The sequence below is a fragment of the Silurus meridionalis genome, chromosome 3 (genome assembly GCF_014805685.1).
Source record: "Silurus meridionalis isolate SWU-2019-XX chromosome 3, ASM1480568v1, whole genome shotgun sequence".
Taxonomy (NCBI): Eukaryota; Metazoa; Chordata; class Actinopteri; order Siluriformes; family Siluridae; genus Silurus; species Silurus meridionalis.
This window is the reverse complement of record NC_060886.1, coordinates 1583135-1715505: the sequence shown is the minus strand read 5'-3', so window position 1 is coordinate 1715505 and position 132371 is coordinate 1583135. Positions and strand designations below refer to the sequence as shown.

The following is a 132371-nucleotide window of genomic DNA, read 5'->3' as shown; positions in this document are numbered from 1 at the left end:
GGAAAGCACTGGCCATGCCAGGGCTAAACTCCAGGAGAGAAGGGCAACAGACAGGGCCTGTAGGTCCCCGATCCTTTTAAGGAAGGATATTGCCAAAAGGAAGGCGGTCTTAACCAACAGGTACCCAAGGGCCACCTCAGCCAAAGGCTCGAATGGAGGCTCAGATAGAGTTGCCAACACGATGGCCAAGTCTGACACAGGCAATCTGGATCGTATCTCGGGCCTCTGCCACGTCTGCACCAATAAAAGAGAACCAGAGGACACAGTGCAAGGTCTCCCGAGTCGCAAACAAATCTACCTGGGCTCTGTAATATCTCTGCCATATCTGCTCCACCACCTTGGGGTGGAGCCTCCATTCCCCAGGCCTCAGCCCTTGCCTCGAAAGGGCATCTGCTCTTCAATTCAACCAGCCTGGGATGTGAACGGTTCTCAGTGAGAGGAGTTTTCCTTGGGACCACAGGAGGATCCGGCGCATACAGGGGGCGAGATCGGAGACCCCCCTGGCGGTTGTTCACACGGACCAGCACATGGTGACCTCAGGTCTCGGAGAAAGTGTTCGAGTGCTATAAGTAAAGCCATCATCTCCAGGCAGTATATGTGCCAATGGAGTATGAACAATGTAGCTTGTTCCGCCAACCTTGGGCGGAGCGGTCATGAGTGGCCCCACCCAATGAGGGATGCGTCTGTCGCTAGCGTTACATGATGACAAGGCGCAACCAGGACGGGGCCTTGAGACAGAAACGCGCGTTTCCTCCATATATCTAAGGTTCGAGGAGTTTGTCTCGAAACCTTGATATTATGAAGTGGCTGCCCCCTCGAGAGAACTCTCTGTCTCTGAGCCACCACTGGAGGAGCCTTATATGAAGGAGGCCAAGCAGAATCATGTTGGATGCTGCCGCCATGAGACCCAGCAGCCTCAGGAAGTGCCTCACAGTGAGTGGTTGGCCCTCTCTCACTCTCCTGTCTGCTGTGAGAATGGCTGCAATCCGGGCAGGCACCATGGTCGAGTCCCATACCATGCCCAGAGTGGTTCTCTGCAATGGAGAAAGCACACTCTTCCCTGCATTCAGTCTTAACCCTAGCTCCTCCATGCAGGTGAGAACAACATCTCGGTCCCGGAGCGCTTGAAGCTCTGATTGTGCTAATACCAACCAGTTGTCGAAATAGTTCAGAATTCGGATGCCCTGAAGCCATAGTGGGGCTAGAGCCGTATTTACGCACTTTGTGAAGGTGCTAGGCGAGAGTGCTAGGCCAAAGGGAAGGACCCGATATTGGTAAGCTTCGATCCTAGATTTTTATTCAGCACGGTAGCAAAATTAACAGGGAACTTTTTTAATAATAAAATTGAAAACATCAGGCAAGAAATCCAGACGGTTAATATAAATCCAAATTATTTTACAAGTAACCCTGTAGACAGCAGTGTAATTATAGCAGACAATCAACTACAAAGCTTCACTCCTATTCATGAGAATGACTTAATTTCATTAATTTCCTCATCAAAACCACCAACCTGCATTCTCCATCCCTTGCCTACAAGTTTCTTTAAACAGATAACTCCAGAGGTAATTGAACCTGTTTTAAAAATAATAAACTCTTCCATTAGCACTGGTTATGTACCTAAATCCTTCAAACTGGCAGTTATCCACCCCCTTATTAAGAAACCCGACCTTGACCCATGTCAGTTGTCCAACTACAGACCAATATCAAATCTCTCCTTTATATCCAAAATTTTAGAAAAGGTTGTAGCACAGCAGTTCTGCTCACACCTACTTATGAATAACATTTTTGAAATGTATCAGTCAGGTTTTCGGCCTCATCATAGTGTCGAGAAAAATATTTTAATCAACCATATCTAGCGTGTGTTATAATCAAACTAATATTATCAAACTAAATTAACCTAATTAACTTAATAAAGCAATATAGAACTTATTAGATATAATAGAAGTAGTCTGACAAAACCTATTTGATCTATATGTTAATCAAACCTTTAGTTACATCAAGTATTAATAATAATAATAATAGGGTATTTACATGTGTGAGTAGGATAGAATCTGACTGAATGTTATGAGTGTATAGAATAGGCAAAGAAGGACAGGAAACAAACTTGAGGAGATTAAGCATCTTTATTGAAATAGCAAGGCGTACGGGCTTCAGCAGCTGCAGGAGACATGTAGGAGTAGCTAGGCCCAAGGCCGGGTGAAGACACAGAAGCATGGGCAGGAGACATGAAAGAGCGGCTTGGCCCGAAGCCAGGTGAAGGCACAGGAGCACGGTGACTTGGCAAAGCAACAGGCCAGTGTGAAGGATAGGGAGAAAACTGTGGTGTAGTGTCAGGGAAGTAGGAGCATCCGTGACGGCTGTTGAGCTCAGGAGAAGTCTGTGTGCTCTTGTCACGCGTAGAAGTGCTCTGCACAATGCGAGGAGGCAGGAAGGCATCCTCAGGGACACTTGGGCTGGAAAGATGTTCAAGAAAATGAGTAAGCTCAGCGGCAAGTAAGGAGAGCTGAAACTGGCGAAATTGTCGGCGAAGAATGCCCAACTGAGTCGTTCTGGGAGGCAAACGTGGTGGAGCTGAGCAAAAGAGACCAACAGAGATAAGATATTAGACAGGGTCAAATCACGGTGACGACGGGCATAAGCAAAAGATAACACTCATGCAAGAAAAAAAGATTCTACACACGGTGTAACATTCAGTTCAGAATGCACAATTAAAATATAACCTAGGCGCATACAACTATTAATTAAAAGAATTATAATCAAGCACAGTATACAAACAATGCTATAACTCAATTAAATGAAAGTAGAATAGCAAAACAGCATTATAAAAGAATAAAGCATAACACTTACCCATTGCAAATGCAGGAGGACAAAATAGGCCGCAAAAGGTTGTTCACACTTGAGAGACTGAAGAACGTATGGTTGAATCCAGAGAGAAATAAGGGCTTTATACTCACTCATATTTTTTTTATGTATAAAATTATGGGCCGAATATAAGGGAAATTGGAAAAAACAGGAACTCCAAATATGGTGTTATTTGGAAGAATGAACACCAAGGCCAAAGATAAGGGAATTGACAAGGATAGGCAAGATCCGAGACATAAGGGACTTGGCAGAAGAAGGCAGACATAAGGAATTGACAAGGATAGGCAAAAGGGGACAAGGAACGGCAAGAAGGCAGACATAAGGGGAATTTCTCAAGGCCAAAGAATTTGAAAAAATAGAAAAGACACGGTGGCTACAGGGTATAAATACAAGCGAAACGAACAGTCAGTGTACTTCCTCACTATGGCGTGCTCTATCATTTGTTGATGTGCTGTTCATTTTGATGTGAAGTACCCACCTTCTACTGAGCTCTTTGGAACGTGCATGGAAATAAAGAAGTTTTGCTTTTACTCATCCAGGACTGAGGATCCTTCATTGGCGGTTTGTGTCTATTATATTTGTGTTTTTTCTAGAATTGGCTGGGCATTATTGGGAATCCTCTGAGCAAAGAAATCCACCCTCGATGTGTCGCCTCAGAGACGGGCTCTGAGTTCCGACAATAGCACAGAGACGGCGCTAGTTAAGGTGGTAAATGACCTGTTATTGGCTTCTGATCAGGGTTTTGTCTCCTTACTTGTTTTGCTTGACCTTAGTGCAACTTTTGATACCATTGATCACACTATACTACTTGCTAGACTTGAGAACGTTGTAGGAATAAAGGGAACAGCTCTCTCTTGGCTCAGGTCTTATTTGACTGATCGCTATCAGTTTGTTGATGTAAATGGTGAGTTCTCCACACTCTATGAGATAAAGTTTGGTGTTCCTCAAGGGTCTGTCTTAGGACCACGGCTTTTCTCTTTATATATGCTTCCCCCCTGGTGAAATCATTCATAAACATGGGATTCGCTTCCATTGCTATGCTGATGACACACAGCTGTATATTTCAGCAAAGCCAGATGAGAGAGATCAGCTTAACAATGTTGAGGAGTGTGTAAAGGACATTAGACAGTGGATGCTTAATAACTTTCTTCTGCTCAACTCAGATAAGACGGAAGTACTTTTACTAGGACCACATGCAGCTAGAAGTAAACTTTCCGATTAAGTAGTATCTCTGGATGGTGTTTCTGTTTCAGCATGTATGGCTGTCAAAGACCTTGGTGTGATTATTGACCCGAGTCTTTCCTTTGAGTCTCATGTGAATAATATCACCAGGATCGCCTTCTTTCACCTTTCACCCTTCCTTCACCTAGAAATATTGCTAAAATTAGAAATATGATGTCGTTACAGGATGCAGAAAAACTTGCCTTTGTTACTTCTAGATTAGACTACTGTAACGCTTTACTGTCTGGGTGTGCGAGTAAGTGCAGAAATAAGCTTCAGTTAGTTCAGAATGCAGCAGCAAGAGTCCTCACTAGATCTAAAAAATATGACCACATCACCCCTGTTTTAATCAGTCTACACTGGCTCCCAATTAAATCTCGCATTGATTATAAAATACTACTACTGACGTATAAAGCACTTAACGGTCTCGCACCACAGTATCTGAGTGAACTTCTGTACCAGTATGATCCTCCATGCCTACTTAGATCAAAAGGTGCTGGCTATCTGTTGGTCCCTCAAATAATGAAGACTACAGCAGGGGGCAGATCTCTCTCTTATAAAGCCCTACAGTTATGGAACAGCCTTCCAACCAGTGTTCGGGACTCAGACACAGTCTCAGTGTTCAAGTCGAGGTTGAAAACTTATTTATTTAGTCAAGCCTTTTATCAGTAGATTTTTCTTAGGTAAAGGAGCAGATCTGGAGGGATCATGGATATAGAGTGTTTGGTGAACTGGTATATTTGTATGCTGTCGTCCCCTCACATTCACACGTTCACCCTTTTAGTTATGCTGCCATACCGAGTCTTGCCGGAGTCCAAACTGCACAGTGACATTACTTTCATACAACAATAAGTACACTTAATAATCCATATCCTTCTCTTCTCTTCTTGGGGAGAAAGAATGGGCCATATATGGGGTCTTCCAAGATCTGGACACCTTGGTGAGAAAATACCTTCATCTCGAAACGGGAGCTCGGCCCAGCAGAGGAGGCCCGGAGAGGACTCATCCGTCTCCATGCCCTCTGCTAGGTCGGCCTGCAAGCCCCACAACCTTCGGCACCTCTTTGCATTGGCAAGAGCGGGACCTGAGCCGCGAGGGAGAGCACACTCCTCGAACAGTGACCTCCAGGAGCAGAGAGTGTGAATAGCCATACGGCTACAGCATGGAAAATCGCCCGAGAGAGAGAGAGAGCCGACTAAGCATGCTCATGCCCAGACAAACAACGCACAACTCATGTGTGTCTCCCACATAATGAAACAGGGGCAAGGAGGGGAAACAGATGCGAAAGTTTGCTTGCCTAGCAATGTTGCACAGATTTACACACAAAGCGCTTACCTGAACAACAGAAGTTAATGTCGCTACTATTGCTCAGCCGTTTTGTAGCTTCCTGGTTTACACGATGTCGCCCGCTGATGACGACACGACTTGCCTATTGGCCGGATTTTACACGTGATTCAGAGCGTGGACAACGCAGGTCGTTCCCAAAGCGTTTTTGACGCAGCTCGAGTTCCTGCAGGGAAACTACTGTATATACAGTGGTAGAAATAATTTTTTGATCCCGTGCTGATTTTGTTTACCCCCTTACAAACAAATGAATAGTTTAGAATTTTTATGGTAGGTTTATTTTAACAGAGAGAGAGACAGAAGATCCTTGAAAAACAAAAATAATTTAAGAAAGGTTATACATTTATTTGTATTTGATCAGGTCAAATAAGTTTTTGATTCCCTACCAGCCAGCAAGAATTTCAACCCCCACAGACCAGTGATGCGCCCATGAGGTACGAAAATTAGTCCTGTTCCTTTTGTATAGTACTAATCTCAGCTCATTATGTGTATAAAAGACACCTGTTACAGAATTAATCCCTTATATTTAAACCGCTTTACGACTATGTGCAAGACCAAAGAGCTGTCAAAAGACATCAGGGACTATACACCTGTGCTAGGCTGGAATGGGCTTCAAGACCATAAGCAAGAAGCTTGTTGAGAAAGAGACCACTGTTGGCGCGATCATTCGAAATTGGACGATAGTCACCCTCATGTTGGAGCTCCAATCAAGGTTTCACTCCTCGTGGGGTGAGAATGATTCTTAGAAAGGTGAGGGATTAGCCCAGAATTACACAGGAGGAGCTTGTTAAAGTTCTAAATGGAGCTGGGACCACAGTAACCAAGAAAACCATTGGAAACACACTTCATTTTAATCCTGCAGTGCCCACAAGGTCTCCTTGCTCAAAAAGGCACAATGTACACGCGCATTTAATGTTTGGAAATTGAATTTTGAATGATTATAAAAGGCTTGGAAGAATATGATGAGCTTTGTGGTATGAACTCGACTCACTGTGTTTGTGGACAAAGAAATGCTTAATATGACACCAAGAATGCCATCGACATCCCCATTGAGGGGCCGAGGAATGGGGCCATGTACTGTAGAATCTTGGATGAGAACCTCCTGGCTTTAGCCAGGAGAACACTAAAGATGGGTCATGGATGGGTCTTCCAGCATGACCCAAAACATACTACTAAGGCAAAAATGGACCTTAATCCAAAAGAAAATCTGTTAAAGGAGCTGAAACTTTGAGTTGTTGAGTAAAAGACTCGAATCCTTCAGGATTTGGAAAGTATCTTTAATGAGGTGTGGCCCAAAATTCCTCCTGATGTGTGCAAATCTGGTGACCAACTACAAGAAACATCTGACCTTATTGCTTGCCAATAAAAATTTCCATTAGGTACTATATCAAGTTTTGCTTCAGGATCAAATACTTATTCTACTTGATGAAATAATATTTAATTTATAACCTTTCTTTAATAGTTTTATTGTTTCTGGATTTTATTGTTGATATTCTGTCTCTCTATTTATGTTTAAATAAACCTACCACCTAAAATGAACCGACTTTTTATTTCTTTCTAAGGAGGTAAATTAACAAAATTAGTAGTGGATCAAATATTTATTTCCCCCACTGTATATGACTGATATATGCTAGGTCAAACATAGGTTGATTCTTATCACAAACTGTCAGGGCAAAAAATAATAGAGTACCAGAGTTCAAAAACTCATTCTCGATTGCACAATCATATACTCATATACATAAATACTCATATGGAAAATGTGTAATGGTCGATCTGTTAAAAGTACTGTATATAATGGGAGTTAATGGCACTGGATTTCAGGATAATTAATGATTGTATTTGATATACAACAACTATAGTTACTACATAGCTTTGGTCTTATTATTTTGCAGTGTCAGCCATTATCAGCTTGTCAGTTTTTACAGGTTTTTTTACTGGTTATGTTAATAAATTGATATATTCCTGTTTATCATGATTTTTTTTTTTATAATTTTGAAATAAAGATGCAAGATTTTATGGTTATTCATTACACATTTAAGTCTATCCTTTATACATTATGTAGGTGTGTATTCGCTTTTGTTTTTATGGCTTTTTCTTTTGTTTAATGACATTTTCGTGGAATCATCAAATCAAAATACATCTTTTCCACATTCACATAAGAATAGACATATCAGCTCAATTTCCTGGTCTAAGTAGAAGAGAAAAAAAAATGTGCAAAAACCACACACAGTTTCACATAGCTGGGGAGGGGTCCGTAGAAACCTGCAGTTAAAAAACCTTTAAAAGGTTCTTGTACTTCCTGCGCCATGACAGGAAGGAATAAAAATAGCGAGGAGTGAAATGATTTATGAAAACTGCAGACAGGAGGTTACCTGATCTGAAAAATAATAGAACCTTTTCAGAGAAAATCTACATGAATGAAATCTCAAAAACGAAAGTGCCCAGAAGCAAGAAAACAACTCCAACTTCAGGTATGTTTACTGTTGAGAAATGTAGCTAGTATAATTTATAATATAAAATAATAACAGCAATACTAGTAGAAAAGTCGGGTTTAATAGGGTTGGTGAGTGCAGGTTCATTATGCACTGTGCAAAATTTAGTCAGAGGTCATGTATAGAGCTGCCTATGTGGTTAAACAACTTGGCTATGCAGAGAAAACAGAGAGACCGCATGACGTCTAGAATTATCTTGCATAATAGGGTGCATAAAGTTCACCCATGTAATTTAGCTTCGGTCAGCTTCAGCTATCAGTAGTAAAATCTAGTATTTTATCATATCATTTAGCAATATGCTTTAGATAACAATATAACATTGCTTATATTAGTTTAAATCTAAGCTTAATACATATAACCATTACTCAACATTAATATAGTGTAATACTCAGCTTCGCAGAAAACTTGGTTTATAATGAGAGTTCAGACAAAGTAATCATGCTTTAGAGCAAAGTTTCTCATATATAAAAGTTTAGCATACATTATTTAATCAAAATGCTTGTAAATGTAAAACATGCTATAAAGGCCAGTGAGCAGATGCGACTGATGGATTAGGTTAGGGATTAGAAAATCCGTCTTTTATTAGTAAAATAAGGGGAAGATTTCAGATGTGCCATGAGTATGAACCGGAAGAGATAGAAGAGATGGAAAATAGAGACGCATATGAGGACCAATAGTCACTCCGGAAAACAGGCCAGTAGAAATTGGTGACCATGTACACCAGGCAAAGGGTGTCGGCCAGAAGGAAAAGATAGGAAAATATAACGTTAAATAAAAATAGTAAAATAAGCAAGCAGCATGTAGGCAACATGCCTTAACTATACTCAAACTACATATGCACATATATTCAAAACACAAGTAGAAACGTAAGTGGAAACATCATATAAAAATATATAAAAATATAAAGAAATGAGAAGAGTAATAAGGTAATAAGCATAACACATTGTCAGATAATAAAGAATGTATGACAATACTTGCATGTTTATAAGAGGTACAATGTCCAGGACACACAGGAAGTAAGATGTTTTTATGAGAGCATGAGCTTAAGATGCAGGCAGACAGGATATGTTATATAAAGAAGTAATATGGCATAAGAAATATATTTTTAGAAGATTTTAAGAAAAACGAAGTAAAAGACGAGCTAAGAAAAGTAGGAAAAGCATTTGGTTTCTATACCAAGTGTACACAAAACAAAACAGAGGATGATTTGCAGACATAGGCAAAAACGAAGGAAAGATTTTAAGAAAAGGTGTGAATATTGTTGTGTGCAAAGTGCACGATCAGGGAATGTTTTTTAAGACAAGGTCACTATCAAGAGATAATTTTTGTACATTTAAATCAGAATCGTATGGAGGTGAACAAGGCTTCCTGGAAATGAGTGGAATTTTACTAAGACAAAATATGTCAATTTTACTAGGTGTGAGATACAAAAAGTAAGGATTGTTTATATCAAATTCGCACTCGCATGTGAAAGGTGATGGGTGCTATTGCTGTCAGGATGGTTCTCTCCCGAGAGCTCCATGGAACGAGCCTAAATTGACTGCAATAAATCTGATTTGCTCTTTCTCATTCGTGACTAGAAGATGTCTTCATGTCTTCGTTTGTGTATTATTTGAAACTTTTTGGTAATTGATTAGTGAATAGCTAAAACTAATTTGAGTATTGAGCCACTTAATTGTTATGTCTACTCGGACATGGGGTCTGAGATACAACATCACACATTTACACACACAAGCTCACCAACTTGCACCATTTTCTGACCTGACTTGCTGAGGTAGACCAAGTCAACTATTTTGATAACACAAACCAATATTACATTATCCAATGTAGACACTATGTACAGTATTTTTTCTTTCTAGCTTTAGAATCCAGTCCTGCAAGATACAGATGTTACAGGCTCACTGTTGTGTGTCTACTGATGCAGGTCATTCTCTTGCAGGCTGCCATTTAAATTACTGTGGATCAACCTGACTATAGCCAGAGACCAGTTAGAGATCAATTACAACAACCTAACTGCAAAGGCAGACCAGTTAGAGACCAGTTACAACAACCTTATTATAGAGAGAGACCAGGTAGAGACCAGTTTTAACAATGTGGCTAATGAGAATGACCAGTTACAGAGGCAGGGAGAGGAACTCAAGAAGAGGTTATCTCAACTAAGTAAGTGTTTGTTAATGACATCACACACAACACGTTTGCAGTGGGTCAAAAACACTGGTTATGTACATAAAATACCTGTAGTCTGTTTAACACCAGATAACCACCAGAGGCATCATTTAAACACTGGAATACCTCCCAGTGCACCTAGAATTTAGTAAATATAGATTTGATTGATGTTTGTCCCTTAAACCTTTTTAAGAGTTCCTTTAAATTTAGTGTTGTATTTATAAGGAAAAGCCCAGTTATTGTTCATTGTAAAAAAAAATTTCAATTGGTCACTCAAAGGATCCCCAAATGCCTGTAGTTGTTGCTGATCATGGCAGTGCAGCTAGGATGAAGCTAAAGCTAAGTGGTTTCTAGATTTTAGTTGTTGAGTGTTTGATTTAACATGTACATCACACACATTATATATTCCTGGCCATGGCCTTTATTTTCTCCCACTAAGTCAACACAGCTAGCAACAGGTCAACTTGTACACAGGGCAACTAGCAAACTGTTCTCTTCCTCCTTTTTCTTCCTCCAAAGCAAGGCTTCAGGTTGCTGCTTTTGATCTGTTCAAACAGTGCAGATGAAAAACAGTACAGACAGACATAAAATCAGTACAGACAGACAGGCAACACAAGACATTGTGGGACATACACATAACACAAGAATATACAGTACTGTGCAAAGACAACTATAAAGACTATAAATGAGAGTATATATAAACAAACACAATGCAGTGCAAAAACAGCAGTAGCAGCAGTCAAGAGGTGCAAAAAACAGCATGTAAATAGTGTAATATGGTTAAGTATAAATAATAATAAATAAGTGGTGGTGGAATGGATTAAGATGAGTAATGAGTGTGTGTTAAGTTCAGGTTGTACAGTTTTAGTAACACACAGTTGAGTGTGTGTGTGTGTGTGTGTGTGTGTGTGTGTGTGTGTGTGTTTGCGGGAAAAAGCTGTTAAACAGTCTGGATGTGACGGCCTGAATGCTTTCCTGATGGCTGGAGGGTAAAGATTGTGTGTGACCGGTGTCACATTTGGGGTCGTCCACAATGCTGTTGGTTTTTGTGGAGGCAGAGTGTGGTGTAAATGTCCATTATGGAGGGGAGAGAGACCCTGATGATCTTCTCAGCTGTCCTCACAATCCTCTGTAGGGACTTGCGATCCGAGATGGTGCAGTTCCTAAACCAGGCAGTGATGCAGCTGCTCAGGATGCTCTCAATAGTCCCTCTGTAGAACATGGTCAGGATTTGAAGAGGGAGATGAGATTTCCTCAGCCTTCTCAGGAAGTAGAGATGCTGCTGGGCTTTCTTATTGAGGGAGCTGGTGTTGATTGACCAAGTGAGGTGATCCGCCAAATAAACACCAAGGAATTTGGTTCTCTTGACGATCTCCACTAAGGATACTGTCGAAAATTTCTTGTCTCTCAGACCGAGCTGCTTTCAACGTTAGTGGGGACTTTCAAAATAAACGTAAAATAGTCTCATCAAAAGAAGCCAAGACACTTGGATGAGTAGAGCAAAGTTAGAGTTTATTGCGGAAAACCACAATCAACCTGAGATCATCCGTATCTCATGACATTGATGGTCTGAGCAAACCTGGCATTTCCTCCTGTTTTTATACATTTCGACCATTAACATTGAAAATTCCCCAAACCTGGGCCCTCCTCAGTTACCATCAGTCATTACTATTATTGGAAATCTTTAGACATTAGACCTTCCCCCAAGTATTCTAACTATCATTAACATTCAACTTTTCCAACATTCAAAAAGGTTTTTTCTAATTACCATTTTCTTTGAGAGTTTTCGAGAGGGTTAAACAGCAAAAAAGGTGGGGACGTATACCACTGTTTCATTTCCTTGTTTTGCTTTGCTTGGTGGACAGCAATTTGATCATGCGAGTGTACTCTGCTCTTTTCCTTATTTCATAGATTATGCTATATTATTACTATATTATTAATTTGTTAATGTAATATAACATTTATTAATTTTAGTACTTTTGCATATGCTTATTAGTATTTTTAAATATATTCTTAACTTTATTACTTTGTTGGTTTTAGGCTTTCCACAAATGGGGTAGATTTCACTGAAGAGGTATTATTCCCTTTTTTGGCCTGCGCTTGGGACGAGCTTCACGGAAGACATGTTATCTCCTTTTATGGCATTTATAATAAACTTCCTCACTCATGATTCATATGATTCATGCTGATTGTGTGTTATTACTGTCTGTGTTGGGTGGGGCCCTCTTTACATGTTTAGTGAGTGTTATGGGCACTTTCCTATGGGTTATGTTTACTGAAGCATAAATAAGCTACTTTTTAATCCTACAATCCATTGATGATCAGTGGAGAATTGCCGCTCTCTGCTCTCCTGAAGTTTACAACCATCTCTTTGGTTTTTTCAACGTTCAGAGACAGGTTGTTGGCTCCACACCAGGCTGTTAACTGGTGCACCTCCTTTCTGTTTGCTGACTTGTCGTTCTTGCTGATTAGACTCACAATGGTTGTGTCATCAGCGAACTTGACGATGACAGAGGCAACCCTGATGAGGAAAAACTACCAGATGGTATGAGGAAAAAACCTGGACAGGAACTAAGCTCAAAATTAACCTATCCCCATCTTGATGACACTAAACCCTGCCACTATAAATGAGTCCGATCTCTAATTGTGCAGTATGAGCTCAACTGTGTAACCAAGAAGTTCATTTTAGGTTTTATTTTGTTGGGGTGTTTAGTAGATTAATGATTGAGAGTTGCATGCAAAATTGTTTGTTGCAATTTTATATCTAACCCATCATAATAAAACTGCTCATATTAATTGCATTATAAATCATGTTCAGGGTTCCTAAGTGGAATGATTTGTATTAATCTCAAGTATCTTTATAGTTTATCTTTAGAGTTGTATTCCACAGCACCATGTATTATCCAATTAATGAAAACTCCAAAAAGAATAAGAGCGTAAGAATGTATCAAGCACGTCCATGATCACTGATACCTCACGAGCATGTTTTGTTAGGCAGAGTGAGAGAGAAGAAAAAACCCATGGATATACTTAAGTTTACTTATTATGAGAGCCAGTAGGAGTAAGACAGAGTACATGCATGTGAATGAGAGGGAGGGCAGTGGAGAGGTGTGATTGCAGGGAGAAGAGGTGGAGAAGGTGGAGGAGTTCAGGTACCTGGGGTCAACAGTGCAAAGTAATAAAGTGAAGAAAAGAGTGCAGGCAGGGTGGGGTGGGTGAAGAAAAGTGATAGCAGGAGTGATTTGTTATAAAACGGGTTAAGTGTGTAAGTGAACATTTAGAAGATGGTGGTGAGTCCTGCTATGTTGTATGGTTTAGAGACAGTGGCAATAACAAAAAGACAGGAAGTGGTTCTGGAGGTAGCAGAGTGGAAGCTAAGATTTTCATAGGGTGTGATAAGGATGGACAAGACTAGAAATTAGTTCATTAGAGGATGCTTTGGGAGTCAAGGTTGAGAGAGGTATAATTGAGATAATTGGTTATGTCCAGAGCAGAGACATGTGGTAAAGTCAAGGGATGGAAGAATGCTAAGGATGGAGCTGCCAGACAGGAAAAAAAGAAGAAGGCCAAGGAGGAGGATTGTAGATGTAGGTGGTGAGGGAAGACTTGCAGGTGGTTGGTTTGTAAGGAGTCAGATGTAAAGAACAGAGTGATTTGGAGATAAATTGCAAGGCTAGATTATTCTGTCAGTAAATGCAGATGATTAGGTGAGTGAGGACCCAAATGCAGGATGCCACAGGAGTAAGGTAAAAACAGGCATGAATATAAGGCAAACTGAGCAAAGGGGCAAGGCAAAAACAAAGTCCAAAAACAGTCCAGGGTCAAAACAGGTAAATAGGGCAATGCGGGGAAAGACAAAACCAAAATGGAAAACACAGTCCAAAAAATCAAAAGCCAGCAAACTGAGCAAAATAGGGCAGAGCAAAACACAAACGAAAACCAGTCCAGAGTTCAAAACCATAACCATAGCAGAACAGGGGTCAGGAACAGGATCAGAAACAGGAATTCAGAGCAGGCAGAGTGACAAGAAATAATCCCAGGGACTTTAGGAAGCCAGCGCCGTGTGCCGGGAAGATCCTGATACAGCCAAAAGAAAGAAAAATAGTATATTATCTTTTTTTTTTTATAAAGATTTGTTCTGTTTTCTAAGAAATATATCTGTTTCAATAGGATGATTTTACATGTATTATTAAAGATTATTAAAAAATTGTAATAATTGTATTTTTAAAATTCACTCTGTAAAGTTTCTTTTTCTTCCTCTTTTGTTCATTTTTACTTATTGAACCCAATCTATATTTGCCTTTCCAGTGTTGCCATTTTTATACTATAGGTACAGTAATAGTAATAAGCCAGAAGATATTTCTGACAACATATACCCAACAGCTACCAAGTTCACTGGACACTTTTGAGAATTAAAAAAACAACAACTTGAATTTACCAATTGGTAGAAGCTTCCAAATCCTACATCCTCTCTCCTTAATGTTTTTCATAGTTTCTGTTTTGTGTGTATAAGCATAATTTTTTTTCCAGAAAACAATACAGTTTTAACCTTCAGAAGGTCAGTCTTTAAAATGGCATTAGCTTATTAATGTAGTGTAAGGGATTTTTGAAAGATCAAATCTAGCTACAGAGAAACTAACAGGAAGCCAATAAACAGTGTTATAGTGATTGCATTGTGAAGGTGTTGCTGTGTGGGGGATAAGATGCCACTTCTACTTCCTGTACAACAACATTTTAGATAGTCACAGAAAGTTGATCTTAGATTGGAGGCTACAGCGGAGAGTGTAGAGATCGAGATCTAAAATACATTGAAGGCTTTTTTGTAGATCCAGCATCTTTACGAGAGGGAACAAAAAGAAAGATGAATGAAGAAGTTTATGAAAATTACTCAGGAGCTTCTGCAGATAGCAGGGCAGATGATCCAAAGGACATTGAAAATTCGTATGAAGACATATATGCAAATAAAGTTCCAGAAACTCAAGTGACCAGAAGCAATGATGGAACTATTTTAAGAAGCAATAATGGAATTATTTCAGGTATGCTTACACACTCACATTTATCTACACATACACACTACTTTAATGAATTACATCATCCTATGCAGATTTAATTGATTGATTGATTGATTTCTAACTTCAGAACCCAGCAGTTCAGGATACAGATGTTTCAGAGTGACTGTGTTTTGTCTGCTAATGCTGGTTGTTTTCTTGCTGGTTGTCATCACCATACTGTGGGTCAAATTTAATAACCTGACTGTAGAAAGAGGCCAGTTGGAGACCAGTTTCAACAATCTGACTATAGAGAGAGACCAGTTACAGAGCAGTTACAACAACCTTAATATGGAAAAAAGTCAGTTACAGACCAGTTACAACAACCTGAATATGGAAAAAAGTCAGTTACAGACCAGTTACAACAACATGGCTGTTGAGAAGGAACGTCTTTCTCAAATGAGTAAGTGAATGTTTGTTAAAATCAAAGTTATGCAGCACATTTTCAGTTAAAACACTAATTTTTTATCCCCTGTGTGTCTGTGAACACCAGATAATCCTTTTTTTTCAGTGTTTCTTCTTCTGCACATAATTTATGGTCTTTTGATGTCTTATATACATCTACTTATATGCCTTATTAATGTCTCTCTTCTTTTTTACTTCTCTGGCATTTTGTCTGTTTCTGGGCGACTGAAAATTTTGGTGGCGTTAGAACCACAGATACAATACATATATATATATATATATCGTAGTGATGGACTGGTTCAGGGTTTGTGGTTTGATCTTCGCTCTGTACAGAGAAAGACATTACCACACCAGGATGGAGATACTTCAGCTCCAGCATTTACTACATCTCTGCTGAGAAGAAGAGCTGGAGTGAGAGCAGAAAGGACTGCCAGGGGAGAGGAGCAGACCTGGTGATCATAAACAACAGTGAGGAACAGGTAGTGTACTGTAAAAAAATGAAAATTGAGAGATTATATAATTAAATGACATATTTCTAAACTCTTTATTTGATGTTAGACGCCTAAATAAGATCTGTATCTTCAGATAGAATCACACTACAAGATTTATAGAAGTTTATTGAAAAAATAAACTGTTACTATAGAAACAATTCCCTGTTAGAAGGACCACATCAATGTTGAATGGTTATAACAACGATGCACACTTTCTTATCGATCAGATTCGAAAATTCTGATTTATCCTGTTAGCCTTTGCCACAGATTTTGGGACCCACAGCTGAAAATACCCTACCTACATTTACACAATTTAAATACCTTTGAAAAGAAGACACTTTGAGCTTTTCATGTCCATTATGGCACCAGTGAGGTCGGCTGCCGTCACGACTGCTCCGGTTATGCGTATTTTTTTTATTTTATATTTTTATATACTTAGTTACCGTTTCATTTATAAAAGATGGACATCATTAGATATGACAGAGTCACTCATATATATTGGTGTACAATCCACTCACCTTTCACCATTTTTAAACCCGGACCCATGCTGGAATGGAAAGAACAAAGGACGCGACCCCTACCGGCGTCCGCGAGGGAAACAAGCCGGGGTCAGGAACAGGCTGAGGGCACGTGTAAACCATGCTCCCCTACCTAGTATCCTGTTAGCCAACGTCCAGTCACTGGAAAACAAGCTTGATGGCTTAAGGGCAAAGGTCAAGTTCAAGAGGGACAATGGGGACTAGAACCATCTCTGCTTCACCGAGACATGGCTGAACCCAGCGATACCAGACTGCACCATCCAGCCAGCCGAGTCGTTCTCAGTTTACCGCATGGACAGAACACGGAAGTCGGGAAATAAAGAGTAGGTGGAGTGTGTCTAATGGTGAACAAACACTGGTGAGACAGCATGAGCATCGTTCCCCTTTCACGCTCCTGCACACCAAACCTCGAACTACTGACCATCAAATGTCGGCCCTACTATCTACCTTGGGAATTCAGCTCGGTTATAGTCAGTGCCGTTTAAATTCCACCTCAAGCAGACACGGACACTGCAGTATGGGACTTACACGAATCAATAACACTACACCAAACACAGCATCGGGACACTGCGCTTATTGTGGTGGGAGACTTTAACAGTGACAACCTCAAGCGCGCACTCCCAAACTTTCAGCAAAACATTACCTGCCCCACCAGGGGCGAAAGGACACTGGACCACTGCTAGACACCATTTAAGAACCCACTCTCCTGCCTACAACACAAGGTTTGGCACCGTGGACATGGACGAGAACAAGGCAGAGCGGAGCAGTGAAGGATGCAAAGCAGTACTATGGGAGGAAACTGGAGTCACAGTTCCAACATCTGGGCTCTAAGAGGAACACCATCTTCTAGAATGGGGAATGCGAACGCTTCTCTGGCAGACGAGCTAAAAAATCTTACGCTCGCTTCGAGGCTGCAGCTAACCACGCTAGTGCCGCTAGCGGAACAACCAGCATGCATGCTGAGAGAGCCCTCCAGAGGGTGGTGCGTTCAGCTGAATGTACCATCCACATTGAGCTCCCTGACCTGCAGGACATCTACAGCACGCGGTGCCGGACCAGAGCCAGGAAGATTGTGAAGGAGCTCAGCGATCCCAACAATGAACTATTTTATTTGTTGTGTTCAAGGAAACCACACCACACCGCACATGTTCACTTTAAGAACAATCACATCAAATCACCTTAAATTTTACTGTAAATTTTACTGTTTACTGTTTACTTTCATACGCGTCCTTGCATATACACTCTTTCACATATATCTTTATAAATGTTTATTTTTATAAAGTTTATATTTTTTTATTTATCTGCCTTAGTTTTTCCTTGTTTATTTTACTCCTTGTTCTATTCCCTCATGCCGGACGGTCGTAAAAAGCATTTCACTGCATGTCGTACTCTGTATGTATGTGTATGTGACAAATAAAATTTGATTTGATTTGATTGATTTATTTAAAGTTGATATTGCTCAAAAAGATAATTAAGTTACAGAAAGTTATATATGATGTACATATATAACCGTGAATATATATTTCCTGAATTATAGATAAAGATAAAAATTATATATTTTAAATTGAATAAAGGTATCATGAAAATTGAGATTCCTACAAACATTTATCTGAGACTATGTCTGGTTCACCCCTCCCCGCCCCACCCAGCCCAAATTTTAGGACTCACCGCTGAAAACACCTACCTAACTTTAAATGTTAACAGTTCCTGACAAAAATGTGCTACATAAACAATTTAGATACCTTTAAAGGGAAGAAGAAACTTTGAGCTTTACTGTCAATCATCAAAGTTATTTTGCTCAAAAGATAAGTTATAGATGATGAAGTGCTATGGATATACTTTTTTGCACAACATTTTGTTTACATCTTTGTTACTGTTCACTTTGTCGCTTACACACCACGGTGTGTAATATACAACAGGTTTACTAGCGGAGCTATTTTGTATGTTGTGTTTTGTGTATTTGTCTTGCACTGTCTTGTGTTGTCTTTGCACTGTTTGCACCAGTTTGCACACGATGCACTTTATGTGGCGAGGACACTTACTAGTCCTTAACCCTGTGTTTTTTTTTGTTGTTATATGTAGCACCAGGGTTCAGGAGGAACGTTGTTTAATTTCACTGTGTACTGCGTCACATACAGTTGTGTTCAAAATTATTCAACCCCCAATGCTGTAAATGGTTTTAGGGAATTTAGTGTACATTTGTAATTGTATTCAGAATGAAATCCTACAAGGACTTCTTAAAGAACCATATGCAACTAAAATGACATCAATTAGTTTTGTAATACAGTAGTAAATGTTTCTTTTGTGAATTCTTCATTGACATAATTATTCAACCCCTTAAAGACTACCACTCTGAAGAACAGAGGTTCAATGAAGTGTTTTCAATCAGGTATTGAAAACACCTGTGGATATCAGGGAGCAGCAATAAAGCCTAATAAGCACCAATTAGGCAGCTTTAAAATGACTGTGATACTCAGCTCCTTCTAGACATTTACTGGTGTGGTTACAAACATGGTGAGGTCAAGAGAATGGTCCAGGAAGACAAGAGAACAGGTGATTACTCTTCACAGGAAGGGCAATGGCTATAAGAAGATTGCAAAGATGTTAAACATACCAAGAGACACCATAGGAAGCATCATTCGCAAATTCAAGGCAAAGGGCACTGTTGAAACGCTACCTGGTCGTGGCAGAAAGAAGATGCTGACTTCGACTGCTGTGCGCTACCTGAAGCGTAGAGTGGAGAAAAGTCCCCGTGTGACTGCTGAGGAACTGAGAAAAGATTTGTCAGATGTGGGTACTGAAGTTTCTGCTCAGACAATACGGCGCACCCTGCGTAATGAAGGCCTCCATGCCAGAACTCCCAGGCGCACCCCTTGCTGTCCCCAAAGAATAAGAAGAGTCGACTGCAGTATGCCAAAAGTCATGTGGACAAACCACAGAAGTTTTGGGATAGTGTTCTGTGGACTGATGAAACAAAATTAGAACTGTTTGGGCCCATGGATCAACGCTATGTTTGGAGGAGGAAGAACAAGGCCTATGAAGAAAAGAACACCTTGCCTACTGTGAAGCATGGCGGGGGGTCAATCATGCTTTGGGGCTGTTTTGCTTCTGCAGGTACTGGGAAGCTTCAGCGTGTGCAAGGTACCATGAATTCTCTTCAGTACCAGGAGATATTGGATGACAATGTGATGCAGTCCGTCACAAACCTGAGGCTTGGAAGGCGTTGGACCTTTCAACAGGACAATGATCCCAAGCATACCTCCAAGTCCACTAGAGCATGGTTGCAGATTAAAGGCTGGAACATTTTGAAGTGGCCATCGCAGTCACCAGACTTAAATCCGATTGAGAACCTCTGGTGGGACTTAAAGAAAGCAGTTGCAGTGCGCAAGCCTAAGAATGTGACTGAACTGGAGGCTTTTGCCCATGATGAATGGACGAAGATACCCGTAGATCGCTGCAAGACACTTGTGTCAAGCTATGCTTCACGTTTAAAAGCTGTTATAACTGTAAAAGGATGTTGTACTAAGTACTAAGATTGAATGTCACTTGGGGGTTGAATAAAACTGATAATGATGTGAGCTCAGAAAAGACATTTGTGGTTATTTCATTATAAATGTTATGTTATATTTGTCTGACCTACACGTGCCTCTTTGATTTAATTGTAAGCAGGATGACTGAATGATCATAATCAATGTCAAACCGACCAAAACAATCAATTTCAGTGGGGGTTGAATAATTTTGAACACATCTGTATATATGGTTAAAGCTTCTTGACTTGACATTTCCTGCATTCAACATTATTTTTATTTCATATATGAATACATGAAATCAGTAATGTAGCAATCCATAAAAAAGTACTGGGTTGAAAACCACATGTTTATATTTCAAATCTTATGAAGATTTTCATAACAAATGAGATTCCTACAAACATTTATCTGAAACTATGTCTGATCCTTTTCTCCTCCCCTGTTTGAGAGACACCTGCTAAACTCAGGTGGCCATTTATTCTCTATTCATACAGTTTACATAGAAATGAATAACTGACCATTAAATGCTTTTGTTATACATGTTTAGCTATTGATATTGATTTGGCGTTCATATTGATGACCAGGTAGCCAGAAAAGCTATTGTTTTACAGTCATGGCCATTCATATTGATGTCTGGCCATTCCAATCGACACACACACACACACACACACACACACACACACACACACACACACACACACACACTTACTTTTCAAGCATTTCTCTTAAAAAAACAAATTGGCACTAAAACGTATAACATCGTATAAAACTGCAAAGGGAGATATATTGTAAATTACAGATGTAAAATAGTATCAGATTTTCCATTCCCATGCCGATCTCTAAGTCTCTATTGTTACTCTGCCCAGAATAATATTTTACACATCGCTTTTTTTTGTAATCAAAGCCCAGTTAGCAAGAGTTAAAAAAAAAACTTTTTTTAGTGTTTGGTCTCATTTGTTTTGCGACACTATATTATACCAGCAATATTTGTTTGTTTTACCAGCAAGATGTTGTTTTTGAATCTAGTCTAATTTAGTCTAATCGGTTTTTATTCCACACCAGGAATTTGTTGAGGTGTGGAGAAGAAATCAAGGTGTTTGGATTGGTGCAAATGACAGAGACAGTGAAGGGACCTGGAAATGGGTGGACGGTACCACAGTAATAAATGGGTAAGAGAATGAGAAATATTTGGTTTGTTCAATTGTCACTCTCACATCACGTTTAAGAACACAGAAATCACTCTCAGGTCTCACAGCATATGTGATGCTTTCACACTGGCAGGTTAGAGCACAGTTTCATGAAAAGATTGTTCATGTAAAATCTGTCTTGAAGAACCAAAACAAAACCTCCCTGTAGGAAAGGGTTTAAGTTTGGTTGCCCTGGAACTGTGCCTTAATCCACTCAAATGTAAACATGACTTATGTACAGGTGAACACTTGTTCAGGATGTTAAGTAACCTGCACAGGTGTTGTAGCTAATGACATCATCATCATTCATCTTCACAACCTGTAGGTACCATGAATTCTTATCGATCAACTGTCCCCTAAAAAAAAATATATTTTTAGTTTATTGTTTGTTTTATAAGGTACAGTGGGTAATATTATTATTTGATCCCATTTGATTTACCCATTTACAAAGAAATACCGTAATTTCCCGGTTATTAAACGCACCCAAATATAAGCCGCACCCACTGAATTTTTCAAAGATTTTTATCTTGAACATAAATAAATCCCACCTGTCCATAAGCCGCAGGTGCCTAAATTGAAACTAATGAACTTTACACAGGCTTTAATGAAAGACAGTGTCTGTTACACGGCTTGTATCTAAACAGTAGCCTTCCAAGAAAGTCATATTTCACTGTCTTCCGCCTTCCTTTCACAACTATTTCTCTCGGGAGTTTATCTTTTGGCATCGTCTTGCGTTTAAAAATCACCATCGGTGAAGCTTTTCTCCCGATGCCATGCAGCTCAGAACACAGGTGAAGTGCGTTTTTTCATGCCCAGTTGTTTTCAGCGTGACGAATGATTCACATTTCCTGTTGACAGTCCCAGTGAGCGACATTCATTTTGATATAACGAATTTCATTAGTTCACCTAAACCCGTTCAGCAATTTCATTGGTCTAATGATATAGGGCTCAGTTTTTTGGCTTGAAGCTTGTGAAACCGGGAAAAACAATCAAAAATCCATAAATTAAGCGCTTTGTTGTTTAAGCCACGGGGTTCAAAGCGTGGGGAAAAAGAAGCGGTTTATAGTCCGGAAAATACGGTAAACAGTCAGGTTTATTTTAACAGAGAGAGAGAGAATATAAAACAAATATAAAAATAACTAATTTTAATAAATTAGCATTATATATTATATCAAATTTATATAAAAAAATATATATTCTGTCTCTGTTAAAAGAAACCTACCATAAATATTCTAGACTGTTCATTTCCTTATAAGGGGGTAAATTTACAAAATCAGCAGTGGATCAAATAATTATTTCCCCCCTGTATATGGATGTGTATTTTCAGTGTATAGTGTATAAGAAAGAAAGAAAGTGTATAAGGTATATGGTGAGTCACAGTATGTAAAATCATGGTACAGTGAAGTTTTGTTGAAATAAATGTTTTTATTGAAAATTGTCTTTAATTAAACCGCAATAATGATGAAAGGTCAATAAAACTACATAAAATGAAGATGAAGACCGATTCTCTCCTTTCAGTTTCTGGAATCCGGGTGAACCAAACAATAAATGGGATGAGGACTGTGCTATGTCTGGCTTTCACTCTGGGAACGGAAAATGGGTTGATGTTTCTTGTAACAACAATTATATTTGGATCTGTGAGAAAAAACTTAATATGTGAAATGTTGCATATAAGTGAAAAACACAAATGTTGAATTTTATTGCTTTTATGTACATACTGGTAGAAAGAGAAATGAAGTGAAGCCCCAACCTGTTTCTAGGAAAAAAAGGTACGCTTGATGACTATTATTGATTTCTGTGATAACACTGTAAATCTCGATTTTACATATTTCTGCTCATATTTCTACTTTTATATTAAATCTTAACATTATATATCAAATCCTAATATCTAATCTTTCTTACTAAAAGTGCTTTAAAAGTTTTTTCTGAATTTCTACAAAGTGATTTGTAGAGTTTGTTTCTGATATTCATGTTAATGAGTCTATAACAAGTAATAAATGTGTTTGCAGAAAATGGGCTTGGTGGCAATTTTTTTTTAATTCAGGCAAAAATTAATCATCCATTAATAATTTTTCAATTCAAGTCCAAAACAATTTTTGTTAGGACTGGAAATAAGAAAAAAAAATCCCCAGTGTTAGAAAACAAGCCCCACACTCTCTTGAACCAGCTGAGGCAGGCAACACAAGCTTATTTAGTGTATATACAGTATATATATATATATATATATATATATATATATATATATATATATATATATATATATATATACTATTTCGTAATGTGTGTTTGAACATGTACAATACGAGAAGATGAATAATAATAGAAGAATTATAGCCTACTTAGAGGTGGAGTACAATAAGTATAAGAATACAAGTACTGAATTGTGATAATAGATAGATACATCTATATTGTCATTGTATACTGTATATATAATATATAACAACATATGTATTATATGTACAGTGAATACATATAAAGGGTATAGCAGAGCAGAGATGTGTTGACATTGTTGAAAAGTATAAGTAAATAGTGATAAGGATATAACTGAAATAAATTTTAAGACACTGCTGTAAAGGAACAACTAGTAGAAGGTTATTGTCAGGAATCCACTTACCACACCCCCCTTGGCAGCTGTCACACTGCCTTGCTCTGCCACTCCCCCTGCATTAACAGATTAACAGACAGGTGTCTCTCTTACCGATTCAGCTATAAAAGCCTCCATTTCCATCTCACTCATGTCAGACCTACTTTATGGCTACGGACACCGACCTAGTCACAGACTCCCAGCATTCCCAGCTGGCTCCGAGGATTACACAGTTTTGGAGGTTAACTCACGTTCCAAGGATAACTTACATTCCGAGGATTACTCACACTCCCATGGATTACTATCCTTCCGAGGTTTACTTTCGCTTCTGTGTGAATTATCTACCTGTTGGATCATACCGGCTTTATGGACTAAACCCGCGCTGCGGTTCGTAACTCTATCTGACTCTGGTGTTGTTTTATTGCTTCAATAAACATGATAGAGCTACTCTCGTTTCCGGTTCGTGGTCAGCACACTCCGCACGGCTCCGGAGCATGCGAGAACCATGCCCCTTGAAAGCCCAGGAGAATTCCCGGCTCGCTTCCCTGGCGAGATGACCGAGTGCGGGGGGATTCCTACGGAGCGTCGGCAGGTACGTGGATGTGCAGTCATCCCAATTCCCCACCGAGTGGGCCAAGAGTGGGCCATTTCCCTTCTGTCTGGAGATTCTCTCTCTAGAGCCAGCAAGCTCTGGAGCATGAAAGGAGCTTTTTGGCTCATACGCCGAATTCATCAGACAACTCCTGGGGATTTTCAGGATGACAACGGCAGATCTCCACAACTGCACCTTCAGTTCCTCCGAGCGCTCCGCTCCGTTCCAGAGTCCCCGCGAGCGTGCCGCCCTGTTCCAGAGTCCCCATGAGTTCTAGAGTTCCTACGAGCACACCACCCCGCTCCAGTGTTCCGCAGAGGGTGCCCCCCAGCTCCAATGTCCTGCCAAGGGTGCCGTTACTCCGCCGCCTGGCTGCAAAGGGGACGTTGTACCGCCGACCTGGCCACGAAAGGGAGGCCGTACCGCCGCCTGGCCACGAAGGGGACATTGTACTGCCAACTGGCCGCGAAAGGTGACGTTCACCTCCAAACTCCTCAGTAGACGACGTCTGGCCTCCAAGTTTTCCTGAAGGCGGAGTCGCACAGCCAAGTGCCTCAAAAGGCGACGTCTCCCCCCCAAGTTCGCCACAAGGTGACGTGTCGCGTCCAAGTTCCCCACAAGGCGATGTCTCGCCTCCAAGTTCCCCACAAGGTGCGCCATCCCGTTCCAGAGTCCCCACCCATTCCAGAGTCCCCAAGAGTGTGCCGCCTCGTTCCAGAGTCCCCATGAGCGCACCACCCCGCTCCAGTGTTCCACCGAGGGTGCCGCTCCGCTCCAGTGCTCCGCCGAGGGTGCCGCCCAGCTCCAGTGTCCCATTGAGGCTGCCGTTGCACTGCCACCTGGCCGCGAAGGGGATGTCGTACCGCCGCTTGGCCACAAAAGGGACGTCGTACTGCTGCCTGGCCACGACAAGGACGTCTTACCGCTGACTGGCCGTGGCGATGACGTCGTACCGCCACCTGCCCGCGAAAGGGACATCGTACCGCTGACCTGGCCGGGAAAGGGAGGCCGTACCGCCGCCTGGCCACGAAGGGGACATTGTACTGCCAACTGGCCGCGAAAGGTGACGTTCACCTCCAAACTCCTCAGTAGACGACGTCTGGCCTCCAAGTTTTCCTGAAGGCGGAGTCGCACAGCCAAGTGCCTCAAAAGGCGGCGTCTCCCCCAAGTTCGCCACAAGGTGGCGTGTCGCGTCAAGTTCCCCACAAGGCGATGTCTCGCCTCCAAGTTCCCCACAAGGTGCGCCATCCCGTTCCAGAGTCCCCACCCATTCCAGAGTCCCCAAGAGTGTGCCGCCTCGTTCCAGAGTCCCCATGAGCGCACCACCCCGCTCCAGTGTTCCACCGAGGGTGCCGCTCCGCTCCAGTGCTCCGCCGAGGGTGCCGCCCAGCTCCAGTGTCCCATTGAGGCTGCCGTTGCACTGCCACCTGGCCGCGAAGGGGATGTCGTACCGCCGCTTGGCCACAAAAGGGACGTCGTACTGCTGCCTGGCCACGACAAGGACGTCTTACCGCTGACTGGCCGTGACGATGACGTCGTACCGCCACCTGCCCGCGAAAGGGACATCGTACCGCTGACCTGGCCGGGAAAGGGAGGTCGTACCGCCGCCTGGCCGCGAAAGGGACGGTGTACCGCCGCCAGGCTGTGAAAAGGAACTCGTACTGCTGCCGAAAAGGAAGTCGCCTACAAACTCCTCAGAAGACGATGTCTGGCCTCCAAGCTTTCTTGGAAGCAGAGTCACGTAGCCAAGTGCCTCGAAAGGCAACGTCCCGCCCCCAAGTTCCCCTCAGGGCGACGTCTCGCCTCCAAGTTACCCACAAGCCGACATCTCGCCTCTAAGTTTCCCACAAGGCACGCTGACCCGTTCCAGAGTCCCCACAAGTTCCAGAGGCCAAACTCCTCAGAAGACGACATCTGGCCTCCAAGTTTTCCTGAAGGCGAAGTCGCTTAGCCAAGTGCCTCAAAGTGCAACGTCTCGTACCCAAGTTCCCCTCAGGGCGACGTCTCGCACCCAAGTTCCCCTCAGGTCGATGTCTCACCTCCAAGTTCCAGGTGTCGTAAAAACGTTTTATTCACAATAGAATATAGATGAACATATCAAATGTTGAAAGTGCGACATTTTGAAATGTCATGCCACATATTGGCTCATTTAGAATTTCATGAGAGCTCCACATTCCAAAAAAGTTGGGACAGGTAGCAATAAGAGGCCGGAAAAGTTAAATCTACATATAAGGAACAGTTGGAGGACCAATTTGCAACTTATTAGGTCAATTGGCAACATGATTGGGTATTAAAAAAACCTCTCAGAGTGGCAGTGTCTCTCAGAAGTCAAGATGGGCAGAGTATCACCAATTCCCTCAATGCTGTGGCGAAAAATAGTGGAGCAATATCAGAAAGGAGTTTCTCATAGAGAAATTGCAGTTTGAAGTTCCAATCCAAAGTTTCAGAAAATCTAAAACAATCTCTGTGCGTAAGGGTCAAGGCCTGAAAACCATACTGGATGCCTGTGATCTTCAGGCCCTTAGACAGCACTACATCACATACAGGAACGCTACTTTAATGGAAATCAAACCATGGGCTCAGGAATACTTCCAGAAAACATTGTTGAACACAATCCACCGTGCCATTTGCTGTTTCCGGCTAAAACTCTTTAGGTCAAAAAAGAAGCCATATCTACACATGATCCAGAAGCACAGTTTTTTTCTTTGGGCCAAGGTTCATTTAAAATGGACTGTGGCAAAGTGGAAAACTGTTCTGTGGTCAGACTAATCAAAATTTGAAGTTCTTTTGAAAAACCTGGGGCGCCATGTCATCCGAACTAAAGAGGATAAAGACAACCCAAGTTGTTATCAGCGCTCAGTTCAGAAGCCTGCATCTCTGATCTTATGGTGTTGCATGTGTGCGTGTGGCATGGGCAGCTTACACATCTGGAAAGGCACCATCAATGCTGAAAGGTATATCCAAGTACTAGAACAACATATGCTCCCATCCAGACGTCATCTCTTTCAGGGAAGTCCTTGCATTTTCCAACATGACAATGCCAGACCACATACTGCATCAATTACAACATCATGGCTGCAGAGAAGAAGGATCCAGGTACTGAAATGACAAGCCTGCAGTCCAGATCTTTCACCCATAGAAAATATTTGGCGCATCATAGGAGGAAGATGCGACAAAGAAGACCTAAGGCAGTTGAGCAACTAGAAGCCTGTATTAGACAAGAATGGGACAACATTCCTATTCCTAAACTTGAGCACTAGTCTCCTCAGTCCCCAGACATTTGCAGACTGTTATAAAAAGAAGAGGGGATGCCACACAGTGGTAAACATGGCCTTGTCCCAACTTTTTTGAGATGTGTTGATGCCATAAAATTTAAATGTAACTTATTTTTTTCTTAAAATGATAAATTTTCTCAGTTTAAACATTGGATATGTCATCTATGTTGTATTCTGAATAAAATATTGAAATTTTGAATTTTGAAAACTTCCACATTAAAATCTGCCAAAATGTTAATCCTTTTACAAACCCGATTCCAAAAAAGTTGGGACACTGTACAAATTGTGAATAAAAACAGAATGCAGGACTGCTATGTTCACAGGACAAGTCTGTGGAGGAAGTCGGAACAATTGTTCATCTGCTACGGCCCTCTGAGGAGAGGCCTTCCTGCTCATAAGCAGACCCTCAGCAGATGGATAATCGACGATATTGCATCCTCCTTCAAGCCATCTGGTCTCCCCGTACCATTCCCTGAGGAAACGAGATGCTGCGTCTCCATGACACACCTCTGCTGTCTCAGCGCTTCCTTCTCTGTTACAGAAGCTGGCGTCGGCTTCACTGATTGCACACATGGAGAGTTAATCCACAGAGTTAACCCACGGAAGTCTGCTGGACCTGACAACATTCCTGGCAGAGTGCTTAGGGAATGTGCAGAACAGCTAGCGGATGTCTATACTGACATCTTCAACATCTAACTGAGCAGTAACGTTGTTCCCACGTGCTTCAAGACAACGACCATCGTTCCTGTGCCGAAGAAGTCTACCATATCCTGCCTCAATGACTATCGTCCCGTCGCGCTGACACCCATCGTGATGAAGTGCTTCGACAGGCTCATCATGATGCACATTAAGACACAGCTTCCACCCTGCCAGGACCCCATGCAGTTTGCGTATCGGCCAAACCATTCCACGGACGATGCTATCTCCACAACCCTCCATTTGGCCCTCACCCACCTGGATAACAAGGACTCATATGTACGAATGCTGTTAATTGACTTCAGCTCAGCATTCAACAAAATCATTCCTCAGCACCTGATTGAGAAGTTGAGCCTACTGGGCCTGAACACCTCCCTTTGTAACTGGATCCTGGACTTCCTGACTGAGAGACCTCAGTCAGTACGGATCGGAAACAGCATCTCAAGCACCACCACACTGGGCACTGGGGCCCCCCAGGGCTGTGTGCTCAGTCCACTGCTGTTTACTTTGCTGACTCACAACTGTGTAGCAATGCCCAGCTCGAATCATATCATCAAGTTTGCTGATGACACGACCGTGGTGGGTCTAATCAGCAAGAACGACGAGTCAGCATACAGAGAGGAGGTGCAACAGTTAACTGCCTGGTGTGGAGCAAACAACCTGTCTCTAAACGTAGACAAAATTAAAGAGATGGTTGTGGACTTTAGGGAGCTCAGAGCGACCAAACTCCACTGATTATTGATGGATCCTCAGTGGAGATCGTCAAGAACCCGAAATTCCTTGGTGTTCATCTGGCGGACAACCTCACCTGGTCACTCAACACCAGCTCTATCACCAAGAAAGCCCAGCAGCGTCTCTACCAGTGTTGGGCAACGTTACTTTTAAAAGTAATGCATTACAATATATAACAGTTACTCCCCAAAAAAAGTAACTAATTACGTTACTTAGTTACTTTTTATGGAAAGTAATGCGTTATATTTCTTTTGCGTTACTTTTGCATTACTTGTATCTCTTTCACGCCTTACAGGTGTAACAGGTGTAATATAGATAATTGCCATTAAGAAATCAGTTATATTAGAGCAAAAGACATGTCTTAAACATGTAAAATGCTGAATAACTTCTTAGAGAACAATAAGATGATCGACTAAATTTTGACCACAAGGCTGAACACTTTCCAGTCGCACTTCTGTACACTGCTTTGCAATCTGCCTTCGCCGTCAGGAATGTAACTATCGTTCGTGTATATAAGGTTGAGGGTGTGGGCTGCACACCGGTGATGTGGAGGGAGAACATACCTTTCACTGTCATCACGTAAAACTCCGTGCAATTCCGTAAATATGACCTCGTCCTCGTCTACATCATTCTCTGCTTCATCATCAGCTTGAAACATTCTGAACGCTTTTACAAAGTTCACGCTATTATCAGTGGCAGTTTATTTTCCCACAAAGAGCAAATGAGCTGTGAATTTACTCTCTATCTCCACTGCGATGACATCTGTAGTGCTGTGCTTTGCATGCAGATGTTTATTTTTTTTACGTGTTAATTCAGTATTTATTTTTTTATTCAAAATAATTTAACTGAAAAGTAACTCGCATTACTTTTTTTAAAAAGTAACTCATATTAATGTGTAAATTTATAAAGTAACGCGTTACTTTACTCGTTACTCCAGAAAAGTAATATTATTACTTAATGCACGTTAGTTGTAACGCGTTAAATGTGTGTTATCAAACTGTACAACCTGGGCTTAACACTTAACACACACTCATCACTCATTTCAATCCATTCCACTATCATCTATTTATTATTATTTATGTTTGACTGTACTACACTGTTTAACTGCTGCTTCTTGCACCTTTCAGTGTATTACTGTTTACATGCCGTCTTTTGCACCTTCGACTACTATATTGTTTACATGCTTTTTTGCACCTTCTACTTTGTTATATTATACTACACTGTTTACATGCTGTCTTCTGCACATCTTGACTGCTGCTGTTTTTTTGCGCTACATTGTGTTTCTAATATTCACTCCCAGTTATAGTTTTTACAGTTCACAGTACTGTATAATCAAGTATACAGTAGGTTTACTGGTCGGTGCTATTTTGGTTTTGTGTCTTGTCCTGTTTGCACTGTTTGCACCAGGTTGCACTCGATTCACTTTATGTAGCTTGTGTTGTGTTGCTTAATTTTATTGTGTAGTGTAGCACCAGGGTTCCGGAGGAACATTGTCTCGTTTTTACTGTGTAATGTGTACCACTGTGTATAGTAGAAATGACAATAAAATCCTCTTGACTTGACTCTTGACTTGACATTTTTTTGCTGGTGTGAGTCTAGTCTTCGTGACACCTTTTGGAACACATTGAAATTTCTGCTGGTTACACCACTACACTTGACCATTAAAGCAATAACTACTCAAATCTCTTGTCCTACTATTTTTTCTCCCCTAGGCCTAGCCAAGGTGGGAACGTAACAGGCAGTATTTAAAATTCTTAGTATCTTATTGAGCACACATGCAAATATTTATGGTCAGTACCCTAATTAATGACTCTGTTCTTTCTCACTTCCCTTTTCTCTTGTCTCTGTCAGCTTTTTATTGGTTGTTAGAACAGTTACATACAAAACTATTAATCATCAATGGGCAGTGTTTGAATCGTCGGATAACATTCCAAGTGGAGGTTGTTCTATAGTAAGATACTAAATACTGCCACTATGTGGCACAATGGATTTAGTTAAAAATAATTGTTGTTTTTATGAAACCTTTAGCCTGAATAATAATAATAGTGTCAGGTTGGCGAACATGAGGCGGTAGCGGAAATAACTCAATTATTGTTTATTAAACCCAAAATATACACACAAGTCATGCATTGCCGTGAACTGAAACTTATCTGCTCGGGACGAGTAATCCAAAAAGGAAAGCAAAATCCAGAAAGGAAAGTAAATGCCACCGGCTAAGAGTAATCCACAAAGGAGACAAGTCAGGAGACGGAACCAGCAGGGAAGGCTGGCGGTCAAGGATCCATGGGATCACCCTCATGACATTCAAGAACCGACAGCCTGTGACTTGAGAACGTGAGTTTATATAGTCACCTCCTAAACGAGTCACAGCTGTCGGGAATCAAAGCCAGCATGGCATAACAAGGCAGCGTGATTGCTACCGAGGGGGCGTGGCAGGTGGATCCCTGACAAATAGCTGAGGACTATTTTATCATATGGTTGGATACTTTCTGCTGATTGTTTTCCCCTAGAAGCAACTTTTTAGCTTTGTTAGACTCATCATCTTTCAGCTGCTCCATACCACCCTGTCTTCTACATCAGCCACTGTTAAATTAACCAAATGCATTTCTTCAATAACCATGTCCATAAACCTCCTCCTTGGCCTTCCTCTTTTCCTCCTTCCTGGTGGCTTTATTTTTAGAATTCTCCTACCCAAAATATCCCATGTCCCTTCTCTGGACATAAACAAACCACCTCAATTGCATCTCTCTCACCTTGTCTCTGAAATGTCCTTCATGCGAAGTCCCTCTAATAAGCTAATTTCTATTCATCACAACCTTGTCACACCCACTGAAAATTGCAGCATCTTCAGCTCTGCTACCTCCAGCTCCAGCAGCCAAAAGTGGAAGAAAAAGAAAAGGAAGATTAGTACCTTTTCATACGGATTTTTGTCTTTGTAAAGTAAAATCCGATTCGTTCTGTTTTCCAAAACTTTTGGATCAATAGCCAAATGTTGAAAATGACAGAAAACAGTTTCAATAGGATGATTTTACATGTTCTAGTAAAGATTATTGAAAAATATGTCTTAATATTCATTCTGTAAAGTTTCTTTTTCTTCCTTTTTTTTACACATTGAACCCAACCTATATTGGCCATTCTAGTGTTGCCATGTTTTTACAGTAGGTACAGTAATAGTTATTAGCCAGAAGATATATCTGACAACATATACCCAACAGCTACCAAGTTCACTGGACACTTTTGAGAAATTCAAAAAAACATCTTGAATTTACCAATTGGTAGAAGCTTCCAAATCTTACATCCTCTCTCCTTAATGTTTTTCATAGTTTCTGTTTTGTTTGTGACACCATAATCTTTTTTTCTAGAAAACTATACAGTTATAACCTTCAGAGGGTCAGTCTTTAAAATGACATTAGCTTATTAATGTAGTGTGAGTGATCTTTCAAATTTAGCTACAGAGAAACTAACAGGAAGCCAATAAAAAACACTGGTATAGCAATGACCTACTGAATGTGTTGATGTGTGGGGGGCAAGATGCAACTTCTACTTCCTGTACAACAAAACCTTAGACACAGAAGTCACAGGTAGTTGATCTTAGTTTGGAGGCTACAGTGGAGACTGTAGAGATCGAGATCTAAAATACATTGAGGGCTTTTTGTAGATCTAGTGTCTTTACAAGAGGGAACACAAAGAAAGATGAATGAACAAATTTATGAAAATTACTCAGGAGTTTTTGCAGATAGCAGGGCAGCTGATTCAAAGGACAACGAAAAATTGCATGAAGACATATATGCAAATCAAGTTCCAGAAACTCAAGTGACCAGAAGCAATGATGGAATTATTTCAGGTATGCTCACACACTCACATTCATCTACACATACAAACTACTTAAATGAATTATATCATCCTATGGAGATTTGATTGATTTGATTAATTGATTGATTGATTTCTAAATTCAGAACCCAGCAGTTCAGGATACAGATGTTTCAGAGTGACTGTGTTTTGTCTGCTAATGCTGGTTGTTTTCTTGCTGGTTGTCATCACCATACTGTGGGTCAAATTTAATAACATGGCAACAGAAAAAAGCCAGTTACAGACCAGTTTCAACAACCTGACTATAGAGAGAGACCAGTTACAGACCAGTTTCAACAACCTGAATATGGAAAAAAGTCAGTTACAGACCAGTTTCAACAACCTGAATATGGAAAAAAGTCAGTTACAGACCAGTTTCAACAACCTGAATATGGAAAAAAGTCAGTTACAGACCCGTTACAACAACATAGCTGCTGAGAAGGAACATCTTTCTCAACTGAGTAAGTGAATGTTTGTTAAATTTAAAGTAATGCAGCACATTTGTAGTGAGTAAAAAGACTAATTTTGTATCCCATGTGTGTCTGTTAACACCAGATAATCCTCAGAGGGAGTGTTTAATTACCAGTGTTTCTTCTTGTGTACATATTTTATGGTTTATTAATGTCTTATATACATAGCCTTAATAATGTCTCTCTATTCTTTCTCACTTCTCTGGCATTTTGTCTGTTTCTGGGTGATAGCAATTGTGGATTTAGTGAACATGAACATATCGTAGTGTTGGACTGGTTCAGGGTTTGAGTTTTGATCTTCTCTCTGTACAGAGAAAGACATTACCACACCAGGATGGAGATACTTCAGCTCCAGTATTTACTACATCTCTACTGAGAAGAAGAGCTGGAGTGAGAGCAGAAAGGACTGCCAGGGGAGAGGAGCAGACCTGGTGATCATAAACAGCAGTGAGGAACAGGTAGTGTACTGTAAAAATGGTAAAATTAAGAGATTATATATTTAAATGGCATATTTCTAAACTCTTTATTTGATGTTAGAAGCCTGAATTGGATCCGTATCTTTAGATTATTGCACACCAGAATCACACAAGATTTATAGAAGTTTATTGAAAAAAATTAACTGTTACTATATAAACAATTACCTGTTAGAAGGACCACATCAATGTTAAAGTATTGTTCATGTTATGGTTATAACAATGATGCACACCTTCTAATTAACCAGATTAGAAAAATCCTGAATGAACCTTTTAGCCTTCGCCACAGATTTTGGGACTCACCGCTGAAAATACCCTACCTACATTTAAATGTTAAAAATGGGCTACATACACAATTTAAATATATTTAAAAAGAAGACACTTTTAGCTTTACTGTCTATTATTCATAGTTGATATTGCTCAAAAAGATTAAGTTGCAGAAAGTTATAGATCAATATATACAGTGAATATATATTTCCTGAATTGAAAATAAAATAAATACATGAAATCAGTAATATAGCAATCCAGAAAAGTACTGGGTTCAAAGCCACATGACTTATGAGTTTATATTTCAAATTGAATAAAGATATCATGAAACATGAGATTCCTACAAACATTTATCTGAGACAATGTATCGATCACCCAACCCAGCACATATTTTAGGACTCACAGAAAATGCAATACCTACATTTAAATGTAACAGTTCCTGACAAAATAGATATCTTTGGAAAAAAAGACACTTTGATGTTTACTGTCAATCATCAACGTTGTTATTGCTCAAAAAAATTTTATAGATGAAGAACTGCCATGGTTATACATTTCCTTCATTGAACATTATTTTTTATTTCATATATAAATACGTGAAATCAGTCCTGGAACAATCCAGAAAAGTACTGGGTTAAAAGCCACATGTCTCATGAGTTTATATTTCAAATTTTATAAAGATTTTTTTTACAAATGAGATTCCTACAAATATTTAGGACTCTGTCTGATCCACTTTTCCCTCACCCTGTTTGAGAGACACCTGCTAAACCCATTTCTCATACTCTATTCATACAGTTTCAATAGAAATAAATTGCTGACCATTAACACTAGAATTACTGACTTTTTATTTTCTGGTGCAAGCTCTGAGGTGTGATTCACCCCTGCGGAGATTTTCACAGTTCTTCAGCTCGATTCTTCCCCTGCTTTTGTTGTGCAAACCACCCAACACCTGTGAGGCCTGGCACGTTTGCATTTGTTTACTGAGACTGGGGGAGCGTAGTGAGTTCAGGAGACCCACGAGAGCTTGAATTTAGAGCTTGAACTAGCAGAGTTGTTTCAGCTTTACTGTTAAATTCTGCATATCCTTGTAATGGACCCTTAGTTGTCAGAGTTCCTCCAGAATGGCCGCCTAATCTTTACAGAGTTGCTAAATCTCCTGTAATGTCCTAGGCAGCTTGTCATTGCTTGGTAAACTGTGTGTCTGCCTCTAGAGTAGCCTGGAGATACAGCCAGTTTTGATCTGTTCTCCTCCAAATTCAAGCTCGTGGGTCTCCTGAACTCATTAGACTCTGAGGGAGATGGTGAACTACAGTTTGAACTACCAGTGGCCATTCGACATCGTGCAACCTTTCACTTAGCACTGACCATTCAGCAGAGTCACTCAGCACTGACCATTCAGCAGTGGTCACTCAGCAGTGGCCTTTCAGCATGCATTCTGCATCACGCAACCTACTGAACAGCAGCTAAGATAGCAAGAATCGCCTCATATACGATCAGTTCTATACCCAGTAAAGTTGAGTGTTCTGAATCCTGTACCGCGTTTTGACTGACACGCTGGGGCGAGTACAATCCCTGATCAGCGCACACCAGATAGTGAAAATCCTAACATTTTGTCCTTCGAGCTGGATAGGAAACCTTCCTAACAATTGGTCGTGATTCTGTCCATTGTGACTGTGTATGTAAGGGAGTGGCATTGCATGACTACAGCACAGTGCTGTGCATAAAAGCAGAGCAACCCAGGCGGGAGAATCATTTCTTCTTCGCATTTTTGAGAACACACATCAGGATGGCCTCCGTTTCACTGCCACGCAGGAAGAACGTCTCCGCGCAACAGGCTTTGGCCTGGCTTCAGGAAATGGACGAAGCAGACTCTGATGGAGGAGAGATTTCATTTGTCCAGCAGGCCACTGATACCTCCTCAGAAGAATCCGAAAAGAAGATAGAACAAGAACCCAACATGCCTCCACGGAAGATGCACCGTGGTACAGGGAAGCCCTGTCTGAGCCAGACGGCAAAAGACGGCACTGTGTGGGTAGAGGAGGACAATGGAATGCCCAGTGCAGTAGCAAATGACTCGTGCTTCACTGCGCAAGCTGGACCCACAGAGTCTGCTAAGGCTTGTCATTGCCATAGTACATATGATATTTATATAAACCCATTTAGAGTGAGGTTCATGTAAATTTACCTCTCTCTATTTGTTTATCTTCAGACAACATCTTCGATTTGATGACAAGGAGACGCAGGTAGAACGGGTGAAAACAAATTTGCTGCAATCTCCTACATCTGGACACGCTTCAAGAACTGTGCTGAGAGTTTCACTCCAGGAGAACACATGACCATAGATCAGACCTGGGCAAACTACGGCCCGCGGGCCACATCCAGCCCTTTGTACGCCCCTGTCCGGCCCGCGTGAGGCCAATCATAAATTATAAGGATGCACCAAAAAATCGGCCACAGGAAGTTTTCTGGAGAAATACCTAAAATCACTGAAACAACACGACCGAAACACAATTGTAATGACACAATAAAAAGCGCAGCATGCACACGGTTATCTGGATAAAAGCTAACATGTCTGCGGTGTGGACTTATTTCAATATCTTGGAGAAAGACCCACGGATAGCGATTTGCAAAACATGCAATGCTGAAATTTCAAGAGAGGATGTATCTGCAAAGAGTTTCTCCACGTTGGGTTTAATTTATCACCTGAAATCCAAACATCCCGATTGCCATTCTAAACATGAGAAGAATGCGGCACAGAAAAGAAGTCAATCCGAGCATGCGCACTCCGTCTGCAGCAGACTTTTTTGAAAAGGCAAGAAAGTTTTCCAGTGATGTGCCAAGGAAAAAGGCATAACAAAAGAAATATGGAATTCATTGTCTTAGATCACGTGGTCATCGTTGAAACATTCCCCATAGATGATAATTATTATAATTTAATAATACGTTCCATTCACTTGAATGGGCAATTATTTCGTATAACAGACCGCTGCTAATAATAATTGACCGCTGTCTGTCTGTCAATACTATGAATGGTAACAAATAAGTAATAATAATTTATAATTATAAATAAAAAACTTTTGTAATTGAATTTATTCTTCGAATTGCAATTCATTGATTTTAGTGAGTTTAGGTTAACAATAATTTTTTTTCTTATTTGACCTATACTCCATAATTTCACAAATATTTACAGAATAGTTTTATTCTTTCGATGATCAGTACCAGCTATTCAAAATATATAATTTAGTGCATTTTACAATGAAAGAAATTTGAGCAGAATGAAGTTTAAGTTATTGTTGGTGGGGCCCTCTGACACAATTCAGGTTTCTCATGTGGCCCCTTGTAAAAATCAATTGCCCACCCCTGAAATAGATGAACAGCTGTTCCCTACCTAGGTTCGTTGTCCATTCACACAGTATATCGCAACGAAGCCAGACAAATTTGGGATCAAGTTCTGGATGGCCACGGATTTGGAGACCAAATATGTCTGCAATGCATCTCTCTCTCTCTCTCTGCTTTTACAGTGTGGTGTACACGTGTTTACCCAAATGGCATGGATGTATTCCATAAGAGCAGCAACACGCAGGTGGCCAGTAGTGTTTTTTTACAATATGCTGGACCTGGCGGCGGTGGATGCCTACATTTTGCACAAGGCATGCACAGGGTGGAAAGCAAAAGAAGATTGTTTCTGAGTTTTCTTCTGGCCTCTGAGCTACTCTGAGTAAAGAAATGCAAATGTGCCAGGCCTCACAGGTAATGGGTGTGTTTGCACAACAAAAGCAGGAAAACAATGGAGCTGCAGGCCTGTGAAAATCTCAGCAGGGGTGCTACTAGGTGTGAGGGCCAGGGAATTTACGCAAATTTGTTAAAGGCTTTTGTTCTACATGTTTGGGGATATTGATATTGAGTTGGCATTCATATTGATGCACAGGTAGCCAGACAAGCGCTTGCTTTACAGTCATGATCATTCATATTGATGTCCAGCCATTCCAATCCCAACAAATCACACCCACCCACATACACACACACACACACACACACCCACACACACACACACTTACTTTTCAAGCATTTATAAAAACAAACTGCCAATAAAACCTATAACATTGTATAAAACTGTAAAGGGAGATATATTATAACTTACAGATGTAAAATAGGCTCAGATTTTCCATCATCATGCAGATTTCCAAATCTCTGTTTTTACACCGCCACCAAGATTATTTTCCACATCGCTGCTTTGTGTAAATCTCAGATAAAACAACTTTTTTGACTGTTTATTTTATTTTATTTTTTGGAAACAAACCCTAGTTAGCACAAGCTGAAAACAGGTGTTTGAGCATAACTGAGAGCTGCATTCACTTCCTGGGGCATCAGTCACCCACGTGGGGAATTGCCAGGCTGGATTCAGGTAGACGGAACCCGAAGTAACTAAACGAGGTTTAATAGTCTTACTATAGAATACACACAGCAAGAAAGCAGCCATACTGGGAAATGGGTATAATCCATAGAACAGGCAAAGTCTATAGAACAGGCAGAGTTCTAAGAAGGTTAGTCTACGAGTACTCTCCAGAGTGAACTGTAACGGACGATGGGTGCAGGGAAGTGAGGGCCTTAAGTAAGGGGCAAGATGATGGGAACCAGGTGCAGGTAGTTAGTACGTGGGAGAGGTGCCTTGAGCATGCTGTGTGTAGAGGGAAGGCGTGGCCGGTTGTTCCCTGACAGGAATAAAATCCTTCCGTATATCGTTAGAACCCTGCACTCATTGGCTACTGTTCTGTCCTCACTAAACGTGTAACTTCTCTATCCAGTTAGACAGACGGTGAAGAACCATATGCAACTAAAATGACATCAATTAGTTTTGTAATACAGTAGTAAATGTTTCTTTTGTGAATTCTTCATTGACATAATTATTCAACCCCTTAAAGACTACCACTCTGAAGAACAGAGGTTCAATAAAGTGTTTTCAATCAGGTATTAAAAACACCTGTGGATATCAGGGAGCAGCAATAAAGCCTAATAAGCACCAATTAGGCAGCTTTAAAATGACTGTGATACTCAGCTCCTTCTAGACATTTAATGGTGTGGTTACAAACATGGTGAGGTCAAGAGAATGGTCCAGGAAGACAAGAGAACAGGTGATTACTCTTCACAGGAAGGGCAATGGCTATAAGAAGATTGCAAAGATGTTAAACATACCAAGAGACACCATAGGAAGCATCATTCGCAAATTCAAGGCAAAGGGCACTGTTGAAACGCTACCTGGTCGTGGCAGAAAGAAGATGCTGACTTGACTGCTGTGCGCTACCTGAAGCGTAGAGTGGAGAAAAGTCCCCGTGTGACTGCTGAGGAACTGAGAAAAGATTTGTCAGATGTGGGTACTGAAGTTTCTGCTCAGACAATACGGCGCACCCTGCGTAATGAAGGCCTCCATGCCAGAACTCCCAGGCGCACCCCCTTGCTGTCCCCAAAGAATAAGAAGAGTCGACTGCAGTATGCCAAAAGTCATGTGGACAAACCACAGAAGTTTTGGGATAGTGTTCTGTGGACTGATGAAACAAAATTAGAACTGTTTGGGCCCATGGATCAACGCTATGTTTGGAGGAGGAAGAACAAGGCCTATGAAGAAAAGAACACCTTGCCTACTGTGAAGCATGGCGGGGGGTCAATCATGCTTTGGGGCTGTTTTGCTTCTGCAGGTACTGGGAAGCTTCAGCGTGTGCAAGGTACCATGAATTCTCTTCAGTACCAGGAGATATTGGATGACAATGTGATGCAGTCCGTCACAAACCTGAGGCTTGGAAGGCGTTGGACCTTTCAACAGGACAATGATCCCAAGCATACCTCCAAGTCCACTAGAGCATGGTTGCAGATTAAAGGCTGGAACATTTTGAAGTGGCCATCGCAGTCACCAGACTTAAATCCGATTGAGAACCTCTGGTGGGACTTAAAGAAAGCAGTTGCAGTGCGCAAGCCTAAGAATGTGACTGAACTGGAGGCTTTTGCCCATGATGAATGGGCGAAGATACCCGTAGATCGCTGCAAGACACTTGTGTCAAGCTATGCTTCACGTTTAAAAGCTGTTATAACTGTAAAAGGATGTTGTACTAAGTACTAAGATTGAATGTCACTTGGGGGTTGAATAAAACTGATAATGATGTGAGCTCAGAAAAGACATTTGTGGTTATTTCATTATAAATGTTATGTTATATTTGTCTGACCTACACGTGCCTCTTTGATTTAATTGTAAGCAGGAAGACTGAATGATCATAATCAATGTCAAACCGACCAAAACAATCAATTTCAGTGGGGGTTGAATAATTTTGAACACAACTTTAACTTTAACATTAGAATTAAAATAGAAATTGAAATTGTAAAACTGTAAACAAACATAGAAAATACAGCAATTAGAATTGTAACTAAATCACATACAAAGTGCATAGCCAACTGAACAGTATTCACTGCCTAAAGCATTCAAAGAAACATAAAATCACACATTAAATCAATGCATTAAACATTACATTGTCATGTGCTTTTAAAATTATATTCTTACTTCTAAGTAATTGCTTGTAATCCAATCTAACAAAAACCCAAATTAGCCTAATAATGATAACAAAGGACCACTAGCATACAGTGCTACCTAATGCTCACATTTTGCACTTTACATTTTGCTTTTAGCAACATTTACATCGCAAGATTAATGAATTTACATATTTTAACATCTTTAACCTACTAAACATACATCATATTTATGACAAATAATAGTGACTTATAGCCTTGTGCGAGTCACGACTTCACCATACAAGCTGCTCTTCAGCCATGACACTTTCCAATTAAAACTCAACTCAACACGAGGCATACAGAAGTTACTATATACAATTCTCACCACAAGGGGGCCCTTAAAGGTCAACATATAACCAGAATCACCATTACAATTAAACTAAACCATTACAGCTACATTGTCTATCAATCATTTTGTTTACATAATTCTACTGGCTGGAAGTAAAAGGTTTGCGTGATAATAAACGTCACCTGGACGCCTGCCTATGGATTGTAGACTCAGGCCCGAGACATGAGATCATCTATAACATCTTCTTGAGCAATATCAATGTTGATATGTTTTTTATGCAAAAGTTATTTCAAAACATATACAAACAATACAGCAATCGAAGTTCTGTGAAGTAAAAAAAAAAACAATAACCATCCAAATTACAACACTTTTGTTTGGTTGGAGCAAAAATGCTTTACGGCTTGTTGTTCAGTGGAGCCTCATCTTTCCTAATAAACCGAGATTAGCAGCAGTGGGTGTGTTTGTAACTTGTTATTACAATAATAATATAAGTAGTGCATTTATTCAATATTTATATTTTATGCATGTTGTTTGTGTGTACCGCTAACACAGATTCAGCAAATACATTTGTTGAAAAACAGAGATTTGAAATTGTTGATTGAGGCTTAAAGCTTTAGAATGATGTATAGTTAGTAATGGTTACACTTCTCTCTTTTTATTCAATCTATTGCTAAACATTTACACCTGAGAACAATGGGATATCGGTCACGTGAGGATGAGGTATAAATATCATTAATTTTTTAAAGAAAGACACGTGACACTTTTGTTCCTCCTGCATATCGTCACATTGTTCATGCTTCATGTTGTGAAACATAAAAAAAAAAAAACGGGAACGTCTAATCAGTTTTTATTCCACACCAGGACTTTGTTGAGGTGTGGAGAAGAAATCAAGGTGTTTGGATTGGTGCAAATGACAAAGACAGTGAAGGGACCTGGAAATGGGTGGACGGTACCACAGTAATCAATGGGTAAGAGAATAAGAAAAATTGGGTTTGTTCAATGGTCACTCTCATCACATTTAAGAACACAGAAATCACTCTCAGGTTTTAGAGCATATCATTCACACTGGCAGTTTAGAGCACAGTTTCCATTAAAAGATTCATGTAAAATATGTCATGAAGAACCAAACCAAAACCTGCCTGTGGGAGAGTGTTTAAGTTTGGTTGCCCTGTAGATGTTGTAGCTAATGACATCATCATCATTCATTTTCACAACCTGTAGGTACCATGAATTCTTACCAATCAACAGTGTCCTCAAAAAAAATCTCTATTTCAGTTTATTGTTTATGTTGTATAAGTTACAATGGGGAAAACTATTATTTGATCCCATTTGATTTACCCATTTACAAAGAAATAAACAGTCTAGAATTTTAATGGTAGGTTTATTTTAACAGAGAGAGAAAAAATATAAAACAAATATAAAAATACATAATGTATTAAAATAATTTATTATATCAAATTTATATAAAAAAATATATATTCTCTCTCTGTTAAAATAAACCTACCATAAAAATTCTAGACTGTTCATTTCTTTGTAAGGGGTTAAACGTACAAATAATGAAATAATTATTTCCCTCACTGTATATGGATGTGTATTTACAGTGTATAGTGTATAAGGTATATGGTGATTCACAGTGTGTAAAATCATTGTACGATGAAGTTTCGTTGACTCAGACAAAATAATGTTTTTAATGAAAATTGTTTTTAATTAAACCGATAATAATGATGAAAGTTTAGTAAAACTACATAAAATGAAGATGAAGACTGATTCTCTTCTTTCAGTTTCTGGAATCCGGGTGAACCAAACAGTAACTGGGATGAGGACTGTGCTGTGTCTGGCTTTCACCCTGGAAACGGAAAATGGGATGATGTTTCTTGTAACAACAATTATATTTGGATCTGTGAGAAAAGACTTAATATGTGAAATGTTGCAGATGAGTGAAAAACATATGTTGAATTTTATTGCTTTGATGTACATACTGGTAGAAAGAGAAATGAAGTGAAGCCCCAACCTGTTTCTAGGAGAAAAAAAAAAAGTTACGCTTGATGACTATTATTGATTTCTGTGATAACCCTGTAAACCTCGATTTATATATTTCTACTCATTTTTTTACTAATATCTAATCTATCCTACTAAAAGTGTTTTTTAAATTTTTATCTACATTTCTAAAGCGATTTGTAGATTTTGTCTCTGTTATTTATGTTACAGAGTCTTTAACAAGTAATAAATGTGTTTGCTTTCTGCTTTGTGACAAAATGCTTTCAATAAAACAAACAAAATATGCAGGCAAAAATGAATAATTCATTAATCAGTTTTTAATTCAAAATGTTTTGACAAATTTTTTGCAAACCAGTAGCAGAATTTAATATTTACTGACACGAGATGTTATAGATAAATATATAGTTATAAATCCTTAATACACTGTACGAATAATAATGAATGTTTAATTTAGTTCAGTACCATTCAATTTGTACAAAATTTACCAGTGGATATTGTCTCTGTTACGCGGTGGATATGGAGGCGGAAGCTGGAATATCAGCAAACGTGTTTTTAACAAAAAAGCAGAGCAAACACAAAATACCCGCAGAGATCGATAATCCAGCAAAAGGCCGTGAGAGAGGGAGCAGGCATTCCCTGAAGCATAGAGGTATGACAGCCAACAAAGGGGGCCTTGCAGGGGGATTCCTGACAGTCCCAAAGAAGATTTACAGAAATATATAGATTACAAACATACATTTTACATTTAAACATTACTTTCTAGAAGTTCATCTCTAATGAGTGAGCAGTTGTCAACAGTGACAAGGAAAAACTCGACAAGGAGAAACATTGAGAGAAACCAGATTTTCAAGGGAGCCTCGTCCTCATCTGGGTGACACCCAGACGGAGATTTTGCTCAACCTGCATTTAGACGGATGTTCTGTAACCACTAGCTCAACGGTAAAAGACCTGGGAGTTATATTAGACAGCAACTTATCTTTTAAAAATCATATCAACCAAGTTACAAATACAGCCTTCTTTCACCTTAGAAATATTTAGAAGCTAAGAAATATGTTGTCTATATCCGATGCAGAGAAGCTTGTTCTTACAAGGTCAAGAAAATATGACCATATAACCCCAATCTTATCGTCCCTACACTGGCTTCCTGTTAATTTTCGAATAGACTACAAACTACTGCTACTCACTTATAAAGCACTAAATAGTTTATCTCCATGTATCTATCCAGTCTTTTAACACGCTACAATCCATCACGCTCCCTGAGATCTCAAAACTCTGGGCTTCTAGTAGTTCCTAGAATAGCAAAGTCCACTAAAGGTGTGTGACAGAGTGAACTGTCCCTATGGTCGGCATGACAATACACACAACACTTTCACTTCTCCTCTGGTTCTTGCTACAGCGCTGTGGGTGCACACGCACGCCAGCTAGCACGCCGCTCGCAAACACACACACACACACACACACACTCACTTCATTCTTTCATCTCTCATCCCGGACAATAAGCGCACCACACACCCACACACCCACACCCACACACACACACACACACACCACACCCACACACACCCACACCCACACACACACACACACACACACACACACAAACGGAAGGACTTCCTAAAACTTTGTGTGCTCACCTGTTAGCTGCGTCGGTCTTCCAGGTTGGGTTTGGATGGCAGCCAACCGAGCGCTGAATAGCGGCCGGCTTTAAAGGGCCAGCGCTGCGTCGCGCATGCGCAGTAAACCCGGAAGTCGGCAGGCTTATGTTGAAGGGACACTTTTTTTTGTGTGATTATTATTATTGTTATTATTATTAATTTCTTAATTTCTGTTATTAGCATTATTAGTGCTATTATTAGTATTAATATTGTTGTCATGTTTATTTATTTATTATGATATTCACAATGTTATTAAGCCATTTTGTGACTGGCTACAAAATACCAAACCCCTTTGGGTAAAATGGTTGAGTCCAAGGGGAGGGGTTTACACTATATAAACCAGCCTCCCACTATAATTCAGGGTGGAGTCGTAGGAGTGGTGCATTGTGGAGATAACAGAGGCTGAGAACTATTGTGGTGAATGCACATGAGCAGGTGCGCCTATTTGGTGGATAGTTTTCTTTACTTTCCCTGTAATTGTCTTTGTTTTGTTATTTTGCCACTTATTCTTTTCTGGGGTATTATATCTATGTTTTGGACTTTGCACTTGAGCACGCTGTAAATAAACACCACTTTACACGGAACATCACAGCGAGTATTGCCATCATTTGGGTAGAAGGCGAACCCGTAAGGCCGCTCTACCACATTTGGTGTCAGAAGTGGGATGGCTACTCGCAAGACAGTGCCAAAAGGACGCAAGGCCAGGATGGTGCTTCGTTCCCAGACCCAGGCAGCCACTGATGAAGATGGAGCCTGGGGAACAGTGGATTCAACTGAGGAAGAAAGAGAGGAGGATTGGTTGCCTCCTGTACGACCCAAGTACGGCATCCAGGACTGGAGCAGGGCCGCCCATTAAACCATTCGAAGAAGGGATGGCTGAGGTGTTCCGGCAGTTTATGCACGCACAGGAGCAGCAAGAGCAACGCTACCTCCAAGCACTGCAGACTCTGCAGGTGACCATGCAGCAAGCCATCCAACCAGCTTCTTCATCACTGGGCCTGGAGAGCCCACGAATGGAGCTGCCCACACCAGCACCCGGAGAATTAGCCTGTCCCCAAGGGTCCCGCACACTCCAACAGGAAGCCCACAACTGGAGCTTCCTGCACCAGCTCCCCGTGGAAGTGCTACTGCACTGAGGGCCCAGAGCACACCGACGCCCACCAGTCAGCCAATGCTCAGAACCGAGCCCAAGTTGCCAAGCTTCCAGCATGGGAAGACATTGAGAACTATCTGCATCGGTTCGAGTGGCTTGCCAGAACCTGGAAGTGGCCGGAGGACGAATGGAGCTACCAGCTGGTTCCGCTGTTGACCGGGAAAGCACTGGAGGCCTACCTGGCGATGGATGAAGACCAAGCAGTGGTCTACAGTGAGCTGAAGAAGGCGCTGTTGGAGAAGTTTAATGTTTCTCCTGAAACCTATCGTCAGCGGTTTCGTGCGACTACGACCCCAGTTGCAGAGACTCCTCAGAGACGATAATCGGCTGAGGCACCTGTATCGCCGTTGGGTGCGGCCGGAACTACACACCAAGGAGGAGATTGGGGAGATGGTCATCCTGGAGCAGTTTCTCCGTGTCCTGCCATACGAGATCAGGATATGGGTAAAGAAATGGGAGCCGAGAACTGGGCTAGCTGCTGCCAAACTTGCCCAGCAGTATCGGAACGCTCACCAGGAGAGTCGTCGTTTCCAACTGGTGAAAGGTGACCAGAAGAGTTCTACCAGTGGATGAAGCGCTGGAGAATCTCGCCGCCACCTTCAAGCCAGCAAGGGGGACAAAGACACCAGAGAACCGAAACTCATCTGCTACTATTGCCAACAGCCAGGACACAAAGCAACTGTGTGCCCAGCAAGAAAGGCCAAGCTGACGGGTTTTTGTTATGTCCCAAGGAAGGAGGACAGTACAGTGAACTGTATCGGGAACCCCCGACTCATTCCAGTGACCGTTAATGGGAAGGAGTTGAAGGCTTTGTTGGACACTGGGAGTTCAATGTCACTGGTGAAGAGATGTCACGTGACCAGGGTGTCTTTCACGCAGCACACAAAGTTACAATGTGTGCACGGAGAGGTGAAACAGTACCCCCAAACCGAGGTGAATGTGTCCATAAACGGGCAGACATACCTACTCACTGTGGCTGTTGTGGAAACCCTACCGGCAGATGTTATTTTAGACAAATGGCTACCTTTCTTGCTGTTTGCCTACCAGGAGGTGCCACAAGCATTGACTGTCTTCTCACCCTTCGAGCTCCTGTACGGTTGGCAGGTCCAACGACCTCTGGATCTTCTCTGGAGAAACTGGGAGGACCCTTGTTCAGGAAATAAGGCTGAAAAGGGCATAGTCCAGTACATCCTAGAGATGAGGGATCATTTGGAAAACTACAGGAAGCTGGCAGCGGAGAACCTCCAAAAGGCGCAAAAGTACCAGAAGACGTGGTATGACCAGCAAGCCCGTAGCAGAGAGCTACGACCAGGACAGAAAGTACTGTTGTTGCTGCCCACCTCAACGAGTAAGCTCCTTATGAAGTGGCAGGGGCCCTACAGTGTGGTACGGCGGATGGGGCAGACATCGTACGAGATCTATTCTATATCTATTGTGGAGATAACAGAGGCTGAGAACTATTGTGGTGAATGCACATGAGCAGGTGCGCCTATTTGGTGGATAATTTTCTTTACTTTCCCTGTAATTGTCTTTGTTTTGTTATTTTGCCACTTATTCTTTTCTGGGGTATTATATCTATGTTTTGGACTTTGCACTTGAGCACGCTGTAAATAAACACCACTTTACACAGAACATCACAGCGAGTATTGCCATCATTTGGGTAGAAGGCGAACCCGTAAGGCTGCTCTACCACAAGGTGGAAGATCATTTTCACATTTAGCTCCCAAACTCTGGAATAGTCTTCCTGACAGTGTTCGGTGCTCAGACACACTCACCCAGTTTAAGTGTAGATTAAAAACATATCTTTTTAGCAAAGCCTACACATAACATACATCACATCATAAACTTGTGCTCCAGAACATCTGATCACATGCACATTATCAACTTGTGCTGTTAATATCATGAACAGAAGCTATGCTAATTGCTCTCCACTGCTTCTCTTTCTCTCCCCATCCGAGGCTTCCAGAGGTTTGGCCAGCTCCAGTCACCTCCCACCTCATGAAGATTATGGACTTTAAAGAAGTAGAACTCGCAATCATCCTGAACCATCCAGAGACGTACCAGTGCCAATTGGATCCCACTACATGTGTGGAGTTTTGACATTGGACCTCCGGGAGTGTTTAAAGGCTCTGGCATGGAGAAACTGTTGCTGGATCTGTTATGATCAGAAATGTCAGTAGCTCCTACTTTTATACCAAAGACTGTAGAAAGAACATTTACTTATAATCTTATACTCCAGTACTCATGTTAGTTCTCACTCTGCAGTGTTCTGTATTGTTGAAAGATTTATGTTCAAACTCTTGATGTCACCCAAATGAGGATGGGTTCCCCTTTTGAGTCTGGTTCCTCTCAAGGTTTCTACCTCATAACATCTAAGGGAGTTTTTCCTTGCCACAGTCGCCATGGCTGCTCATTCACCCTCACTGTTGATTTCTGTAAAGCTGCTTTGAGACAATTTCTGTTGTGAAAAGCACTATAGAAATAAACTTGACTTGACTTGACACCAAATGTCCATTTATTATAGTTCTTTTGTGCCCCATCTTTCGATTATCAGTGTCCATAATGGAGTTACACAACAAATATAATCCGTTGCCAAAACTCTACATATTAAAGCATAACTTTACAACAATGGGGTAATGGGTGTTCTTGCCCAGTGCTGATGGGTTGAACTACAACCATCTGCACCAAAACCTATGAGCATACTGATGTTAAACATAAACAAGCAGTGAACAAACACAACCGTAATGACATAACAACATCCACACGACAATACAGAACTCATTATTAAAACAAAGAAAATAACTGCAACTCAACTTATATTTAATGAACAAACACAATACCAGTTCCAGCATTGTCAAGGTTATCACCTGTTCACTGACTGACACTTGAACGCAAAACTGTTCATGGCAATTGGAGCTCTTATCCACTGTAGCAGTTGCATTAACTTCCTGTCCTGAGATTTTTACAAAACCATGTACATGTTTTCAACCCCGAATCCAAAAAATAGGGACATATTTTATTCACAACAGAACATAAAAACCTAGCACATGTTTAAACTGAGAAAAACTAAGACTGGAACACGTTTCAAAAAAGGTGAGTTAGGGCAAAAAAAAAAGGCTGAAAAGTAAGTGGTACAAAAAAAAAAAACAGCTGGAGGAACATTTTTTTTAACTAAGTATGTTAATTGGCAACATGTCAGTAACAGGACTGGGTATCAAAAGTGTATTTTAGAGAGGCAGATTCTTTCAGATGGAAGGGTAGGCAGCAATCTACAAAAACCCTTCGTCTTCTACTTCCTTCTTCTTCTTCTTCTTCTTCTTCGGCTTCTCCCATTAGGGGTCACCACAGCGGATCATCCTTCTCTATACCCCCCTGTTCTCAGCATTCTCCTATCGAAATATACCCCATGTCCCTCCTCTGCCATGTCCAAACCATCTCAATCGCGCCTCTCTCACTTTGTCTCCAATACGTCCTACATGCGCCGTCCCTCTAATAAACTCATTTCTAATACTGTCCATGAAAACTCCCAATGAAATGTCACTCCCAATGCAAACCTCATCTTCACCTCTGCTACCTCCAGCTCCACCTTCTGTCTTTTATTTAATGCCACTGTCTCGAATCCACACAACATATCAGGTAAAAGGAAAGGGCTCAGAGCCAATCCCTGATGCAGTCCAACCTCCACCTTGAACCAGTCTGTCATTCCTACTGCACACTTCACTGCTGTCACACTGTCCTCATACATGTCCTGCACCACCCTCACATACTTCTCTGACACACCTGACTTCCTCATACAATACCACAACTCCTCTCTCCACCCTGTCATACGCTTTCTCTAAATCCACAAACACACAATGCAACTCCTTCTGTCCTTCTCTATACTTCTCCATCAACATTCTCATAGAAAATCCACAAAGACCCTATTTCTACAAATTGTGGAACAGTTTCAGATTAATGTTTGTAAAGACTTTAATCATCTCATCATCTACATTACATAAAATCATTAAAGAATATGCAATTTAATTTAATAAGGGTAAAAATCTCCAGGCTCTCAGGCAGCACTGCATTAAAAACAGACCAGATCCTGTAATAGAAAACACTGCCTGGGTTCTAAAAGCCCAGTCTCACAGCATTTTTGATATAGTCATGAAATTTAATCTATTGGTTTGTGTTTATTTTCCCTCTTTTTGTGGTGTCACTGAGTAATGTATTTCAGTTGGATGTATTTTTTGGTGCCTGAGACAGAAGTTTCTTTCTGCCACTGGATTCCACGGACACTGTACTTTTTTTTTTTCTTTTGTTATTGATTTTTTAATCTTCAAGCTCCATTACTCAACATTTAAGGAGATTTTATTCTTGTTTTTATTGCTTTATATTATGTAAGATACTCACTAATATAAACTGATCCTCAGCCTCCTTTGCTATGTGACACGAATAAAGAGGAAGAACTGTGACACTGAACACGACTTAAAAGATTCACTTTTGTGACTATAACACGAAATGCCGTGAGACTGATGGTGTGGAAGTGCATTAGTGTGAATGGAATAAGCAGCTTGCACATATACTGTAGAAAGGCACCATTAATTGCTGAAAGGAAAATGAAAGTTAAACCGCATACTGCATCTATTACAACAGTCTGGCTGTTGAACTGGCCTGGTTTAGACCTTTCACCATTTAAAAACATTTGACATATAAAGCAAAAAAAGAAATACTCTAGAGAAGACTTAGAACTGTTGAACAGCTAGAATCCTGTATCAGACAAGAATAGGACAATTTTATTCTCCCAAAATTCTAGCAACTGCTTCCCAAATGGTAAACATGATTCTGTCCCACATTTTTTGAGACATGTTGTGGCCATCAAAATCTCAATTCAAATTCACTGTTAGGTTTTCCTTTAAATGGTACATTTCCACATTTAAAACATTTGATATGTGTTCTGTGTACTATTGTAAAAACAATAGTGGGGTCATAAGATTTACTTTAATAATATTAATTATAATAATTACTAAGAAAAAACTCTTAAAATGTTTGAATCACTATGTTTATCAGATGCTGAAAATCCCAGTTAAGCAACAACACTGCAACATATTTGTGTACTTTGCAGTACATATAGGTAACATAACAAATAAGGAATTTGTGGTTTTTGACAATCTCTATGTAGCAGCCAGTGATATTCGGGAGCGATCACTAAATGTCCTCCTAAAGTCAATAACTACTGTAACTCTTTTACTTTAACCACATTTAGAGATGAACGACACGAGGGTAGTCACTAAAGCAGGAAACAGGCAGAAGGATGTGTGCCTACTGTGTGTTGTTGTAATGTGTGTTCTCCAGTTCACTTTACTTTTATTAGGTGGAACGTACATTCAGAGTGCTATAACATTTTTTGGGTTTTCAAAAAAACTAATGCTGAACTGGCGCTGTCCGTTCAGCTCTATGCATGCAGTCATCTTCAGAGTGTGTTGCACCGGTTGCATGCCAGAGTCCTGTCATCACAGTACCCCCCTCAGCTGCAAACCTACTGTTAGTGGGTTCTGGGACCAGAGTAAATAGCTCCAGGAGAGGCCGTCTGCATTGCCATGGTCAGCTCCCACTCTGTGCTGAACCTGAAACGAGTCCTTCAAGAGATAATCCATTGTTTTATATGAACGTGTGTGTCTTTTGCTTTAGCCATTCACTGCATGATCTGCTATCAGGGTGAAGTGTCTGCCCACCAGGTAGTACCACAGTTCCTCTACGGCCCACTTAATTGCTAGGGCTTCTTGTTCCACTACGGCATACTTCTGTTTGGCCGGTGTCGGCTTGCTCTGAGATTTCTCGCTTTTGTGCTGGGGTTAGGTCTTTTCCTTTTTGGACAACTAACTCTGTAGGATCTGTCGAGATGAAACAGAATGCTGAAAATGCCTGGTTAGGTTACATGAATTTTTTAGGAAATTTATATAGTATAGCTGGGTATTTGCTTTCCTATGCTGTTGCAGGTACAGGTAAGCATGGGCTCATCTTAAGGGGGGAGTTGTAAACGGGGTGTTCTTTGGCATTTTATGGTGGTTTCCCGCCAGGGGTTCAATCTCTCTTTCCCACCACTTTTTTCACTGGTTTGTGTTCATCAGGGGGTAGAGATCGCGGAAATGTAACCATAGTTATCTTTTCTACATTCTCCGCATTTAATTAATATTGAATTATATTTATTTAATTAAACTAACAGTTTTTGATGCAATAATATTAAAATCTTGGGTACATTTAACTTGAAATGTAATTTTATTCAACAAGGCAAAATTAACTTTATAAGGACAACGAGTATACATATATATTTTTTAAAAGTTTAATCAATCTTTATAGCCCTGGCCTGAAGCACAAAAAAAAGTGAAAACTCAACCTGCATGAATGTAGTGACAAAACTAGGAACAGGCAGTACCAATAATTTTCTTTTCTATCTTATACCAAATATTTTTTAGACACGTATTGTTGATATCGATACCGATACTTCTATTAAATATGTATACAATTTTTTCATAAAAACCTTACTGTTAAAAAAAAAATGTGCAGTTGAAATATTTATACCGATGTGCAGTGTAATATTCTGCTCCACATGAAATACTGTAATATATTAATATCTGAAACAATCTGTATGGTATATAGTATAAGCTTTCTAAACAGTTCTGCTAAAAAACGTCTCCAGGTTAGGTATGTAACCCTGGTTCCCTGAGGGAACAAGACGCTGCATCAACAATGCTTTGGGAACGCTTCCACGTTGTCCAAGCTTTGAATCATGTGTGTGATCCGTCCAATGAAAAGTGCGGCGTCACCAGCGGGGTGACATCATGACCAGGAAGCTATAAAAAGCACATGGAGTGAAGCTAAAACTAGCTTAGAAGGAAGGAAGTAAAAATAAGCGCTGCATGGATTCCGGCAGTGTGGCATAGAGACGCAGTGTCTCGTTCCCTCAGGGAACCAGGGTTACATATGAACCTGGAGACATTTCCAGGAACTCGAGCTGCATAAACAACGCTTTGGGTACAAGAGTCCAATACTGCTAGACTGATCAATCCCTGCCTAGTAAGTGGCCTAGGCCGAAGGATAGAAGGGCCAGGAGGTGCACTGAGGACAAGGTTATAGAACCTGACATAGGTCAGCGGGGTGGACCAGCCCAGATCGTTGCAGATGTCCTGGAGTGAGAGTCCAGAGGACCAAGCCTTAGAGGCTGCCACACTCCGGGTTGAGTGCGCGCTGACCCCGAATGAAGCAGGGCCATTAGAGGACTTGTAATAAGATGCAATGGCATCGACAATCCACCTGTTCAGCGTCTGCTTGTTTGCAGGAAGGCCTCTCCTCAGAGGGCCATAGCAGATGAGCAGCTGTTCCGACTTCCTCCAAAGACTCCAGTGGATGTAAGTGTCCAGCACTCGCATGGGACACAGCCGGTTCAGCTTTTCCTAATCTGGGGTCTGGAAAGGAGGAAGATAGAATGCCTGGAGCCGAACAGGTTGTGCTGGTCATGCCTGGAGTGAATTCCAGAAAAGAGGGGGCCACTGAAAGGGCCTGCATATCCCTGAATCTCTTCAGAGAGCAAATGGCCAGGAGGAACACAGTCTTGACTGTGGCTCAAAGGAGGGCTCGGATAGAGCCACACAACAGCAAGGTTCCACACAGGCACTCTAGGAAGAGGCAATTCCGGTAGAGAGACAGCTGGCAAGCGTCTCTTCAACCAGTGACATTGATCCGTACCCATGTTCTTTCCGCCCCGTGATGTAAGAATATACAGTCGAGCCGGGGGTTAAGGGGTGGGCTGAAAAAGGCTTAGCCCATTTTCAGCCCTTAGCTCAAAGGAAAAGAGGTGGAGCTGCATGCGCTTGTCACAGGAGAAAGAATCCGCCGAAAGGCGTGCTTTTGTAACCTGCTAGCGAGCGCTGGAACGAGAAGGTGAGATCGAAGATAGAGACAAGCCCATCTCAAAACCCTCTGCAAGGTGCATCTGTGAACCTCATGAACTGGCACGACGCTCTGCCTCGGCAAGAACCGTGGGCCAGAACCGTGAGGAGTTAGGGCACCCTTCTCAAAGAGTGCCCAGTGGGAGTGAAGCGAGCACACAGACATACAAGCACACTAAGCACAGCAGGAATGTGTGTTTAACCTTCTTGCCTGCTTTCATTTTTCGTTTTTTTTCTTGTTTAGAGACAACGATTGACAAGTACAACACATACACACGGAGCGCTTTGTGAACAAACAGAAGCTGGTGCCGGCTTCACTCCATGTGCGTTTTATGTTATGTTTTTATGGTTGTGACATCAACTCACCGGTGACGGCCAGCGTAAAATTTTTAACTGATTACACATATTACTTCAGATCGTTAACACTCGGGCACATCCCCAAAGCGTTTCAACTCAGCTCGAGTTGCTGAAAGGGGAACAGTGAAGAGCTTACTGTCAGGGCAGAATAATATCAGAGTACAAGAGTTCATAACTCATTCTCAATTGCACAATATCCATTTTTGCGTTATTTTTGATTAAATACTCATATGGAAAATGTGTAATGGTTGGTCTGTTAAAACTACTGTATATAATGGGAGTTATTGGCACTGGATTCCAGGCTAATTAATGATTGTACAGGAAAGTTGATATTCAAGTATAGTTACTGCATAGCTTTGGTCTGATTATTTTGCAGTGTCAGCCATTATCAGCTTGGCTTACTGTCAGTTTTTACAGGTTTTCTGTTTTTCTACTAAAAACATGACAATTGACTGGTTATGTTAAATTGCCATTATGTTTAAATAGACTGATATATTCCTGTTTTTTTTTATTTATTATAATATTGTAATGAAGATTTTTTTGGTTATTCATTACACATTTATGCCTGTCCTTCATACATTATGTAGGTGTGTATTCTCTTTTGTTTATCTGGCTTTTTTTAATTTTGTTTGTTTAATTACATTTTCGTTGAATCATCAAATCAAAATACTTCCTATATTTGCCAGCTAGTTTCCACATACACATAAGAATAGAAATATCGACTCAACTTCGTGGTGTAAGTAAAAGAGGAAAAAAAAAGTGCAAAAACCACACACAGTTTCACATAGCTGGGGAGGGGTCCGTAGAAACCCGCTGTTAAAAAAAGCATTAAAAGGTTCTTGTACTTCCTGCGCAATGACAGGAAGGAATAAAATTAGCGATGAGTGAAATGATTTATGAAAACTCTGGAGAATGTTTTGCAGACAGGAGGTTACCTGATCTGAAAAATAATAGAACTTTTTCAGAAAAAATCTAGATAAATGAAATTTTAGAACTGAAAGTGCCCAGAAGCAAGAAAACAACTCCGACTTCAGATATTTTCACACATTTACACACACAAGTTCACCAACTTGCACCATTTCCTGACCTGACTTATTGAACTGTCAGGAAGACTATTCCAGAGTTTAGGAGCTAAATGTGAAAATGATCTACCGCCTTTAGTGGACTTTGCTATTCTAGGAACTACACTTAAAAAAATGAATTCTGCTGCATGTTTAATTTACTTAATTGTAACATACATTCCGTACAATATAATTTTATGTTTATTAAATATACGCGAATAAATCATGTACTATTTTCTATAAGGTCAATTAGCTTTTAATAGATTCACTCATGTCAAAATAACGTAACACAATCAAACTCTCACACGCTTCCGGGAGCTTCACCGCCGATATCGCGTGATTTAAGCAAAGCCTGGCTTCGGGATTTCACCTGTTTTTCGCGCTCTTGTGAAAAGGTAAGAGAAAATCTTGTTATACACTTTTAAAATGAATTAAAATGTAAACTAAATCACTTTTAACTAAACGTGTTAGTCTTTTTTTGTTGATGATCCACCAAATGCAACGTTTTTCGTTGTCAATCGACAAGATGTAACGTTCATTTAGGTTAAGAGAAAGCTAGTTAATTACTGTACAGTTCACGATTAGCATGGTGGACTTTACTGCAGGTAAATGGCATGAGCAGTTCTATTTTATAACATAATGCGTTTACTCGTTAAACAAATACACTCATTTAATAAACCATCCCTAAATGAAGCTTTCCAGAGTTCACTCCAGGCATGGCCAGTGCCTTCCTGCACCTTTGAGTGGGTTACGTCCTCAAGGTGCCCTCGGTCGACTCACGACTTGTTCGGCTCCAGGCATTCAATCTTCCTCAATTCCAGACCCCAGACCAGGTCAAATTAAACCGTCTGTGCCCAGTCCAAGCAATGGACTGCTATGTTCACAGGACAAGTCTGCGGAGGAAGTCAGAACAATTGTTCATTTGCTACGGCCCTCTGAGGAGAGGCCTTTCTGCTCGTAAGCAGACCCTCAGCAGATGGATTATCGATGCTATTGCATCCTCCTACGAGTTATCTATCTCTCCGTACCATTCCATGAGGGAACGAGATGCTGCGTCTCCATCACACCTCTGCCATCCCTTCAGCGCTTCCTTTTCTGTTACAGAAGCTGTCGTCAGCTTCACTCCATGTGCATTTTATACTTACTGGTCGTGACATCACCATTCTGGTGACAGCCTGCCTCCAATTTTGACTGCTTGCACACATTATTCAGAGCATGGACAATGCGGCTGCGCTCCCAAAGCGTTCTGACGCAACGTCTCATTTCCTCAGGAAACTAGGGTTACATACGTAACCTAGAGATGTTCTTAAGCTGGTGTGAGTCTAGTCTTCATGACACCTTTTGGAACACATTGAAATTTCTGCTGGTTACACCACTACACTTCACCATTGAAGCAATAACTACCCTAACCTCTTGTCTTACTATTTTTGTCCAAACAACCTGCAACATCTAAATGGTTATTGTTCCCACACTCCCCTAGGCCTAGCCAAGGTGGCAACGTAACCGGCGGTATTTAAAATTCTTAGTATCTTATTGAGCACATGCACACACATGCAAATATTTATGGTCAGTACCCTTATTAATGACCCTGTTCTTTCTCACTTCCTTTTTCTCTTGTCTCTGTAAGCTTTTTATTGGTTGTTAGAACAGTTACATACAAAACTAGTGTTTTACCTCTATTAACCATCAATGGGCAGTGTTTGAATAGTTGGATAACATTCCAAGTGGAGGTTGTTTTATAGTAAAATACTAAATACTGTCACTGTGTGGCGCAATGGATTTAGTTGTGCATGTGAAAATAAACATATCGCAGTGATTCACTCAGGTAGATTATTTGATGGACTGGCTTAGGGTTTGTGGTTATGATGCAGAGCTGTTATTAAAGGTATGTGGTTTAATATGTGCTGTGTATAGAGGAAGACATTAACACACCAGGATGGAGATACGTCAACTCCAGTATTTACTACATCTCTGCTAAGAAGAAGAAACGCTGGAGTCAGAGCAGAAAGGACTGCTGTCAGGGATCCACCTGCCACGCCCCCTTTGGTGGCTCTCTATGCCTCCGCTCTCCCTAGAGCTCCAGGTTTAACCACACACACCTGGGGCTCATCATCAATCATGCCTCCACTCTCTCTGGAGCTCCAGGCCTAATCATGCACACCTGAAGCTCCTCATCACTCCACCCCACTCCTACATAAACCACTCTCTCACATTCACCCAGCGTTCGTTATTGTATGTGTTGGACTATTGTACGTGCGGTCTATGTTTTTATGTCCGGATTTTCACACAGGACTCTATTTATCCGTTTTATCCGGACTCCTCAATCGCCTGTATCGGCTGCGCTTCTCCTCCCCGCGCATCTCGGGTCAGCTACGCTTCCCCCAAAACGCACCTCGGACTTTCTCAGCTGAAGGACTGCCGTGTGCGTGCATGAGTGAGTGTGTGTGCGCGTCTGTGTGTGCTCGTGTGTATCTCCCTCTCATTCGCATCATTAAACCACTTTACAACTGTACATGGTGTCTTAGAATGCTGTAGCATTAACATTTCCATTTTCATTAACTAAGAGGCCCAAACCTATTTCAGGAACAAAAACAAAACAGGGGCTATAAAGATAAAAATTGTTAAATGATGGGTTTAATGTTGTACAATTTTTAGTGGACTACACAAAGCCCTGATCTCAATCCAGTTAAACATTTTTGGCATAAACTGGAACATTGATCGGATGCCAGGCTTTTCCTACCAACCTCACTTATGCTAATATGGTTGAATGGGCAAATTATTTTATGTTTTTGTTATTAGCTTTAGATTTTAAAAAGAATCTGCTGTACATATTCTTAATTATTTCTATGGAAACAATAACATTAGGATGAAAGCATTAATTATAAAAAGGAAAAGTAGTGTTTATGTTATGGTTATACAAACTAATGCACACATTCTTATCAATCAAATTAAAAAATTCTGATTGGATCTGTGTATAAATCAATGTAATTTATTAAAGATAGATAAGCGACACTTTTCTTCTTTACACCTATCTAACAACCAACCTCAATTCCATCTCTCTCACCTTGTCTCCGTAACGTCCTATGTGTGGCGAGGTCCCTCTAATAAGATTATTTTTAGTCCACACCACCTCATCACACCCACTGAAAATTGCAGCATCTTCAGCTCTGCTACCTCCAGCTCCAGCAGCCAAAAGTGGAAGAAGAAGAAAAGGAAGAATAGTAGATGATCTTTTCATACGGATTTTTGTCTTTGTAAAGTAAAATCTGATTCGTTCTGTTTTCCAATACTTTTGGATCAATTGGCAAATGTTGAAAAAGACAGAAAACTGTTTCAATAGGATGATTTTACATGTTCTAGTAAAAGATCATTAAAAAATGTCTTAATATTCATTCTGTAAAGTTTCTTTTTCTTCCTGTTTTTTTTTTTACACATTGAACCCAATCTATATTTGCCTTTCTAGTGTTTCCATGTTTTTATGGTAGGTACAGTAATAGTAATTAACCAGAAGATATTTCTGACAACATATACCCAACAGCTACCAAGTTCACTGGACACTTTTGAGAAATTCAAAAAACATCTTGAATTTACCAATTGGTAGAAGCTTCCAAATCCTACATCGTCTCTCCTTAATGTTTTTCATAGTTTGTGTTTTGTTTGAGTCAGCATTAATCATTTTTACAAAACTATAAAGATAGAACCTTCTGAGGTCAGTCTTTAAAATGGCATTAGCTTATTAATGTAGTGTGAGTGATTTTGAAAGGTCAAATCTAGCTACAGAGAAACAAACAGGAAGCCAATAAACAAAGTGTTATAGCGCTGACCTACTGAATGTGTTGCTGTGTGGGGGATAAGATGCGACTTCTACTTCCTGTACAACAAAATTTTAGATACAGTAGTCACAGGGAGTTGATCTTAGTTTGGAGGCTACAGTGGAGACTGTAGAGATCGAGATCTAAAATACATTGAAGGCTTTTTGTAGATCCAGTGTCTTTACGAGAGGGAACACAAAGAAAGATGAATGAAGAAGTTTATGAAAATTACTCAGGAGATTCTGCAGATAGCAGGGCAGCTGATCCAAAGGACAATGAAAATTCGTATGAAGACATATATGCAAATGAAGTTCCAGAAACTCAAGTGACCAGAAGCAATGATGGAACTATTTCAAGAAGCAATAATGGAATTATTTCAGGTATGCTCACACACTCACATTTATCTACACATACAAACTACTTTAATGAATTACATCATCCTATGCAGATTTAATTGATTGATTGATTGATTTCTAACTTCAGAACCCAGCAGTTCAGGATACAGATGTTTCAGAGTGACTGTGTTTTGTCTGCTAATGCTGGTTGTTTTCTTGCTGGTTGTCATCACCATACTGTGGGTCAAATTTAATAACCTGACTGTAGAAAGAGGCCAGTTGGAGACCAGTTTCAACAACCTGACTATAGAGAGACCAGTTACAGACCAGTTTCAACAACCTGAATATGGAAAAAAGTCAGTTACAGACCAGTTTCAACAACCTGAATATGGAAAAAAGTCAGTTACAGACCCGTTTCAACAACATGGCTGCTGAGAAGGAACGTCTTTCTCAACTGAGTAAGTGAATGTTTGTTAAATTTAAAGTAATGCAGCACATTTGCAGTTGGTTAAAACACTAATTTTGTATCCGCTGTGTGTCTGTGAACACCAGATAATCCTCAGGGACAGTGTTTAATTACCTGTGTTTCTTCTTCTGCACATATTTTATGGTCTTTTGATGTCAGTATAAAATAGCCTTATTCATGTCTCTGTTCTTTCTCACATTCTCTTTCTTCTTTCTTACTTCTTTGGCATTTTGTCTGTTTCTGGGTGACAAAATATTTTAGTGGTGAAAGAACCACAGATACAATACATACTGTAAATTTCTAATGTTTCTTAACTCTTAACCATCAGGTTCAGTGTTTGAATAGCTGGATACATTTTTCCATGTATAAAGAATAAAGAAACAAATGATTGGCTGAGGTGTTTAATAGTGAAGTAATAAATAATGTCACAATGTGACGCATGGATTTAGTCATGCAGGTGAACATGAACATATCGTAGTGTTGGACTGGTTCAGGGTTTGTGGTTTGATCTTTGCTCTGTACAGACCAGGATGGAGATACTTCAGCTCCAGTATTTACTACATCTCTACTGAGAAGAAGAGCTGGAGTGAGAGCAGAAAGGACTGCCAGGGGAGAGGAGCAGACCTGGTGATCATAAACAACAGTGAGGAACAGGTAGTGTACTGTAAAAAGGGAAAATTGAGAGATTATATATTTAAATGGCATATTTCTAAACTCTTTATTTGATGTTAGAAGCCTGAATGGGATCTGTATCTTTAGATTATTGCACACCAGAATCACACTACAATATTTATAGACGTTTATTGAAAAATAAGCTGTTACTATAGAAACAATTCCCTGTTAGAACGAGCACATCAATAGTAAAGTATTGTTCATGTTATGGTTATAAAAATGATGCACACCTTCTAATTAATCAGATTAGAAAATCCTGATTTGAGCTGTGGTATTAATGTAATTAATTTATTAAAGAAAGACATATTTCTCCTGTATGTCATGGAATGGGAACATCTAATCAGTTGTTATTCCACACCAGGACTTTGTTGAGGTGGAGAAGAAATCAAGGTGTTTGGATTGGTGCAAATGACAGAGACAGTGAAGGGACCTGGAAATGGGTGGACGGTACCACAGTGATCAATGGGTAAGAGAATGAGAAAAATTGGGTTTGTTCAATGGTCACTCTCACATCACATTTAAGAACACAGAAATCACTCTCAGGTCTCAGAGCATATGTGACGCTTTCACACTGGCAGGTTAGAGCACAGTTTGCATACAAAATGGTCATGTAATATCTGTCATGAAGAACCAAAACAAAACCTGTAGGAGAGGGTTTAAATTTGGTTGCCTGGGAACTGTGCCGCAATTCTCTCAAATGTGAACATGACTCACGTACAGGTGAACACTTGTTCAGGAAGTTAAGTAACCTGCGCATGTTTTAGCTAATGACATCATCATCATTCATCTTCACAACCTGTAGGTACCATAAATTCTTACCAATCAACTGTTTATTTTTAATCTTAATTTTCAGTTTATGGTGTAACCCAGCCATTAGGGTGGCACAAGCCAGTGCACTCTTAGTGCCGGTCCCAAGCCCGGATAAATGGGGAAAGTTGCGCTAGGAAGGGCATCCAGCATAAAACATGTCCCAAATCAAATATGCGGGTCACGATTAAGAATTTCATACCAGATCGGTCGATCGGTCGGTCGACCACCACAGGTATCGTTAGCCAACAGGGTACCGGTGGAAATTGGGCTACTGTTGGCCGAAGGAGGAGAAGGAGAGGAGGAAGAAGACCATAGAGACGGCAGGGAAAGGAGAAGTGGAGGAGAGTGGAGGTTCAGGTTGGTACTTTAAATGTTGGCACTATGACTGGTAAGGGGAGAGAGGTAGCTGATATGATGGAGAGGAGAAAGGTAAATATGTTGTGTGTTCAAGAGACCAAGTGGAAAGGAAGTAAGAGCAGGAACATTGGAGGTGTTTAAACTGTTCTATTATGGTGTGGATGGGAAGAGAAATGGTGTAGGGGTGATTCTGAAGGAAGAGTACAGTAAGAGTGTAGTGGAGGTGAAGAGAGTTTCTGATAGGGTGATGATCGTGAAGGTGGAAGTTGAAGGGATGATGATAAATGTCATCAGTGCCTATGCTCCACAAGTCGGCTGTGAGATGGAGAAGGAAAGATTCTGGAGTGAAATAGATGAAGTGGTACATGGTGTACCTAGAAATAAATGATTGGTTATTGGGCAGACTTTAATGGACATGTAGGTGAAGGAAACAGAGGTGATTAGGAGGTTATGGGAAGGTATGGCCTAAAGGAGAGGAATGTGGAAGGGCAGATGGTGGTCGATTTTGCTAAAAGGATGGAAATGGCAGTGGTGAATAGTGGTGAATAGGAGGATCATAGGGTGACTTATAAGAGTGGACTTATAAGGTGCACACAGGTGGATTATGTTCTATGTAGGAAATGCAACCTGAAGGAGATTGGAGACTGTAAGGTGTTGGCAGGGGACAGTGTAGTTAGACTGCATCGGATGGTGGTCTGTAGGATGGATTTAGAGGTGAAGAAGAACAGGGGGGACTGAAAGAAGAATAAGATGGTGAAAACTGAAGGAGGAAGAGTGTAGTGTGAGGTTCAGGGAAGAGGTCAGACAGGGGCTCAGTGGTGGTGAAGAGGTGCTGGATGATTGGGAAACTACTGCGGGAGTGATGAGGAAGGCAGCTAGAAAAGTACTTGGTGTGACATCTGGAAATAGTAAAAGAGAAAGAGACGTGGTGGTGGAATGAGGAAGTGCAGGAGAGCATAAGGGGAAAGAGGTTAACAAAATAGAAGTTCACACTATCTCACACACACACTCCTTTGTCTGTTCAATGTCTATAGAATATTTACGATGTTAGTCTGTAAGGTAAACAGGGAGTCCTTATCTGGGCTCACACATCTCCGGCTAGTATATCCTTTTGTCTAAACAGGAAACAAGTTTAGGACAGCCTTTTCTCTGTATGTGTATATATACGTTCTGCTACCTGCAATAAACAGAAAAGGAAGAACATGCATTCTGTGTGCTGTGTATTTCATCTTCCCTGATATCAGAAAGGCACCACGGGCATAGCAGGTCGTATGGAAAACCTCTCCAAGAATTAAGTTTCGTTTGGGCATGATAAAAATCTAACAATTAGTAAGGAGGAAGTGAGAGCAGCGATTAAGAGGATGAAGAGTGGAAAGTTGGTTGGACCAGATGACATACCGGTAGAAGCATGGAGATGTTTAGGAGAGTTGGCAGTGGAGTTTTTAACCAGATTGACAGGATTATCCCTGGACTATGATGTTTGAGGATGATATTGTGATTTGTGGTGAGAGTATTGAGCAGGTTGAGAAGAGCCTGGAGAGGTGGAGATATGCACTGGAGAGGAGGGGAATGAAAGTCAGTAGGAGTAAGACAGAGTACATGTGCTTAAATGAGAGAGAGCGAAGTGGAGTGGTGCAGTTGCACGGAGAAGAGGTGGAGAAGGTGGTGGAGTTCAGGTACCTGGGGTCAACAGTGCAAATTAATGGAGAGTGTGTTAGAGAAGTGAAGAAAAGAGTGCAGGCAGGGTGAAGTGGGTGGAGAAGAGTGATAGCAGGAGTGATTTGTGATAGTAGGGAAAGTTTATAGGACTGTGGTGAGACCTGCGATGTTGTATGGGTTAGAGACAGTGGCATTGAATAAAAGACACGAGGCGGAGCTGGAGGTAAGCTGAGGATGTTGAGGTTTTCGTTGGGAGTGACGAGGATGGACAAGATTAGCAATGAGTTTATTAGAGGGACAGCGCATGTTGGATGTTTTGGAGACAAGGTGAGGGAGGTGTGAATGAGATGGTTTGGACATGTGCAGAGGAGGGACATTAGTTATATTGGGAGGAGAATGCTGAGGATGGAGCCACCAGGAAGGAGGAAAAGAGGAAGACCAAGGAGGAGGTTCATAGATGTGGTGAGGGAAGACATGCAGGTAGTTGGTGTGAAAGAGGCAGGTGTAGAGGACAGGGTGGTATGGAGACGGATGATCCGCAGTGGTGACCCCTAATGGGAGCAGCCGAAAGAAAAAGAAGATTTTCAGTTTATGGTGTATAAGGTACAGTGAGGGAAATAATTATTTGATGGACTGCTGATTTTCTAAATTTACTCTCTTACAAAGAAATGAACAGTCCAGAATTTTTATAGTAGGTTTATTTTAACAGAGAGAGAAAGAATATAAAAATTATAAAAATAAATAATTGTAAAATTTATATGAAAAAAAAAGAATATTCTGTCTCTGTTAAAATAAACCTACCATAAATAATCTAGACTGTTAATTTCTTTGTAAGAGGGTACATTTAGAAAATCAGCAGTCGATCAAATAATTATTTCCCTCACTGTATATGGATGTGTATTTTCAGTTTATAGTGTATAAGGTATATGGTGAGTCACAGTGTGTGTAAAATCATGGAACGATGAAGTTTTTAGTTTTAGTTAAAATTGTCTTAAATCAAACCTGTAATGATGAAAGGTCAATAAAACTACAAAAAGGTCAAGACCAATTCTCTTCTTTTAGGTTCTGGAATCCTGGTGAACCAAACAGTATCGGGGATGAGGACTGTGCTGTGTCTGGCTATCACCCTGAGAACGGAAAATGGGATGATGTTTCTTGTAATATAAATTATATTTGGATTTGTGAGAAAAGACTTAATATGTGAAATGTTGCTTTTGAGTGAAAATCACAAATTAATTAGAATGTTTTTATTGCTTTTATAAACTTACTGGTTGAAAGGAAAACCAAGTGAAGCTCCATCCTGTTTCTAGGAAAAATTAAGTTTGATGACTTATCAATTTCTGTCATAAAATTGTAAACCTTGATTTATATATTTCTACTCATATTTCTACTTTTATATAGAATCCTAACCTTACAAATACCCAATTGATCTTACTAATATTGTTTTTTGAATTTCCATTTAAATTTCTAAAGCGATTTTGTCTCTGATATTTGTGTTAATGAGTTTATAATAAGTAATAATGTCTGTAGGTTTTGGATGTAACCCTAGTTCCCTGAGGGAATGAAACGCTGCATCGAAACTCTTTGGGAAAGCCCCGCATTGTCTACGCTCTCCTGTAAAATCCGGCCAATAGGCAAGTCATGACGTCATCGGCAGGCAATGTCACGTAAACCAGGAAGCTACGAAATGGCGGAGTGATGGTAGCGGCATTAGCTGAAAAAGATGAAGGTAAGCACTTGTTTTGGGAACCAGTGTACCATTGCACCATGCTGACCAGTCCCTGCCTAGAGTGTCTGGGCAACACTAGTCTGCAGGACAGAGGAGCCAGGAGTGGCTCTAATGTCAAGGTCGTAAAACCTGACAAATGTCAACGAGGTGGACCAACCTGCAGCATTACATATGTCCTGCAAGGGCACCCCTGCGGACAAGGCCAAAGAGGCCACCATACTCCGGGTTGAATGAGCCTTGACTCAGAACGGATTGGGAAGAACAGAGGACCCATAACCAAACGAAAACCCATCCACTATCCATCTACTGAGAGTCTGCTTATTGGCAGGAAAACCTTTCTTATGAGGGCCATAGCAGACAAACAGTTGCTCCAACTTCCTCCAAGGACTTGTCCTGTGGAGGTACATTCCCAGTGCTCGCACTGGACACAGTTGATTCTGCTTCCCTGGTCTGGAACTAGTAGGGGAGAAGGGCAGAATGCCTGCAACATGACAGGTTGTAAAGAAAGCCGTAGGGATCTTAGGTACATACCCAGGTCTAAGGTAGAGGAACACACTGGCCATGCCAGGGGTAAGCTCCAGGAGAGATGGGGCCATAAACAGGGTCTGTGGGTCCCCGATCCTTTTAATGAAGGATATCGCCAAAAGGATGGCGGTCTTAACCAACAGATATATAAGGGCCACCTCAGCACTTCAAACCCTCACAAGGTTTGAAGTGGGGCTCAAATACAGTCGCCAACACGATGGCCAAATCCCACAGAGGCACTCTGGATCGTATCCCAGTTGTCAGCCTTTGGGTGCTGCGCAGGAAATGTGTCACGAGAGGATGTTTCCCTAGCGACTGCCCTGCCGGTGGGGTACAATAATAATAATAATAATAAACCTTTAAGGTGGATGGGGCCAACCCTTTAGCAAACTGTTCATGTTAGCACTCCAGAACTGGCCCAACCAGGCAGTTGACTGGATCTAACTTGTGGTGCTCACACCACGTGGAGAACAGCTGCCATCTAGCGACATACGACCTCCTCGTGGAGGGAGCTCTGGAATAGAGGGTGGTCTCAACTACCTCAGTAGAGAGGCCTGCGATAGGAGATCCCATGTTGGAGGAATTTCCCAAGGAGGTCCTGAGGAGGGACAGCAGTTCCGCAAACCATGGTCTGCCTGGCCAATGAGGTGCTACCAGAAGGAGACGTACTCCATCCTAGCGGATTCTCTCCAGAACTCCTGGGAGCAGCGCGATGGGAAGGAAGGTGTACAGACAAAGCCTCTGCCATGTCTGCACCATGGTGTTGAGCCCCAGTGGGGCTGGGCGAGAGAGAGAGAACCAGAGGGGACAGTGTGAGGTCTCCTGAGTCGCAAAGAGATCTAACTGGGCTTTGCAATATCTCTGCCATATCTCTCCACCACCTCACGGTGGAGCCTCTATTCTCCGGCCTCGGCCCTTGCCTTGAAAGGGCGTCTGCTCTCCAATTCAACCAGCCTGGGATGTGAACAGCTCTCAGTGAGAGGAGTTTCCCTTTGGACCACAAGAGGATCCGGATGTGCCAGCCTGTACAGGGGGCCTGATCGAAGACCCCCTTGGCGGTTGATGTACGAGACCACCGAAGTATTGTTCGCACGGACTAGCACATATTTGACCTCTTAGGTCTCGGAGGAAGTGTTGGAGTGCCATAAACACAGCCATCATCTCCAGGCAGTTTATGTGCCATGAAAAATGTAGATCGTCCCACCAACCTTGGGTGAAGCGGCCACCCGTGACCGCTCCCCACCCTGTGAGCGATGCGTTTGTTGTTAGCATTATGCAATAACAAGGTGCTCCCAAGACGGGGCCTTGAGACAGGAATGCATGTTCCCTCCATAAATCTAAGGTTCGAAAAGATCTCCTCAAAATCTTGATAGTACTGAGTGGGTTGAGTGGGATGACGTCACGACTTGCCTATTGGCTGGGTTTTACACCTGATTCAGAGCGTGGACAACATGGGGCATTCCCAAAGCTTTTCACAGCTAAAGTTCCTAAAAGGGAAATGTGTTTGCTTTCTGCTTTGTGGCAAAATGATTTCAATAAAACAAACAAAAAATGCAGACAAAAATGTATAATTTTTAACATTTCAAAAGTTTTCAATTCTAAATGTTTTAACAGATAATTTGTGCAAACTAGTTGCAGAGCTACTGACATGAGATGTTATAGATAAATCTATAGTTATAAATCATTAAAACACTATTAGTTATAAATATAAATATAAATTGAGTTCATGCTTCAATTCAGTTCAGTTCCTGTCAGGGAGCGAATGAACGGGATGCGGAAGCCGGAGTACAGCTCGCTTGGGTTTAATAAAGAGAGTGAGAGAGAGAAATACACACAAACACACACACACGGCAGTCCTTAGGAATTCAAAGAGGGATATCCGTGGTACACCCTGGAGGGGCGAGGTTTACACAGTCCAAGAATGAACGCACAGGAAGATAGGGGTAATCCGAGGTGCGCTTTAGGGAGAAAGCACAGCCGTGGAGAGAATGTAGAGTCCGGAAGGAAAGGAACACATAAGGATACGTAGAACAGCACATATCAACAAAAACATATAATAACGGACGGGGAGTGAGTGTGAGTGAGGGGTTTATGTAGGAGTCAGGGATGAGTGCTTAATGAGTCCCAGGTGTGTGTGATGAAGCCGGGCACTTCAGAGAAAGCGGTGGCATGACAGCCACTGAGGGGGGCGTGGCAGGTGGATTCCTGTATTATTTACATATGGTCGTGTGTATTTCAAGAGTTATATTTATATTAAGTTTGTAATCTTGTGTACCAGTTTAGATTTATTCATTACTAGAGACTCAAAGCACTTTTGTACGTCACTCTGGGTAAGGGTGTCAGTTAAATGCCGCACATGTAAATGTATCTTCGTCTGTCTGTGACAGGTGATGCTAGCCAGCTACCCCTGCCCCCCCAAAAAAAATGTCAACTCACATTAAAAAAAGAAAGGTAATTCCGAATGCCATGTTTTCAACAAGACATGGACTGCTAAATATTTATTTACAGAAGTCAAAGGTAAAGCCGTGTGCTTAGTTTGTGGTACACAAGTCAGTGTGTTTAAAGATTACAATCTGAATTGCCACTCCGTGACCAAACACGAGGAGAAATATAAAAGCTTATCTGATGAAGAGCGTGCAAAGGAGTCGAAAGGCTTTGCTAGCCAAGCTGCAAACTTAACAAACGCTTCTTACAAAACTTTACAAATCCTGATACAGATCCTCTATAACTGTTGATCACCTCTCAGCTGTCCTTCGCATAGCCACCTCAGACATTCAGCCAGATTTCAGTGCACTTGTTCAAGCCCAAGACAGACTGGATTTTTCTCACTAAACAAGTCAACTAAACTGAAAACATCAAAAGCACTTATTGCTTTTTGTATAAAGTTGTTCAGTTGCTTATTTTTAACATACTGCAAAACACCTATTTAGTATTTGTGAAGATTAACAAGTTTAAAATAAAATGAAAGTTATGTTTTTTTGTTTTTTTTAACTGTATCACTTGCTTTAATCGCTTTAATACTTTAATTACTAGCAGTTTATAAAAATGTATAATTAACTGCTTTTTTCAATGGGATAAAATTAATATTGAGCAGAATAAATTTCAAGATATCATTGGTTCAGCCCTCCAACACAGTTCAGATATTTTCATGTGGCCCCCTATCAAAATTATTTGCCCAGCCCTGTTCTACTGGTTAATTAAGGAGACTGCATTAATTACAGACACACAATTATTTCAGTTAAACTGTAACCCCATTTCTAAAATTTCTGCAAAAAAAGGGGGGGGTTATATTTGGCCTTCCCGTCAGCATTACCCATGAACCTCAGCCTCTTTTGCTATGGAGATGGAGCCAATTATGCTGCAAATGTGTGACTATATCAGATATCAGAAATGCTGTGAGACTGATGGTATGGGAGTGCATTAGTGGCAATGAATAAACAACTTGCACACTGGAGTGTGCAATATACAACAGGTTTACTGGTGGTGCTATTTTGTGTATTTGTCTTGCACTGTCCTGTCAGATATATATGGTTGAAATGACAATAAAAGCTACTTGACTTGACATATACTGTAGAAAGGCACCATCAATTGGTGAACATGCTTCCTTCCATTTTTTCAGGTAAGACTTTGCATATTTCAGTCTGGGTGTTGAACTGGCCTGGTTTAGACATTTTACCATTTAAAAACATTTAGCAAAAAAGCAAAAATAAATAAAAAAATACACCAGAGAAGACTCAGGACTGTTGAACAGCTAGAATCCTGTATCACACACGAATAGGACAAAATTACTCTCCCAAATTCTAGCAACTGGTTCCCAAATGCCCAAAGTAAACATGACTCTGTCCCACATTTTTTTAGACGTGTTGTTGCCATCGAATTCTCAATTTAAAATGTAATTCAAAATCACTGTTATGTTTTCCTTTAAATGGTACATTTCCACAATTGAACAATTTTCTGTGTTCTATTGTAAATATAATATTGGTATTGTATGAGGAATCTGGTGTGACAGAGAAGTATGTGAGGGTGGTGCAGGACATGTATGAGGACAGTGTGACAGCAGTGAAGTGTGCAGTAGGAATGACAGACTGGTTCAAGGTGGAGGTTGGACTGCACCAAGGATCGGCTCTGAGCCCTTTCCTGTTTGCAGTGGTGATGGACAGGTTGACAGACGAGGTCAGACAGGAGTCTCCGTGGACTATAATGTTTGAGGATGATTTTGTGATTTGTGGTGAGAGTAGGGAGCAGGTGGAGAAATTCCTGGAGATGTGGAGGTATGCGCTGGTGAGGAAGGGGAATGAAAGTCAGTAGGAGTAAGACAGAGTACATGTGTGTGAATAAGAGAGAGGGCAGTGGAGGGGTGCGGTTGCAGGGAGAACAGCTGGAGATGGTGGAGGGGTTCAGGTATCTGGGGGCAAAAGTGCAAAGTAATGGAGAGAAGTTATGTGTTACAAAAGTGAAGAAAAGACTGCAGGCAGGGTGGAGTGGGTGGAGAAGAGTAATAGCAGGAGTGATTTGTGATAGAAGAGTATCTGTGAGAAGTTTATAGGACTGTGATGAGAACTGAAATGTTGTATAGTTTAGAGACAATGGAATTGAGTAAAAAACAGGAGGTGGAGCTGGAGGTAGCAGAGCTGAAGATGCTTAGATATTCATTGGGAGTAACAACGATAGACAGAATTAGAAAGAAATTTATTAGAGGATGCTTTGGGAGTCAAGGATGAGAGAGCTGTAATTGAGATTGTTTGGTCATGTCCAGAGGAGAGACATGGCGTAAAGGCAATGGGAAGAAGAATGCTAAGGATGGAGCCTCCAGGCAGGAGAAAAAGAAGAGAGCCAAGGAAGAGGCTTATAGATGTGGTGAGGAAAGACATGCATGTGGTTGGTTTATAGCAGTCAGCTGTAGAGGACAGTCATTTGAAGATGAATGATCTAACTAGAGCAGCCAAAAGAAAAAGAAGAATATTTGATTATCTTTTCATAAGGATTTTCGTCTTTGTGAAGTAAAATCTGATTCGTTCTGTTTTCAATACTTTTGGATCAATAGCCAAATGTTGAAAAAGACATGAAACAGTTTCAATAGGATGATATTACATGAATTAGTAAAGATTGGAAAAAATATTATTTTAATATACATTCTGTAAAGTATCTTTTTCTTCCTTTGTTAAAACATTGAACCAAATCTATATTTGCCTTTATAGTGTTTCCATGGTTTTATGGTAGGTACAGTAATAGTAATTAACCAGAAGATATTTCTGACAACTGAACTGGCAGCTGATCCAGAGGACAACGAAAATTCGTATGAAGACATATATGCAAATGAAGTTCCAGAAACTCAAGTGACCAGAAGCAATGATGGAACTATTTCAAGAAGCAATAATGGAATTATTTCAGGTATGCTCACACACTCACATTTATCTACACATACAAACTACTTTAATGAATTACATCATCCTATGCAGATTTAATTGATTGATTGATTGATGGATTGATTTCTAACTTCAGAACCCAGCAGTTCAGGATACAGATGTTTCAGAGTGACTGTGTTTTGTCTTCTACTGCTGGTTGTTTTCTTGCTGACTGTCATCACCATACTGTGCATCAAATGTAATAACCTGACTGTAGAAAGAGGCCAGTTGGAGATCAGTTTCAACAATCTGACTATAGACAGAGACCAGTTACAGACCAGTTACAACAACCTGACTATGGGAAAAAGTCAGTTACAGACCATTTTCAACAACATGGCTGCTGAGAAGGGAACGTCTTTCTCAACTGAGTAAGTGAATGTTTGTTGAATTTAAAGTAATGCAGCACATTTGCAGTTGGTTAAAACACAAATTTTGTATCCCCTGTGTTTCTGTCAACACCAGATAATCCTCATATAATCATCTGTGTTTCTCCTTCTGCACATATTTTATGGTCTTTTGATGTCAGTATAAAATAGCCATATTCATGTCTCTCTGTTCTTTCTCACATACTCTTTCTTCTTTCTCACTGCTCTGGCATTTTGTGTGTTTCTGGGTGACAGAATATTTTGGTGGTGTTAGAACCACAGATACAATACATACTGTACATTACTAGTGTTTCTTCACTCTTTACCATCGGGATAGTGTTTGAATAGCTGGATAAATTATTCCAAGTATAAAGAATAAAGAAACAAATGATTTGCTGAGGTGTTTTATATTAAATACTATTAAATAATATAATAATAACTGTCACCGTTTGACAGTGGATTTAGTCATGCAGGTGAACACAGTAGTGTTGGACTGGTTCAGGGTTTGTGTTTTGATCTAGTCTGTTCAGAGAAAGACATTAACACACCAGTATGAAGATACTTCAGCTCCAGTATTTACTACATCTCTACTGAGATGTAGAGAGCAGAAAGGACTGCCAGGGGAGAGGAGCAGACCTGGTGATCATAAACAGCAGTGATGAACAGGTAGTGTACTGAAAAAAAAGGAAAGTTTAGAGATTAGAAATATACTATTTAAATATATAAACTGCAACTGGATCCTGGACTTCCTGACTGGGAGACCTCAGTCAGTCCGGATCGGGAACAGCATCTCCAGCACCACCATACTGAGCACTGGAGCCCCTCAGGGCTGTGTACTCAGTCCACTGCTGTTCACTCTGCTGACTCACGACTGTGTAGCAATGCACAGCTCAAATCATATCATCAAGTTCGCTGATGACACGACCGTGGTGGGTCTAATCAGCAAGAACGACGAGTCAGCATACAGAGAGGAGGTGCAATGGTTAACTGCCTGGTGTGGAGCAAACAACCTATCTCTAAACGTGGACAAAACGAAAGAGATGGTTGTGGACTTCAGGCGAGCACAGAGCGACCAATCTCCACTGATTATTGATGGATCCTCTGTGGAGATTGTCAAGAGCACCAAATTCCTTGGTGTTCATCTGGCAGACAACCTCACCTGGTCACTTAACACCAGCTCCATCACCAAGAAAGCCCAGCAGCGTCTCTACTCCCTGAGAAGGCTGAGGAAAGCCCACCTCCTCCCCCATCCTGACCATGTTCTACAGAGGGACCATTGAGAGCATCCTGAGCAGCTGCATCACTGCCTGGTTTGGGAATTGCACCGTCTCGGATCGCAAGACCCTACAGAGGATAGTGAGGACAGCTGAGAAGATCATCGGAGTCTCTCTCCCCTCTATCATGGACATTTACACCACACGCTGCATCCGCAAAGCACACAGCATTGTGGACGATCACACACACACACACACACACTTTTCACACTCCTACCATCAGGAAAACGGTTCAAGCATTCGGGCCATTACAACAAGACTGTGCAACAGTTTCTTTCCCCAAGTCATCAGGCTTCTCAACACACAGAACTGAAACAGAACTCACACACACTCACTCACACACACACACACTCATTCAAATGTGTGTTACCCAACTGGACTAAACACAATCATCACTCATCTCGATCCACTCCACCACCATTTATTTATTTATTATTATTTATACTCGCACCTTGTATTACAGTAGAATGTTTACATGCTGTCTTTGCACCTTTGTATTACAGTAGAATGTTTACATGCTGTCTTTGCACCTCCTTGCTGCTGTTTTTTTTGCACTATATTGTTCTGTTCTGTTTGTATTCTCTCCTGGGTATAGTTTTTACATTTCTTCTTACACAGTACTGTATAATCAAGTATACAGCAGGTTTACTAGTCGGCGCTATACTTGGTCTTTTGTCTTGTCTTGTGTTGTCTGTCTGCACTGTTTGTCTGCACTGTTTGCACCAGGTTGCACTTGATGCACTTTATGTTTGTGTTGTAGCTCTATGCTGTTGTTGTTTTGTTGTTTAGTGTAGCACCAGGGTTCCGGAGGAACGTTGTTTCGTTTTTACTGTGTACTGTGTACCACTGTGTATAGTAAAAATGACAATAAAAGCCTCTTGACTTGACTTGACTCTATACCCACTCTATTGGTGAAGTCAAATCCTCACATGGGTTGCCTTACCACTGCTATGCTTATGACACTCAACTCATCTTTTCTTTCCTCTTTAGGTACCACATATCTTCATGGATGAGTGCTCATCAACTAAAACTCAACCCCAGCAAAACCCCAACTGCTGGTCATCCCAAGTAATTAACCTCCAGGTCATGATCTCTGAATAACTCTTCATAACTCTCTGCTCTCCCCATTAGCCACTGCAATACCTTGGGGTGACTATGGACAATCAACTGTCGCTCTCCTTACATGATGCTAATGTGGCTTGTTCTTGTCGATTTCTTCTCTATAAAATCTGAATGGATTTGACCATTTCTGTAAACACAGGCTGCCTAGGTGCTTGTTCAGTATCAGGGATACACCTGTCACGCCCCCCTCGGTAGCTGTCTAGCTGTCCCCATATAAGCCTCCATTCCTATCTCATGCTTGTCGGACCTACTTCATGGCTACGGTGACTGACCTAACCTGAGACTGCCAGCATTCCCTGCTGGTTCCGTGGATTACTCATGTGCCATGGATTATTTACAATCCCTGTGGATCATACCTGTTCCAAGGATTATACCGCTTTACGGACTCAACCCATGTAGGCTCTCTGACTCTGTGTTGTGCTATATTTACCACAATAAACATGATAGAGCTACTCCCGCTTCCAGTTCGTGGTCTGTACCCTGACAGAAGGTCTGACCAATACCGAAAACTTTGTATTTCCTCCAGTCTGAAGATGCTTTCTAAAGCTAGCAGGCTGTGGAGCGCTAAGGAAGGCGATTTTGGTTCTTACGCTGATTTCAGTAGGCAACTCCTGGGATGTTCGAATGACAGCGGCAGATCACCACGCCTGCACCTTCAGTTCCTCCGAGCGTGCCACTGCTCCAGAGTTCCTCCGGGCACGCTGCTCTGTTCCAGAGTTCCTCCGGGCACGCTGCTCTGTTCCAGAGTTCCTCTGAGCACTCAGCTCCATTCCAGTGTTCCACCGAGGCGTCATCCAGCTTGTAAGCTCCGCCATGGCTGTCGCCCACCCCAGCTCTCCACATAGGACGCCGCTGGCCCCTGATCTCTGCCGAGGACGCCGCTCAGCCTCTGATCTCTGCCGAGGACGCTTGCCAAGTGCATTGTTTTTTGGGATCCTAGGACTTAATGTGCAGGATGTCACTCCTGTTCTCCATAGTGGGCGTTGCTCTGTTCCAGATCTTCGCAGAGGTTGTCGCCCTCCTCTGGTCCTTTCTGACATTCCCTGGTTTCTTGGCGGTTTGTTCCAGGCCTCCTCCTTCAACCCTTGACGGTTCAGTCTCTTGTCATTTTAAATCTGGACTACTGCAACTCTCTGCTGGCAGGTCTTCCTCTGAAAACTATTCGCCCACTGCAATCGTTGAACTGTGTTCAACCTGCCCATGTTCTCCCACAAAACCTTGGAGCCGCCAGGAAGGAGGAAAAGAGGAAGACCAAGAAGGAAGTTTATGGATGTGGTGAAGGAAGACATGCAGGTAGTTGGTTTGAAAGAGGCAGATAAAGAGGACAGAGTAGTGTGGAGATGGATGATCTCCTGTGGTGATCCCTAATCGGAGCAGTCAAAAAAGTTTTTTTTTTTCATTTATAATTAATTTTGGTTTTAGCGCCACTTCTGAACTACAAACCAAAAACCATAAAAAAGGTCAAAAACATCACAAGTGAAGATGAAGGAAAGACATAAACAGATTATGAGACAACAACATAAATTACATTCAAATGAACTGATTTTAATTATGACAACTTACTTTTCATTACATATTCATTAGAACATTGTAAATAATCCCACATACGGTAGAATGTACACCTTTGTTCTTTGTTCTTCTGGATGTTAAGTAAACCCCTCACACTCACATGGGCTGGGTGTGGTCAGTGCCCCTAGAGATTACATGAGGACATTTGTATATGGATTTGTCATTTGAAAGTTGAGGGTCTTGTTCAGTGAAGTATATCCCTTATGTAAACAGTAAACCAGTGTGTGTGTGTTAAGGTGTCAGGAAGCACCCTGCTTCTTCTCCGCGCGCGCCATCGATCTCCTTGTCATCATACTGATTCCACACACCTGTCTCTTGTTACACATACACACACACCAATATAAGCACTTCACTCACTCCACTCCAGCATCCGTTATTATCTTTGTTGGACTCTGTGTGTTTGCTCTGCGACTGTTTTTCATTTAACTCTGTTTGCTGGTGATTCGGGCTTCCGCCTCATTCACTTTCGCCTAACATAATGTTGAACGATCAAATCAAATAAAATTTTATTCGTCACATAAACATACATACAGAGTACGACATGCAGTGAAGTTGGTTTGAAAGAGGCAGATAAAGAGGACAGAGTAGTGTGGAGATGGATGATCTCCTGTGGTGATCCCTAATCGAGCAGTCAAAAAGTTTTTTTTCATTTATAATTAATTTTGGTTTTAGCGCCACTTCTGAACTACAAACCAAAAACCATAAAAAAGGTCAAAAACATCACAAGTGAAGATGAAGGAAAGACATAAACAGATTATGAGACAACAACATAAATTACATTCAAATGAACTGATTTTAATTATGACAACTTACTTTTCATTACATATTCATTAGAACATTGTAAATAATCCCACATACGGTAGAATGTACACCTTTGTTCTTTGTTCTTCTGGATGTTAAGTAAACCCCTCACACTCACATGGGCTGGGTGTGGTCAGTGCCCCTAGAGATTACATGAGGACATTTGTATATGGATTTGTCATTTGAAAGTTGAGGGTCTTGTTCAGTGAAGTATATCCCTTATGTAAACAGTAAACCAGTGTGTGTGTGTTAAGGTGTCAGGAAGCACCCTGCTTCTTCTCCCGTGCGCGCCATCGATCTCCTTGTCATCATACTGATTCCACACACCTGTCTCTTGTTACACATACACACACACCAATATAAGCACTTCACTCACTCCACTCCAGCATCCGTTATTATCTTTGTTGGACTCTGTGTGTTTGCTCTGCGACTGTTTTTCATTTAACTCTGTTTGCTGGTGATTCGGGCTTCCGCCTCATTCACTTTCGCCTAACATAATGTTGAACGTATCAAATCAAATAAAATTTTATTCGTCACATAAACATACATACAGAGTACGACATGCAGTGAAATGGTTTATACGACTGACCGCATGAGGGAATAGGGTGGGGAAAGAAATAAAACAAGGGAAAAGAAGGCAGATAAATAAAACCAATAAACTATGTAAAATATAAAATATATAAAGATAAAACGTAAAACTTTTCTTTCGGCTTCTCCCGTCAGGGGTCGCCACAGCGGATCCTCCGCATGTTTTGATTTGGCACATGTTTTTACGCTGGATGCCCTTCCTAACGCAACCTCCCCAATTTATCCGGCTTGGGACCGCACTGAGAGTGGCTGGGATGGTTCTGACCGAATCGAACCCGGTCGCAGCAGTATAAAGATAAAGATATATATATATATATATATATATATATATATATATATATATATATATATATATATATATATATATGAAAAATAGGAGAATTGTATATACAGGGTATGCTTATGATACAGGGTATGCTTATGTACAGTAAACAGTAATCACATTAAGTGGTAGATGTGATTGTCTTTAAAGTGAACGCAGCGGTATGGTGTGGTATAAAGTGCTCTGTGCCGCAAATCCACAGTTGAAGTGACTGTCCAGGGATTAAGTGTTGAAGTTCGAGAAAATTAAAAATATATATATATGCAGAAGTGTGATGATGGAGAGAGAGTGACCAGCTTTTAGATCCAGTTTTAGATCCTAGTTGTTTCCTGGTTTAAACTTCAAATGGCTCATGGAAGAAGCTCCTCCTTATTCTCTCTGTGTTCAATTTCAGGGAGCGGAAGGCTTTCACTGAACGTAACAAAGAAAAGAGTCCATTGTTGGGCTGGCTGAGGTCCTTCATAATCTTCCTGGCCCTGGTCCGCACTGCTCTGTAGATGTCCTGCAGGTTAGAGAGACACATACTATGGTACGTTCAGCTGAATGCACGACCCTCTGGAGGGCTCGCCTGTCCTGCATGGTGCTGTTCCTGAACCAGGAAGTGATGCTACCCATCAGAATGCTTTCACTGGTGCAGGTGTAGAAGGTCTTTAGCACCTGAGAGGGTAGTTTAAAGTCCCTCAAGCGTGTTAGATGGTACAGACGCTGCCAGGCCTTCTTCACCAGGGTGTGGGTATGACAGGACCAAAACAGGTCGTGTGTAATGTGAACACCTAGGTACTGGAAACTGTCCACTCTCTCCACTGGAGTCCCGCTGATATTTAGCGGTTGGTATGACCGCTCCTGCTTCGTGCTGAAGGGACTGCCCAAGATGGCGCCGGTGAGGTCGGCTGCCGTCACGACTGCTCCAGCTATGTTTTCTTTTGTTGTTTATTTTATACTTTTATTTAATTAGTTACAGTTCCATCTACACAAGATGGACATCATTAGATATGACAGAGCCACTCATATCTATTGGTGTACAATGCACTCACCTTTCGCCGTTTTTAAACCCGGACCCATGCTGGCCGAGAGAGATCCTGAGGACAACAAAGGACGCCACCGTACCGGCGTCCACGAGGGAAACGAGCCGCATCAGGAACAGGCTGAGGGCACACCGCCCCTTACCTAGTTTCCTGTTAGCCAACGTCCAGTCACTGGAAAACAAGCCCAGGGTTGTGTTCTGAGACCACAGCCGTCACGCATTCAAGACCTCCAGACTGACCATTGTAATGCATTACTGAGTGAATTTCCTGCATCATTAATAAACAGGCCACAGACAGTCCAGAATGCAGCAGCCAAAGTTCACACAAGGTCGAGAAAATATGATCATACAACCCCAATCTTCTCATCTCTACACTGGCTACCTGTTAAGTTTCAAATTGACTACAAACTTCTGCTACTTACCTACAAAACACTAAATGGTTTGGCTCCTATGTATCTATCCAGTCATGGTGTCAAGAGCACTAACTTCTCTTTATTAATAACTGGAACTGTTTCTGGGAGCGTCCTAGATTCTTCCGCCTTGATGGCCTGCACCCCAGCAGAGTTGTAGCAGCAGTGCTATCAGATAAAATCTCTAGGATACTTTACACCATCTGACTGGTAAGACATCTGGAAATCTTCAACTATGAGAACACGTATACAACAGACCAAATAGTTACAAGTACACACACAGCCCAGTTTATAGAAACCGTATCTATTCCTCGTGGTAAAACCAAGAATTAAATACACAAGATCCAGAAATAATCTTATTAAGGTTAAAACTGAAAAATGCCAGATAAACAAACACAACAAAGTTCTAAAGTTTGGTCTATTAAACATTAGATCACTTGCACCCAAAGCACTGATTGTAAATGAGACGATCACAGAGAATAATCTCGATGCACTCTGTCTCACTGAGACCTGGATTAAACCAGGTGATTATATGGGTCTAAACGAGTCGACACCGCCAGGATATGTTTATAAACATGAGCCCGTCAGACTGGTCGTGGGGGGGGTGTAGCAACCATTTACTGTGCCTCTCTTAATGTTAGTCAGATATTAAGTGCTCGTCCTTAAAATTGTACTTTCAGACATGCATAGAAAACTCACTCTGGTCACTGTGTACAGACCCCAGGACCCTACGCTGATTTTCTTCAAGAGTTTGCTTGTTTTCTTTCAGACCTCTTGATCGATTTTGATAAAGTGCTGCTTGTAGGAGATTTTAATATTCATGTAGATGATGTAAACGATGCTCTAGGATTATCATTTGTCGACTTATTAAACTCTTTTGGGGTTAAACAAAACGTCACCAGACCAACTCATTGCTTTAACCACACATTAGACTTAATAACATCCCACAGAGCGGACGTCATTGATGTAGATATTTTACCTCAGAGTGATGACATCACAGACCATTACCTCATACTGTACACACTACCGGTAGAGCAGATTAGCCATGTTGCACCACGCTATCGACCTGGTAGGACTATTGTTCCGACCACTAAGGACAGATTCATAAATAACCTGCCTGATTTATCTCAATTTCACACTAAACCCATAACTACTAATGATCTTGATAAAATGGCTAACAACATAGACCTTATCCTCACTAGCACATTAGACACTGTTGCCCCATCCAGTTAAAAAGGTTAGAGAACAAGCACCTGCACCTTGGTATAATAGTCATACGCATGCCCTCAAGAGAACAGCCCGTAATCTGGAGAGAAAATGGAGGAAAACTAAATTGGAGGTATTTAGAATTGCGTATAAAGACAGTATGCTCAGCTACAGACAGGCGCTAAAAGCTGCTAGAGCTGAACATCTGAGCAAACTTATAGAAAACAACAAAACAATCCCAGGTTCCTTTTCAGTACAGTAGCTAAACTAACTACAAATCAGGGCTCTGAAAATTGTGTTCCATCACAGTTTAGTAGTGAGGACTTTATGATTTTCTTCACTGAAAAATAGATAACATTAGAAAACAATTGTGGCAGTTCAACCTCTTACAGCATCTCCTGAGACAGTGTTACCTTCAACTCCACAACTCCACTGTTTTACATGTATAGGACAGGAAGAGCTGTATAATGTTATTGCCAAAGCTAAATCAACATCGTGTCAGTTAGATCCAATTCCTACTAATTTACTGAAGCAAGTGTTATATACAGCTGGTGAACCTCTTCTAAATATTATTAACTCCTCACTATCTTTAGGTCACGTCCCTAAATCCCTCAAGTTAGCAGTTATTAAGCCCTCATTAAAAACCTAATCTGGATCCAAACACGTTATCAAATTACAGACCAATTTCAAATCTCCCATTTATGTCTAAGATTTTAGAAAAGATTGTCGCTGCACAGTTATGTTCCTACCTGCAAGAGAACAATATCTTTGAAGAATTTCAGTCAGGTTTTAGGCCCCATCATAGCACAGAAACTGCTCTAGTTAAAATAACTAATGACCTGTTTTTAGCTTCAGACCAAGGCTTCATCTCGCTGTTGGTTTTACTAGATCTTAGTGCTGCATTCGACACTATAGACCATGATCTCCTCCTAGATCGCTTACAAAATTACATCGGCATTCAGGGACAGGCATTAAGCTGGTTTAAATCCTACCTGTCCGATCGTTACCATTTCGTAGATTTAAATGGAGAGCTATCCAGGCTAATGCAAGTAAATTATGGCGTGCGCAAGGTTCAGTTCTAGGACCCCTGCTCTTCACAATATACATGCTTCCGTTAGGAAATATTATTAGAAGGCATGGAATTAGCTTCCATTGTTATGCTGATGATACTCAGCTATATATTTCATCTAAACCAGGCGATACAGCTCAATTAACCCGGATGACTGAGTGTGTTAAGGAACTAAGAGATTGGATGACCCATAACTTTCTACTTTTAAATTCTGATAAGACTGAGATTTTGCTCATCGCCCAAAAACTAGTATACAGACGCCCAGCATCTCAACCTGCATTTAGACGGATGTTCTGTAACCACTAGTTCAACGGTAAAAGACCTGGGTGTTATTTTAGACAGCGACTTGTCTTTCAAAAATCACATCAATCAGGTTACAAAACAGCCTTCTTTCACCTTAGAAATATTTCTAAGCTAAGAAATATGTTGTCTATATCCGATGCAGAGAAGCTCGTCCATGCTTATGACCTCCAGAATAGACTACTGTAATGCGTTACTAGGTGGATGTCCTGCTTCATTAATAAACAAGCTTCAGTTAGTCCAGAATGCAGCAGCCAGAGTTCTTACAAGGTCAAAAAATATGATCACATAACCCCGATCTTATCGTCCCTACATTGGCTTCCTGTTAAGTTTCGAATAGACTACAAACTATTACTTCTCACTTATAAAGCACTAAATGGTTTGGCTCCCATGTATCTATCCAGTCTTTTAACACGCTACAATCCGCCACGCCCCTGAGATCTCAAAACTCTGGGCTTCTAGTAGTTCCTAGAATAGCAAAGTCCACTAAAGGTGGTAGAGCATTTTCACATTTAGCTCCTAAACTCTGGAATAGTCTTCCTGACAGTGTTCGGGGCTCAGACACACTCACCCAATTTAAGTGTAGATTAAAACATATCTTTTAGCAAAGCCTACACATAACACACATCACATCATAACCTTGTGCTCCAGAACATCTGATCACATGCACATTATCAACTTGTGCTGTTAATATCATGAACAGCAGCTACGCTAATTCCTCTCCACTGCTTCTCTTTCTCTCCCCATCCCGAGGCATCCTGAGGTTGCTCCAGCTCCAGTCACCTCCCACCTCGTGATGATTACGGACCTTTAAAGAAGTAGATGCCGAACTCACAAACATCCTGAACCATCTAGAGACGTACCAGTGCCATTTGGATCCCGCTACATGTGTGGAGTTTTGACATTGGACCTCCTGGAGTGTTTAAAGGCTCTGGCATGGAGAAGCTGATGCTGGATCTGTGGTGATCACAAATGCTGAGCTCATAAAACTCGGAGCTACTAACCATATAGACTGTTTAAGACTGCAGAAAGAACATCACTTATAATCTTATACTCCAGTAATCATGTTAGTTCTCACTGTCCAGTGTTCTGTATTGTTGAAAGATTTATGATCAAACTCTTGATGTCACCCAAATGAGGATGGGTTCCCCTTTTGAGTCTGGTTCCTCTTAAGGTTTGTTCCTCATAACATCTAAGGGAGTTTTTCCTTGCCACAGTTGCCACGGCTGCTCATCAGGGATAAATACACACCATTCACCATCACTGTTGATTTGTGTAAAGCTGCTTTGAGACAATGTCTGTTGTGAAAAGCGCTATACAAATAAACTTGACTTGACCACTTGACTTGACTTGACTTAAATATCCAAATGAAACAAATGATCAGAATGGCATTTCATAAATGTATCCCATGTGCCAGTCAGTACTAATGCATCTTAACAATTTGGTCAAGCATCCCATAATTTTTAATAGAATTTTTATTTTATTTTTTCATAAAAAGGACTCGATAGAAAATGTGCTACTGGCAACCCACAGTTAATGCTGGACATTTTTAATTTAGCACTCTTCCTCTGTACCGAGCCCTGTCACTAGAGGTCCATTCTAAAATGTCTGAGTTTACTAGAATGCCTAATCAGTTGTTCTTCCTCATCAGGAATTAGTTGGTGTGTGGAGAAGAGGTGAAAGTGCTTGCATTGGTGCGACTGACAGAGACAATGAGGGAGTCTGGAAATGGGTAGACAGTACTGCAATCACTAATAAGTAAGTTTGCGTTTGGTCAATAGTTGTTCTTAAGTGAATCGCATTTTTAAATGGTGCATGCACATATAACATTTCCTACTTTTAAATACTGCATAGTGTAGTCACTCCTCTACTTTCTCACACATTTCATAGAAAAGATGGGTTGAGAAATTTCCCCACTGTGGGACGAATAAAGGTATATCTTAATTATATCTTATCTCAAACAGAAAGTGTTGGTGATTTACACTTCTCCCTGTTGCATCTCAACATCTCATCCGTGGCCTCTAGGAGAATTATTTGAAGTAATCTACATATTCCACATATGAAAACATAACTAATAACTAACTAACTAATAACTATTTTAGAAGGTAACATAGACAGGAAGGAGCTCTGCAATATAAGATGGCCCAACATACTACCAGCAACAAACTTGAGTGAATGTGTGAGACTGGGGAGAGTGAGATCTAAACATCCCAGTTCTCCAAAATACTCTATAACAATGATCCCTCCAGATCTTTTCCTTTACCTCAGAAAAACCTACCGAGAAAGACTTGAAAAATAAATGTTTTCAGCCTAGACCACTGAGTTTGAATCCCGAACAGCATGTGTATGTGGCTTTGTAAGAGAAATCTTTGTGATTTATTTTCTAGAATTTTAGTTGTTTATCTTTTTTTTTTTGGTCTCATTTTGTAGGTAATTTATCTTTTTTTTTTTTTTTTTTAAGTGTTTTGATATTTTGGCCTCATCCCAGTTTACATTCACCATGTCTCTAATCACACTGTGCAGTTCAAGCCTAGACTAGTCTACCATTAGCAGTCCTTATATGGGCATACTTCCTAAAAAACACAAGGTTTCAAATTTAATTCAATTCAATTCATTTTTATTTGTATAGCGCTTTTAACAATGAACATTGTCTCAAAGCAGCTTTACACAGATAATGTGGTGATTAAAAGTAAATATGGTCTTTGTAAGTAAGTTTGTCCCTGATGAGCAACTGTGGCAAGGAAAAACTCCCCGAGATGGCAAAGGAAGAAACCTTGAGAGGAAACAGACTCAAAAGGGAACTTCATCCTCATCTGGGTTGCACCGAATGTCCATTTGAAGCAGATATACAATGTTGCGGGGTACAGTGATGATGATCAGAAGCGAAACTTTATTCCTGAGTCAGTGTAGCAGACTGTTGACGTTGAATTTAACCGAGGTCACACATTTAGACATAAAAAGACCTAGATTTTAAATGTGTTTTAAATTGATCCTATGCATAATATTAAACAGCAAATACATTGTGTTTATAATGATAACTGTTTCTATGGACATAATAAATCTACATTATTTAAAACATTATCACCAGCAAAAATAAGGTGAAGACCAGTTCTCTTTAATGAGGTTCTGGTATCCAGGTGAACCCAACAATTTGGTGGATGAGGTCTGCGCTGTGTCTGACCATCTGTCTTGGAATGATCTTTCCTGTTATAAGCAGCATGCTTAGATCTGATATGAGTGAAAAACACAAACTGATTTAGGTTTGTAATTTTTTTTACTTTGATTTATACATTGGTCGAGAGAAAAAAAAGCCCTATTATTATTATTATTATTATTATTATTAATTGATATTGATAAACCTAAGCTTGCAATATTTGACTTTATTGAGAGATTTTCAAATTCTATTATATAGCAATTGTATTTTCAAACATTTTTTGTAGAATTTGCTCGGAATCCATGTACAATACATTACCAATAGTTTGGTAAGTGCTTTTTGAGCATTGCGTTTCACATTTAGTCCCGAACTGCTCTTATAATTCCCTCCACTCTTCTGGGAAGATGTTCCACTAGATTTTGGAGTGTGTTTATGGATATTTGTGTTCATCAGCCACAAGTGTATTATGAAAGTCAGGTACTGATGTAGGTGAGAAGACCTGGGGTGCAGTCAGCGTTCACATTCATCCCAAATGTGTTCAGTAGGGATGAGATCAGAGCTCTATAGCAGCAAGATCTTCCTCTCCAAAGCATGTACACCAGATCTTCAAGGAGCTCACTTTGTGCACAGGGGCATCGCCATGCTGGAGCAGGTTTGGGTTGCCAAGTTCAAATAATTGCAAATTCTATTATAGCGCCATCTTAAGACGTCCTGTACAATTGAGTCTACAGCTTTGTGGTAACAGTCTGGAGAAGAACCACATATGGTGTCCCAATACTTTTGTCCTTATTGTGTATGCAAGTGTTAATGAGTCTACAGACTTAAACACAAACAGAAAATATAAGGTCTTACCTCAACTTCCTTTTTAATAACAGTTTTTTTTTCTGAGCTGGATTCTGCAGGAGAGACTGTAAAGAGCTACAAGTTAAATAGATCGCAGTTATTTTTTCCAGCATTGCTGTAGTTCCAGTGTTTATATAAGAAGATGAGTAATTTGATTTATAAAAACTCAGACAGAAGGTCAGCTGATGAAGAGGATAGCACATACAACTATGAAGACATCTATGTGAATGAAGATGAAATAAAAATGCAAGAGCCTACAAGCAAAGAAATGACTGCAGGTATGCTCACACATTTATTTTACCTGATTTAACTCTAAATATGATTATTGTATTCTAAAGTAGATATTCTAAATTCTAGATAATACATACAGTATAAATCACTTTCCTTAGAACCAAACAGCTCTGGGTGCAGATGTTACAGACTGGCTGTGGTGTGTCTGATGATGCTGGTCGTTCTCTTGCTGGCTGCCATCGCAATACTGTGGTTCAAGCTGACTAGTTGCAAAAGTTTTGCTGAAGAAAGAGACCAGCTGCAGAGAAAGTCAGATGAACTCCAGCAAAAGTTCTCTCAACTGAGTATGTGATTATTATATCAAAAATGTCTGAACAATGATTTATTACAAAAAGTTTATTATAAGACATGGTGAATAAAAAGGTATAGGGGTTCAGTTTGTGGTTGTAACACAGTGCTGTGATTAAAGTGCTCCTTCTGTTTGTACAGAGAAAGACATTGACACACCAAAATGGCTATACTTCAACTCCAGTATTTATTACATCTCTAATGAGACGAAGAGCTGGAGTGAGAGCAGAAAGGACTGCCAGGATAGAGGAGCAGACCTGGTGATCATAAACAGCAGTGATGAACAGGTAAAAGAGAGAAGAATATGAAGAGATCTACATTTTATTTTAACTGAAGTGGAGTTTGTTGTTTGAAAAACACTGAACCTGTTCCATATCACAATTGGTTTATTTCTCGTCTACCCTGAAACATTTTAACAATCTAATATACTGTGCTGATTATTACTATATCTTAGATATGATGACAAAGTTCACAAATGTAAATGAGTTTCTCTGACTCACAAATGTAACTGTAAAATCAGTTTTCTTCAACATGGCCAGAGCAAACACTTTGCTAATGGTTAAATGATAAAGGGTTCATGTTTTGTGTTCATTAAGGTTATTTAAACTCAATTTAGAATTTTGATCCCTAATGTAGGAGATAGATGCGTCAGTGTAAAAATAATAATCTCCCTGAGCTGAGACAAGGACGAAACCTTGAAAACAACAATCTGGGTAAACCCTGGCTCTCATCTGGGAAACACAAGAACAAAACAGTCATGAGTCAGTTCTCAAACACAAGTGAGTGCTCTAAAGCCAAACCTCAATACAAGCATTAGGGCCCTTTAGAAGTTAAATAGTTTAAGTAGCCAAATAAAGTTATGTAATGAACTGAAGGCTATTCAAATAAGATCATGATAACAGTCTACAGAGCAAAAAGTGTCAACACCACAGGCATCAGCAGAAACCTCAACAGAAATAACACCTCTAGTGTAAAAGACCGAGAACTCCACAGAATGAGAGAGAGAGAGAGAGAGAGAGAGAGAGAGAGAGATACACTGACACTGCATCTGAGTCATGGATACTAATTGTAATGAATCTGCATGGTTTAATAGAACTAGGCATAGTAGAACAATTAAGTAAGTAAACAAGCATTTGCCCAAGGAATGAGGCAGATCATTATTCAGCGCTTTATAAGTTAATAGTACTTTATTATCAATGCAGGTCATGTGGACAATTTATTGGTGATTATGGGGAAGTAAATTATCAGTAGGTGGCTGTCGTGTTTCATTCTCAGTTACATCATATCATTAAAGCCAATAATACGCGGGTGCATAATAGCAGATGCGACAGAGCGCATACAAGTGTGAACCACTTTTTTAAGTACAGTGGAACCCGGTTATGTCGATGTCCTAGGGGGTCGCCAAAAAGCATCGAGGTAACCGATGATCGAGATAAACAAAATCAAAATGGCGGCAGTATATTAACGTGCTTGAAATTTCTTTATGTACATGATGTGCGTTAATAAATGAGAATGTGCATGCACGTGTTTTTGGAGGGTTTTTTACACAACAGCGTTGCTGCGATTTGTTTGATGAAGGCATGCTATAAAAATGTACATACGTTTGTTAACAACAAAAGGCATAAGTGCACCTACTAACAGCAGAGATTTACCAGTATACAATACAAACCACCGTCCATTCTCCATACAAACCTTTATTATATTCTCCAACATTATAAACACACAGATCGCTCAAAAAAAAAAAAAAAAAAACAGCGGCTGCACAGTGCCGTCTCACATTTAGTCCACATGTGGAAAAAAAGAAAAATAAACAGTAACTAAGTTTCTGAAAACTTATGACCATCAGGCTGAAGTAATCCGCACAAACACACAAAGCAAAGTGTCCGAAAAACTTACGTCCGCGATGCCGAGGGAAGAGAGAGAGAGATACACTGACACTGCATCTGAGTCATGGATACTAATTGTAATGAATCTGCATGGTTTAATAGAACTAGGCATAGTAGAACAATTAAGTAAGTAAACAAGCATTTGCCCAAGGAATGAGGCAGATCATTATTCAGCGCTTTATAAGTTAATAGTACTTTATTATCAATGCAGGTCATGTGGACAATTTATTGGTGATTATGGGGAAGTAAATTATCAGTAGGTGGCTGTCGTGTTTCATTCTCAGTTACATCATATCATTAAAGCCAATAATACGCGGGTGCATAATAGCAGATGCGACAGAGCGCATACAAGTGTGAACCACTTTTTTAAGTACAGTGGAACCCGGTTATGTCGATGTCCTAGGGGGTCGCCAAAAAGCATCGAGGTAACCGATGATCGAGATAAACAAAATCAAAATGGCGGCAGTATATTAACGTGCTTGAAATTTCTTTATGTACATGATGTGCGTTAATAAATGAGAATGTGCATGCACGTGTTTTGAGGGTTTTTACACAACAGCGTTGCTGCGATTTGTTTGATGAAGGCATGCTATAAAAATGTACATACGTTTGTTAACAACAAAAGGCATAAGTGCACCTACTAACAGCAGAGATTTACCAGTATACAATACAAACCACCATCCATTCTCCATACAAACCTTTATTATATTCTCCAACATTATAAACACACAGATCGCTCAAAAAAAAAAAAAAAAAAAAAAAAAAAAAAAAAAAAAACAGCGGCTGCACAGTGCCGTCTCACATTTAGTCCACATGTGGAAAAAAAGAAAAATAAACAGTAACTAAGTTTCTGAAAACTTATGACCATCAGGCTGAAGTAATCCGCACAAACACACAAAGCAAAGTGTCCGAAAAACTTACGTCCGCGATGCCGAGGGAAGAGAGAGAGAGAAGCCGGAAAACCCGGAAGATCCAAAACCGAACCCGAAACCAAAAACGAGGGACAGAAAAGTCTCAAACGTGAACGGCCGAAGGGGGCGTGGCAGGTGCTCTCGGCCGCTTGAAGCTCCCGGCTTCAACTCCTTACCGAGAGAGCCGTGCTCCTTACCCTGCCATACCCCACCGCTCGGTAAGGAGTTGAAGCCGAGCGCCGCGCTCCCGTTCATCGCATAACATTTAACAAAAAAAATGCATATGTGCACTTACTAACAGCAGAGATTCACCAGTATACAATACAAACACCTGTAGTATCTGTAAGGTTTGACTTTTCCGACACTTTTGCGAGTTCTTCTGAGGCTGCACAGCGCCGATCGACATAACTGACATTAAAATTTCAAATTCCCCCCCCCCTGTGCTCGAGATATCAGGGTTCGGCGACATAAAAAAAGTCGACATAACCGATAAAAAATGCGTAGAAAAAGCAAGAATTTGGCGGTTCCACTTCAAAAACGTCGACTTAATAGGGTTGTCGAGTTAACCGAGGTCGAGATAACCAGGTTCCACTGTATATATAAGTATATACTCAAATATAAATAACATTAATGACTTATCAATGGTTTCTACATGCTTACCATCGATGTGTTTGAACATTACTGTAGCATTTCTAGTGTATTAATTATAGGATTATTTATATGTTAGTCTGCAGAACTCAACTAAGAACATAAAACAGTGTTACAATAACTAAAGTTCACTAAAGTGCAAAAGTGCAAATATCCTGTCCTAATTAACAAACTCAATTCACAGTGTGAATTTACCACATTTCATTGAAATTAAATAGATTAGATTAGATTAGATTCAACTTTATTGCCATTGTGCAAAGTACATGTACATAGCCAATGAAATGCAGTTAGCATCTAACCAGAAGTGCATAAGTGCCTGTTTACAATAGATAACACTAGATAAATAGGGTTTGAGGTGTAATATATATACACACACACACACACACACACACACACACACACAGGGATGAGCGTGATTAATGTACAGAAGGTGCAGTAGGTAGTAATACATTGCATATATAGTAATATACAATATACTGTGCAAAGATTATGCATACAGACATATACTCAATGGCATATATTTATGTATAAGTATGAATGTGTGTATGATACAGTATATGCAGGATAAATATGGGTGAAATGTACAGTAGTGCAAATGTGAGTTATGGATGGTGCAAAAAAATGTGTAGTGGATAAACAGTGTAAAATACACAGAAAGTAACAATGCAGTATTGAATCAGCTGCTCAGTGCAGTAACAGCTACTGGAAACAGCTGTTCTTCAGTCTGTTTGTGCGACTCTGAGGTACCGTCTCTAGGTTACGAACGTAACCCTAGTTCCCCGAGGGAACGAGACACTGCGTCGAAACGCTATGGGAACGCCCCCTGCGTGACCGCGCTCTGAAGCACGTGTGTAATCTGACCAATAGGCGTTTGGAACGTGACGTCATCAGCGGGTGACGTCGCGTAAACAGGAAGCTACAAATGGCTGCGAGATGGACCAGACGCTAGCTCCTGCGAGAGAAGGTAAGCGCCGCAGGGATGCAGGGAGTGTGGCATGGAGACGCAGCGTCTCATTCCTTCGGGGAACTAGGGTTACGTCAGAACCCAGAGACGCCCTTCAGGAACTCGAGCTGCGTCGAAACGCTATGGGAACGAGTGTCCAATCACGCCACATTGACCAGACCCTGCCTAGAGAGTGAGGGCCTCGGCACCAGCACGCAGGACAGAGGAGCCTGGGTGGCTCTGAGGTCAAGGTCATAGAACCTGACAAGGTCAGCGGGGTGGACCAACCCGCAGCGTCACAGATGTCCTGGAGTGGCACTCCAGAGGACCAGGCCGTAGAGGCCGCCACACTCACAGCAGTGCGTTGAGGCCAGAGGACTCGTGAGCCGACAAAATCGCATCCACTACCCATCTGCTCAAAGTCTGCTTATTGGCCGGGAAACCTTTCCTGTTAGGGCCATAGCAGACAAGCAGCTGCTCCGACTTCCTCCACTGACTCGTCCTGCGGAGGTAGGTCTCCAGTGCTCGCACCGGACACAGTCGTTGCTGTCGCTCCTGGTTGGGGCTGTAAACGGAGGAGGGCAGAATGCCTGCAACACGACCCGATGTGAGGGAGCCGAAGGCACCTTAGGTACGTACCCAGGTTTCGGATAGAGAAACACTCTGGCCATGCCAGGGGTACACTCCAGGCGAGACGGGGCCATGGACAGAGCCTGCAGATCCCCGATCCTCTTCAGGGAGGAAATCGCCAAAAGGAAGGTGGTCTTAAAAGACAGAAACCTATGGGCCACATCGGCTAAAGGCTCGAAGGGAGGCTCAGATAGAGCCGCCAACACAACCGCCAGATCCAAGACAGGCACTCTGGGTCGCATCCCGGGCCTCAGACTCCGGGCGCCACAGAGGAAAGGTGTCACCAGTGGGTGCCTACCCAGCGACTGCCCTGCAGGCGGGGTGCCATATGCCGCGATGGCGGACACGTAAACCTTCAGGGTCGAAGGGGTTAACCCTGCGGCAAACTGTTCCTGTAGGAACTCCAGAACTGAACCAACCGGGCAGTTAACAGGATCCAGGCCATGGTGCTCGCACCAAGACATGAACAGTCGCCATCGTGCGGCGTACGACCTCCTCGTGGAGGGAGCCCTGGAGTGGAGAAGGGTCTCTACCACCTCGGTGGAGAGGCCGGCCGTTACGAACTGTGCCCCTTAACTTACTCCGGGCGGGGGTGAACCAGGGTCCTGCCCGCCTGTGAGAGAAGATCCCTCCTGGGGGGACTCTCCCATGGAGGGCCCTCGAGTAGAGACACCAGATCCGCAAACCACGGTTTGCCCGACCATCGAGGCGCTACCAGGAGGAGACAGACTCCATCCCGGCGAACTCTCTCCAGAACTCCAGGGAGCAGAGCGATCGGGGGAAAGGCGTACAGGCGTAGCCTCGGCCACGACTGTACCATGGCATCCAGCCCTAACGGGGCTGGGTGAGAGAGAGAGAACCAGAGGGGAAAGTGCGAGGTCTCCTGGGTCGCAAAAAGATCCACCTGGGCTCTGTAGAACCTCCGCCACAAGAGCTCCACCACCTCGGGGTGGAGACGCCATTCCCCAGGCCTCGGCCCCTGCCTCAACAGGGCGTCCGCTCTGACATTCAACCGACCCGGGATGTAAATGGCCCTCAAGGACAGGAGCCTGTCCTGAGACCATAAGAGGACCGCTCGCGCTAGCTTGTACAAGGGGCGAGGTCGGAGACCCCCATGGTGGTTGATGTAAGAGACCACCGCCGTATTGTCCGTGCGGACCAACACATGGCGATCTCTCAGGTCCAGGAGAAAGTGTTTTAACCCCAAAAACACTGCCATCATCTCCAGGCAATTTATGTGCCACGAGAGACGTGGGCCGCTCCACAGACCCTGGGCGGAGTGGCCACTCATGACCGCTCCCCACCGTCCGGTCGTGTTGCAGGCATTTTGCCCTCCTCCGTTTACAGCCCCCGACCAGGAGCGACAGCACCGACTGTGTCGGTGCGAGCACTGGACACCTACCTTCACAGGACGAGTCCGTGGAGGAAGTCGGAGCAGCTGCTTGTCTGCTATGGCCCTAACAGGAAAGGTTTCCCGGCCAATAAGCAGACTTTGAGCAGATGGGTAGTGGATGCGATTGTGTCGGCTCATGGGTCCTCTGGCCTCCCCGCACCGCTCGGGGTTCGAGCTCACTCCACCCGGAGTGTGGCGGCCTCTACGGCCTGGTCCGCTGGAGTGCCACTCCAGGACATCTGTGATGCTGCGGGTTGGTCCACCCCGCTGACCCTTGTCAGGTTCTATGACCTTGACCTCAGAGCCACTCCGGGCTCCTCTGTCCTGCATGCTGGTCCCGAGGCCCTCACTCTCTAGGCAGGGTCTGGTCAGTGTGGCGTGATTGGACACTCGTTCCCATAGCGTTTCGATGCAGCTCGAGTTCCTGAAGGGGAACGTCTCTAGGTTACGAATGTAACCCTAGTTCCCCGAGGGAACGAGATGCTGCGTCTCCGTGCCACACTCCCTGCATCCCTGCGGCGCTTACCTTCTCTCGCAGGAGCTAGCTTTTGGTCCATCTCGCAGCCATTTGTAGCTTCCTGTTTACGCGACGTCGCCCGCTGATGATGTCACGTTCCAAACGCCTATTGGTCAGATTACACACGTGGTTTAGAGCGCGGTCACACAGGGGGCGTTCCCATAGCGTTTCGACACAGCTCGAGTTCCTGAAGGGGAACTGTAGCATCTGCCCAATGGGAGAAGTGTGAATAGTCCCTGGTTGGGGTGAGAGGGATCTTTGATGATGCCCCTCACCCTTTGCAGACAGCGTTTACTGTAAATGTTCTCCAAAGTGGGAAGCTGAGTGCCGATGATACTTTGGGTCAGTTTTCACCACCCTCTGAAGGGTTAACAGTCCAAAGCAGTGCAGCTGCTGTACCACACTCAGATGCTGTTAGTGAGGATGCTCTCAATGGTACAGCAGTCAAGGTTTGCCAGTAAAAAAGAAACAGACAATTTCTTAATGTCTTTACATTATCAAATGTTTGGCTAATACTAATTTATTTATATTTGATTGTGGATGTTTTCCCACAATTACATACATTAAATGCAGTTAATAATTTATCAGACAGTGATAATTATGTTAATTCTCTTTTTAAAATGTAATGTACAGTAAAAATCTATAAGCATATTTAACAAACGGTCAAAGATAAACACTTGTGTAATTGCAAAGCTAATTGGTCTGGCCTGTAGATACAGTATGTTGTTCCATGCACCATTTGGAGAATATTCTGTTGTGTTGGAGAATTTCATTGTGTTGGAATTCGGGGGGAAAATGTGCAATTTTAATGTCCACATTTGTAACCAACTATAATTATAAATCTAAGCTAATTAACTCTACTTAAAGATGCTACAGAAATGATCAGCTGAAAAACTTTTTAAATGGCTATATAGCAAAATAGAAAAATAGTGGGAGATTTGTTTTTCTTTTTAAATATAATGATAATTTGGAATGAGCTGCATTCTCCTGTATCGGTCAGTCTAAATGCATTTGAATAATGTGCTCAAGCATCTCGTGGTAAAAACTAGAGTATATACTTAACGATAAAGATTTTCTTGATTAATAAATAATTGGTACTTGATTTATTAAGGGACTACTTAGAAAATGGTGTGCTTGCAACACTCAATTCATGCAGGACAACAATGTTTTGTATTGTACAAAGCTGTAACACTGAAGACCCCTTTAAGTGGCAAGTTTATTAGGATTTATAATTACTTGCTCCTTCTCACCAGGACCTTGTTGGGATGTGGAGAAGTGGAAAGGAAGTTTGGATTGGTGCAAATGACATAGAAGCTGAGAAGGTCTGGAAATGGGTGGACGGTACTGTAATCAGCAGTGGGTAAGACTGGGTTTGTTCAGTTGTGCCCTTCAAATAAATCACACACTTTTAAGCATGTTTTCAAATACAGATACCTTTGAAAAACAAATTACAGGTGCATCTAAATAAATTAGAATATAATTAAAAAGTTTGTTTATTTGAGTAATTCAATACAATACAAAAAAGTGAAACTCATTATATAGATTCATCACACACACACTGATATAAAGTTGAATAAAAGGAAAAAATGTGGTAGAAAAAGGCCCATTCAAAAATCAATGTCAATGTCAGAGGTGTATCACCTGGGCAAAGAAAAAAAAAGAATTGGACTGTTTCTCAGTGGACCAAAGTTATCTTTTCATATGAAAGTAAAGAAAATTTTGCATTTCATGTGGAAATCAGGGTCCCAGAATTTGGAAGAAGAGAGGAGAGGCACAGAATCTAAGTTGCTTGAGGTCCAGTGTAAAGTTTGCACAGTCAGTGGTGGTATGGGGAGTCATGTCATCTGCTGGTGTTGGTCCACTGTGTTTTATCAAGTCCAAGGTCAGCACAGTCGTCTACCAGGCACCAAAAGTTGATCAAATGACCATGGTGTTGGTGTGCTTTACTGGCCAGCAAACTCACCAGACCTGAACCCCATAGAGAATCTATGTGATATTGTCAAGAGGAAAATGAGAAACAAGACACCAAAAAATGCAAATTAGCTGAAGGCCACTGTCAAAGAAACCTGTTATTCCCTGCCACCTCAGCAGTGCCACAGACTGATCACCTCCATGCCACACCAAACTGAGGCAGTGATTAACGCAAAAGGAGCCCCTACCAAGTATTGAGTACATATACAGTAAATTAACTTACTTTCTAAAATTTTGGATTGGTCTTATGGAGTAATTTTGCCGAGTTGGGTTTTTGTTAAATGTGAGCCAAAATCATCAAAATTAAAAGAAATAAACACTTTCACGTTTTGTATTAAATTACTAAAACAAATCAACTTTTTAATGACCTGTACTCCTTTTTATTGTGTTCATTCCACCCCAGGTCATTGTCTTCTGTGTCTATGTCGATGTCGTAGGGGGTCGCCAAAAAGCATCGAGGTAACCGATGATCGAGATAAACGAAAATCAAAATGGCGGCAATATATTAACGTGCTTGAAATTTCTTTATGTACTTGATGTGCGTTATTAAATGAGAATGTGCATGCACGTGTTTTTGAAGGGTTTTTTACACAACAGCGTTGCCGTGATTTGTTTGATGAAGGCATGCTATAAAAATACATACAGTACATGTTTATCTGTCAGGATTTCACCTGCCACGCCCCCTTCAGCGTGTCAGGTGCTTTCTCGGCCGCTTTCTCTGAAGCTCCCGGCTTCAATCGCGCACATATGGTGCTCGTTTAGCATCATCACCAGCTCCTATTTAAACTTCCACACTCTCACCGTCCGTTATTGTTGGCATATGTTGGTTCACGGCGGTCGTTGTTATCGCTCATGCGTATCCTGGTACGTGTCTTCCCACCGGCACTCTCTCAACGGCTGCTCTTTTCTTCCCAAAGCGCACCGCGGATTCCCCCCGATCCTGCCGGTGTTCATTCTATGCTTTTGCTCATCCCACGTTCCGCGCCGCCAAGCGCGGCTTTCGCCTCCCGTTCATCGCATAACATTTAACAACAAAAGGCATATGTTGTTAAATAACAGCAGAAATTCACCAGTATACAAACACCTGTAGCAGCTGTAAGCCTTGATTTTTCCGCCACTTCCGCGAGTTCTTCTGCGGCTGCACCGAGATAACCGACGTTAAATGGCAAATTTTTCCCCCACATAACCGACAAAAAAATGCTTAGAAAAAGCGAGAATTTAGCGGTTCCACTTCAAAAACGTCGACTTAATAGGGTTGTCGAGGTAACCGAGGGCGAGATAACCGGGTTCCACTGTGTCATGCAGGAAACGGAGGTGGAAGCCAGAGTAACAGCAAACAAAACTTTATTTATAACAAAGGCAGAGCCAAACCAAATACCTGCGCTCGCAGGGATAATCCGGATAACGAAGTCCGGGGAAAAGGAAAAATCCGGTGGTGCGCACACAGCGCGGCCCACAACAGTTCAACGTCCGTGGATTATGGAAAGAACAATCCCTGGTGCATTTGGAAAGAGATGCGGTCCACGCAAGAGAGAGAGATAGAGAGAGTCCGAGTCGAACGGTACATAGCGGGGATAAGCATACGCAAAACCATAACACGACAAACGCACAGGAACACACATGAACGGGCATGAACGTGCAATAACCGACAGGGAGTGTGGGTGAGTAAGCGGTTTATATGGAGGCAGGGAATGAGTGGATAATGTGCTTCAGCTGTGTGTGATTTGCTCTGCACACTTGGGAGCGTGCAGAGGCAAAGGCAGCCTCTGAAGGAGGCGTGGCAGGTGGATTCCTGACACACTGTATATATATATTTTTTTTTTTTTAGCAGGCAATGCACTGGTTGTAGCAGAACTGGTTGTAGCAGAAACATGAATTTGAGAGACCTTGCCAAGTTTATTAGTTACCTTTTCTTGTACAGATAGTGTTAAGAATTTCTCAGCTTACTTAGATTAGTAGATAAATAACTACTAGTAGAGATTGAGCTAATAATAACCTCACCTACACTCATTCTCAAATATTGGTAGTGTTAGGTAAAGCACACTCACACAGGCAGATGAGGAAGGAACAAATGCAGATAAATCCAAAACATCAGGCAGCAGCCATGGTCAGAAAAATTGGCAACGATCAGGTGATAAGCAAACAAAGTAACCAGGGGCACAAGAGAAATTCAATTCCAATAAACAGACAAATGAAATTTAACATGGTAATCAATACGTCGTACAACATGGATCAGTACATCTTTGGAACAAGTCACTAAGAACATTAATTCGCAATTTGTTGATGTTCGGAAGACTCTATTTATAGTGAACTGTTGGGTTTTTGTGTGTGTGTGTGTGTGTGTGTGTGTGTGTGTGTGTGTGTGTGTGGTTTGGTAAACCTGTAGCTAACCTGCTTCTTCTGATTCCCCCGGGTATTTTACATGGGACTGGGAATTTTAGGTGTTCTCAGTGTAATTTGATGCAACATTTGGATGTAGGTACCCAACATTGGTCTTTAGGGTCATTATCCTTCCCACTTTAGCAGCCCTCACCTGTTTCTTGAATCTAAAACATGACACAAATTATGCTGGTTGTCCTTCAATATAGAGCAGATATTTGATTGCTTGTTCCCAGACTTGCTCACTATGCTGGTACTACTAATCTACTGATGGAGAGTTAGGCTGGTTGGGGTTCCATGGAAACCAAGGCGGTTGGTACCTGAGGACATGTTGCAAGGATGCGAGTCAGGTGGCTGAATGGAGAGCGAGTTCTAAACGTACTTTGCCAATTGTAGGAACTAAACCCAGTCCTAAATGACCTTAGAAAACCTCCTATTTCCTGATTGGACTTTTTCCACCTGGCCGTTGGCTTGGGGGTGGTACCCAGAAGTGAGATTGACCATAACCCCTAGTTTTCTATAAAATTGGCCCGGATTCTGTAGGTGAACTGAGGACCATAGTCACTCACTTTTACTGGATGCCAAAGTCCCTAAACACATGGTTGAATAATCACTCCACTTTGGTTAGGACAGATCGTAGTGTGGGTAGAAGTGTAGTAACTTTGAGAAACTGTGTATAACCACCAAGATTGTTGTGTTACCTTGAAATTTGGGATAGCAACAAAATCCAGTTATATTATATTCAGAAACAGGGAGTGGGAGGGGTTTGCCTCTAGGTAATGTACAAGGAACCTCAGCTTGTGCACACATTGAACAAGGTGAGACCATGTGCTGGATGTCAGACAAGTTAGGCCTCCAGTACTTTTCTTAGAGTAGGTGGTAAGTTATTTGGGCTCCTGGGTAGCTGTTGCCACAGTTTGGTTTAAAACAAGAGTTCTTTGTTGCGTATGCCATAATTGTGCTCGGCTGGGGAGAGGGCTGCAGGATGGAGTTTGGGTCTTTCTCCCGAACATTGTGAGAGAACATTTGTAAGAAGACTTGTTTGGCCTCTTTTGTTCATTTCAGGGTGTTTACGAGGTAAAAAATTGCCATTTTCCATCTGTCCCCCACCATAATTTGCACCAAATTGTAGGCACTAAATAGATCTACTTTAGTAAATTTTCTTGCCTGGCAGAGTTCTAGTGCCAAGGGTACCAGGGTGAGAGGGAAGGGTATTTCACCATATATAAGTTGCAACCCCTATAATTGATGCAGGGTCTGAGAGAACCCCATTTCTTCCATTTGTTATGTAAAGCACACTCATGCCGGAAGATACAATTGCAGATCTTTATTGATAAATGCAGATAAATCTAAAATCTCAGGCTGGAATTGTGATCAGAAAAACAGGCAAACCAAGTCCAAGGAACATAAGTAATCCAAAGAGGGTAGTCTGTGACTGTTCTCCTAAGTAAGTAGTAGAACAGACAAGGACTGGGGGGAGAGTGGGTGTATATATAGGGCTGAGTGGTGACGAGCACCAGGTGCAGGTACTTAGAAAGATGGAGAGTTGCTGTGAGTGTGCAGATTGTTGAGGGAAGGTGTGGCAGGTGGTTCCCTGACACTCACATAAAACTATATTGTATAAAACAAATGTCAAATATTAACCTTTCTCTTTATTTTTGGGAGAGTATAACACACATGTACATCATGCAAGCCACTGTGAAGTGCATGCTTTGCTCTGTTTGTTTTCATGTGCCCTTGTTTTGGTTTGTGTCTCCTGTGCATGTCATTGGTTCTTGTCTTCATGTGTGTTACATTGCAGATGTTCTCCATTTGAGCACTTAGTATTGTGTCTATATGTATCCCTTTGTTTGAGTTGTGTCTTGCAATGTAACTTCTACAATTCACAATTTATCAAACCACTTCTCATTTCATGGTCATGTTCATTCTTTCCATTTTTTATTTTGCGTTCATTTACTTGCTTCTCACTCTTGTTTTGCATACGTTCTTTACTAATTGCCAGACCTTTGCCTGTTTAACATTGACCTTTTTGTCTGCTAATTTGGATTATCTGTCTGTTTGTTTAATAAACACTTACCCAACGCTTTCAGCCACTCTCGATTTTGTGCATTCTTTCATAAACAAAAGTACATTGAAGCCGGTTCTTTTCTTTCAGGTTCTGGCAAAAGGGTGAACCCAACAATGCCAGGAACCGTGAGGACTGTGCAGTGTCTGGCTATCGTACTGAGCGTGAAAATTGGTATGATGTTCCCTGTGATAGGGAATATATTTGGATCTGTGAGAAAAGAATTAATATGTGAAATGTTGTATATGAATAATAAAAACTGATTTAGGTTAATACTGGTGGAGAGAGAAAACAAGTAAAATTCTAACCAGTTTCGGGAAAAAGCTTAATAATGATAATGCTGATGGTTAATTATTATTATTATTATTATTATTATTATTATTATTATTATTATAACTAATATTTGTGACCCACATTATGATCTAATATATATATGTCATATTTCTATTTATATGGAGAATCTTAACCCTTTTAAATTAAAATAATAAAAATATTTTTTTTTGTTTGCCTTAAATAAATGTTGTAATGATCAAAAACAATAAAAACAATAAATATGTGTTTGCTATTTAAAAAAAGCCTAGTGGCAGAAATTATTTACTTTCACAAAAAAAAAAAAAAAAGGAACCACCTATTAGTCAGTTGTTAATGCGAGTCCATCGCACTTTAGACACAAATAAAAATAGATTCCTTATTTTGCAAAACCCATACAGGGCTTTCTAGCCACATGCAAACATTCCTTTATGTGGCAAGCAGGGACTATGCTATATTTCTATTTAGCCAATTGTCATGCATGACTTTGCTCCATCAGGATTATCATCCAGGGAACCACATAAAGGAAGGACACTATTATATTACCAAAAAAAAATCTGAGACCTCATTTAAAAGTTACTAAAAAAAAAGTTTTTATCTTATGTTAGCATAACCATGAGAAAACATTCACAAAGAAAGAATACAAACAATTTACTTTATTATAATCAGCAAAAACCAAAACTACACAATAAATAAACCTCATATTATATATGTCCATATAAGTTATCAGTAGCTAACATAGCTACACACATCTCCTTAACAAATTGACACACATTGTTAAAGTTAATGCAAATGGAATCATTAATAACTAAAGCAAAGGGGAGGGAGGGGGTTTAAATACAAGGATAAGCCACCTCTTGAAAGCAACAATCTACCTGAAAAGAGGTACTCTCAAACAAACATGTGCACAGCAAACATCCATGTGACATGCCACTCCTTTGGATTGCTCAGCCTTCACAAAAGAAAGCAGAATAGTCACATCCAAACTATACAAAAACAGCTCACTGGGCCTCAACATTAGCATGACACAAATCTGGTTTTCCCAAATCAGGGCAACAAAGTTGCAACACAAAACAGTTACAATTGCTGGTGGTCATCGTGACAATCATCCTCTGCATGTTGTGCTCGGAGGATCGTACATTGTGGGCCTCCCAACTCCCCAACTCATCTGGGTCAAGAATGTCCACAATTCCCTTTTTGCTTTTCAAGTGTTTCCTTTAAATGTACTTAAGTATCCAATGTACCATAATGTATTATGGCTATAATGTCTTATTATCATTGTTGACTCTTAATTAATCCTTGATTAATCAACTCTGTTTATGTGAAAAGTTTTTGTGAATATGTATATGCGAAAATTTTACTTTTAGCACACCAATCTATTGTTACAGTTTCTGTCCCTGTATTCTGTTGTGCATGTTGTGTTGTGTGCAGGTCCCATTCCCACCCAGAGTTTCCAGGCTACCCTGCCTTGGTCCCACCTCCAATTAATGACCTCATGACTGATGCCTCTATTTAAGGAAGAGGAATAAACGCTACCAGAGGAGGGTTGTTGTTGTGGTGTTTGGTGTGGTGAAGTAGGAGTGGATTTTGTTGGCTTAGTGATATGTTTGTTCTGGTTTTTGTCTTTGGCCTGTATTTTGTATACACCCTGAGCTTGTTTTGCTGTTTTGGACCATTTCTGTATATAGATATCACTGTACATATTCACTTAGTTCACTGGCAGTAAGGGTGTGGCTTCCATTTTGTTTGGAGTGGGGATTGTTGTTTTGTAGTAGGGAGTTAGGGAAGCTTATTGTATTTTTGTTTCTTTTCTTTCAGGTAAGGAAGCTTCTAAATGTAGACATTTTCTGTTTATTGGCTCACCCTGAAAACAAGCCATTGTACGGTGTAGTGTGTATGTTATAATTCCACTTGTCTTATCAATATACCAACACAGCATGTAGCAAACCTGTGTGTGTCTGGTTTGTATTATTTCTATAAATGGATATCTTTATAGAAATAATACAAACCAGACACACACAAAGGTCAATCAAAACAAGTTCAAAACAGAGCACACTCTATCCTGATTGGTGGCTTGCTGCACACTTGACCAGTTAAGTTTTTTCCACTTATCGTAAAAAAAAAAAAAGGAACGACTAAATGTTTTCCAGTAAAATGTTAAAGTAAAAGTCTCCCCAAATGAAAATACAGTACTTCAGTACAGTACAAATACACGAATTCGCTACTTAAGTTCAAAACCAATTTACATTTAATCCACCAATGTTAAAATTTAATTCTTCAACTGAGAATACATGATGAAGTACTTCTGTAAGAAGGGGGACGCCCCTACATAGTGATATAAATAATTTGAGTGAGAATTCATGCAGCTCAGTTGCGGTACTCTGTCTACTGAGACTTTAAAGAGAATAGTTATATATGCTATACCTCAACTTCCTGTCCTAAGAACAATTATTTTTAGAAAACCACACTCTACAGACTGCAGTGGAGACTGTAGAGAGCTACACATTGAACAGTTTGCAATAATGTTTCCTGTGTCGTAGTTTAAATGTTTATTATAGAGAGATTAGTAATTCAGTTCATAGAAACTCAGTATTTTCAGCAAATGAAGGTCAGCTGAACTAGCTGATAGCACAAGTTGTTGTTATGGACTGTCTGTGGTGCGTCTGCTGATTGCTGGTTATTTTCTTGCTGGCTGCCACTGCAATACTGTTGGTTAGGAAAACTATAGAGTGAGACCACTTAGACTGTTGACAGGTTTGTGAGAGAGGAGGAGCAGACCTGCTGATCACAAATAACAGAGAGGAACAGATAAAACAAGATAATGGACTATTTTTTTACTTAATAGAGACAAATTCTAAAAGCTTTTCCTGGTTACTATTATTGAATTGTTTACAATTATTGAATTGTAGATTATACAATCCTTTAAAACATTGTGTCATTACTCAGATATTATGGCATATTTTACATTCACTTTATTGTCCTTCCATAAATCTGTCCTTGAGGGTGAGTCAGAACAACTGTAACACAATTTGATTAAAGAAATTCAGTTTTATTAATATATAGCGTAAAAGATGTCATAGAGGATATGTGCATTTTTTTTTTTCCATTTAGACCACTAATGTCTAAGCTAGATAAGACATTATAAAGAAATATTTTAAGAGGGAAACTTTGAGAGGAACCAAGACTTTCTTTTGGGTAAAGCAAAATATTGTGGATAAGAGTCTTTACCCAGACACAACTAGAAGCTATAAATACATCTTGAAAGGCTCTTTAGTTATAGCATTAAGGCCTTATATGGTTCATCAGAGTTTGGAGTTTTAAATCTGTAGTAGCCAAGTTAAACTATTTACTGAATAAGAGTTACCGTATTTTCCGGACTATAAGCTGCTACTTTTTTCCCACGCTTTGAACCCCGCGGCTTAAACAATGAAGCGGCTAATTTATGGATTTTTCCTGTTTTTTTTCCGGTTTCACAAACTTCAAGCCAAAAAACTGAGCCCCATAACATTAGACCAATGAAATTGCCGAAGGGGTTAAAGTGAACCAATGAAACTCTTTATATTAAATCAGATGTGCTCCCACTGAATCGGGCCGCACCACATCATAAATATGGATGATGTTCCTCTGACGTTTGACCTGCCGCTCACTCGGACTGTCAACAGGAAATGTGAATCATTCATCACGCTGAAAACAACCAGGCATGAAAAAACACACTTCACCTGTTTTCTGAGCTGCACGGCATCGGGAGAAAAGATTCACCGATGGTGATTTTTAAACGCACGACGATGCCAAAAGATAAACTCTCGAGAGAAATTGTTCTGAAAGGAAGGAGTAAGACAGTGAACAATGACTTTCTTGGTAGGCTACTGTTTAGATACAAGCCATGTAACAGACACTGTCTTTCATTAAAGCCTGTGTAAAGTTCATTAGTTTCAGTGTAGACAGCTTATAGACAGGTGCGGCTTATTTATGTTCAAAATAAAAATCTTTGTAGAATTCAGTGGCTTATATTTGTAATAATATTATAATATTATTATATATTATTATTCATTGCGGCTTATATTTGGGTGCGCTTAATAGTCCAGAAATTACAGTAAGTCTAAATCTTTATAACCACAAATGATGACCACATCACGCCCTAGTCGTATCGTCTCTACGCTGGGTCTCAATCAAAGCTCACATTGATCATAAAATACTACTTATTATGTATAAACCTGTGTGAATCATTATTTTCTGCCATGCCTTCTTTGATTACAAGGGGCAGGCTATTTGTTGGTACCTTGAATAGTGGTTATCTAGGACCACATACAGTTAGAAGAAAGTCTTCCTTCGCCTACTTTGATCAAAAGGTGCAGGCAAATTCTTTGTACCAATTATAACACTACTACTACAGCAGTGTGCAGAGCTTTCTCTTACAAAGCCCCACACAAATTGGAACAGCCTTTACCTGATCATTAGTGTTCAATATTTCAGTGTAGGCTGTTTTTTCAAGCCTTAAAAAAAAGGTAAATTAATGTAAAAAGCTACTCTGAGGGGGAAAATAAAAGCATCTACACAATTATCTAAATATAAAACCTATGACATAATTTATGCGAATCAGTAGCAGTGTCTACTAAGACTCTAAAGAAAGAGTTTACGGTACATTTACTGGGTTATTAAAGCAATCTGTATTTTCATAAACTGAATATGTAACATTTTCAGCAGGCAGAAAGTAGCAGGCAGAAAGTCTTCTAACCTAAAGGACAATGCTGTGATTACAGAGAAAGACCAAATACAGAGAAGTTATAACAATTTCACTACATATAGTAGGTAGATCATTTACAGATGAGTTACAACAACCTTACAGATGAACTTTGTTGGACAAATGATCTCCAGAGATAGAATGGTTAGCTCTAATACAATTTAATTCAATTCATTTTTATTTGTATAGCGCTTTTAACAGTGAACACTTTGTTCCTTATAATTGAAAGTTTACGCAAAATAAGTAATCCAGTGCTGACTGTGGCACAGAAAAGCTCCCTAAGAGGCATGAGGAATTAACGAGGAGAAGAACAAGGTTTAAAATGGAGCCCACACTCATCTATGTGGCACAGAATGTCCACTGATTACAGTTCCACCTTTGCTAAAGTGTGCAGTGATAGGTGCTTAAAAGCAAAACTGTCCTTGAAAACTGTGGTCCTGAACCATTGTAGTAGACTGTTGATATTACAGTTTTTCTCAAATGCTGAAACACAAAAGCCAATCCTCTAAACCAAATGACCAGTTGTCTAAGCACATTTACTAAATCTAGCCATCATTTTCCAATATCATAAACACATTTCACATGAAGACACAATTCACAAAACACAATCCTCCGTTCTCATAAATCTTAATACATTTCTTTTTGCTAAAACACAAGTTGCAAAAGAACTCTGGTCATATTCATGCCATGTCATTGTCCATGACATGATAATGGCTGAAGCAGGACTACGAGTCCGTCCAAACCTGAGTAGGTTCAACGTGGCCACCATTATTAGGGCATTTAGACAACACAACAGGTATTGTACTCTATTGCTTTCTTTGTCACAATACAATTTTACAAGCCTGTGAAAGTAGTCTATTGGTTTCAAATCAGTTGTTACTGTATTGTAAAACTGACAACACATGTTTCTTTCTTTAGAGTTGAAAGAATGCCACATAGAGGTGGGAGGGTTTCCGTATTTACAGCGGCACAAGAAACCCTCATTGTGGATATGGTTCGGGAGAACAACCTCATCAGACTCTGGGAGATCAGAGACAAAGTCATTGCCGATAATGTCAACTTTGAGAGCATTGATAATGTCAACTTGGCCACAATAGCGGAGTTCTCCGGCACCAAAAGATGCGGATGAAACAGGTCTATAGGGTTCCCTTTAAGCGCAACTCTGCGCGACACAAAGACCTACGTTACGAGTATGTGCAAATAAGTATACATCCATGTTCACAATACAGTTAGTGGACATACTGTGTTGCTCAGTGGCCTACATTACTTCTGGACAATACTGTGATACCTGATTGTCTGTTGTTCTGAACACCTGTGCACTTTCACATTTTCACAAAGGATAATACAGTTGGACACGATGGTCAGACCTCATGAGTACCTCTTCATGGATGAGGCTGGCTTCAACCTGCAGAAACGAAGGCAAAGAGACCGTAACATCATTGGCCAAAGAGCCATCACTGAGGTTCCTGTTCAATGAGGGGGTAATATTACTCTTTGTGTGGCCATGGGTTTGGAGGGGCTTGTCCACCGGCATGCTGTCCTTGGGTCTTACAACACCCAACGTCTCCTCACCTTCCTAGAGGAGCTAAAAGACATCCTCCTGGACCGCCAACAACACCATCCTGGGCCCGCACATCAAATTTATGTGATCATTTGGGACAATGTACGCTTCCACAAAACAAACCAAATCAGAGAGTGGTTCACCACCAACAGTAACCACTTTTTAAACGTCTGTCTGCCACCCTACTCCCCTTTCCTGAACCCTATAGAGGAGTTCTTCTCATCATGGAGATGGAAGGTTTATGACAGACAACCATACACTAGAGAGGACCTCCTAAGGGCAATGGAGCTGGCCTGTGTTGACACCCCAGTGGAGGCCTTCCAAGGATGGATTCGCCATTCCAGGGCGTTTTTCCCGCGGTGCCTGGCAAGAGACAATATAGCCTGCGATGTGGATAAGGTGATGTGGCCTGATGCAGCTCAGCGACATGATGCCGCACAGTGATTGTGGTGTGTGTGTGTGTGTGTGTGTGTGTGTGTGTGTGTGTGGTGTGAATAAAGTAAATAAAAAAACTTCACACCCTGATCATGTTTTCAAGAGTACTGTTATGTGCAATAGATTCTGTTTTTGCATTGAAATGTGTTACAGTAGTGTACATGCAGAATTTACTATAGATTTATACTCTTCATATGAAACTCTCAAATCTAAATGCCTAATCCTCTGCAGAGATCTAAGAACATCCATTACTGTAAAGTTTCAAAAAGCATTTAGCATTTGAGAAAAACTGTAATTACAGTCAAAATCCATCCTGAAATTTCAGATGATCTTTAGGTTCTTGAGGTGGAACAAGACAAAGTTATCTGTTATCTTCAGTTGGAGACAACAAAGTTGTCTCCAACTGAAGATAACTCCATCCAGAGGTAGGGCAGTGGGGTGAATCTGGCATATCTGAAGAAAAGAAAATGGACAGGAACACTGGTCATTGGCAGAGGTGGCGAAAGTACACACATCCATTACTTAAGTAGAAGTACAGATACTCATGTTTTAAAATACTCGGTTAAAAGTTGAAGTACTGATTATACTTTTTACTTAAGTGAAAGTAAAGAAGTTTTGGCTCTGACATGTACTTAAGTAAAAAGTAGTTATTACTTCTACCTGTTTTAGCTGTTAACTGGACCTCACATCATATCAGATAGATAGATAGATAGATAGATAGATAGATAGATAGATAGATAGATAGATAGATAGATAGATAGATAGATAGATAGATAGATAGATAGATAGATAGATAGATAGATAGAAAGAAAGAAAGAAAGAAAGAAAGAAATAACTTTATTGTCATTGCATAGTACAGGTACACAGCAATGAAATGCAGTTTGGCATCTACCAGAAGTGCAAAAAGTAGCAATCGGGCAAAAAGTACAGCATGTGATATGTATGTAAGCATATGTACAGTGATTAAATATAAAGGCTATATCAGTGCAGAGATGTGTGGACATCATTAAGAGCCTTTGCTATGTTTCCACACGGACAGTTAATGAGGTGATACCGGAGAAAGTGCACCACTTTAAATCAAGTCAAGAAGCTTTTATATATATATATATAATTATAGACATTTTACAGATTTGAATGATGTATTGTTTTTATCTGTACGATCAATAAAGACAGTAATTTAAGTTTGTGTCGCCATTATGAGGGAAAAACCCACAAAACGCCACCCAGAGGATTAATTGTGTAAAACATGGCGGATTTAGTGTTTGATTTGAGACTTAAGAAATAAAACAAAAGTTTACTGATTAAAAATATTTTTATCTGGTGTTAATTTATTTATTTTATATCTAAGTAAAGAAGAGACTTCGTGGATAAATGTATGTTTTGCTGGGTTTAAATTTCGCCTCTTTTATATTTAGTTATTTATTTATGTATTTATATTTTTTTATAAAAATGGTAAAAACAGAAATGCGCTGAATTGATAGCGTGTTAACATTTAGTGCCTTTTACAATAATTTGAATTTTGACAGCCAAATATATATATATATATATTAATACAAAACGAATTAAAAATGTTGTTATCTAATGAATGTATCCAGGCTGAAGATCCACATATAGAACACAAACAGAGAAAATATGATGATGATCAGGAATGTGTCTGTTCTCAGTCATGTTCTCATCACTGACTCCCTCTGTCTCATCCACATTAACCCCAAACTTCTTACTGCCTTCTGCCTGCTGATTCTTATCTTCGTAAAGAGTGAGAGTCAGGACTTTATACACCAGCGGAGTGAAAAAGACGCGCAGTAACAGGAAATCGGTTGTTCGGCTTAAATCTCTGCGCAGTAAAAAGAAAAATTTTATATTTCCCCAAATCAATGGATTAAAACTAAAGTAACGAGCCCGTTTTGAAAATGTAAGAAGGAAAAAGTACAGATATTTGTGTAAAAATGTAATGAGTAAAAGTAAAAAGTTGTCTGAAAAATAAATAGTGGAGTAAAAAACTGATACCAGAAAAATCTACTTAAGTACAGTAACAAAGTATTTGTACTCCGTTACTTCCCACCTCTGGTCATTGGTACCTCAGGAGCAGGTTTAACTTGGAGGGAGAGAGAGAGAGACAGAGAGACAGAGAGTCTAGAGATTTGACAGGAAGAGAGAAAAAACGTCACTGTCTCATAAAGGTTTAAGGGGCTTTGTAAGAGAAAGCTCTATCCTCTGCTTTGGTCTTCATTATTTTAGGTACCAACAATTAGCCTGCACCTTTTGATTAAAATAGGCATGGTGGATGATAATGTAACAGAAGTTTGCTTGGATACTCTGGAATGAGACCATTTAAATATTTATATGTCAGTATTTTGCAAGATTTAATTGGGAGCTAGTGTAGACTGTAAGACTGATTTCCTAGATCTAGTAAGGACTGCTGCATTCTCATACTAAATGAGAATTATGTATGCACTTATTCAAACACCCAGACAGTAAAGCATTACAACAATTTACACAATGATGAAACAAAAGCGTGAACTAGTTTTTCTGCACATTGTAATTGCATCATATTATTTATATGTACACGCTTGGACATAAAGACCATCCAGAGATGGTTTACGTTTAGCCACATGTGGCCCTAATTAAAATACTTCTGTCTTACCAGAATCAAGCAGAAGGAAGTTATTAATCATCCACTGTCTCCTTTACACATTTCTCAACACTGATAAGTTCAGGTATCTGATCTGGCTTTGCTGAGATGTACAATTGTGTGTTGTTAGCATATTTATACCATATTTACGAATAATTTTACCATCGGTAAGTTGATTATATAAAGAAAAAAAAAACAGTGGGCCTAAACTGTACCTCAGAGAGTGAAGAGAACTCACCATTTAGACCAACAAACTGATAACGATGAGTCAAATAAGACCTGAGCCAGGAGAGAGCTGTTCCCTTTATTCCACCAACATTTTCTAGTCTAGCAAGGAGGAGGTTATGATCAATGGTGTCAAAAGCTGCACTACGGTCAAGAAAAAACAAGTAAAAAGACAAAACCCTGATCAGAGGTCAATAACTAATTGGTATGTACATGGAACAGGAATAGCATCCTTCAGAGACATTGCTAGTTGCAGCTTTTCTATGCAAACTATGTCAGTCTTAATTTAAGACAATGAAGCTGCTTCCTCTTTTAAGATTTGTTAAACAATTTGTCTTTCAGGCCCCCTGAGATTGCTCAATTCAACTGAAGGAACCCCTGCAATGTCAGAATATTGGCTGGCTTCATTTTTTTATTTGAATGATCCTCAAAGCAGTTAACACAGGGTCATCAAAGCAGCATTTGGATACACTAACAGTTATACTGTATATGAAGAATGTTAACGCCGGGTTTCTATGGGTTAACATGATGCTTAAATATAAGCAAAATTCTTCCTTTTGTCAGTGTGACTGCACTTTGAATTCAATTTCACTCACTCCAAATAAAAATGTATTTTAATGTGAACAGTTAGGACTGTAAGTGATGATGAGCTCCAAAAGTCAAAAGTTACAGATGACACATTCCCTTAAAATTTTAAACAAAATCTTTTTTTTTTTTTTTTACATTTTCTAAATAACAGAAAATAAAAAGTGTCCACAGCAAATGTTCAGGAACCCTGCATAGTTAGCACCTAGTAACACCCCCTTTGGCAAGTATCACAGTTTGTAAATGTTCAAAAAAAACTTTCAGTTCTTGTTTGAGGAATTTTCACCCGTTCTTCCTTCTTGGTCTCCCAGTTCTGTGTGATTCCTGGGCCATCTTGCACGCATTGCTCTTTTGAGATTTATCCACAGATTTTCAATTATGTTTAGGTTAGGAGATGGGGAGGGCCATAGCAAAGCCTTCAGCTTGTGCCTCTTGAGGTAGTCCATCATGGATTTGGAGGTGCGATCATTATCCATTTGTAGAAGCCATCCTATTTTCAACTTCAGCTTTTTACAGATGGTTCTATGTTTGCTTCTAGAATTTGTTTGAATTTTATTCAATCCATTCCTTCCTCTACCCATGAAATGTTCCCCATGCACTTGTTTGCAATACAACCCAAAATCATGATCTATCCACCCCCATGCTTAACAGTTGAACTGGTGTTCTTTTCAGGAAAATTCTTTGCCCTTTGTTCTCCAAACCTACCTTTGCTCATAGCGGTTAAAGGATTCTATTTTAACCTCCGTTATCAGGACTATTTACATCAGTCCACAGGACGTTTTTCAAAATGCATCATGCTGTGTAAATGTTCTTGTGCAAAATTAAGATGCTGCATTTTGTGGTGAAGATGCAAGAGGGATTTTCTTCTGAATACTCTTTCATGAAAGCCATATTTGTGTAGGATTTGCTGAACAGTTGAACAGTGTACCACAACTCCAGAGTCTACAAAATCTTGCTGGAGGTATTTTGCAGTCAAATGGAGGTTCTGGCTTGTCTAGAAATCCTATAAGCACTTCTCTGTGATATTTTTCTCAGTCTTCCAGACCTTATCTTGACCTCCACTGTTCCTGTTTACTGTCATGTCCTAATTGAATTAAATTTAATTAAAACACTTTGCTATCTTCTTATAGCCTTCTAATGCTTTGGGGGCATCAATCGTTTTCATTATCAGAGTGCCAGAAAATGAATCTTTTTACAATATACATGCTTCCCTTGGAATATATTGAAGGCATGGAATAAGCTTCCACTGTTATGCTAATGAAACTACTACTAGTTCAACAGTAAAAGACCTGGGAGTTATTTTAAACAACAATTTTTTTGGCTTTTTTTGTTTTTTTGAAAATCATATCAACCATGTTACAAAAACAGCCTTCTTCCACCTGAGAAATATTGCTAAGCTAAGAAACATGTTGTCTATATCTGATGCAGAGAAGCTCGTCCATGCGTTCATGACCTCCAGAATAGACTACTGTAATGCATTACTAGGTGGATGTCCTGCATCATTAATAAACAAGCTTCAGTTAGTCCAGAATGCAGCAGCCAGAGTTCTTACAAGGTCAAGAAAATATGATCATATAACCCCGATCTTATCGTCCCTACACTGGCTTTTCGAATCGACTACAAACTATTGCTACTTACCTACAAAACACTTAATGGTTTATCTCCCATGTATCTCTCCAGTCTTCTAACACGCTACAATCCGTCACGCTTCTTGAGATCTCAAAACTCCGGACTTCAAGTAGTTCCTTAAATAGCAAAGTACATTTAGCTCCAAAAATTTGGAATAATCTCCCTGACAGTGTTTGGGGCTCAGACACACTCTCCCAGTTTAAGTGCAGATTAAAGATTTTTAGCAATATTACAAATTTACTTTTACATTTGCGGCATTTAGCAGACGCCCTTATCCAGAGTGACGTGCAAAAGTGCTCTGAGTCCCAAGCAATGAATAAATCTACACTGGTACGCCAGATTACAAACTTAATATAAATAATATAGCTGCAAGCAGCCCTCGCACGTTTTTTTATCGCTATACGGTGCCTTCCAGAAAACAATGCACGGTGGGCAAGTGCATCAAGTGGGTAAATATCAGTGGACTATTTTATGTTGTTACTGACCCATTTGAGGACTGTAGGTAAAAGAAACCCCAACGCCATGGCAACAGTGTTTGAGATATCAAAAATCCGTTCGCAATTTAGCATCTCCAATATCTCCGCGTCATGTTGGCCAAGTCTGGTCTTAATTGCATGAATCCCCTAGGAGGAGTATTTAAAAGTTTACTGCATGCAGCTGTCAAAAAATCCACCTTTGTGACACAGTTCCTGGGGCCTGTTGGTGGTGCTATACCCGGGACTCACAATAGGCAATTGTGGGCACAGTGTGTGTGTGTGTGTGTGTGTGTGTGTTGTTGAGATTGGAATGGCCAGACATCAATATGAATGGCTATGACTGTAGAACAATAGCTTGTCTGGCTACCTGGTCATCAATACGAATGCCAAATCAACATGAAAAGCCCCAGACATGTAGAACAAAAGCCTTTAATGGTCAGCAATTCATTACTATGCAGACTGTATGAATAGAGTATGAACAATCACCTGAGTTTAGCCTGAGTTTTCTGGATTGCTCCAGGACTGATTTCATGTATTTATATATGAAGGAAAAATGTTTTTTTTTTTTTTAACAGTACTTAATCATCTATAACTTATTATCTTTTTGAGCAATATCAACTGTGAATAATGGACAGTAAATCTTAAAGTGTCTTTTTTTTAAAGATATATAATTGTGTATGTAGTCCACTTTTATCAGGAACTGTTAACATTTAAAGTTAGGTAGCGCATTTTCAGCTGTGAGGTTAAAAGAAGCGTGATGTGAAATCTGGACGTGTATCTTTGTGTGCTATAAGACGGGCTTTGAAAAAGTTAGGTAAAAGTTGCATTTCCTTTGAATCGCGACTCTACGTGTTTTAGCCGTTGTTTGTGGAGGTAGGTTTTGTCTGTATGCGAAAAAGTGAGTTGGCATTGCAAATTCAACTCTTAATACAATTGTTTATATGATGTTTAATGTTGTTGCAGATAAAATGGCTTACAGTAGCCCTACAAAAATTCCCTGTGTGGACGGAGAAGAATTTTCTCGATTAAGGGACAGGTTCCGCTTAGTAGCAGTAAGTACTTAGATATTTGTGTTTGGGAGAACAAATGATTTATTTTCAAAATGTTTATGTGTGATGTATTGATCTTTTATTTGTTTAGTATTTGGCATTGGATCCAGCAACACCCAGGAATCGGATCAAGGAGGAGGTCACCGAAGTTGGAGTTGTTGTGATGAGGAAATTTTTAAGAAGAGATCTGAGCAAAGCAAAGCATAAAATGAGCAACATGGAAACGGAATTGGAGGCAGCAAAGGCTGCTCAGGATTTTTTGAGAAATGGTATATAATAAATGCTTTCATTAGAATGTAAAGTGTATTGTTTTTATATTGTTGATTTGCATAGAAGTTTCATTGTAAATAAAATGTATGTTTTATTTTCAGATGTTGTTAACCCTGAGCAGGATGGAGGTTCCGTTTTCAGAAATGGTAAATAATCAATGTTTTCGTTACAGTGTAAAGTGTACTTTTTACTATTGTGGATTTGCATGCAATTTTCTTTGTAATTAAAAGATATGTTTATTTTTTAGATGTCCTTAACTCTGAGCAGGAGGAAGGGTCTGTTGAGGGTGCCATAAGGACTGTGATAGAGGAAGCAGCACACTGAACTTTCAAAAATATTTGTATTTCTGTTTGAAAAGTTTTATTTAGTTTGTTATTGTAATTGTATATGTATAGAGTGTTGTTTTATATCATAAATATTTTTGTGATTCTGGGTTTGTGTTTTGTAAAGTGAGTTTTTGCAGTCTTTTGGCTATATGAAAAATTGCAGTGTTTAAATGTAGTTAAAATGGAAGTTTTTATTATAATGAATGAATCTTGTTTGATTTGATTTGATTTAAAATGAGCAAAATGTAAAGTAATAACAAATTAAGCAGTTACATGTTTATGGATATAAATAATAAATCCTACTTGTTAAATCAAAGATTTAAATCATACAAATTGTCAAAAGTATTACATTTTTGTCACTGGTCTAACACTAGTTTTAGGAAACCTGCGCAAATTGGTGTAAATTCCCTGGCCCTCACACCTAGTAGCACCCCTGCTGAGATTTTCACAGGCCTGCAGCTCCATTGTTCTTCTGCTTTTGTTGTGCAAACACACCCATTACCTGTGAGGCCTGGCACATTTGCAGAGAGAGAGAGAGTCATGAGTATATGTGCTTTTTTTCTATAGGCCTGTATAGTACACATCAGAAAACATTGTAGCACTGGTGTAAAATTATACACACATTCACATACGTTCATGTGGTTATAGTTTGTTATCGTGTTGGGTTTCCTCTTTCTGCCATCACCGATCGTCACGTGACGTCTTGGTGCATGGAACTTAGAACACATACAGTCTTGTTTTAGGTGAATAAATTGTCAAGCAGACACTGCCACTTCTAAGCACTGAAGTGGAGAATACCTCTCGCCGTGTAATGTCTTTTGCAAGTTGAGGAAGTTCACGATTGGACTTTATTCGCCGTGCCCAGTAGCGTTGTTTTGCGCTGCAGCAGTCTGTGCGACAGTGACAGTGAAGTAAAGAAATTGTCTGTCGTGACATTTCTCCCATCATCCAAAAATGGCTCAATCAGATTCATGACCACGTTCTCTGCCAGCCTCTCTTCCTTCTGACGACTGGGGTCCTTTCCCAAGTAAGGAGATGCATTGCAGACATATCCGTGGCCATCCAGAACTTGATCCCAAATTTGTCTGGCTTGGTTGCGATATACTGTGTGAATGGACAGCGAACCTTGGTATTGAACAGTTGTTCATCTATGGTCATGTGTTTTCCTGGAGTGAAACTCTCAGCACAGTTCTTGTTGAAGCGTGTCCAGATGTCGGAGTTTGCAGCAAATTTGTCTGTTTTCACCCGTTCTGCCCGTGTGTCCTTGTCATCAAATCGAAGGTGTTGCATAATTAAAATGAATCTATCTCGGGGGGGCATTGTCTCTTTGATTATGGCACCAGAAAGCTTTCTGACCAGCAATCCACAATGGCACCAACGGGACACATGATTGCTCTTACAAACAGAATTGAAATGAATGCCATCAGTTCATGAATTGCCAAATTCCAGTCCGGCTCTGTTCTGCGGGCTTGATGAACCGTGCACTCCCTGATGGTCTGCAGCATTCCCACGTCTAACAGGCAAAGGAAGCTTTGGAGCACGCTTGTAATTTTACGCTGTCGGAAGATAAACAAACAAAAAAAAAAAGTCAGTAATTCTAGTGCTAAAAGCCGTGTTAAGGCAGTTGGTAACTTTATTTTGTCATGGTGTTTAGTTTTTAATCAAAAATATAATTTAAAGTGTTCATTCAAGAGATTATCTTTGTGTACATCCACTAAAATGCTAAACAATAGCTACCCAGTCAATAGACAAATTAAACGATTAGATGCATTTCATTTTCTCAAAACCATGTCTATATACTTGCAAGTGTACTTAATGTGCCTTGTGGCATGTGTTTAATTTTTACGATATTTGATCGTATGTACTTTTATTTATTAACAATTAAAGATTTTACTGAACCATTCAGATAAATGTAATTTTACAATTTACTAATTTTAATGTTGCACAAAGCTGTAGCCACCCAAGTAGAACAACATTGAATGCATTTGTTTTTCATTAAGTTTACATTTGTACTGTATGCCGTATTTTTAATGTCCATATGTGTCACTTCCACTGTACATGTTTAATTGTTGCATTTGACTAAATCATTGGTATCTTTATTGGTTGGAGGCGCAGGTCTGTCACTTGTGGACTATTTGTGAGACACATTTATGTCAGATAGTTTATACAATTACTGGACGCAGGCATACGGAGGGAAGGTCTGTGACGAGTTTTTACGTGTACTCAAGCTCCTGCAGTGGCTGCAAGAGCTGACATGCAGATGACGTGAAAGCACCGTGAGAACGATTAGAGAAATCATACAAAAATATACAGGCTACCTGAAATGAATCAAAGGACTGGAGATTCAATAATATTGCTCTGTCATCAAGGCATCAAAATGTGCAACAAACACTTAAAACACAACAATATTTGTAGGTAAAAATGTGTAGTCTCCCATTCTGTGTCTTACACACACACACACACACGTACACGTGCACACACACGCACACGCATACACACACAGCTTGACATCCAAGCTAAGTGCAAGGTTTGCATTTTTCCGTGTGTGCAAAGTAAATTGAGCAATGCTCTTTAGATAGCTTATTATTATTTTTGTAATTTTGATATTTAAATATATGAAGCAATTGATTTCATGTCTAGGAATTTTTTTCTGTCATGATTTCTATTTGTGCTGATCAATTATGAACAATTGGTCAAATAGAACTGCTACAAAATGTGAGAATTGGGAGGGGCAGAGTGGCTCCTCCCCTAATCTCACTTCGGATAAAAGCTGAGAGTTCGGGTCAGTGATTAGACATCTGTTGAATACAACTGGTGAGCGTTTGATAAAACCTGAGAGTCCTGGTTGGAGGTTCGAGAGCGTTTTAATACACCTGTGGATTTTACTAACAGTTAATAGAGTTTCAACAAAGCCTGAGGTATGTGAAAACATTTATTATTTGTGTCAATGATTTAAGGGTTGAACATGTCACTTGTATAAATATATTGGTGCGAAATAATGCAGTGTAATGAAGTTGAGGATATTGAGAAAATAGTATTTTTAATGTTAAGTGGTCATTCGTTGTTACAAATCAAAAGACTGTACATGTTATTTCAACTTACTATTGGATATTTTTGTTAAGTAATGTGTTGTTATCAATAAAACATTAAAGTTGAAATGTCTTAACCTAATTTAATAAGTTTAAACAAACATGTTATTTTGAGTAAATTATTGAGTTTTTGAGGTGATTTAGCTTCTTATTTCCATTGATTTCCCTTACACAATATATAAAGTTAATCCCTTTAATTGTTGTATATTGGATTTGTCTAGACGGTCACTGGCTAGACGCTATGCTTAATGGGTCTTGTGCTTATGTTTATTTGAAGAAAATGACACAGCTAATTGTAAACATAAGTTAAATACTTATGAAATTAAATGTTGAATGTATTTTGTACAGTATTCTATTGGCTGAGCAGCAGTTTGTAACCTAATTTTGTAGATAGAAAAAAAATGTTGAAATGACTTTGAATGTCTTTGAAGTGAGTTGGCTTCCTAACACAAGACAAAATCCATTTAATGGTTGTATAATAGAATTCGCTAGAGTTATGCTTAATAGGTCTTGTTGGTCATGTTTATTGCACTGCAAAAAATAAAGGCTGGAATCACTTAAAAATATAGTGCATCATTTTTGCATCCACATTTTTAAGCAAGTTTCACATGGAATTTTAAGCAACTATATTTAATAATTATACCTGGTTAAAAAGCAAGAAAATATTTTCTGACTTAAAATAGTTATTATTGTAGAATAAGTAATGTTTTTTATATAACTGTTCATGTTATTATTCTTTCCTTTAGTATACATGAACTTTGATTCAAATTTTCTTTGCTTTGTATTTTTGTAGTTAATTCATGACTTTTTTCAACAATCTTTTTCCTTCAACACTGTATTCAAGCAATAAATTAAATGTCTGTATGAATCAAAAAATTCAACACAGTCTTATTTTATAAAAGAAGTTTAATATTAATTTAATGAGGTTCACAGGCTTGTATTCTTTATTACATGTTAAACAGATAATGATAATGAAGGTCATTGTATTTACATTTTAGAATGTGTGTGGTTTCCAAATAACGTATATAATATATGTTTTATTTTCAGGTATTTAAGTCAATTGTAGTTGTGATTATTAAAATTTTTATGTAGAAATAACAGTTTGGTTTACAGTGTATAGTTAAGTTGTTTTGGCTTTGATAATATTGTAGTTGTGTAATTTCTGTTCTGGTAATGTTGTTTTCTGTTTTTTTTTTTAGATGCCTAAGCTGAAGAGATTTTGAATGCGGCGAAAATCAATGATCAACAAAAGTAAGAAAGATGTTTCTGATACCACTGTTTGCAAGTGTCCAAATGTTTTGCCCATATTAGTAGGCGATACAGTTCGAATGCAGTCCACAATTGTGAATAAGGATGTTGTAGGTGCAGCATGTAGTTTAGTTTCAATTGTAAAACATAAGATACATAATGTGTGCACCTGGCAGAAAGTCAGTCTCGAGGATATTTATGCTGAGGGAACTAAACTGGTTAAAGACATGGATAAATGTAAAAGTTATGGTAAAACTCTTTTACCTTTTAAGTTTAGTGAGCAATACTGCATTTTTAATAAAATGTGCAAAGTGGCAGAAGGGGAGTCACTGACTAGAGGACATGAAGAATTGTACGAGACACTTCAAGAGATTTTTCTAAAATATGAATCTTGTTTAGTGAAGATTAACAGACAAACATGTGCAATTATCAGATGTAGTGATGTCTATGCTGTTGAAGATTGTAATGTTCGCAATGCATGTGGGTTTGGATCAAATATGGGTGGAGCAGTTGTTGTTTTCAACACAAATTGGCAAGATTTGTTTTGGCATGTCAATAATTTAATGGAAAGCTTGAGTGCTATTGAGTTTAGTATAAGTGGAATTAATGTAGAGGTTACTTTACCAGATATGTTTGCGGTTCAATTCATCAAGGTGATAGCAGGGTCAAAGAGGTGACTTCACCAGATATGTTGTCATGTGTGAACAGTGATGTTGTAGGAGAAGGCAGTACATCAAATGCAAGACAGAGTGTTTGCGGTTCAATTCATCAAGGTGATAGCAGGTTCAAGTGGCCAGGAAAACAATGTGTTGCAATTAGTTTAGCTGCCAGGGCAATGCATAGTGTACATACTGTCTTTTCATGGGAAACAAAAGATTTAGATAATGTTTTAACTATTGGTGATAACCTGTATGGTTATTTGCATGAAAACAACTGTATTAGTGATCCGACAAAGCAGAAGTGGTTGTGTGTTCCAGAACTTCCTTGTGAATATGTGTTTAATGAGAAAAGGTTCATGTTTAAATATGGTAAATGTGTTTCTGGATTTGTAGATATGAATGATGGAGACTTGATAACAGCTGGTGTATGTGTGCCATTAGTCCATGGTCTGCAGACAATGTTTGAACAATATGAAACGTGCTTTTTAACATTGAATGGAAATACCTGTGCCATTATTAAGCAAAATGAACAGTTTGCTGTGATTGATTCCCATGCACGTAGTAGAACTGGAATTCCTGATAGTGATGGGTTTAGTGTGATTGTATATTACAATTCATTGAGCTGTGTTTTGAAACATATTGAAAACTTGGCTGCATGTGTTGGTGGTGATAAGAAAGTATTTGAAATAAGTGGTCTTCGTGTAATTCCAGAAAAAAGTAGTAAAGTATATGTCAGGCAATCAGAAAACAAAATGATGATGTTGGTGAAAAGAAATTAGTGGGTAAAAAAAAGAGATCTTATTGCTCAGAAAGTTTGGAAGATGAGAGAGAAAGTAAAGTTGTAAAGACACCGAAAGAACACTTTATGGAAAGTACTAATACAAAAACAATTTCTGACTGTGATTTGAACTCTGATGTAATTCGTGTACAAAGTAGAATTGACAAAACGTTTCATTTTAATCCACTGTGTCATGAAGTAAAACAAAAATTAAGCCGTCTACTACACAAAGAATGTCATGATGATAATGTGGTTTTCCAAGCAGACACTGGACCATTGGGATGTCCATGTAACGCAACGAGTATTATTGGCGATGGAAGCAGTTTCTTTCGGGCAGTAGCACAAGCTGTGTGCGGCTCACAAAAAGCTCATAGAGCAGTTCGACTTGCTGTGGTGAAAGACATGGAATTGCATAGTACAGATTACAAGAATATGTTGAGATGTGAGTATACATCTATGGAAGATTATTTGTCCACTTCAAGAATGAAGTACGTAGGATCATGGGCTACTGAAGTGGAAATTCAAGCAACTGCTAATTATTTGGGGGTAGATATCTATACATATCACAATGATAAGTGGTTAAAGTATAGTTGTGTTCATGATAAACTGTGTGAACAAGGCATTTATTTGCAGCACTCTAATGATCATTACGAGGTTGTGATTTGTGTAAGACAACCTAAGAGCCCAATGTGTTATCAATTGTGTCAGAACAGTAAACATGATGAAGGAAAATATATGTGTACAAGGCAAAGTGTAAAGGCACAAAGTAATGTAAAACACGAGAAGCTGGATTCAGTTGCTGAAGATGGACACAGTTTATCTGTTAACAGGAAAAGCTACTTTCATAATTATTACTTATTTAACAGAGTCAAAAGTAGAATGAAGTATCATAGGAATGAACGGTTTCAACAAAAGATGAAAACTTTAAATAAGGAAAGATATCACAAAAACGCTATATATAAGGAATCTTTAAAGAAAGCAAGTAAGAGGAAATATAAAGAAAACAAACAACATAACTTTAAAGTCAATGAATACAACAGATTGAAATATCATAATAATGAGCAATACAAGTGTAAAGTGAACGAGTACAATAAGTTAAAGTATCGTAACAATGAACAATACAGACGTGAGATGATTGAGTACAATAAGTTAAAATATCGTGCCAACAAACAATTCAAACATAAAGTGAATGAGTACAATAATGTGACATACCATAATAATGAGCAACACAAACGTAAGGTGAATGAGTACGATAAGGTGAAGTATCGTGATAATGAGAAAATACAGGCACAAAGTGAATGAGTACAATAAGGTGAAGTATCGTAATAAGAAATACAGGCACAAGGTGAATGAATACAATAAGGTGAAGTATCGTAATAAGAAATACAGGAATAAGGTGAATGAATACAATAAGGTGAAGTATCGGGACAATGTGAAATATAGGAGTAGAATGAAGAAATACATCATTATGAAATATTACACTAATGAAAATCACAGAAATGTACTAAAACAATGCTATAAATTAAAGTTTTAGAACATGCACTGCATAAAGAAAGTGTACAAAAAAGTAATAAAAAGAAAAAACAGCTAAAGGTAAACAAAAAGGATTGTGAATTTGTCAAAAAACTGTTTGAAGATAAGGTCAGTTCTGGTCTAGATTTTGTTTGCTGTGTTTGTCATCGACTGTTTTTTAAGCATCAAGTGTTATGTTGTGAAAGAGATTCTTATAAAAAAAAAATTAACAATGTTGGTGTTTGCACCTGGTCAGGCTTATGTAGCTTTGAGCCGGGTAAGGAGTTTGTCAGGGTTAACAATTAAAGACTTTAGTGAAAAGGCCATTTTCTGTAATGATCAGATTTGTGAAGCTCTTCAAGAAATGCCATCTTTCATGGCACATGATGAATCATTGGTGACAGTACAAGATACTTTTCTGTGTTTATACTCTGAATGTACAGAGTTTGCGTTGCCATAAAGAGGATTCAAATGTGTCTATTCAACATTTACAACCAACATGTATTGCTGTAACTGAAACATGGCTGCCAGAACATTATCTGCCTGAAAGTGTACATTTAGAAAACTACAACTTTGTGGGTATTCCTCGTTGTGTTGCATACACAAGTAAATGTCCTCCTTTCAATGATTTGAAACTACAACAACACGGTGGAGTTGGAGTTTATACAACATGTGGAGTGCCACACACTATTATAACAATTCCAAATCTTAATTTAGTTTAATAAAATTTTCCTGAAAATGATATTTTGCTTGGTGTTATTTATAGACCACAAACATACCCTTTGTGTAGTTTTAAAGAAAATATGGGCAGGTTAATTAATCAGCTGCCTTCAATTTCAAATAACATTGTGCTTGTGGGAGACTTTAATAATGATGCATCAAAGTCTAATTCTGTGTGTTCTTTTATGGCAGATAGGGGTTTTATTCAACATGTTAAGGAACCTACAACCGAAAAAGGAACATTAATTGACCATGTGTACATAAAACGTATGACAAATTTCTCAGTACACACAGATATTGTGCCAGTGTACTTTAGCACACACGAGGGAATTTTCTGCTCATTTAAACTTTAAATTAAAATGGTCTATGATTCTCTGTTGAAATATTTGACGACATGAAAGGTGTACCATTTGATGTAGTATATACTTATTTGGTGATAGAGACAAGGACCATGGGAAAATATAGAACTTTTATCTTGTAGGATTCCTGTTAAGGCAGTAACAGATTTATACAATGTTATTATCTGTTTAAACACTGGAAATGTACTTGTAAAATATCATTAGCTTTTTACATACACAATTCTGGTTACTTGGTGAAGGAGACAAGGAGCTTAAGAAAACACTTCTGTTATCCTTGTTAAGCCAGTACCAGATTTATACATTCATGCTTCTCTGTTTAGGCATGCCATGTGCTTTAAATTTACATTAACAAAACAATCATGTGCGTTCTGCTTCGGGTTTAAAAATCATAAGGATTTAAAATAGTTTCCTACAGAAATACTCTACTTGTGAAACCACATTAGCTTTTTACATACCCAGTTCTGGTCACTTAGTGATGGAGACAAGGACCATAAGAAAACATACTACAGTTATCTTGAAGGATCCTTGTTAAGCCAGTACCAGATTTAAATTTTATTACATTTACATTAACAAAATAATCATGTACATTCTGCTTCAGGTTTATAAAACCATTAGGATTTAAAATAGTTTCCTATAAAGGTTTCTTTTTCTTGCATTGCAACAGCATGATCTTGGCATAGTAAACACATCTGTAACCATTTAGCTTATTCTTGCAATGTGTTCTGCTATATAACAAAATATTGGCTTTTGTAGAGTAACATAACAGAACAGTTATTGTGAGTACTGTGCATCCCTTATTAACACATGCTGTTGCTAATACAACTTTTTTGCTTTCCCTATAATATAAATGATAACAAAAAGCAAAAATGCACTGGTAATGGTACTCCAGGTCAACCACCTGGATGGGGTTCAAGTCCCTGCAGTGTACTTGCTTGTTATTATTTACGATAATACTAAAATGTGTTATTATAGACTTCACACAAAAGTAAATAAAACACCATATAACGTTAAGTGTAAAAATGTTGATAATAAAAGTTTATTTCATCAAAGAAAATAACATACCTAGTGTTGTGAGACAGAACATTTGACTGTATTCCTGTAATTCATTCTGTATTTTCTAAGGATGAAGTTGATACAAATTGAGTTGATTGAGTTTATATTTCAATACAATGGGTTTAATTTGCTAATAATTGCGTACATTTTTTGTATTTATGCTTTGCATTTTTTATTTGGGAGGTTATGCTGTCGCTGGAGGAAGCCAGTGCTGTCCACCGACCGGAGTAACATTAAAGAAGTATTGGATGCGTAACAAATATATGCCATTTAAGTAATATGACAGAGACGCGCATCTGTATCTAAAATAAAACAGACAGTAGATCAAGTAGGCTATAGTAATGTATAATATGTGATTATTAAGTACGAGTGGTTTTAGTTTTTATTGAATTTTGATAGGAAAGTTTTTGTTGAATCACTATTTGTTTGTGAAAACATCTGTATGCACATCTCACACAGAAGTTTGTGCGTACACATGCTTAATGAATGAGACCCAGTGTGCTATCGCATAAAATCGGACACTATTGTATTATGTTATTGACATGGTTAAGCACTGTTCTTATTTTTTGCTAGTTCTTCTTTGATTTTCTCATTTGATCTGAGCCAGTAAACTGTGCCCTAGTCTTCGAAAAAACGTCAGGCCCTGCACAACATGTGCTTTTGCAACAACTTGAGAATCCATATTGAAGCATACCAGAGACAAAAGTCTGTATTGTAGGGACAAATTAACCGGGAAAACACTTCTGATATTACAAACATAACTTTTATTTCTTAACAAATAATTATTATATTATGCTTTGTAAAAATGTTCACATTTCAATTTGGCACCTGTTGGTGGCGCTATGTTTGAGATTCACAATAGGCACATCGATGCAATCGGAATCCTTGGCTGAACATACACACCGCGTGTCATCCCAATAACTCTTTAATTCTACAAGGCAAACTTGGAAAGTGCTAATTTAAGTATTTCAGAAAGAGGTAGGTCTTCAATCGTCGCTTTAAGATAGTCAGGGACACCGCTGTACAGACATCTAGGGGAAGTTCATTCCACCTCGGTGCCAGAACAGAGAAGAGCCTTGAAGTGTACTTACCTGATAATGCAGCTGATATGTGCAGCTGATATGAATGTGATACGTGCAGCTACTGGAAGCCAGTGAAGCGAGCGCAGCAGTGGTTTGGTGGTGTGGGAGAACTTGGGCAGATTGAACACAAGCTGTGCAGCTGCGTTTTGGATCATTTGCAGTGGACAAATAGAGTTCAGGGGAAGACCTGCCAGCAGAGAGTTGCAGTAGTCGAGTCTTGAAATGGCAAGAGACTGAACAAGCACCTGGGCAGCCTGTGTGGACAGAAATGGTCGAATCCTTCGGATGTTGTAGAGAAGAAATCGACAAGAACGAGCAACATTTGCGACATGTGGGAAGAAGGACAGTTCATTGTCTATAGTTACCCCAAGGTTACGAGCAGTGGCTGAAGGGGAGAGCAGAGAGTCATGAAGTGTTATTTGGAGATCTTGACCTGGAGATGAATCACCTGGGATGACCAGCAGTTCGGTTTTGCTGGGGTTGAGTTTTAGTTGGTGAGCTCTCATCCATGAAGATATGTCTGTCGTATTATAACCTTGTGTTCCAGTATACCTGATCACATGCACATTATCAACTTGTGGTTGTTAATATTATGAACAGGAGCTATGCTAATTCTGCTCCACTGCTTCTCTTACTCTTACTCCCATCCCGAGGCTTTCCTAAGTTACTTTAGCTCCAGTCGTGTCCCACCTCCCACCAGCGCTAATTGGATTCCACTTCATGTAAAGTTTGGACACACACTGTGGTGCTCATGTTAGTTCTCTCTCTCTGGTGTTTTGTATAGTTTTAAGACTATAATCACAGTCTAATCACCCAAATGAGGAACTTGAACACATGGCTGCTGATTTTTGAGTCAAGTCACTTCAATCTGCCCTGTGTAAGGGATGTCCTGCCCATTTGTTGCTTTGAAATAGAGGACTTCAAGTCTGTCAATAACCTCTGCAACATCTCTCAGTGTGATATTTGCCAAGTGCTCATCTTTCCACAGTTTATACACTATACAAACTTGAGATCCTGTATCCCATAATGCATCAGCAAGCTGGCCTTGGATGTAACACTGCGTCCCTACAAAGGCAGCACAAGTATATCTGTTTACTTTATATTTTGTTGTAGGTGCAAGCATTTCTATTTAGATTTAAATATCGATTGCATTGTTCTCTGTGATTTGTCCAGTGACATGGTTTGGAGCATTGCAGTGTCTGTTTACAGGCAGAACACTGTCTCAATTTAGTTTGTCATTGTTCAAGATGTTTGTGATTTCATAATATGCAAAGCTTTGTGTTGTATGACCGATCATTTCCTGTCCCACGGTTGTTTCCTTTAACAGCTGGTTTGGTAATCTTACTCTACAGACAGCCAGGAAATGGTTGCTACTGCCAAACCAATAGCAAAGAATGCAGCACACATCCAAGCCACTTTGCTGACATGCCAGGCATTTTCTCAAATGAGTTAGAGAACTATGTAGCATTGTTCAGGAAGCCTCTGTGGAAGTTGAAAAGCTCTCCTTTTCCTGTCATATTGCAGCAAATAACTTAGTGTGACACTGTGTGACATGTTTTGAGGATGGTGAATGGACTCTAATTTGAGGCAGCTCTGCACTGACGAACTTCAACAATGCCATATCTGACCACATTTCCTTTAACTAACTCAAAATGGCAGGTTTGTGTTTCTTTTTGGATTTGTTACATAGTGTCTGGCCCTTCATTTTTACTTAAACTTTATTAATTCATTTAAATTTATTGAATTGATGAGCGAGCCTGTGCGACTGTGGCAAGGAAAAACTCCACAAGATGGCATAAGGAAGAAACCTTGAGGGAACCCATCCTCATCTGGGTGCCACCGAATGTCCATCTAATAAAGATATACGATGTTGCAGGGTACAGTGATGGTGATCAGATGCAAACTATAGTCCTGAGGCAGTGTAGCAGACTGTTGACATTAACTACAGTCCAAATCCAAATCCTCAAAGCTCCCGTTCTTACTCCGGAATTTTATGAATCCCCAGGACGATAATGGAAACCATTCCCAGCTGCACAAAATGGCCTAATCAAAGAGAACACCATCCAAAGGCAGACCGGGATGAAGTAGGCAGATCCGAGGGGACGACAGCATACAAATATCCCAGTTGACCAAACACTTCATATACATGATCCCTCCAGATCTGCTCCTTTACCTTTACCTTGTAAAATCTACTGATAAAAGACTTGACTAAATAAATACGTTTTCAACCTCGACTTGAACACTAATACTGTGTCTGAGTCCCAAACACTGATTGGAAGATTGTTTCATAACTCTGGGCCTTTATAAGAGAAACATCTGCCCTCTGCTGTAATGTCCATAATTCGAGGTACCAACAAAAAGCCTGCACCTTTTGATCTAAGTAGGCATACTGGTACGGAAGTTCACTCAGATACTGTGGCGTGAGAGCGTTAAGTGCTTTATACGTCAGTAGTAGTATTTTATAATCAATGCGAGATTTAATCGGGTGCAGTGTAGTCTGATTAATACAGGGGTGATGTGGTCATATTTTTTAGATCAAGTAAGGACCCTTGCTGCTGCATTCTGAACTAACTGAAGCTTATTTATGCACTCACTTGAACACCCAGACAGTAAAGCATTACAGTAATCTAATCTAGCATAACTAGTTTTTCTGCATACTGTAACAACATCATATTTCTAATTTTAGCAATATTTCTAAGGTGAAAGAAGGAGATCCTGGTAATATTATTCACGTGAGACTCAAAGGAAAGACTCGAGTCAATAATCACACCAATGACTTTGCCTGCTGTACACACTGAGATAGAAACACCATCCAGAGATGCTACTTAATCGGAAAGTTTGCTTCTAGCTGCATGTGGTCCTAGTAAAAGTACTTCTGTCTTATCAGAATTAAGCAGAAGGAAGTTATCAATCATCCACTGTCTAATGTCCTTTACACACTTCTCAACATTGTTAAGCTGATCTCTCTCATCTGGCTTTGATGAAATATACAGCTGTGTATTATCAGCATAGCATTGGATCGAATACCATGTTTATGTATAATTTCCCCCACGGCAGCATATATAAAGAGAAAAGTAGTGGGCCTAAGACGGATCCTTGCGGAACACCAATTTTTCCTTGGAGAGTGTGGACAACTCACCATTTACATCAATAAAATAATAGCAGTCAGAGAAAATAAGACCTGAGCCAAGAAAGAGCTGTTCCCTTTACTCCAACAACATTCTCTAGTCCAGCAATGAGGATAGTATAATCAATGGTGTCAAAAGCTGCGCTAAGGTCGAGCAAAACAACTAAAGAGACAAAACCCTGATCAGAGGCTAATAGCAGGTCATTTACTACTTTAACTAGCGCCGTCTCTGTGCTATGATGAGGCCTAAATCCTGACTGATACATTTAAAAAAAATTATTCCTAAGTAGATGTGAGCAGAACTGCTGTGCTAGAACCTTTTCTAGAATCTTGGATATAAAGGAGAGGTTTGATATTGGCCTGTAGTAGGACAGCTGACAGGGTCAAGGTCAGGTTTCTTAATTAGGGGGTTAATAACAGTTTGAAGGATTTAGGTACATAAACGGTGCTGACAGAAGAGTTTTGTTATTTTTAGAACAGGTTTAATTATTTCTGGAATTATCTGCTTGAAGAAAAATGCAGGACTAGACTGGCCCAAAATTAAATTCAGTGTGAAGCTGTTAGGCTAGAAACTTCTTGTTTTAACATCCGGTTCTTGTAATGTAAGGTTAAAGGTCACTTCTGATACTTTCTCTGTACTAAATCAGAGTCATATGGTAATAAGGTCATGACTGGTTGGGATGGTAGTGAATGCAGGTATGAGCTTGTACTCATTTCTTCACTTCTCTAACACACTCTCCATTACTTTGCACTGTTGACCCCAGGTACCTGAACTCCGCCACCTTTTCCACCTCTTCTCCCTGCAACCGCACCCCTCCACTGCCCTCCCTCTCATTCACACACATGTACTCTGTCTTACTCCTACTGACTTTCATTCCCCTTCTCTCCAGCGCATACCTCCACCTCTCCAGGCTCCTCTCCACCTGCTCCCTACTCTCACCACAAATCACAATATCATCCGCAAACATCAAAGTCCACAGAGACTCCTGTCTGACCTCGTCAGTCAACCTGTCCATCACCACTGCAAACAGAAAAGGGCTCATCACCGTTGAAAAATCCTTGATGCAGTCCAACCTTCACCTTAAACCAGTCTGTCATTATACTGAACACTTCACAAAGTGTGTCTGTGGTGCTTTTTCTCCTCATAACACCATATTATTGCTTACAGATGCTCTTCTCTCAGCCTGGTTGTCACTACTCTTTCCGATAACTTCATGGTGTGACTGATCAACTTTATTTCCCTGTAGTTGCTGCAGGTCTGCACATTTCCCTTATTCTTAACAACTGGTAGAGCACACGCCTTCGTTTCTCAGGCATCCTCTCACCTTCCATAATCTTGTTGAACAATCTATTTAAAAACTCCACTGCCATCTCTCCTAAACATCTCCATGCTTCTACCGGTATGTCATCTGGTCCAACTGACTTTCCATTCTTCATCCTCTTAATCGCTGCTCTCACTTCCTCCTTACTAATCCTATCCACTTCCTGCTTCACCATCTCCACACCATCCAACCTTCTCTCTCTCTCATTTTCCTCGTTCACCAGCTGCTCAAAATACTCCCTCCACCTTCTCAACACACTCTCCTCACTAGTCAACACATTTCCATCTCCATCCTTTACTACTCTAACTTGCAACACACCCTTCCCAGCTCGGTTCCTCTGCCTGGCCAATCGCTTCAAAACCTTTTCTCCTTCCTTAGTGTCCAACCTCTCATACAGCTCCTCATATGCCTTTTCCTTGGCTTTCGCCACATCCCTCTTTACTGCTGCCATATCACCTTGTTCTCCTGCCTACTTTTATCATCACTCTGTCGATCCCAATTCTTTTTCTTCAACCTCTTTCTCCTTATGCTCTCCTGCACTTCCTCATTCCACCACCACGTCTCTTTGTATTTCTTTCTATTTCCAGATGTCACACCAAGTACTTTTCTAGCTGCCTCCCTCATCACTTCTGCAGTAGTTTCCCAATCATCCAGCACCTCTTCACCACCACCGAGCCCCTGTCTGACCTCTTCCCTGAACCTCACACTACAGACTTTCTCCTTCAGTTTCCACCATCTTATTCTTCTTTCAGTCCTCACTCTCCTCCTCTTCTTCTTCACCTCCAAAACCATCCTACAGACCACCATCCGATGTTGTCTAGCTACACTGTCCCCTGCCAACACCTTACAGTCTCAGAATTTTTCCTTCTCCTCTCACAACCCACTTGTGGAGCATAAGCACTGATGACATTTATCATCACCGCTTCAACTTCCAGCTTCATGTTTATCACTCTATCAGAAACTCTCTTCACCTCCACTACACTCTTACTGTACTCTTCCTTCAGAATCCCCCCTACACCATTTTATTTATCCTGAGCTTATTGTAATGATATAATAATAAAAATAAGTGTATCATATAGACATTTACATTTAGTGCAGGAGGAATGTTCATCTCAGAAAAACTCAAACTAAATACAAAAGTAACCATATAATAAAACATTTCTTAATTTACACAAAAGATGCAAAATAATATAGCTTTATATGTTTAGCTAAAAAAAAAAATCAAGTGCTTTTTTTTAAACCACATGCTAACCAACGAATGACTTATATACAACAAGTTCACCGTTCAACTTCCTGTTCTGAAAAAAACAGTAGTGAGCTAAAGACTGTAGATACATTTTCAGCATTGTTGTAGTTCCAGTGTCTTTGCAAAGAGATGAGTAATTCGATTTATGAAAACATCGATTTCTTGGAAGACAGAAGGTCGGCGGATCTAGAGGACGGCACAAACTCATATGAAGAGATTTCCAGGATTGAAGAAGCAAAAGAAATTCAAGTGACTACAAGCAGTAAAGAGACTACGAGTTCAGGTATGCTCACATTCTCTCTTTCACACACACACACACACACACACACACACACACACACACACACACACACACACAAATATTACTTTGTAGAAATTACATGTAGAATAAATCACTTTCTTTAGAGCCGAACAGCTCAGGATGCAGATGTTACAGACTGGCTGTGGTGTGTCTACTGACTCTGGTGCTTCTCATGCTGGCTGCCATCGCAATGCTGTGGTTCAAGATGATTACAGAGGGAGACCAGATACAGATCGGGTATAACAACATGACTACACAGATAGACCAGTTACAGACCAGATACAACAATTTGGCAGATAAATTTCAGAGGAAGACAGATGAATTCCAGAGGAAGACAGAGGAATTCCAGAGGAAGACAGATGAATTCCAGAGGAAGACAGATGAATTCCAGAGGAAGATAGATGAATTCCAGAGGAAGACAGAGGAATTCCAGAGGAAGATAGATGACATCCAGATGAAACTAAATGAACTCCAGAGGAACACTGATAAATTCCAGAGAAAGACAAATTAATTACAGAAGAAATTGAATGAACTCCAGAGAAAGACAGAGGACTTTCTCATTGAATTAAAGAGGAATCCAGATAAATTACAGAAGAAACTGAATGAACTCCAGATAAAGTTTTCTCAACTGAGTATGAGATTGTTTTTTTTTTTTTTTTTACATTTATGTTCTGTTAAGATTTGCTTCATGTTCATGATTTTTGGGGTCACCGTAATTACAAATTACAACATTGTAAAAATTATAATTTTGAAATAAACCTCTTTTTACAATTTAATGTTTCTTTTCATTTATCCTGAGCATATTAAATTGATAAAACCATAAAATGTTAACACTTTTACAATAACTGAAATGACTGTTTATTTAAGAAAAGCAACTAAGTACAAAAGTATCTGTCCAATTTCTTAATTCACACAAAATATGTAAAATCAGATATCTGTAAATGTTTAGCTTTCAAAAAAATGCAAGAGTCTTCTTTCTTTTACCCGCAAACGAAACAACTAATGACTTTTTTTTCATTTATTCCCTCTCAAAACTATAATCTATATAAATATATGCAGCACTCCGTACCCTTAACCTTCAATTGGGTGAGGCACCGGGTTCTAACTTTGTGTCTCTCGAATTAGTAATAATTTCCCTCTTTTAGATGTATTTCTGTGACGGATAGCAGTTAACCCTATGGAGAACCTCAATCAACACATTGGTGAGTTTAAGCAAAATAACAATTAGATTTATTTATATAAAAAATATAATTAATGCAATTGACAAAGTAATTGTTTGAATAAATGCAACCAAAAAACAAAATCAATAAAGACAGGAATTAAATAACCCAAAAGTCTAGGGCAGGGGTGTACAAACTTTTTTTCCTGAGGGCCACATACAGAAAAAAATACTGGGCCACTTACTAGACGTGAGGTACTGTCTTACTTTTAATGCACTATTATTGGTAAAATCAATCAAATGCAGGTAAATTACATTTGATAATTGAACATGTTTAAAGAAAAAAAGCCTCCATCAGTCTCCATTAGTGGATTTTCATTAAAACTTTTACAAAAAGGTTGCCAGGTAATTCTCCCATTGGCAGCCTTAGTTTGGCACGTCTCTTTGATTCCGCCTTTTCTGGTGACCCTGAGCAATTTTTTTTGGATCGCTTGCGTTGTGGAGGTGCTGCCTTGTTCAAGAAAGCAGCTCCACCTAGTGTTTAAATTTAGAAGTACAATACAGTCAATCACTGATAATTCACGGTTTGCAGGGTTTTGTTTGGACCCTAACTAACAGCAAGTTGCGGATTATCTTAAAATTCGCAGGAATCCGCAAGGGGACCGAATGTTTAGGAATGTTAGGAATAACATTTTAAACTATGTATTCACTAACAGATTTCATAAAATTTTTAAAACACTTGTATTATTTATTTTAAGTGATGAATGAAGCATTTATGTCTATTACTTTACATTTTCTGGTGATTATGCATCAAAAAGGATCCAAGTTACTAGCGTAATGTCTAGATGAATCCAGGTACCATGGGTGCTGCAGGGGCGCATCCAAAATGTGTGGATTTTTAGGGGACATTTAAGTCAAGAGTCAAGTCAAGAGGCTTTTATTGTCATTTCTACTATATACAGTGGTACACAGTACACAGTAAAAATGAGACAACGTTCCTCCAGAACCTGGTGCTACACTAAACAACATAAAGCTACAACACAACACAAGCTACATAAAGTGCATCGAGTGCAACCTGGTGCAAACAGTGCAGAAAAAAAACACAAGACAACACAAGACAAGACAAAAAAACAATATAGCGCTGACTAGCAAACCTACTGTGAACTCAAATTATACAGTACTGTGCGAGGTGAAATGCAAAATGTGAAAAAATATAACTGGGACTAAATATAAACAGAACAAACAGAACAATGTAGTGCAAAAGAACAGCAGCAGTCAAGAGGTGAAGAGACAGCATGTAAACAGTATACTATAATACAGTCAAAGGTGCAAAAACAGCATGTAAACAGTATAATAGTGATAAATGTGCAAAAAACAGCAGTTAAGGAGTGTGGTACGGTTGAGTATAATAAATAATAAATAAATAAATGAATGGTTGTGGAATGGATTGAGATAAATGTGTGTTAAGTGTTTAGTCCAGGTTGTACAGTTCGGTACACACATTGAGTGAGTGTGTGTGTGTGTGT

The 132371-nt window shown here is 40.1% G+C and overlaps 2 protein-coding genes across 7 annotated transcripts; both read left to right on the top strand.

The window, feature by feature from the left end:
* Positions 1-13257: 13257 nt before the first annotated feature.
* LOC124382753 (hepatic lectin-like) lies at positions 13258-71919 on the top strand. 5 transcript variants are annotated; one of them, XM_046844972.1, is made up of 6 exons: positions 13258-15121; positions 15345-15502; positions 33312-33471; positions 33793-33938; positions 41923-42029; positions 42843-43312. In XM_046844972.1, the coding sequence occupies exons 1-6, from the start codon at positions 14947-14949 to the stop codon at positions 42982-42984; spliced, it is 888 nt and encodes a 295-aa protein (XP_046700928.1). In that variant the 5' UTR covers positions 13258-14946; the 3' UTR covers positions 42985-43312. The 5 variants fall into 5 exon arrangements, with proteins under 5 accessions (XP_046700928.1, XP_046700931.1, XP_046700929.1 ...); XM_046844975.1 differs by lacking the exons at positions 33793-33938; positions 41923-42029; positions 42843-43312 and adding exons at positions 59701-59818; positions 71879-71919 and having other exon boundaries at positions 13259-15121; positions 15225-15502; positions 33312-33437; XM_046844973.1 differs by lacking the exons at positions 33312-33471; positions 33793-33938; positions 41923-42029; positions 42843-43312 and adding exons at positions 15872-16017; positions 21158-21264; positions 22801-23462 and having other exon boundaries at positions 13263-15121; positions 15225-15536.
* On the top strand, positions 60351-101122 carry LOC124382760 (CD209 antigen-like protein 2). 2 transcript variants are annotated; one of them, XM_046844983.1, is made up of 8 exons: positions 60351-60480; positions 82685-82791; positions 85201-85308; positions 85420-85605; positions 85751-85896; positions 93791-93897; positions 99043-99126; positions 100693-101122. In XM_046844983.1, exons 3-8 carry the CDS (start codon positions 85275-85277, stop codon positions 100775-100777), a joined length of 642 nt encoding a protein of 213 aa, XP_046700939.1. In that variant the 5' UTR covers positions 60351-60480; positions 82685-82791; positions 85201-85274; the 3' UTR covers positions 100778-101122. The 2 variants fall into 2 exon arrangements, with proteins under 2 accessions (XP_046700939.1, XP_046700938.1); XM_046844982.1 differs by lacking the exons at positions 60351-60480; positions 82685-82791 and having other exon boundaries at positions 85133-85308.
* Positions 101123-132371: the final 31249 nt, after the last annotated feature.

Bases quoted from the DNA above. Each gene is read 5' to 3' on its own strand.
- LOC124382753 (XM_046844971.1), top strand. From the start codon at position 32,855: ATGAATGAACAAATTTATGAAAATTACTCAGGAGTTTTTGCAGATAGC. The intron at 33,472-33,792 runs GTAAGTGAATGT...CTCTCTGTACAG, and splicing joins GGAACATCTTTCTCAACTGA to AGAAAGACATTACCACACCA. The intron at 42,030-42,842 runs GTAAGAGAATAA...CTCTTCTTTCAG, and splicing joins GGTACCACAGTAATCAATGG to TTTCTGGAATCCGGGTGAAC.
- LOC124382760 (XM_046844982.1), top strand. From the start codon at position 85,173: ATGAGTAATTTGATTTATAAAAACTCAGACAGAAGGTCAGCTGATGAA. The intron at 85,606-85,750 runs GTATGTGATTAT...CTGTTTGTACAG, and splicing joins GCAAAAGTTCTCTCAACTGA to AGAAAGACATTGACACACCA. The intron at 85,897-93,790 runs GTAAAAGAGAGA...CCTTCTCACCAG, and splicing joins TAAACAGCAGTGATGAACAG to GACCTTGTTGGGATGTGGAG.